At 41.1% G+C, this 130,890-nt stretch overlaps 3 protein-coding genes across 14 annotated transcripts; 1 reads left to right on the top strand and 2 right to left on the bottom strand.

Moving 5' to 3' along the window:
- The first annotated feature begins 1,905 nt into the window (after window positions 1-1,905).
- On the top strand, window positions 1,906-105,999 carry slit2 (slit homolog 2 (Drosophila)). 10 transcript variants are annotated; one of them, XM_086295788.1, is made up of 40 exons: window positions 1,906-2,942; window positions 3,827-3,898; window positions 5,420-5,491; window positions 12,640-12,711; window positions 63,256-63,327; window positions 64,250-64,321; window positions 65,423-65,494; window positions 65,716-65,879; window positions 66,275-66,413; window positions 68,488-68,559; window positions 68,743-68,814; window positions 71,823-71,894; window positions 72,125-72,268; window positions 72,931-73,094; window positions 73,449-73,472; window positions 76,010-76,160; window positions 76,273-76,347; window positions 76,560-76,703; window positions 77,493-77,636; window positions 77,742-77,908; window positions 77,987-78,119; window positions 80,174-80,242; window positions 80,612-80,683; window positions 81,613-81,684; window positions 81,801-81,872; window positions 83,362-83,525; window positions 83,901-83,933; window positions 85,303-85,427; window positions 85,743-85,840; window positions 88,484-88,623; window positions 92,292-92,315; window positions 95,962-96,055; window positions 96,728-96,865; window positions 97,210-97,450; window positions 99,986-100,116; window positions 100,214-100,368; window positions 100,663-101,017; window positions 101,133-101,347; window positions 101,551-101,594; window positions 103,936-104,168. In XM_086295788.1, the coding sequence occupies exons 1-40, from the start codon at window positions 2,740-2,742 to the stop codon at window positions 104,026-104,028; spliced, it is 4,635 nt and encodes a 1,544-aa protein (XP_086151914.1). In that variant the 5' UTR covers window positions 1,906-2,739; the 3' UTR covers window positions 104,029-104,168. The 10 variants fall into 10 exon arrangements, with proteins under 10 accessions (XP_086151914.1, XP_086151905.1, XP_086151906.1 ...); XM_086295779.1 differs by lacking the exon at window positions 101,551-101,594 and having other exon boundaries at window positions 103,936-105,997; XM_086295780.1 differs by lacking the exons at window positions 73,449-73,472; window positions 101,551-101,594 and adding an exon at window positions 74,685-74,702 and having other exon boundaries at window positions 103,936-105,997.
- Window positions 106,000-106,570: 571 nt separating this feature from the next.
- On the bottom strand, window positions 106,571-112,429 carry LOC147327861 (intelectin-like). 2 transcript variants are annotated; one of them, XM_086295789.1, is made up of 9 exons: window positions 112,294-112,429; window positions 111,487-111,529; window positions 110,715-110,802; window positions 110,007-110,129; window positions 109,646-109,893; window positions 108,933-109,097; window positions 108,084-108,201; window positions 107,735-107,841; window positions 106,571-107,664 (listed from the first exon to the last, which is right to left on the bottom strand). In XM_086295789.1, exons 3-9 carry the CDS (start codon window positions 110,797-110,799, stop codon window positions 107,518-107,520), a joined length of 993 nt encoding a protein of 330 aa, XP_086151915.1. In that variant the 5' UTR covers window positions 110,800-110,802; window positions 111,487-111,529; window positions 112,294-112,429; the 3' UTR covers window positions 106,571-107,517. The 2 variants fall into 2 exon arrangements, with proteins under 2 accessions (XP_086151915.1, XP_086151916.1); XM_086295790.1 differs by lacking the exon at window positions 111,487-111,529 and having other exon boundaries at window positions 112,294-112,398.
- Window positions 112,430-124,468: 12,039 nt separating this feature from the next.
- LOC147327862 (intelectin-like) lies at window positions 124,469-128,274 on the bottom strand. 2 transcript variants are annotated; one of them, XM_086297599.1, is made up of 9 exons: window positions 128,175-128,204; window positions 127,724-127,782; window positions 127,541-127,627; window positions 127,254-127,400; window positions 126,911-127,158; window positions 126,070-126,234; window positions 125,267-125,384; window positions 124,983-125,089; window positions 124,469-124,676 (listed from the first exon to the last, which is right to left on the bottom strand). In XM_086297599.1, the coding sequence occupies exons 3-9, from the start codon at window positions 127,623-127,625 to the stop codon at window positions 124,533-124,535; spliced, it is 1,014 nt and encodes a 337-aa protein (XP_086153725.1). In that variant the 5' UTR covers window positions 127,626-127,627; window positions 127,724-127,782; window positions 128,175-128,204; the 3' UTR covers window positions 124,469-124,532. The 2 variants fall into 2 exon arrangements, with proteins under 2 accessions (XP_086153725.1, XP_086153726.1); XM_086297600.1 differs by having other exon boundaries at window positions 127,724-128,274.
- Window positions 128,275-130,890: the final 2,616 nt, after the last annotated feature.

Consider the following 130,890-nt stretch of genomic DNA (forward strand, 5'->3'; position numbering starts at 1 on the left):
GCTCAGAGAAACAGCAAAAACCGAAGAGCTGCATCTCAGACTCTGCAGGCCTCAGTTAACGTGTTAAATGTTAAAGTTCATGACAGTACAATTAGGAAACAACTGAATAACTATGACTTGTTTGGAAAGATTTCCACAAGAAAGTCTCTTCTCTGTAAAAATAACACGACAGGCCAACTTAGGTTTGCAAAGTTTCGCCTGAACAAACAACAAGACCCCTGGAACGATGTCCTCTGGACAGACGAGCCCGGAGAGGAAATGTTTGATCATAATGTACAAAACCAAATCCAGCATCATACCAGCTGTCAACCACGGTGGTGGAGGGGTGATGATTTGGGCTTGTGTTGCAGCCAGAGGACCTGGGGATACCTTCTCACTGAGTTGACTGTGTATAGCAAAGTATTCTAGAGCAACAGGATTTCACAGAGTCCTGTGAAAAATCTTTGATATGACAATTTATGCCTTATCCAGGAATGTGTGTAATAGACTGGTGACCTGTCCAGGGTGTACCCTGCCTTTTGTCCTGTGCCAGCTGGGATAGGCTCCACTAACCCTGGGACTCTGAAAGGGATAACTGGTTAAGAAAATGGATGTGTATTCCTAATCTGAGAGTGTAACTCCAGTAAGGAGTATTTCCAGTAAGGAAATCAGCAGTAAGATTACCCCATGAAGTCAAATGTTTATATTCTCCCACCCAAAAAGTAAATCAACATAAATGTTAACTGAAATAATAAAATGAAGAAAAAAATAAAGGTGGTATTTGACAGTTTCATCTTTGGCAGAAACATGAAAAGGAGATTGTTCAAAAGCAACCAGCAATTTATATGTCCTGGGCGCTGGAGGAGACTTGAAGGCTTAAAGGTCTGAGATGTGAAATGGCAATCAATTGATTGTATTCTAGAGAATTATATAGATGGTATCTGTTTCAGAAACCCTCTGTTATATTCCTGTTACAGTGAATAATAACTTAAATATCTAAAAGTTACAACAAAACGTTTTAATCTTAGTGATAGTTCTTTTACATAGTGGCTGCTGGATGGGTTAACAGCTGATCAATGTCGCTGAGCTGACTGTACAGTTATATATATATATATATGTGCTGGGGGTAGTTCGGCAAAACAGTGATATTACTGGAAATCACCAGTCCACACAGCTTATCTATTGCTGGCTAGAAACATTGTGAAATACAATTAGCAGATAAATGTATCAGATAATGTCGAGTAAACAAAGTCCTTTCTGAGTAAATATTACAGAACTTCATACGTATGGTTATTTTGTTCCTGTTACAGTAACTGATCAGTACCTATTATGAGTATTGTCGTTACTCAGTAAATATCTAAATATGCAAATACGTGCTGGTCTCCCTTCAGAGTTTCTGAAAATTTAATATTAGAGCTGAAACGTTTGCAAAAGCTTCAGTGTCACGTAATTCCTGTAGTCTTTAATTTAGAGCTACTTGTTGCTATTGACACTGAAACTAACTTTTTTTTTGGTGGATAAAAACAAATCAGTTCAAATCCATTTCAGCTGCTCATCTTGTGCAGTCACAATTATGAGACAGATATAATGAGAGGATTTTTAAGCAGTTCTTCATCCATCCATATAGAAATCCAGGGCTCAGAAGTTGTTTCTAAATTTTCCACATTAGTTTTCAGTCTGAGGCTCGGTCGCCTCCCTGAAGCCAGCTAAATAAAGCATCAGGTGACCGGGACACTGCAGTGAAAAAGAGAGTCTCCTTCCGAGGTCAAACTGTTGCTGTTTGATTGACGGCCAGCTGGAAACCTGCTGCTACCTTGAGGGAAAACGCAATGCGTGGATGTTTTGTATTTGTCTGAGAGAGCAAGAGAGAGAGAGAGAGTGAGAGAGAGTGAGAGAGCACGTCTGCTGCTGCGTCTGTTCTCTCTCTCCCTATCACACACTCTCGGGAGCAGCGCTTTGACGCACCACGCAGAGTTGGATTATAGTATTGCGCGCTGGTCTTTCACGATTTTCTGTCCCTCGCGTTACCCTCACCGCTGACCGGCAGTTGATATATTATCGGGATCAATATCTCTCCGCCACGGTGACCTCTGCTGAGCTTTTCTTTTCTTTTTCTTTTTTTTGGGGGGGGAGAAAGAAGAGCAGCCGCGGCTTCCTCGCAGGACGCGTGTTGTGAATTACAACCAACAGAGCCTTACCTGGAGAGAGAGAGAGAGAGAGAGAGAGAGTGTGTGTGTGTGTGTGTGTGTGTGTGTGTGTGTGTGTGTGTGTGTGTGTGTGTGTGTGTGTGTGTGTGTGTACATGAGAGAGGGTTTCTTTGGATCGGATCAGATCAAGGACCGAGGTGTTTCACTGTCTTTGCTCCGCGGGCACACATTTACATACACAGGCACTGCACTCACCGGGGGGATTTGGGCACCGCATGCCGGGGACATGTGGAAGTTTGCGCCGCTGTAGCGCAGCCAAAGAGCCGCTCTACCGCCTTATCGAGCTCCCCTATTTCTACCCAGGGGGACCCAAGTCCCTGATCACAGTCCTCACGCACTGAAACCCCTCTCAGAGGACCCAAATGTAAATTCAGAACCAGGCATTTCTGAAACACGCGTGTGCTAAGGGAGGACAGCGAAAAGGAGGACGGCATCCCGTTGCGTGCAGAGTTTGGTGAGCTCCTTCGGGGGATTTCGGGGCTTTATCTTTTAACGCCCTTCTGTTTTCACGGTGTTTTTGCGGGTCTCATATTGGCCCCCACTTGCCGCAGTGATGGTGGGAGCTCGGTGCCCCGTTGGCCCTCACCGCTCCCCGGTGACTGTGCTGGGGCTGCTGGTGACTGTTCTGGTCCTGTCCAGCGGAGCAGACGGTCAGCCATGCCCGGCCCAGTGCTCCTGCACCGGTACGACAGTGGACTGTCATGGACAAGGACTGCGCAATGTGCCCAGAAACATACCTCGAAACACGGAGAGACTGTAAGTACGGGATTGTGTAGATTTGACTTAAAATTTGGAAACATTGTATAAGAAAAGTCACCACAATGTCGTGTTGCCATTTCTTTTATGCTTAAATGATGAAAAATAACGAGACTGCATTTACCTTTTAATGCGGCGATTCTTCTGAAGGGGTGTGAGGAGTTTAAAGAGTTTATGGAGAAAAAAATGTCACACCTTCTGATGTTTTAGCACCCAAATTTTATTCCGATCAGTGGTTAGGAAATGTCATCAGCTCATATCCTAATTATGATCACACATTATTCCCCCAAAATTTCCTGTCTAATTCATTTGTTTTTAACCGGGAGGCACTGAAAATGTCTCTCTCGAGGACCACATCTTTAAGAGCGCAGAGCTTTTTGTCATGTCTAACCTATACTTTCAGCCTTGTTAACGCCGCAGTACGCAGCTGATGTAAATGTTGGCGTGAGGTATAAATGATAAAAACACTAAAGCTCGTTTTGGTGCCTAATACGAGGACACGTCAGGGCTGATCGCGGAGCTGAAGTTGGGGGGCTGCTGTGGTTGTTGGCGGTTTTGAACTGTTGCATTAGCACAGCCTCCGTAGACCACATCGGTTTGTCAGCAGACCAGCGAGTTAATCAAAAACGGATTTGGACAAGTGGGCTCCGAGTTAAAGAGGCCGAATTTTATCATTAAAAGACCCCTCGATGAAATTAACACTTGCCGATGTAGTGCAGCAGCCACAGCTCCTCTCAGTTTCTCTGACAGTCAGATGACAACCCTGCGTTGGCTACGGAACAAGAAGTTTCAGCAAAAGCCTCCTTCATCAATGAGCACATCACAAACATGTATTAATTTATATTTTTTTAATTAATTTTTTAAAATATCCTTTTTCTTTCCAGGGACCTGAATGCAAACAACCTCACTAAAATCACGAAGACGGATTTCGCAGGGCTGAGGCATCTGCGAGTGTTGTAAGTGACGTTTATTCGGCGAATTTTATTTTATCCCCTCTTTATCCCCTCCCCTGAAGATGCAAAAAGGAAAACAACAATATTCTCTCCCACATGCACTGTTAAGCAGCACCTTGCATATCCAGAAAACTTTCCAATAGAACATCACAGCACAGAGATTTAACAGTTTCTGGCCGTGCTCGGCAGCAGCAGCAGATTCATCCAGCTCTGGAGCTGCTGCACGCAGGCACTGCATCCAGTGGTGGGAAGCTGCGGTTTCACTGAGCCATCATAAGTGTCTAAACAGAATAGCAGCGGCACCTGTTAATGCTGTCGTGTTAATCTGCCAGTGGAAGTGTCAGGAGGGGGCTTATTTTAACCACCGGGCCCCGGGGCCCATGTGCTGGAGTGATTAACGCGCTGGCGAGGAAGTGATGGAGGGTAAAAAGAGGAAAGAGATAGCGGTCATTAGGTGTAACCGCGGAGGGAGGAATGTAGCTGCTGGAAGGGAGGGAAGGGTGCAAGGAAAGGAAGAGAAGGGGGGGAGAGTCAAGTAAGAACAGGTTTCTTTACCTGGGATGAATCCAGATTAAAGAGTTCCCCTGCACCGTCACTGCCGGGACAGGGATAGCTGCTGTGCGCGCTATTCAGCAGCCGAAATGAATGGAAGGGAATAGACATAGTTGGAATTCCTCCAGAGATTATGTCCTTAATTGTGTGTATGTGTGTCTTTATTTGTGTGCTCTAGTTTTCACTTTAGCTATTTCCGGTATGTTCACCCAAAAGCACCATAATTAGCAAAAACACTGCACTTAAAAAAAACCGTGAGAATAGATTTTTTTTTAAATTTGAGAAATTTGTGAGAAGAGTCTTTAAAAATAAAAGTCGCCCCCCCCCCTTTTTTTTTCTTATGGGGCTGTATTAAAAAATAGCGTTGACTCACTGATAAATCAATTAATTAAAAAAAGAAGAGCTCAGTGGAGATGGCCCATAAAAGCATGTGTGTTTTTGCTTGGTTTCGTCAGCACACTAATCTTAGTGAAGTTGTGCTGGTGTAAGTGAAGGAGTAGTCAGAGCTATGCGGTTAGATAGAGAGTAAATTGGATGATAGATGAGTCCCTGTCCAACTGATGGGCCAGTTTTAAAGTCAATTCTGGGACTCTATCGACCCGCTGCTGATTGTCTCTCCTCTTTCTTGCTTTTTTTAAACCTTCTATCACTTTCCATCTCCACCAATCTGCTTTTCTCCTTTTTTCACACCCAGTGCTGCCTGATCCTTCTCTATTTCTCCCTCTCTCTCCTCTCCAGTGTCAATCTCCTGTGCCCTATCTCACTCCGTCTTTCTCTTCTCTCTCTTATCGCTGGCCCCATCCAGCCATCTTTCTCCTTTTTTTTGGCCTCTTATGGTTTCATCACACAAATCACTCTGTCAGCTCTCACGCTCTGTGTCTCTCTATCACTCTCCTTCCCCCCTCTCATGTCGTTCCTTTTTTTATTGTCCAATTCACATAGTCTCACACTCTCTTGGTGTTTCTCTCTCAGGCAGTTAATGGAGAACAAAATCACCACAATCGAGAGAGGAGCCTTCCAGGACCTGAAGGAGCTGGAGAGACTGTGAGTAATGATGTGTTGACGCCATTGTGTTAATTTAATTCTGTATAAAATCAGTTTGCCCAGCCTTAAAAATTCCAAGAACGCGCATGCCCGTCGATTCATTTGCATATCTGGATGCACAGATCAACAACTGTCATATAAAATCTCTTTTCAGTTGTTGCATTCACAAGCTGCATTATTTGTCTTTGTTAGAAGTTCTCCAAGTCTGTAGAGCTTTACAAAAAACATTCCCTTATTCTGTGCTTTGGTGACTCTCAAGGACACTGTTTAAATATCCTAACCCACTGCTAACTAACAGCATTAACAGTCCTTAGTGCAAGAGGGGTTTTGAAAAAGCCCTTTGAAGAAAAAATTATTTGGTTTGCCTTTGTCCAATGAGCTCTGAATACTTAGTGACCTTCTAGGACTGCATGTTTCAGTTGAAAGTGGGAAGAATAATGTCAGCAGATTATATTATATACTAGCCAGTGGATCATGAATCATCACCGGAACTTATGGATTTCTTTATCATTTATTTATTTATATATTAACTTGAGTTGCAGCAATACCAGAAATCAAGGACAGGTTGACTTTAGCGATCAAAGCTTTCAGTGAAAATACCTGATGTGACAGCAGTGAAAACAAACTATTTCCCCAAGTTTTTAACATGATCATCCTGCAAGTCATCTAGGGCAGCCCAGAATCATACCAAAAAGGCTATAATGTACCCAACCTAATTAGTGACCCCTCCTGCTCCGTGTGAATGCATGCATCATGTTTTGCCACTTTTATGTCAGTTACCCCAACTTGGCCTCCTGCAAATCTGTTCATGTGGCAAATGTTGAGTCTGAGTGCCATGGAGGTGAATGAAGAACAGTCAGAAGTTTTTACAATGCCAGCCTGGTATCACAAGTCAGCATCCAGACAACATAAGGCCTTTATAACATAATTAACACACACACACACACACACACACACACACACACACACACACACACACACACACACACACACACACACACACACACACACACACATTTACAAAAACAGACATATTGGCATATGCAGAGAGATATCCACCTGGACAAACACACACACACACACACACACACACATACACAGACTAAAAAATAAAAATAAAGCAGTTCATCTTTTTTTATGGCTCTTGTGGGTAAATTTGTCACAAGTCAGTGGGATGAAAGTGATAAAATGTGACTTCTTTGGATGCTTTGGTGTTGACCCTGTCATGCCTGGTTTTTCTTTGCTCTCTGCTGCACTATAGCTGCTCTTTGTTGACAGAGAGAGAGAGAGAGAGAGAAGCTCTGTAGACCACTATAAGGAATCTGCTAGTGTTTCTCATGCAACCAGCACTGGGCTCTGTCCAGCTAAGCGGTTCTGGGAATTCCTACTCAGAGTTGGTGACAAAAAGGGCAAAATTTAACTACATATGGTCTGGATTTAAAAGTAAACTTTGATAATGATTACCCTCCCTCCAAAGAGATGGTGCAAGCTAGTAAATACCCTCTTTCATGCACTCACATAAGCAACACAGCCTTGAACATAGATTGTAGTGTGGTAACAGCAACAGCTGATAAAGTCTTAGATATCTAATGTGAAATCATGCACGATATGGCTGTCTCTCCTTTTCTGTCTTGTCTCTGACAACAGCAAACTTTCTGACACAACATGGCTGTCTTCTGTTGTCCTTGCAAGTTTTCCTCTGTAATTCAGCTTCTCTTGCGTGGCATGTTCACAAACACAAAGATGGAGTCAGTCATCAATGCCCCCCAACAGCTACCATACAAAGGCGCGTCTCTGGAGTCTGGAGTCTGAGGGCTCATTTCAAAGCCCTCCGTCCTCTTGGGGGCTGGAGGGAGCCTGCTGGGCACCACAGCCCAGAGGAGAGGGCCTTAAGCTTGGCTGACAGATCCACACTGACTGCCCCCCATGGGGGCAGAAAACGGTTCCCCTTCACATCTTTTTTTTTTTTTTTTGCGACAGGCCCCGAAGGGCCGGGCAGGGCTGGGTCAGGTGTAGGGCAGTAGCCTTGGGGGTACGGAGGAGGGGCATGTGGTTGAAGGAGGTGTGGAGGAGATAGGCATGTCACAACACAACTGTGCACATATCCAAACACATGAATGTGTTTGGATACACTCGTGCATGCGCATTCACTTACGCAAGGCTGCTCTGTCAGTACTGGTTTTATCTTGATTTGGAGGACCCCCCCCCCCCAAACCCACTCGCGCCGTTTTCATTCATTCCTTAACCTCTCCTCACGTTTTTGCTCCTTACGCACCCATCTGGCTCTCTCTCTCTCTATTGTCCTGTGCATATAGGAATGCTATACATTCTTTACTCTCACCCTGTGGGTGTAGAATAGTTAAGTGAGGAGTTCCCGATCCTCTTATCCTTCACTTACTTGACTGTTTTACAGCCCCTGTTCAATTCAAAGTGTGTGAGAATGAAGGAGATAACAGCCTCAGACATGCAGGGAGAATGAAAGCGATATTGCAGGTACCGTGACAGTAATTTCAGAGAAAATCAGTCGGCTAAATCCTTCGATAATTAGCCTGCAACTGACTGATCACATTATTTAAAGATCATTTTTACCGAGATGAGTAATCGCACAGCTGATTACAGTGGTGAGATGCGTCTATCAACAGCAATTACAAAGTAGATAATGAAGCCTCAAATCAAGTGATCGTGCTGTAATATGTTGACAATATGAACAGCAGAAGATAATTGTAACAGTGATCCCAGATAGCGGGGGTATGGATTTCAAAGAAAAGCTCTGGATTAGTGCGAAATGATTAGCTCTAAAGCCTGTGAGTGATAAAATTGTTCCCGCTGATCATTTCAGGGCAAAGTTTACATTTTTTTTCTCCGTTTTTACTGAGCAGTAGAGCTTGAAATTATCTGCGCTGTGAAGACACAAAGCCATTTTCACCACAGCAGTTCTGTCTAAAAAGCCATTCGAGATAGATTTTTCCGAGTCTCTGCTGCACCCAACATTTGTTATGTTTGTTGGTACACACCAGTTCGCGGAAAGTTTAGAGGAAAAGCTGCCCGGCGCTGCTGAATACGAATGATTTTAACCTGATAGCAAAGGAATTTAGTGTTTAGGAGATAAGACTGAATTTCTGCATTTCTGTGTTTTAAGGCAAGAGATGGTATCTTTCATTAGTGTTTAAATAACAGATCAGATTAGAGAGTGTAAATCTCTGGTGGGTGATAGATATTGGCTCGCTTTGGATGCACGAGCTGTGAACCGAAAACATGAACTGTTGAACCGCATTCACACCCATTCACACACACACACACACACACTGGTCGGTTTGAAGTGGTTTTTGGAGTGGAGACAGTTTCTTAGGTTCGTGGAAATGTCTGCAGTGTTTTGGGTTATAACTTTGGTGCGTGTGTTTGTGTGTGTGATAGACTGACTGTTAGTTCAGCATGTGTATTATGGCTGCAGCAGCATTGGTGGAGTAATAATTGGTTTCTGAGGCGGTTTGTTATTTTCAGTCTGCAAGGCTGTACTACTGCGCATCAACATGGGTCTGAGGTGTTAAGGTTGCGTGTGCGTGTCAGACTTTTATGTTTGTGCGAGTATTCATGTGTGTATGTACAGAGATTTGGCACACTGTGCATGTTTGCGAGTGTGTGTTTACTGTGCGGTTTCTGGGCTTCTAGCATCTGTTTATGACTGCGGGGATTATCACCATGCTGCAGTGTGACATTAGCTCGGCGGAGTGACTCTCACACCTCGGACTACTGGCTACTCCGTCTTCATTCTCTTCCAGCCAGACTTTGACTAATGAGACATGGCTGTGGAAGCACTCTGAGGCTGTTTGTGCACACACACACACCCTCACACACTGTGATATAAAAGATAGAGATACATTCTTTCAGATGTAGAAGGAAAAAGGCTCAACAGTGGGTGGTAATTGCAGACTAGTTCAGCCTATAAATGTGTGGCATGTGGAACTGGTTCGTGCTACATATTTGTCTTTATATACAAAAACATCAAATAAACTAAATCACTACATGACTGGAGAGATTTCATTGTTTGATTCAGAAGTTTATGTTCAAGCAAATTTTTTTGCAGAACTTTAAAAGTGAAGTGACAGTTAGCAGCCGAGTCAAGCTCAGTGGTGATGGAGAGCTTGCAATAGGTTGACTGTTGAGCTGTTAATCTTTTAGACAGTGCTTCCTTAATTAGGCTAATGCAGCAGTTCAAATTAACAAAATACTGAGAGCAGAATCAGCGCTGAAGACCAAAGTGAGAAATGTGCAAAGTGGAGTCGTGAAAACTGCCAAGTCAGCTGATGTAGCCTCTGTAAGTAACAGCAGACTTTGGAGGTCTTAGTTACAATGTAACTACAAAACATTTCAGCCAGGCTAAAATGTTTTGTAGTTACATTGTAGCTCTCAGATTTAACTGAGAAACTTGTTAAGAATCATCACTGTTTTTTTAAGTAGTTTTGTTTCATAAGGGAACTTTTCAAATCTCAGAAAAATGATTTGTAATTTCTGCCTCTAATGAACAACGCTTAACCATTTATGTGGTTTATTACAGAAATGTATTTAAGATTGTTTTAAATGTCCTACATATCATGTTGGAGTAAATCACATGTGACGTCAGACACATTGTGCGTGTCATGTTCATGCAGAGTTTATGTTGGGGCCGGGGAGTCATAGTCAGTACGATCTAGTGTGTAATGACACATAAGAAGTCCAAAATGTTTGATTACATGCATAATAACTTCAGCTGGACCCTTTATTCTCATTTCCAGCTGCATACTATTATTCTTGGACTCCACTAGAGTTTCCTTAATTCAAAGTTTAAAATAATCCTTATTTATCTTATACTGGATGCTGGTTCACTCCCTCTCATCTGCTCGCTGAAACAAAACACTTTAGCTCCTCAACCTTGAAGGCCACCCTCTTTTGAAGCCAACTTTCTTTTGATTGGCTGCCCTACAGAAACAGAAACTTTGATCAGCAAGAAAGTAGAGATGAGTAGAGAAGAAAAACACACACACGCTATCCGAAATGGGACACTCAGTCTGAAGGCCAAGCTTCTGGCTCACGGGAATTATTTGTACAAACACTGAAATCGATATTTGAAACTTTGGCAATGTTTAATGTTTAAAATAAGAAAATTCGTGGCAAGCGCACTTTAATGTTATTCGTGTTATGTTCATATGCAGTGTTGCAATGATTGGCTGAAATGTCTGGTTACGTATGATGGTAGCCTTTTATTTATTTTAAGTATGGCAGGCGGTTTGTTTCTGTTACAGTCTACTGTAAATAACTAAGTTAATTTTTTAAAATTAATTTCAATGATTTAATTAATTCAGTGCATAAATTAGTCGTGAAAATAATTGTTGGCTGCTTTTTTTCTACATCACTGTATTTGGAGCTGCCCATCAGAAGTATAAATGATCTGTTTTTGATATCACCTTGTTTGTAATGTGTGAGAGTGTGCGAGGAAAGTAAAACCGTTTCAGACTTTTATAATATTTGTAGAACTAAAGCAGGAAAAACAGAAGAACTCTGCACGGGAATCCTGGTCTGTAAATCTGAACAATCTCTATGTTGCTAATTGCTAAATATATTATAGATAATGTGATGATCAGACGGATATTCTAGTGAAGAAATGAATAAAAGGTTAATTAAAACACACTGATATCTCGGCAGCACCGTGGAGCAGACTGGATTTGATCTCTGTGTCCTGTCTCTACTTCATTTCGTGTTTTCTAGTCTGACGGCATTGCCTCTATTTTAAGGCGATGAGCTCATACCACCTCTCTGCTGTCGTTCCTCCTCCCTACCTCGAACACCAGTCCGTACACTCTCCCAGGGGGATGTCTAGCCCACTAACGGGCGCTCATGGCTGGGCAGGACCTACAGGGGGAGTGTGCCTCTCCGTGGGGCCGTGTGGGGCTCTTAGCTGCCAGAAGCAGCGTTAACGGAAGAGGAGTGAATAATTTAGAAACATCATTTCTGCGGGACGTTAAATATTTAAGCAGCCTCTGATGTAACTGTGGAGTGTGAATGTGTGTGTGTGCGCGCGGGCACGTTCACATATTTGTGCTCTTGTGGGTGGAAGATGGACACAGAGGGGGTGACGTTATTTAAGTCCACATCGGCTTCTAGTGATGCAAAAAGAGGTGAAAGACAAAGGTTAAGAGGAAAAAGTCAACGAGAGAATGAAAAAGAGATTTGGGGAAGTTTTGAAAGGAGCTGGTGTTTTTGTTTGAAAATGTGTAGTACTTCTGTTAGTTCGTATGTTTTTTTTGTATAAATCACACTCAAGTTTTCTTCTTAGTTTGAAGTAACTTCTAGTTCCTGCCGTGTTTTCTTTCTTCGTCCCCTCCTCCTCTCTTCATTCCCATCCAGTAGCACCCAGCTCAGCATCCATCGTTTGAGCCTGTCAGTGTGTGCGGGTGTGTTTGTGTCAGGGTTAAACTGTTTCAGCAGCCTGTCTCTCATTGTGTCACTCTGTTGCCTCCCTCTCCTCTGACACACATCAAGCACACACACATCAACACACACTGCACACAAACCTCTTCACTCCACTCAACCAGGGTTAAATGATCGCACCCAGATTATTAAACTCACCCGAGTCGTCTCCACTGTGTGTGTGTGTGTGTACGTGTGTGTGCGTGATGGGTTGTTGTGAGTTCTTCCCCTGTGAGGGCCTTGTTTACTCAGTGGGGTCCTTTTCACACATTCGGTAGCCCGGCCAGACTGCCTGTTTGTTTTTCCCACATCGTCTCCTCTCCTCCGTCTTTGTGGCAAAAACGCCCCTCCGCCCTCCCTCCATCTGAACCCCTTCCCTCGTCTTCCTCCGCCTGCGTTCCCTCCATCCTTCTCGAGTTCACTGTTTGTCTGGCAGCCATGTTGTACCCCTAAATCATGGATAACCGTTTTCTTTCAGTGTCCATGCATGACCACGTATGTGTGTCTCCATCAGTCTCCCAATTATTTCATGCTCTCAAATCGTATTACAATCAAAACAGTGTAACAGAATTTAATACAAAGTCCAGGAAACACAAATCCTACTTTAAAACAGCTAATTATACACAAATGTACGAGCATCCAACCGCAGTCTTTGGAACGAGCAAGGTCGAGTTTATTCCCTAATTCCTGTTGTATTTCTGCAGGCGCCTGAATCGGAATAATCTGGCTGTCTTTCCCGAGCTGCTTTTCCTGGGAACAACGAAGCTTTACAGACTGTAAGTCGTGTTTTTATTTATTTTTTTTGTCCGTCACTCGTTTGCCCTCCATGGTTAACTGAAATATTCTCTAACTATTAGTATGTTTTGCTAAGAAGCCTTAAGATGATCTAGATAAACTTTGGATTCATGTAATGGTGTGTTTGTGTATATCACCACAACGTTTGCACAGTTCACTGAATAGGACTCAAAATTATGTGAAAATGTATGTTGCAGATGCTGCAAAGCAGAGAAAAAAAAAAACAATGAGGTTTTGCTGTGTGACCCAGTCTGGGTGTTTCACTTGGATGAAGGAGTGAGAGAAGTGAGAGAGCAGATTTTACATGGCTCTCTCCATAAAAGCCAGTTCAGTAGCTAATGGAGATTAGCACTCCAACAGCTGCTGCCCACTGGGAGAGAGGTGTGTATCTGTGTGTATGTGTGCTTGTGTGTGCTTGTGTAGGAGAGGATGAAGAGGAGAAAGTGAGCATGACCGACTTACTGGTATAAGCAGTGAACAGGTTTCCCTCCTGAAGTTACATTTTGTGTTTCACGGGCAGAAAACAGTTTTCGTTACAGAACATAAATGTTCCAGGTTGCATTGAAGCCGACGAACCACTGTTTGTTGTCATCCCCTCGCTGCCCCGCCGTCTGCGCTGCAAACCGAGCACTACAGGGCTGGGCTGCAACGCCACTGAAACTGTGGGAACTAACTTCCCGTCACGGTCATTTGCGGTCTCAGGGAATAATTATGGTTGCATATATTTATATGAGTGGCTGAATGTATTTACAGTATCTGAAACAATATTGAAATGCTCAGATGATTCAGAGTGTGTGAAAGTTGTTTATGTTCTGCGGCTGCCGCAGTGGCCGGCTGGGCATGACCTGTTGTGTCTAAGGGTGTGTGTCTGCCTGTGTTTGAGCAAATGTGTGCGTGTGTGTTTCCCAAGGCCGAGAGCTGGCATTTTGCTCAGCGTGTGGGCTGAGGTAAAAATACTACTTGGATATATTGCTCTGTGCTCAGCTTGTTGTAGACAAGTTGAGTGCGAGTGTATATCTGCCTCTATATGCATGTGTTTGTGCGAGCCTCAGTCCTCCAGGTGTATGTGTTTAGAGGAGAGCCCCTCAATGGCAGCTCATCTTATCTGAACCGGCACAGCTCGTTCCATAGAACCACATTTAAGCTGCTGTGTTGTTATTTCTCAGAATTAGATTAAATTATAAAACCCACGGTGAACAGAGTAAGAAAAAAAACGCAAACTTCCACAGAAAAATGCTGTTAAACAGGTTTCTCAGATGTATGGAACTCATTCAGCTTGAATGGCGACCACAGAGGTTTGGCCAATAGTATTTAAGGCTGTTTGGTCAATATTAAATCCTACGTCTGCTTCTCTACACCCCCTACAGTTTATTTTAATTTTAGAAATCGCAACGAGAAACCCCTGAGAACCTCTGAAGTGGGATCTTGTTAAGTTTTATATTGAGGGTTGTAGGTATGTGCTAACTTGACCGGCTTTGGTTCTTGCAACAGTACTTCTATAAATGAACACTTGCTCAACCTGCTATTATGAAAATTATGTTTTCACTGTTTTTGGGGCTTGGAAAATCTGTGTATGTGTGTGTCTGTGTGTGTGTACAGGAGTATTTATGGTATGTGTTCAATCTTTGCTCAGCACAGCGGTTTAAGGCATTCGGGACTAATTTAAACTGTTTTGAGGTCAGGTGTGAGAGATGCCTTTGAACTTGTGCAGTTAGTTTGTTTAGTGAAATACAAGTCTGAGCATGAATCATGCCTGAATTTTGTTAACCTGCAATAGTAAGGGTAACATACCTTTGGCATATAGCACACTGGAGAGTGTTGTGCCATCTGATGTTCTACATAAATTCGTTTAGTATGCTACGCACCATTTGATTACTGTAGAACTGCAGGGAGACCTTGATCCATATTGCTGGAGATGATTCAGACTTGTTCCCGTGGGTTTGTTGGATTTGTCACAGGTTCTGTTCATAGTTAATAAGAACAGAATTTCTATGCAGACAGGAGTGGAGGGTGTCTGCTTTGGTGGCTTCGGGATTTAATCTTTGCTTTTTGAGGATGATGTAGTTCTGTTGGCTTCACCAGCTCAAACTCGAGTGGTTCACACCTCCAAGTTTGAGGCTGTGGGTCTCAGATGGAATAGGGTGGAGCACCAAAGTGGAGGAGTTTAAGTACCACAGGGTCTTGTTCAAGAGTAGGAAGAGATTGGAAGAAGACACTGACAGAAGAAAAGCATGGCTGTCGATTTGTTGGTTGATCTACATCACTAGCCTCATCTGTGGTCACGAGCTCTGGGTAGTGACTGGAAGAAAGCGATTGCGGATGCAAGCTATGGAGATGGGATGAGTCCCCTCTCACTGATCAGTCAGAAGGGACTCAGAGTAGAGTCGCATCAAAATGAACCAGTTGAGGTGATTCGGGCATCTGATTAAAATGCCTCTTGGATGCCTACTGTGTGAGGCGTTTAAGGCATGCCCAACCTGGTGGGCATGCCTGGAGGAAGAACAGAAATGGAGGAAGAACAGATAGCATGTTGTCACGCAGGTTTTTAAGCAGATATTTGGAAGCAAATAGGAGCCTCCTTTGCTCAGTGAAAGAATGCAGCATAGTGCAGGTCTTGTTTTAATATTTATAGGCTGTTTTTTTTGCTTCAAATCTTTATCAAACTAAATATTTAGACTAAAAAAAACCCAGTTGTTTTTTATTGTGCTAGAATACAACATGAACGGAATATGAACACAACTTTTTCAAATGACTCACAACTGAAGCATATCATCAAAAGCACCTGCAGTGGCCCAGTTATTGCATGAATATTTATACTGTGCACACAGAATGTCTCTCTGATCACTGAATTTCTCATTCATCCATTTCTCGGTTAAACTTTAAACTGGATGACACCGTCCAAATATTAGCCGTGAAGCCGAAGGTCGAAATGTCCTAGAAAAGGCTGCTGTGTGCTTTCTCCTAAAGCCTTGCAACTTTGGAAAGAAGGTTTCTGTGATGTGGTGACAGCTGACATGCTCATACTTGTGCTCCAGTGTAGTGAGAAGACAATAAAACCCTGTATTATCTACAGCTGACAATAGCTGCTTTTCAAAAACAGTGTACTTGGTAAGAGCTTATGTTATTTTTACACACCGTGGGTTGTCTCTGGACATATTCTCACACTTTTACTTGTTGCTCGCATTAGTAAACTCCTTGAATGCTTTGTCAGATGTTTTATCATATTGCTCGCATCAAAGGTGATGTTTGACAGTCCCCTCGACAATTTAGCAGAGCTCGGTCTGCAAAAAAATGTTTCCAGCATGCTACCTGGCAAGGATGGCATGCTGAAGTGTTGTCACTGGGCAAAAAGGCTGTAGCTCACTGGTTGCCATGGATATTTGTATCAAATTTTGTGCCAACCTACTGAAGAATTTGACATATTTCTCCAGATTTCTAAGAATTTTGGCCCGTTGGTGGAAGTAGAAGAATGGGATAGATCACAGGAATTGTTAGGATGAGACCATAAAATTTCATGGCGTGTCCTGTGCTTGCAGCTATTATATCTCTAGAGTTATGTAAATTTTGATGTCTTTACTGACATCTGTGTTTCCTCCATAATGGCTAAAAACCAGTGAAATCCAGCAGTGAACATTTTGCAGCTTTTTGGATGGAAATTAGCTGCTTCTAAAGAACAAAGTTTTGAGTTTGAACATGCTTGTCGTGGATATGTGATGTGCATAAACATAAAAAAGGGAACAGCAAGTCTAACTGCTAATAAAAAGTCGTGTGTCTTTTTCATCATTTTCATTTGCAACACCTGTGTCTGCACCCCTCCATCCTTCACCTCCCACATTACACATGATCGCAGCTTCCCCAGCACCCGAGGGCCCAGACTGCATTAGATTATGAAGACAAACACACGCACACACACATCTGGAGACACCATGTGGTGGGCATATCCCCAGAAAACTCTCTCTTTGTGTCTGTCTCTAACACACGCACACAGCCCTCCTTTTCCCCCTTGGCCTATTGTTGAACACTGAATCCACCCTGCAATAATACTGAGGGCCACAGCTGTGACTGTTTGTTCAGAGAAAGAGAGCAACTATAGAAACTGTGATTAAACAGAGCCACTTCATTAGATGGAGTCTGTAAAAAGAGACAGGCTAGTAAAATCTCACTGCAGTGGGCAATAACCAAAAGTTACCTGAGCCAAACAAAGACAAGGTCGGAACATACACATACAGGCACAAATCTCCCGTTTTATGCATTCTGACTGTGGCAGGTCCCCACGCTTCATCCCATCAGGTCTCCAAATTGACCTTCGTCACAAGCAAAATTACAAAATTAATAATAGATCAAGTATAAAGAAAAGCTAACAAAGAAACAGAACAGCACAATACAAACCTCAATTCTGAAAAAGCCAGGTCGATGTGTGAAAAGCCAACAATGCGACAATCTGCAGGTCTGCAGAACGTCTGATAGGGGATTCTCAGCAGTCGTGGGTCTTCTTTTTTGTAATTTGTGTTTCATGATACTCCAAATGTCCAAAGCTGTGGTCTGCAGGTAGGCCAGTTCAGTGCATGGACGCTTCTACCACAAACCCATGCTGTAGGAAAAGATGGAGCATGTAGTTTTATCATTGTCTCACTGAGATGTGCAGAACCTTTCCTCAGATAAAGGTTGTCTGGATGGGAGCATACATTGCTCTAAAACTTGTCTAACTTTTAATATTAATGGTGCCTTTCCACATGGGCAAGTTGCCTATTTCATAGACACAAATGCATCCTCCATAGCATCAGAGCTGCAGGCTTTTGAACTGAGTTCTGATAACAAGCTGGATCGTGCCGCTTCTTTTTATTCTGGAGGAAGTGGTGTCCATGTTTTCCAGAAAGAATTTCAAATTTGGGTTCCTCTGACCACAAAACAGGAAATGATAGAAAAGGACGATAGGTTTGGTCTTGGTCAATAGGACAGTGCTCAGTCAACAGAACAAGAAAAGGTCACAAATATGGTCAGGTCTTCAAGTTACTGCTCACCTTTTAACAATTTTTTTTTTATTAACATACAATTTTATCTGAATAGACTTATAAACATAAAAGATAAAAGTTAGAATGGTGCATTTCTCCTATTTCTGCTCCTTTGCCTTTACGTCTTTTTAAAAATGTTCCTGGTAGTTTATATATTACTTGATTTGTACCAGAAAATATATTTCTAATATGTTTAAATATTGAAAGTGTATTCCCAAGAACTTTGACAGCTAGCCAGCCATTGAATACCTGTGGGAAACAGATGAAATGTTTGGTTTTTCAATTCTGCTTTTTGTCCACTGATTCCTGTAGAAATGCTCAGCAAGTCTTGAAACCACTGCCTAGTTTCTATTTAACCTCTTAGCCTTTTAAAATCTGTCATAAACGATAACAAAGGCGCTCAACTGGATATAGATATCTGCTAGCTATGCTGAGATCACTGAAATATTATAGTTTCTATATAATAATTGTTTCGTAACCACCACTGAACAGCTGTTTCTGATGCATTTTGTAAACAATCCACAGCCTTGGTGATTTGTCAGAGGTGCATACAGACACAGTGCAGCATTAGGTTTGCTTCCTCTCCTCTGTCTCTTGTCTGCCTTTGCTGGACAGAATTCAGTAGCGAGATGAAAGAGGGAAAGATGAAAGACGGGTTGATAAAGGGATGGGGTGATGGGAGGATAAGAGAATGGGTCACTGCTTCCACAGTTGAAGAGTATGAGTATGAGGCTAGATTCATGTGACAGTTTTTTCTTTGTGGACACTTCTGGTCAACAGCAATGGCTTAGCAGGTGCCACTACAGGAGATTTCTTTATTTTTATTTTAGCTTTCCTGCGTATTGTGTTACGACGGTAGAAAACTATGACAGGCTCAGAAGAAGGGAGCCAAAAAAATCTAACTAAAATAACATCAGTCTGACAGAAAACATGATGGAGGAATGTTATTCATGTATTAGTCAAAGAATGTTTGTTTTTTTCATTTTGAAATGCAACATGTATTACGTGGAAAAGAAATGAAACACATAAAAGACTACATAAAACCTACTTTTAGGCAATTTGCTCGACTCTGAGCTTCCTATTGTCCCATTGTGGGCTTGCAGGTGACTGATGACACCGTTGCAAATGTGGGAAAACACAGGAGTTTAACGTGCACCCATTTGGGGAAGCACCATCAGTCAAACAAACAAAACACGAAACTCTGGTGTGAGAGAGATACACACAATAAAATAAGAGTTTATTTTTCACTTCCATCATCACGAAGCATTTACACTTTGGTATCAAATCATTTACTATACAGCGTAATTATTTAATTATTGGGTTATCAGCCAAACTGTTATAGAAAAATCAGACAATGATATTTGCTGGGTCTCTATTTTTTTTAAGCCTTGACCTTTAAGTTTTACTAACTGGTTCAGTTTTTATGTTTAAAATATCTCATCACCACGTTGTTCCAGCACACAGCGAAGGTTTTCATCAATTTCAAAAATTATGAGTGGAGGAAAAAAACCACTTGTCTCTCCACTGAGAAGGAGAATCAGCATCGAAAAGTTGACTGAGAGGTGGAACGTCAGGTCTCTCGCACATTTAAGCAGAAATAAAGCGAGGTTCGAATTAATGAGCTGGTGAAACAACGTTTTGCGGTGTGTGTGTGTGTATATATGTGTGTTTATGTGTGTGTAATAGTCTCTAATCCTCTGCTAAACGGTGCCCTGATGAGGCTTTACCAGGCAGCAGTGTTGCTTAGCAGCCTTGAAGGTTGTGGCTTTGTCTTGTGCGAGAGCTTAACCCTGCTGCACACACACAAACTCGCCCGAGACGACAGGCCTATCATAATGGTTGCACTACAGCGTCGATGCATCTTTCATAAGATTTTGCCTTTCCCCGTTAACTAACAGAGAGGGAGGGGGAGAAAACACAAGGAAGTGAGAGGTCAAAGGTAAAGAAAATGAAATTTTCTCTGAGTAAATAGTGTTTTTTAATTAAGACAGAGAGCATTAGGGCATTTTAGTTGCCACAGAGATGACGACCTTATGGACCAGCAGAGGTCAAAGGTGAGGAATGTTCCAATCAGGAGATCTAAGCACGTGGTGATTTAAAAGGCCGAGGAGGGAAAGTGTCCTCCCTCGCGCTGACTGAAACGATGATAAATTAAATGCTTACTAATGAAAAGTCCCACATGGAACAGCTGTTTGTGCAAGAGATTTGCTGGGAGTTGTTTTTATACTCTTTGATTTGGGGAACTTAACCAATGTGTTTTTGGCCTGTGGCTTTCATTGATGTCATTATCCAATAATTTACTTTTATTGAAGAGTCCGGGAAAACAAATTAATAAAATGCACAAGATAATCAATCACATATACGCACTAAACTTAAATGTGAGATGTTTTTTGTACTCTGGTAGTAGATTACAACACCACAGAAGTGGGAAGAAAGATGCATCAAGTGACACTGAATGTGGTCTGGTTGGTCTGAGTATTTCAGAAATTGCTGATCTACTGGGATTTGATTTCATGAATGGCCACACTGTTAAATAACTACTTGTTACAACCAAGGAATGAAAAAGGTTATCTCTGAATGCTCAGTTCATTAAACCTTGAAGCATGTGGGCTACAACGGCAGAAGATCACACCGGGTCCAATCCAGTCTGCCAGGAACAGAAAACTGAGGCTACAATTTGGACAATCTTTGAAAACTGAACAGTAGATCATTGGAAACATGTTGCCTGGTCTGATGAGTCTCAGTTAAAAACACTGATCAATTGTGCCTTGTGTAAACGGTTAAGGCTGGTGGTGGGGCTGTAGTGGATTTCTTGGCACACTTTGGTACCAAATGATTATTGAAAGCCACAGCCTACCTGAGCCCAGCTCACCAGTCACATCGTGGATAGATGCTTCAATTGTGTGATGCTGTCATGTCAATATGGACTAAAATCTCTGAGGGAAGTTTCCACCACCTTGTTGAATCTATGCCATGAAAACTTCTGAATGGGCTCTAACAGAGGTACTAGTAAGTTGTAACTAATAAAGTGGCTGCTGAGTATAGAGTGAGTCTATGAGATTTCAGGTGCAGTGTCTAATTAGCCAAAGAGCCAGTGAATAATTTACCAAAATATGCACAACAAGGAGTCTATTTGGGTATAAACTGAACTAACTTATAGCATCAAAGTTCATTTTTTTAACTTTACAAAATGTGGTTTTACAAATTATTTACTTGTAGTCTTTTTTCCCCGACCTGCCTTTTAAAAAGATCCGTATCTGTTGGCAGCACAGTTTGGCCACTGGCTTTGTGTACATACGATATGCAAATATCTGCCATTATGTTTCTCTGAGGAAATGAAGTTAAGCCTTTGCAGCCCAAGACGCTTGCGGGTGACCCCTCCCCTTTCCCTGCTGTCTAACAAAAATAGACACACACTGACACAAACACATCGCATTTACCATTCAGCAATATTTCCTGCCCCCTCCTGTTTCTCTGAATGCGCTTTAGCAGATATAAAAACTCTCACACACATTCGATCCGGAGCGAACGCGCACACACACGAGAAAACAGCTCTTTTCAGATCTTTTCAGCATGCATAAAGACATATTGTCGGAGAAATGTTTTCATTGGGACTCTTGGATCACACACATCGACTCCAGCCGAAGGGAGGGGGGGGGGGGATAGGGGGAATAGGGGGATGTTATTTTGCTTTCTTGTGGTCGACTTTGTGTGTTTTCAGACATTTCCCATGTCATTTGGGTACACTTTATGTCTCACCTTGAGTGCAAACGAACAGTTACAACAGTGTCGAGGTGTTGAGTGTCACTGACTCACTCGTATGAATCACACGCCCGCCATTCTGAATTGCTCAAGGCCACTCATTCCTAAGAAGTGATCTGGCCATTCACATCCCAACACAATGCTGTAATTCATTCTCAAGCGATTGAAAGAGGGCTTGCCAGAGCCGTGCTGGCATTATTATGAGGGCACCAGCACAAAAGATTATCTTATACAGACAGAATGTAAAGATATGAAAATTCTTGGCTTTAACCAGAGCATACTTGTTTCTTGATGGAGCTCAGGAAGTGTGCGCAGATGTGTTTGAAGCTTTTTTAATTACATTTTTTTTAGTAGCACAACACTGCATTAATGGTGTAAAACAACAGGACCTAATTAGGTCCACCTAGCAAGACCAGATTGAATCTAATAGACCGACTGGAATAAGTCTGTCTCCATAAAGGTTATGCTGCTCAGCTTTGTTGTGATCCAATTTAATAGTAATTTTGCAGGATGTAATCTGTTGTACTGTTGATTAGTCTTATGTTGCACTGGATGGCTTTTTTTTTGGTTGCAATTATTCAATCATTGCATAGACTCTATTTAATATAGGCTTTAGAGTTTAAGAGGCAAACTTTCCGCGAGTTATGGATTTCATGTTTCATGTTTACCATTCGTTTGAAATTACCACCTCTCTACCCACGTTTGGGATTTAATAAATATTATTAAATATTTAAACTTTTCTTGTTTTATCTTCCTTCAAATTTCCGTTTCTTACTACTTGATTTGGTCTTCTGCCAGCAGCTTCATTAATCACCTGCCGCCCAGGGCGTGTGAGTGTCAAAGTTCAGGCCACTAAGGTCAAAGGTCAGGGATCATCAGCGTCAGCCAATGAAATATCCAGGATAATGGACATGCCAGCAGCGATGGCGCTGCTTTGCCCATCAACTTGCACAAGGAGTGAGAGTTACGCCTGGAAAAACACACAGAAAGAGGAGGGGTGGATACAGACCGAATGAATGAAGGGTATTTAAGAGGAAGATTAGAGACGTGTTTGCTCTCTTAAATGGTGCGGGAAAAAAAGGAAAAAAAAGAGACCAGGGAGGAATTTACCAGGGCGAAGAAAGAAGCGCCGTCTCCATTGTGAGCTAGTCGTGAAAAGGAAAAAAAAGCAAGGGAGTGGGAGAAAGTGAGGGGCAGCGAAAGTAAAGAAAGGTGGAGAACTAAGGGAAGAGTGTTGTGGAAATGAGAGGAGAGAGGTATGTCAGTGCTTACTGTAGATGGCAGGTAGCCTGAAGCTTGGAGCCAGCAAGTCTGTCAGAGAGAAGTGTCCAGGTGTGTGTGTGTGTGTGTGTAACCCGAGTGTGGATTATTGGGAGGGGGGGTTACATACCTATCCAACGCCAGGAAGAGCTTACCTGGAAGCAGGTAGTTAAGAGCACAGATTCTGTGTGAATCTGTGTGGGTGTGTGTGAGGTCCTCGAGATCATCAAAGCATTTCTTCACCTTGCTTGTGTGTTATTAAGGGTCACGGTGTGCGGCAATTCCTCCCAGCAAAAACGCCTAAATCATCCTCTTTACTTCCCTCGCTCTCTATTATCTCTACTTCCTCTCCCCTCCTCATTCACATTAGCCACAGTGTTTAACTTAATAACACGAGGTAAACGCCGGTGTTATGCAGCTTAGAGCCAGCAGGATGTATATCCCCTCATCTTACAGCCCCTCTGTGGTGGTTGGTCTCCTCAGGGTATCTGGAGCTATAGATCCAGACACCATATTGATGGATGAGACGGCAGGGCTGGTGAATTATGGGAGAGATTATGGAGTAATCAGTATAATTCATCAATGTTCCTCTGCTAACCTCAATCAAACAAATGCCTACTCATCAATATTGACCTCTGCTTGCTGTGTGCATCCATGTAGCGTGTGTTTGGACTTGTTGCTGTTGTTCTTGTTGTGTGTGTGTGTGTGTGTTTGTGTTTCTATAAAGGTGGTGAGAGTTAAAGTAATATTCATACCATCAGTTTTTAAAAATATTATTTTGGAGTGGCCAGGATGGTGGTGTGGTTAGCATTGTTGAGAGAGAGTCCTGATTTCAAATCAGGACTCTCGTGGGTCCTATAGCTTCCCTTTAAAAACATGTAGTTAGGTTAACTGGATGTGAGAATGTGAGTAAAAATGGTTGTCTGTCTCCCTGCGACTGACTGTCAATCTGTCCAGGGTGTACCTTGTCTCTCCTTGTGGCAGTCGGGATAGTCTCCTGGTGCTGCTCAGCAGAACAAAATGGATGGATGGATTCATTTGGAACAATAAAGAAAGAAACAAAATCATCTTAGTTATTTTTTCATTAGCAAACACATTCCTGCGATCAGATGCAGCTAAACTGTGCTTGACAACCAGCTGCAATGTTCACACTTTGGGCAGGAAACTCTATGAGTAGCAAAACACTGAGTGAGAAAATACGTCAGGACAAAAACCAGAAACCCTGAGTGCTCTCTGAGGCTCGCCTGCAGTTAAATGGAAGACAGAAAGAGCTGAGTTTATGTCAATCAGTCAGCAGACCTAACATGGCTGTCTTTCTCTGTCCTGGGTGCCTCCCTCCCTCCCCTCTAATCCTCCATCTTGGCTCCGTGTCAAGCTGCCTTGTCCAGTTGCACAATATACCCCTCCGGGGCAGGCAACTGCATCCCCTCTCTGGCTCCATTAGTGCCACTCCACTGGCATAGCCGGCATTCTCCAGTGGGACCGTCATCGCTGGCCACTCTATTGGCACCCCTGTCACTCTCCAATCACCACAAAAGAAAACCTCACTGCCCTCCCTAGCTGCCTCTCCTGCTCACTTGGTCTTTTTTGCGCCCCCGTTTTATTCCCCTTACTGCTATTATCTTCCCATTCTCTCCCCAGCACCTTTCTCTTAATTCTTTTCCCTCTCATACTCTTTCTTGCCTACACACCCTCTCCACTTCCCCTCCCCAGCTCTCTCTTCCCCCGAGCCTACACATTGGTTTGGAGAGGCTTATGCAAGACCCTCATCCATGGTAATGATGCAGAAGAAACCAAGAGAGGAAACTGGGAGCTGACCAGTGATTGCTCCCAGAGATGTTGCTCGCAAGTTTAGAGCCTCTCACATTATTTCACCAAAAGCTGAGTGTGTTTGAAGTGACCAGAGCGACCCAGGCTCATTAAAACGCACTATGTTTACATAATGTGAGGGCTCAGGCCCACAACAACAGATCCATTCGCTGACACTTTGAGAAAACTTTAAGCTTTAAAAACCAATTTAAAAGCAATTTTTTTAACGTCAAAGGAGCGAAAAAATACACAAAAACATATTCAAATATGAAACAAATGTGATTTTTGCCGTTAGAGATGGAGCACGAAGGGTTTCTGAAGAGTAATGTGAGCAAGAAAGAGAGAAATGTGACATTGTAGCTCCGTAGCTGGAGGCTGGTGATGGATCAGCAGGTTTGTAATCACAGGTTGGTGCTCGACCAGTGCGCGCGCGTGTGTGCATACACGTGTGTCTTTGTGAGTGTCTAATGACAGGTTTCAACTCTGATGTGTCATTATCCAATTACAGTTTTCTCTCATCTCTACGGTAACACCATGCCCTCCGTAATTGGACGGCTGCTCAAGAGAGCTTTGACCTCTCAGCAAGTGTCAGACTGAAGAACACACACTCTCGGGAACACACACACTGACATACACACGGAGGATGCCAGTAAGATTGGGTAATACAGGATTAAACAGATGCTATCTGAAAGAGTGATCAGATAAACTATGCGCAGACAAGTTAGGACTCTGATCATTTCATATCACTCCTTCCACCTCACACTTATTTTTTCTTCATCTGTCTATCTGTTTCTGTTTCTCTGTCAAGCAGTAACAATAACTGAGGCTCATGTACTTCCTCACTTTTGCACCCCCCCACCCCACCCTTTCAGTCTCGCTCTCTTGCAAGTGCGTTGTGTCTAAATGGGCCTAAATGGGCCGAGTCGAAGGAGGGCTTTTGTGGTTTATCGTACTGAAGCTTCTCTCTCTCGTTTTTCCTCTCCCAAAAACAAAATACAGCATTTTCCCCGACACTAGCCCTCTTAAATATTTCACACACGCGCTTTCCTTTTTTTTGGCATGTGTTTGGATTCCTGCTTATAGCAGACCTTTATGAGGTTAAATGTGATGGTAATACAAAAAAGAGATCTTTATCGTTCAGACAAATCCAATTACGACATATTGGCAGACAGAAGTGAGGGAGCCACGAAGAAGAGAGCAACAAGAGGAGACACAGAGGACAGCGTGTGTTTGTACACGTTTCTTCCCGTTCCTGGGCCAAAGCGCACCAAATTGAAATCAGGGTCACCTGCGACCTGAACGCTCACTGGCAGAGAAACATGTTTTTTTAACACCAAATTCTGATTCTGAGCTTCAGTATTTAAGATGTTTTGTCACAGTTTTGACACACGTGATGTCTGTCTTTCATGTTCCCACTTCATGCATCTTTATCTCATCCTCAGCCTCAGAACACTTTTAGTCAAAGCTCTGTTTTATATTGCGGCAGTTTTTCTTTTCGGGCTGTACTTATCAACTCGTGACATGTCAGTGCATTTTAAGTGTTTTCAATCAGAAGTCTGCCTGCCTGTCTTCACATTTCAGCTCAGTATCAGGAGGTGGGAAACAGTTTGGCATGCCTCAAATTTCCTTTCATTTATTCTTTCACTCTTATCACTTTCCTCTTTCCGCTGTCACTATCTCCACCAGACGATGAGTTCATTGTTAAATTATTTTATGAGTGTGTGTGTGTGTATGTGTACTGTCTCCTAAAGATATATTTTCCCATACAACAAAGCTGAATTTAAAATTACAATCTAAGGGGAAATTATTTTCTCTCCAACAAAATATCTTTTAAATCAGAAGGCAGACAGCAGTGCAGTAGTAGCAGGTAGGCTGATGGCAGAATGGTCAGGATAGCTTTCATGCTGATGGCTTTCTGAGACCAATTATTCACATTTTTAATTAGTTTAATTACATTTTTAAGTTTCCTTTCATTTACTTCAGGAATAGATGCAGTTTGAGTTGATATACGCATTTTTGCAGTTAGCTTCACCTTTGTTTTCTAGCCATGCGACCCACCTGATTATCAAGTATCTGCAACTGGTTGAATCTCAAGAGCAACCATAGCAAACGCACATAACCTGGGAGAAAGTGCATTTTCCTAAAACGTTACTGAGAGTGGAGTTTAAAAAGGGTTGATGCAGTGGGTCATTAGAGATACTTCCACTTTATTAGGTACACCTGTTCAGCTGCTCATTAACACAAATATTTATTAGGCAATCAAAGAGCAGTAGGTGAAGTTCAACCTGAAGTTCAACCTGAGCATCCGAATGAGGAGGAAAGATGATTTAAGTGACTTTGACTGTTTTCTGGTTGTTGGTGCCAGGCGGGCTGGTCTGAGTATTTCAGAAAGGGCTTTTTCCCACACAGTCATCTCTACAGAGAGTCATCTGAGAGAGAAATCGTCTGAAAATATCCAGTGAGCGGCAGTTCTCTGGGTGAAAATGCCTTCTTGATGCCAGAAAAGGAGAGAGAATGGAAAGGCTACTTTGAGCTGATAGCAAGACTACAGTAACTCAAATATATACTCATTACAAGCAAGATATGCAGACCTTGAGCAGCAGAAGACCACACTGACTGACACTCCTGACAGATAATGTTACTTCATCTGCTGAGTTTTGATTTCTGCAGTGATATTTTAATGGTAGGGTCTAAATGTTGTGTAAAAAACATGAAAGCATGGATCCTTTCTTCCTGTATCAATTGCTCACGATGCTGGTGTTGTAATGATATAGGAAATATTTTCTTGTTTAACTTTGTGCTCTTTAATACCAACTGAGCATCATTTAATTAATGCCATAGCTTATCGTAGTATTGTTGCTAACCATGTCCATCCCTTTATAATCAAAGTGTACCCATGTCCCAAATGACTGCTTCCTCGAATCATCTCAAACTGGTTTCCTGAACAATGAGTTCATGTAGTCAAACCTGAATTTCTGTAGGACGTTATGTATACAATAATGTCTGTTATTTTTAAAGAGACTCAGTTCTTCCAGCTCATTAAAAGCAACAGCAAAAAGTCAGACACCTGAACAGTGAATTTGCTCACAAGACTACAGTATTTTATAGTCTGAAAGCGAGGCGGTGAGAGAATGAGCAGCCCAAAGCTATGATGTCAGCCTGTTTTACAGCTCTCATAATTACAAGCAGCACTCTGGGTGGGTGGGTTACTATCAGTGTGTGTGTGTGTGTGTGTGTGTGTGTGCGTGTGCACGCATTCAGAGCACATAAGATTCCTGTCAGGTTACCTTAGTGACCTGCTAGGTAACCCCTCGTCTCTCTCAGACATCTTAGCAGCTGAGGATTTTGCCTTTGCTGTGTTAAAAGACACTGGACTGTTTGAGAGGTGGAAATCCCCTTTTTAGTAAAACTTCTATTTCCATTGTTTTCCTTTTTCCCATAAGGTCATAAGGAAATTGGACACAAACTGACTGCTAACCTGCCCATCAGTCCCTTTGATGAATCACATCTGGCTTTTCCTCCAAACTTTACACAATTGTACAAAACCCCTTTGCTCTCTACAGAAAAAAAAAGAAATCCCTGGTGTCTTACAGATACCGACAGAGTATCCTTTGGTCTTAGTGCCATGACACGCTGGGTTTATGGGTGGTTCTCACCCCCAGCTTGTCACATACACTTTTAAATGATGTCTTTGGCGTCACATTTACGTACACGCATCAGGTGACCGTGCTTTTTTAGTGCAAGGTCAATGCTGCGACAAAGGTCAGTACTGTAATCGGAACTGCAGTCTTCTCTTGAACTAAACATCTTCAGAAAGTAAAAAGTAAAGGTAAGAAACAATTTAAAAACAAAAATAATCAATGCAAAGGGCCACACAGGACACAAATTACGATCTCCTTGCTGGCAAAGCTGTATTTACTCTGGCACCACACCTGATTTTGTCACTTTTTAAAAGAGGAGCATTACTTTAAGGCATCCAAAATTGCTGCCGGTTAAGGGCAGGCTTTTTTTTCACATTGCGAACCAAAAGCTTTTCTTGTTTTAACCTTGTCGATTCTGTGAGTTTATTACAGTGAAAGTTTGATTATTCAACTGAAATAATAGTCTTTCCCTAAACCGTTATGAATAAGGACACACAGCCCATAGTTCGCTCAGGCTGGAGAATCTTTTTGGGCTTTTCGGTGCAGAATTCAAATCCTCAATGCCTACTGACTGGCATTGACTCCAGATCAAATCAATACAATCCGCAGAGGCTCCAGGCAAACCAGCGGCAGTTAACGTTGCTACAAGCAAGTTAGAGGCCTGGTTGTAAAGATGATTTGTGTGTGTGTGTGTGTGTGTGTGTGTGTGTGAGTCTCAAACAGCAGTCTTCATGTGGGGGGGGGGGGGGGGGGGGGGGGGGATTGAAGGAATGATGAGATGGAGAAGGAGGGAAGGAGGGATGAGAGGAAGGGTTATTAACCACAACACATTACCGCCTGGCAACCTGGCATGTTCAGACATAAACCACAAGTAATAATCCCACTGTGTGTGTGTGTGTGTCTGTGGGTTTAGCATGCTGGTCCCATGCAGGTTTATGGGGGTTTATAAGTTCAGCATTGTAGGCATGACAAGCCTCATTTGAAGTCTACATGCACATCCTGTATATGACTGTAAGCTGCTGTCTCTGTGAATCATCTTGCAGCTGGTTGATGCAGAGGAAGAAAAATAGTTTGGATCTGCATTTCTAAAATTATGGCAGTGCTCCTATCTCTGCTTCATTTCTCTCAATCAGCTTTCTCAGGAGAAAGCAGCCATTGGGTTGGCTTGGCTGACTTTTATAGCATTCTGAATTAGCTGGGTTTTATTTTTTCTTCCGTCTTCACCTCTGTGACTCCTTTTACCTTCAAACTCTCAAATCTCTTTTTTCAAGTCTGTTTGCTCGCAGCAAACTCTTTTTAGCATCATCAAAATTCTCTGTTACACATGTATCACAGATGTTCAGTGGTGACAAGTGACGAAGCAAATGTACCAAGGTTTTTCTAGTCATTGTATTACATACTTACATAGGTTTTCTGTTTAACCTACATGATTTTAGACAGACAGCAAGTTGTAGTAGTAATCTAGCTTGTGGATATATTACGTTTTTTTAATTAAATATTATTTATACATTACTGTGGTGCTGAAAGTTCTACTTAGGTGAAAGACTTGAATTTACATTTGCACCTTGAACACACTTTTCTACCCGTCTGCATGTCTGTAAACCAGCGGTGCAGAAACAGACAGAGACAAGTGATATCTGATAGACTGATGGTGATGACTGTTGCTAGTCAAGCAGAATGGATGGTTCTAATTGAACAGTGTGTGTGTGTGTGTGTGGACAGTTGTGCAAATGGAAGTCATTTCCATGGTAGCAATTAAACACTGGGAGTTTTCAGGTCAAGGTTAATTAGCATGCAAAGATGAAAGAGATTCAGATGAGATGGGGCTGGACGTTTGATCGCTGTTTGTCTTCCGTGACCGTTTGTGTGTGTGCATCCAGACTTCCAGTTGGAGCGTATTCATCGTGCACAATGCACTGTATAGCTGTTGAGCTATGTCCGTTGCCTATGCACGCTTGGCACAGATATTAGAACCTACTGATCCACAACTTAATCTGAGGCAGAATTTCACCAAAGCTTTTAAATGCACCGCTATCTGCATCATGTCCAGTGTAGTAACAGAAGCTTTGTTTGTCAAGTGATTCACAGATAGACACAAAGAAAGATGAGCTATGCTGGGACAAAGCTTTGGGAAGAAATTTCATACATATTTATTTATATATGCGTACCAGAGCTTAAACAACTGCTCAAATACTCAGTGTGATTGCGTAGAGAAGATCATTCAGCTATTAGATTTTTAATTGGTGATTTTTTTTAAATTAACTAAATTATTAGTTAATCGTCTGCATTCATATTTTAAAGAAAGAGGAATGTCTTAAAGTGTTTTATTGACTTCAATTACATTATTTTTTACTATTGAATTACAAACTGGCTGCTCTAACATTTAATTGAAATACAGTCAATTATTTTATTAATATTTTAAACAAAAGCTGCAAGTATTCAAGTTGCCCACTGTTTACATTTACAGTTTTTACACATAGAAAATATTTTTTTAAAGGATTAAAGAATCAGAAAAATGTTTAGACTCATACTAATTAACACGCGCAGCTGATATCCATCCTCTTATGTGAACTATGACCTTTCCATGTCTTCAATCACGGGCCTCTAAAAAGCATTTATCTCAATCAAATGTTTGATTTTCCTTTAACCTCAGCCAGTTTTTTTTTTAAAAAGGCACGTGCATGTAGTTCTCTTGAGTGATTAATCTAACTTTATATTTCCTGCTGTTAGAGTCCTAGGTGTCATGTGATGAGATTGGACAACATTTAGAGCCAATGTAGCTAAAACAAAACATCGTCTCTCACACTAGAAACCAAAACTAACCACAGAGAGTGTCAACAGTATTTTGGTTAAGATTAGGAAAGAAATGTGGTTTAAATTGATTACATGTAAATAAACATTTAGTGTCTTAAGTCACTTTTTTGTGCGCTAAACAGGTTGTCTCGCAAATTCCAGCCAACTGTTGTGAATGCCTGAGCCATAAAAGCAAGTTCATCAGTAAATGTGCTGCATTGTCATCTGCAGTTTGACGATGGAGAGACCTCCTGGTGGAGCTGCTGTAAATATAACTTTAAAACTTCCCACTTTTATAGCGGATGCCAATTACTGTTTAGTAGAGATGTTATCTCTGCTCAGCAGCATTGAGAAAAAAAGGCATACCCCACTCCATAAATCAAAGTTTTACCGCAGCATTGTCTCCGAGGGTGTTTCTGTTCTTTTACCTGCAATCACCTGAGTGTTGCAGGTACTTCTCCTCTCCTCCATCCCCCTTTTCCCTCCTTTTATTTTCCTTTTCATCACTCTGCTCTCTCCCTCTGAACTTTTAACAGCTGAACACTCGGTGCAGAGCTGTTATTCACAGCTCACTGATACAAATCCTGCTGTCTGTGCGTTCTGCATGTGTGTGTGTGTGTGTGTGTGTGTGTGTGTTTATGGTGATTGATATGCATTAATGGTGTAAGGCGAACAACCATTAAAAGCTGGGAAACTGTAAGCAGTGCTGCTTTGAGCTGTGACTATTAGTCTGAAAGTTTCCGGTGTTGGTAAAACACGAGGGACTGCAGTGGCAGATGTTAGAGAAAAGAGTGTGTGTGTGGTGTGTCTGTGTGTGGACTACCAGTAGCAGGTGGTAAGTTTATTTCACCCCTCTGGCCCAAACCCATGGTCACAGGGGATTTTGGAGCAATCTAAAGCTCAGCTGTTCTTGCGCAGCAGCTACACTTGTATTTGTGAGAATGCTTATAAGCTCTGGGACAGATTGTCTTTTTACATTAGCAGGACAGTTTCAAAGACAGAGATTTCCGCCTCTAATGTAGTGAAATGAATCATAGCCATACTGTAAATCCTTCTTCGTTGCAGTTTGTGTAATTTCATGCAGTTTCAACTGCAGTGCCCCTCTTTAAGCACGTAGCCGGACACTTTTCCAGGTCTTCACTTAAACTCAAGTGTCGATGACACCCCCCACTCTTCAAAAAAGAAAAAAATAATTCAAAACCAGAATGAGATCATCCTGCAGCTTCACCTTCTGACTGAAGGTCATTAAAGCTAATTGCTAATCTGGTCATGTGGAAACTGAGGAGCGATCAGCAAATAATCTGCAGTCTTGACACTCGGTTTAAGTAGCCAGGGCTTCAGGTTTCGAACTCTCCAGATGGGCAGGTTTGCTCAGCTTCAACATAAATAAGGGTTCAGCAGCTCAGGAAGGACAAAAGCCGCCGTTACCGAAGTGGCTGCTGGCCAGAGAGAGGATGAAGCGAAAGGGGAGATTGTTATTAAATTCTCTCTTCCTGAGGTCAGTGACAGTGGGGCTTTTAGTGGCTGCTGGTACCACTCTCCTGCAACACCCCGCCTAATTGGTTAACGACATCTGATGTCATAACATGCCCATTCCCCCCTCCCCCCACTCTCTTTGCCAGCATCGTTCTTCAACCCTGTCTTCGTGTTGCTTTCTCTCCACCGCTCAGTTCCTCTGTTGCATGAACCCAACCCATTCCTCCCTCGCCTTTGCTTTCAGCTCGTATCGATCGAAGTAAAAAAATGTGACAGCGAACAAATCTTTTTCTGCTTGTGTATTTCTATCTGACTTAATGGAAAGACATGCCAAAGATGGAACAATGAAAAATAGGGGGGAAAAGGTCATTATATGTGGTTTATTCTGTTCTTTTGTTTGTTTTTGTTTTTTAAATAAAGATTGCACTTCACTAACCTGTTTACAATGTGAGGATCCCACATTCCATTTCTTCTCTTAGACGAGGGAACCAGGCTTGATCAAACTTGATCAACTTTTTGGGATTTCCTTACCTGGCTCACTGAGCATGCATCAAGACAAAGCTTGATCAAACTTTGCAGAAAATCTTGCCTAGGGCACTTTAAGACAACTGAGCCCTGAATTGCGACCTTACAAATGCGTTCGCCGTGTGTTGATGCTTAGCATGCTCATGCTGCATTAGTTTAGCTTGTGCACTTCTACTATTTGAACGGCTTCCACCATGTCATGAATATTACATCGGTATTAAATCTTTTGTCTCTATAATTCTTTGTTAATGTTACAATATATCTTCATATTATTTTACATATTTATATTGTTCCAAATATTACCTACAATAACAAATTTGTTATATTATTTTGTTCTGGTTAATTTACCAGTATATAGATCTTGACAGATAAATGTAAATCCTCAGAGCTGAGAAAGTGCGATCATCACACCTTTTTTACTTTTTGCTGGATAAATGATTTCAAACAACCAATCATTCATTAAAACAGCCTTTTTGTTATAGCAGACACTTTGACTCACCACTGTAGAAAGAACTAAGAACATTTATGAAAGGGTCCTGTTGAACCTTTCATACTGCGATGCGTGAAATAAAATGTTTTTAATGAAATAAGCATTTTAACTGGCAACTTGTTTTTATCAAAACAAGACTAATTTATTTATTGAGCAAGGATGAATGTTTATTAAGAAAGAAAAAAAAACAACCTGCAGATTTGGCATCCATTGTGATGAATTATGCGACTCACGCAGCTGTTAAAAATGGTTTTTCACACTCTACAAAAATTAATGATTATATGAAATTTAAAAAAAAACAAAAAACATTTGGAAATCAGCATTTCAAAATGATTAATAAAATAGAAAAGGTCACTTTTGACTACAGGTTGTAAAAAACCCAGTGCTGTCAGTCTGTCTGACTTTAGTTACCTAAGAACCCTGGACCAAAAATAACAACGCACTGTTAGATCTCTCATTGCCGCCTTCTCACATAGCCCATAAACTTAACAGCTCACCACGCCACCTGCACCGTTACTGTGCACAGACACGCAAGTTGAAGGCACTCGGCTGGAGGTCTGTCTCCTGTTTGTAAAGCTGTCTACTATTCTGTCATTATGATTGCAGTTCACTCATGATCGACTGAACTGGGCTCTTCTCCAACATCGCCTGCACAAGTGTTCACTGATTCAGAAGCTCAGTGAACCTTGTTCAAAACACAGATTTAAGACCCCTCATGTAGCTCGGCCCCCGCTCCCAACCCGAAATCCCAATTTCTAACTCCTCCCCTTACTCCTGAGGGGCAACAGCAGTGACCCATATGCGGCATAAAGCATGAGAAATACATCTGAACCCCAACGAACATCCACCCCCCCCCCCCCACCCCCCAACACACATACATGCACTGCATTTGCACTTTCCCCAAGGAAAAGGCAGAGGGACTCTACACGTTTTCATCCTGTAGAGTTCATTCACTCAGTTGCACATGCTCACACACACACACACACACACACACATGGACAAAAGAAAGAAAAGGGAGTAATGGGCTTAGCACAGCAGCACAGCAGCGCTTCATGTGTGTCATAATCTTGTCATGATACTGTCCTAATCCTCCTCTAATCCACTATCCTTCTGGAAAGATGAAATTGGGATTACCCTTCTATCTGTCTCCATTACCCAAACATCTTTTCTTTTGGCATGTGTGTGTCTGGTGTGTATGTATTATGAAGTGATGCAGCATTCCCTGGAATGCCAGCGATCATTATGCTCTCAGTTTTTTTTCCGCTGATCCCAGCGCTCTGGTTTTCCTACTGCTGTTGTGACTGTGTGTGTTTGAATTCCCACTGCTCATGTTGTGGGGATATAAATCTATGTAGGCAGTCACATTGTCGGGACATGCAACACAGTAAATCAGAACGTTTAAGTGTGAACGCTTGGTTTAAGGTTAGTTTAAGTCTTTCGGAAATTGCTGTAAAGTCCTCGGAAGTGGTGGAAGCATGACGGTGTACGGTCATGCCTCTGCGTCTGAGTTTAAGTGTGTTTTGTGGATAAGTACTGTCGACGTGTTTCAGGGAAATTGTCTCTTTCCTTTGACATGTAACAGAAGACCACACACTCCTACAAACACACACACACACCCCAGTGGAGCAGATGGCCACTGTGTGTGTTTGTTTGCGCTCAGATGATCATTTATATGCACAGTGAAAATTAACATACTAACAAGCTGGCTGTGCATATGTGTGTGAGTGTGTTGCTCCTTGATCACAACTGTGGTCATGAGCTAAGTGTGTGTGTGTGTGTGTGTGTGTGTGTGTGTGTGTGTGTGTGTGTGTGTGTGTGTGTGTGTGTGTGTGTGTGCAATGACCATGTCCGCAGCTTGAAGAGGCAACCCGCTGTCACCTAAAAGCAGTGACATATTTACAACTCCTTCTCCCTCAGGGCACACGAGGAAATCGGGGATGCACAAAAAGGGGAAAGAGAGATGTAAGTTAGAAAGATACGGGAAAAAGTCAATAAATGCTCTGAAATGCCGGACTGGTTCGATGGCAAGAGACGAGCAGAGGACCAAGAGGTGAGGTGAAGAAAAAAGAGGCAGAAAGAGGACAAAGGTGTGGAGAAGTGGTTTGAAAAAGTGGCTGTAAAGAGATGGTGAAAGGAGAGGAGAGGCAGTCAGGAGGGCAAATAAAAAGAGGAAAAGGAGGTTAAGGACCTGCACAGTGATGGAAACAGAGAAAGAGTTAGAAGACGAGAGAGAAAGAGAGCGAGCATGAGGCTCTGACAGCATGAAAAGGCTGCTGTGAGTTTTTACGTTCTCGGAGATGGTCTAAAGAGACGCTGAAATGAATAAAGTTCAGTGTGTGTTTGTGTATTTGTATACTTGCCCTCAAGCTTTTGGCCACTAATGGACAGCAAAGTCTTTGTTCCTGAGTAAGATGCTTTTTCTTTCTCTGCAATGGCGCACACACACACACACACACACACACACACACACACACACACACACACACACACACACACACACACACACACACACAAATATTATTCACCCTTTGTAAATAACTGTCTTGTCTGTATTGATGGATTCTGTGACTTTTAGACTTCCTCTGTGTGTGTGTGTGTGTGTGTGTGTGTGTGTGTGTGTGTGTGTGTGTGTGTGTGTGTGTGTGTGCGCGCGCTCATATATGTAGTCTGACTACAGCTTCTGGTGGTTGATTGCAATTGCTCCTAGTCAGATTCTTGCAGGTCATTGGCTAACTGTTGCCCAGGGAGACAACTCAGCCGTCCGTGATTGGCGGATGATCCTAACGCAGTCTGACAGCTTGTTAGTGCAATCTGATTGGTCAATTAGTAACATCACTCGCTCTGAAATCCCTGGAGTAAGAGAGAAGAAAGAATGACACAAAGAGAGAAAAAAGGTTTTTTTTTTTTTTTAAGAGATAAACATTTATTTTAGTTTCTTTAACGTGAATGAAAATATTTTTTTAGAGTCACTGTTTCGCTTTGTGTCACAGCGAGTGAAGTTTATTGAAATGAAGTGAAAAAAGCTGACAGAGGTTTTGGAAAGCTGGTTGGGGGGGATCGGGGAGGGTTTGTTGTTGAGACAGATCCAGTCTCTCCATAAATTATGAATGTGTTCCACAGGAAAGTATTCAATAAGCAAATGCCACATGGTACTGAGTCTAGGAATCCAACTGTGTGCGTGCAAATATGCAGTGTGCATGACATCCTAACATTTCGCATTTAACTTGAATACTTGTGTCGAATATTTGTTTGTTGTTATTATTATTTTTTACTATTATTTACTGCAATCCTCAGTTACACTCTGATGCCTTTCATGAATGGTTATTTGTCATTATAGGTAACACTATCTGTGTTTCATCTTTAAAATTATACAGGGGTGTATTTTGATCAAAATTATGATCTTTTTGGCATCTAAATAGAATAGAATAGAATAGAATTCAACTTTATTGTCATTGCACATGCACAGGTACAGGGCAACGAAATGCAGTTTGCATCCATCCAGAAGTGCTTTAGTGATATAGATATATTACAATATATATTAGCAATAGTATAGATATGTAAGTATATTACAGAAATGGGTCTATTATGGTATGTTATAATGTACACGGTATGAAGTATGTTGTGAATATTCTATAACTAAGTATGTACAGGCTGTAGTGAGTACAAGCTATGAACAGGATATAAATATGAAAAACTATACAGAATATGAAATAAATAACTTTACAGAATCTGGGATATACAGCTATACAGAAATGGGAACTATGCAAGTTGTAAACAGTTGTAGGATTAAAGATTATCGAATGTACAGAATGATTATTTACACAGAGCTATACAGTAGTGCAGTTAAGATAAGTGAGGGTGTAGATAGTTTCTACAGAGGCTATATAAAGTGCTAGTGGTTGTGAGTGGTGGTTCACTCCATGTTATTATTGTGTTTGAGGGTACAGTTGTCCATTGTGTGTGTGTATGTTCAGTCCATGAGTTTAACGTGGGTCAGATGTCAGGAGGCAGAGTTCAGGAGTCTGACAGCTGTGGGGAAGTAGCTGTTCCGGTATCTGGTGGTCTTAGTCCGGAGGCTCCTGTAGCGCCTCCCAGAGGGCAGGAGGGTGAAGAGTCCATGTGATGGGTGACTGGGGTCTTTGATGATTTTCCCAGCCCTTTTCAGACACCGCTTCCTGTAGATGTCTTTTATGGCAGGAAGTGGTGCTCCGGCGATGCGCTGGGCAGTTTTCACGACCCTCTGCAACGCCTTCCGGTCCGAGGCAGAGCAGTTCCCGTACCAGACTGTTATACAGTTGGTCAGGATGCTCTCGATGGTGCAACGATAGAAGTTCACCAGGATGTCTGAGGACAGGTGGTTCTTCCTCAGAGTCCTCAAGAAGAAGAGGCGCTGGTGAGCCTTCTTGACCAGCTTGGAGCAGTTGGTCGTCCAGGTGAGATCCTCGGAGATGTGGACTCCCAGGAACTTGAAGCTGCTCACACGCTCCACAGCCGTCCCCTTAATGTGGATGGGTGGATGTGGGTCAGCATTCCTCCTGTAGTCCACGATGAGCTCCTGAAATGAAATGAAACCAAAGGGACAGAAAAAAAATGTTAAATTACAAAGTATCAGTCCCAGAAGGAACCCAAAGCCTGTGTGTGGTGGAAGTTATATGATTATGCCACCAGCCCCCATCTTATCGAGACTTTTGTCAGTTGTTATACTTTGTTATGCAGAAAGTGGTATTCTGGAGCAGCGCCCTGCAGGTTGAAAAATGATGCTGAAGGATTAGGCGGTATGTGAAAATATGACACCAACTGCTCCTGACTAAGTGTCAGTATGTGATGAGTTGAAGCAGAGCTATGTAGGAGTTTAAAGTTACCTGTGAGCATGGTTTGTGACATCAGAACTCATTTAAAGGTGAATCCTCGCCTAAGAGGCTCAGCTCTATTGTTGAAATTTGAAGCAGGGCATTGCACAGACACTGAACAGTCTTGAAGTGGTCTTTTTGTTTCAAGTAATTAAACTCTTGAAATGTAAATTATTTGCATTCACTGAAGAATTTTATATCACTTAAAGGGGACTTTTAATTTCCTTGAACGTAGTTGAAGTGGATCCTTAAACCTAGCTCTCTTCCTTTAGTCACAGTTCATGTGCTACCTTGACCCTGAACACTGATGAAAGCTCTAGGCTGCCATGTTTGTCTAAGAGGACGTGCAAGAGCCTGCTTGTCTTTTTCCTCCATGTTGTCTTGAGATCCTTTTCATTGGCAGCCGAAAACAGTGCGGCCACTGCTGCGTCCTTCCAGTGTTGCTAGTAATAAAGTTGCGCTGAACTGATTAAATTGAAGGCCAACTTAATGAACTTGTTGGGTTTGCAATGCGGCTGTGTGCATTGGCTAATAAAGTTGTGTTATCAGGATGGCAGGCAGCCTGCACAGCCTGCTGCTTTTCGAGACATGTCACGCTGTGTGCGAGTTAATAAAGTTATGTGTCCTTTGAATGGGTGTAATACAGTTGCCACGGGCGCTGCTGTGTGATGATAGCATTACAGGAGGCATTTTGATTGTCAGTCCAATAGGCTCGAACCAAATGCCTCTCAGTATGATGAGCAGGGCCAGAGGAAGCACACTGAGTTTCTCATTGCTTTTTGTTCCGTGTGACCCATGTGCAGCGGTTTTATTTGACTGCTAGATCTTAACATGATGGATAAACAGAGGAATTGCAGAGAGGAAGGTGATAACAGAAGCAACATGCACTCCCACAGATACATACAAACAGGAATGACGATGTTTGGTGTGTGGCTTCTGTGTCAGGTGGAGCTGAGAAGGGTTGACACCTCGTCAGAGAGTCTGGGAAAGAAGACAGGAGATCTCACTATGTGACACCACGCTTTTTATAGACACAGGGGAAGTAGAGATGGATCCAAATAGATCATGTCTGCTTTACAGGGCCCCTCCACCACTCTGTGGGGTGCGCATGTAAATGCCTGTGGGCCTTTGATTTATAGACCTCTTTTTTAATCTGCTAATCTCATCGAGATTAAAGTCCTATTTATGTAAAGACTTAAAAGAACAACAGAAATAAAACTTTGCCTGCAAGAAACACTGACACCAACAATTAAACAACACAAATTTATACAAAATGAGTCATTGCATGTGGGGATTTTTATGGTCCTAACTGCAAATGGGTTTATTGTTTGCTTTAAACTCTAAGATCAAGTACTTTTGAGTTTCTTGCCATAACTGCAGAAGTTAGAATCTGCAATATGTTGTCTGGAGATCAAGTAATGACATTGTTGCAGTTGATACAGGAATTGCTGAGATATGCAGAAAGTGTCCTTTTGCATAGGGGGAGTTTGACACATTGGTCACTGTCATGTTAGAAATAGATGGAGTCATGCGTAAAGGTCTGCCTCGGGAAGGGGAGCCTTTCTTAGCCAGGTTTGTGTCCTGTTTAAAAGCTTTTTGTTCTTCTTCCACGCTCTGCTTTGCTAGGGTAAGATATATATATATATGTATATATGTATATATAAAAATAAATATATGGCATGGCCTTCAATTGTTTATGCGGCACTTTGGGAGTGAGACCTGTCACATTTAAAATAACCTGGTGCATCATGGTGCCAACAGCAAAAAAACGCCAGCGGCTGAGACAGAATGGCACTACTTGACACCCTGGGAATGAGAACTTGCTTAAATCTTTGTTTGTTTTGAGTACAATGGAACACTGTATGTCTTCCAACTTTGCAATAATGTGCATTTAATGTTTCTTTCATGAAGGAAAATTAAGCCTACTGTGATATCCTGTGTTTAACAGCTCTCGTGTATGCACAGTTGAATTCTGTGTGTGCGCTCATACTCTTTTGTGTCTCCAAGATAAATTGATTTCAAAATATAAAAATGTCACACAGGCTGAAGCACAATAGGTTGTAGATTGTTTGTGTGCACGTCGGCATGTGTGCATACATGCATACATAGATGCATGGGTCTGAATGCGCTCTGTGCTCAGCGTGAGCGAGTGAATAAGGGTGAATAGTGCACTGCGGGAATACTGCCCCTCTATAGAAGATAAATGCGCTGATATGACAGTGATACATGGTGATGTTTACAGTAAACCCAAGTGAAGATGAAGGGCTTGACCTCCATGGGATTAAAAGAAAACGGGAAGAGAAAGATGGACTCAGCTTGTAGGATGTTTTTGCTGAACTCTGTTAAGCACAAGAAAATTGGCAATGCTTACATTAATGAAAGAGGACAGTTCATCCATCTCTCTGTCTCTACGGTGAAGCTGTTCTCTATCAGCCCTGTATGATATCACCAGAGGAATGTCATTATTATGTGAACTGACATGGTTGGCTCACGTTCAGTGCTTGTTCAAACAGCCAACATACACCCGCATGCCCCACCCCCAAACACACGCACACACGCACACTCACGAAGGTGCATGTGCGCATTAAGCCAACTCGTCCCACCCCATTACTGGAAACAATTCCTACAGTGTTTGTGAAGTACAGCATGCTCAATGCAGAGCAAATCTCAGCCCTTTCATACCAAAGGAAGGCGGGAAATTCAGCAGTAAACACAGACTACTGAGAAATTAAACTGTTTCCTTTCAGTAGCTTTATGGACTTTCTAAGGTTTCCCGAGTTTACAATTGGACCCCAGTGGACTGTCGTAGTAACAGAAACTCTATACTTTTAGCTGAATTGGTTTTACAGCAGCACACCACTCTGTGCAGCTTTGTATATCCAAGCTGGTGTATAATGTGATATTGGCTGGCTTTAGGAGACTTAGCGCTGCTGCTCTTGATTTGTTGCAACTTTGTGGGAAAGTTGACTGTGAGTGGGATAAGCCCTTTTTGCCTGCCCCTGGGTGTGTGTGTGTGTGTGTGTGTGTGTGTGTGTGTGTGTGTGTGTGTGTGTGTGTGTGTGTGTGTGTGTGTGTGTATGTGTGAGCTGATGGATGAACTTGCAGTCTGGTAAGCAGGGACATTCCCCTCTCTGTTCTCTCTCCGTGCCATGGAAACCAGACAGGAGGGCTATGGTGGCCCACAGAAGCCAAATGAGGCGGCAATAATGCAGCGCTTAACCCCACATTGAAAAATGACTTCATTCTCTCATCAATAGAGCAGCTTCTAACGCCCCGCCACGCTTATGCATGCAGGTACACATGCGCACACGTAAACACACACACAGGGATACACGCATAAGTAACTAAAGGGGGTTTGATGCAGTTAACTGTTATGCTTTACACACACACAGATGCACAGCCTCTCATGCATACACCGTATGTGGTATGCTGCAGTGCGGAGAAACCGGTTTGTTCTTTTGGTTTGATTTGAATGAAGATGTGTACATTTCTGTTTGTGCTTGCATTAATATTCAGTGTGTGTGTGCGTGATACTTTCCTCTCTATTAGGATTCGTTTTAGCCAGCCTAGCAGATGCTAATGTTCTTAGGATGCATTAATATTAATACAAAAAGAAAAAAGAAATTTTGAATGCATTTCATCATGTTGTAAAATTCAAATTATTTTTTGAGCAAACACGGTTTCCTAATTGCTCCCGAAAGTGCTCATTAATTGAAGGTCATCGTAACACAACACTACATGCAACAAAGAGCTTATTGATCTGGCCAGAGGTCCAAGACATTAATCCAAACAGCTGCTATTTTTGTGCGTGACAGACATCCCAAAGGCCTTTTAAGATGCTCCTTCTTTCCAGAGACTCTGTGCTCACTTAGTGCTGGTATTGTGCGGCTTTCTTCCATTTTTGTATGTGTGTGTGTGTCAGTGCATGCATGTCTGAGTTTGTGACAAAAAAAGGCAGAGAGTAAAAGAAATGAGGTATACTGTAATATTATAAGTTGAGCCCTGAGGGCAGCTAGGAGCTTTTAGAGAAAGAGCAACAGAGACTGATGACAGAATGGCAGCCAGGCGTGACGGACAGACAGACGAGAAAACTAAGAAAGTGAAAGAAGAGGCAGATATGTTAAAAGACAAAAGTAAAAGAAAGACAACAGTAAAGTCATACAGGAATGACTTTACTGTTTTTGACTCCCTATGGAGTCAACACAGAGTGATAAACTCAGAGAGGGAAATCCCTGATTACTGTGTCTGTGTGTTTTTATAATTACCAGTGTCTCTTGGATACCTCTTAGCATCTACACATTAACCAGAGATGAACAGGCTGTGTTTCCACTTCTAAAACATTGCTTGATAGCATGTGTGTGCTTGTTTTTGTCAGGTTTGTTTATCAGTGCTTCTTGTGTTGGTTCTTCTGTCCACACGTGTGTGTGTGTGTGTGTGTGTGTGTGTGTGTGTGTGTGTGTGTGTGTGTGTGTGTGTGTGTGTGTGTGTGTGTGTGTGTGTGTGTGTGTGTGTGTGTGTGTGTGTGTGTCCACATATGTTGCCCCAGGGCAGCCTCTTTATATTCTCTCCTCTATAAGGGCTCGAACTGAAAGCTTATGGAAATGATAACCTAGATTTGGCTGTATACACAAGAGACACACAGTAGTGTGCAAAAATCTTGAACCACCCCTCATTTTAGACAGACGTTCTTGTCATTTTTTAAGTGGTGTAGAGTAATAGTTCTCTGGTTCATTCTGAAGGTCTGTTGAAGTCTTTCTTTGGACATTGGATGTTTTTTCCACTCATTTCAGTCCAGTTCATTTTCAGAGGCACAGGGTGATTCCCAAAGAGCTATTAGGCAAACACTTGCACATAACACATAACACACATGTGCAGTGAGGAAACTGACAAGTGAAGATAAACAGTATCTGAAAGTCATGTGTTTAACAAAACCTCCAGAATACACCTGATACACAAGCTGAGAGTGGAGCAAGTGGACCTTCAGTTGATCCTTCTACTAATCACAGTCTCACCAGAAATGGTCTCAGCGGAAGGATGACTGTCAAGAAGACATTATTAAGGAAGGGAAACATAGAGAAAATGCTGAGATATGCAAGATTACAGAAGGACTGGACTAAAAATCAGTGGTAACAGGTCTGATGGAGTCATTAATCCAATTTTTACATTTGTGGTTCAAAATGTCTTCATTTTATATGGAGTAGGAAAGGTACAACACTGAGTGTCGACAGCCATCTGTAAAACACAGTTTTTCTATCCAAGTCACACAGTGGAACACTATCAGTCAGTGGATTGGCCTCCTAGGAGCCCGGACCTCAACAATATTGAAAGAAAGTGGGATCGTCATGACAGAGAATGTAATAAAGGGCAGAAACATCCAAAGAAGAGCATGGACCTCGAGATATAAATGGTTGATGAGCAGAATAAAAAGGAACAATATAATTCAATAAAAAAGAAGTGTGTGCAGGGGGAATAAAGTCATTACTGGAGGTGAAAAAAGGCTCTTTTATTTCCTTACTAGGGAATTGTTTTCTTATTCACTGCTCTTTCTTCTTGCCTTTATCTTTAAAAGGAGAAATTGGGGGGGGGGGTGAGGAAGAAGGAAACGTTAAAATAGACGAGGGTTATAGGGGGACCATCTGTGTGAGTACATGTGTGAGAGCGAGGCCGACCAAAAGGGACAAAGTGCGAGAGAAATGAAAGACAGAGGTTAAAAGCTGCTGCAGTGTCTTGTTAACCTGCGTGGTGGGCAATAATAGCTCAGTAGGACCCCTGCACTCCCAAGCCTGTCTCAAGTGCTGCCTGTCAGTACTTAGAGTGCTCTCTTTCTAATCAGGCAGCCCGCTCTAGCGCCTTCACTATGGCCTCACTAGGGCCTCCCAAGACCCCCGCGCTAAAAAGAAACAATTTCACAACGCCACCCTCTCCAATCCGCTGTGACCAGATCCACCGTGGCTGGCACAATGAATATAACCACTGTGGTTAAAGTTGCACCATTTTCCTCAAAAGTGGCCTGTGCTGCACTCAAGTACTTTTCTTGTGAGTTTTTATACAAGTGGTCATTTTGTGCTTTTTTTAACCTCTGTTGTTTCTGCAGATCACCTGTCAGTCAAACACTCTGTCAAGTGCTGTGCAGGGCTAGCCCATATGTGGGAAGCTTTGCACAACACTTTGTGTAGGCAATTGTAGTTCCTGCAGGTTGCAGTCATCAGTTTTATATATTCCACAAAATTTAGCTTCTACATATTGAACAGTTTTACCATCTGTTGAACCTCACAGCCTGTGGTGTACCGGTATATTTTGTACTGTACTTTAATGTAATTGCTCTGTTTTTATGTATTTTTCCACTTTACACTGATTCATTTACAAGGATTAATTTGACTTTACCTTTTAGGTTTCAATAGGTTTTTAATAATAAATAATATATAATAGTAAAATTACCTGTAACTTATGTGTTGTAAAAATCTGACATCTTAGTATAATGCATGAAATATGTGTCCTTTTGCATGTCTCCATGAGCTCCTCCTATACCATTAGGAGTTGAGCAACCAAACTTTACTCACATGTACATTTAAGGTCCCTGAAGGTTCTTGTCTATATTTTGTTTCCTTGCAATGGAGTAAAATGACCCATTCATAGCATTAATTCACCTATAACAACTTATAAAAGCATGTTGAATTTTAAAAAAAGCAATGGACTAAGATGAGTTTTTTGCATATAAAAGTGGGTCTCAATCAGTCCCAATGTTTTTATGTATATCAGTTTACCCACAGCATGAACACACCAAACAACACTGCAGTATTGGCATGTACTAGGCATCTGTGCAAAGTACTAACAATGAATGAAAACGGGGTGGTTTCTGTGTTTTTCACAAAAAAAAAGCTCATTTATCAAAAGCATTTTTTAAAACTCAGAGCACTGTGTCACATCTTCTCATGAACACAGCAAACATAAGCCACTTGAAGGCATCATGAAATCACACCACCACTAATGAAAGAAACTTATGAGTTGATACCACTTCAGTCACAGTAGTTTGCTGTTAGTCTGGCCATATTTGCTGTCCCTGTTTTGATGTTAAAAGAAACTCAAAAATCAAATAAAAATGACTTGACAGTAGTGAATGGTCTTATGCAAGAATTAGGCTGTTAAATCTTTAAATCAGTGGGGAATCATTTCCTCTGGTGAAACCCAAGACAGAAAATAACCTTTGCCTCAAAAACTTGAACCAAGCGAGAAATCACCATAATTTGTGTTTGTCTTCATATGCGTGTATGTGTATGAGAGTGAAAGAGAACGAGTATGTTTCCCATTCTGGCCACCTCAGGACAATAAATTGTGGTGGTAAATGTGTGTCTGGGGCATGAAATGGACTTAGACTCTTTGGAAAAAACCACAGTAGCTCATCTACTTAAACTACACCATGTTTGTGTGGGTGTGTGCATGTTTGGTAGTGTTTTATTGCCCCGCTTAATGTGGAAGACTTAAAGGAAGCATGCGTGCCCTCTTTGGTATTCACTGAGAGAAAGGGAGAAGGACAGAGGAAAGGAGGAATGGAGCAGAGGAAAATAAAGAGGTAGGACACAGGACAGAAGGAAATGAAGAGAAGAGGGTGGAAAAGCAGAGCAATAAGGGAAGTTAAAAGAGACCATGTAGACTGTACATAAAAGACGGGCATATCCACCGTAATAACACCTATTAGTCTGTGAAGTTCTGCTTTAAAGTCTAGAGTTTTCATTACAGCTACTGGAACCAGCATTGACCACATCTGGATAAGAGGCTGATTTGTCAAACATGAATAGACTGTATGGGCACTTTGATAGCCACAGAACTGCTATTTAGTGCTAAGAAAAATACAAACAAAATACCATAACTAAGCTTATCAAAACTGGACATAAAACATAGACTTCTTGGGTGCAGTTGTATTATATGTAACCACGTAACAAGCCATGTCAAGTGTCAGTTACGGATACCACAAAGAAATACAGTTAAGAGGTTCAATTTAGCAGCTTCTGGGCCTGAAAAAGGCCAAGCCCCTAATAATTCTTACCTTTGAACCTTGTTGTTAAACAAGTGAGATGTTTTAAATTAGAGCAGCTGTTTAAGAACAACAGCAAAAAAGCATTTTTCTTTTTAAAGAAACATTTCACAGGACTCTCTGCAGTCACCCCTTAATTGCTTCCATAGGAACTGAGAGGGCAGTAACAGCCAGGTGCTTCTCAGTCCCTGAAAGAGTAAAAAGGTTGTAGTTCCAGCTACACTTGTATTATAAGGAATGCTTGTTCCCTTCATCAAGGTCATCTAGAAGGGACCGTGATGAAAGGTACAAGCTAAAACATGTTGGTCAAGCAATAAAGTGGCTGGAGCTTTAGACTTTATTTTCTTTTTCATGCAGCTTGGAAGTAAGTAAAGGTGTGCAAATTACCACAAATTTGTTAGGAAAGGTTACCAGGAGAAAACCTGTTTGCTCTAAAAAGGACACACCAGCTTAAGTTTGTAAAGTTATTTTCTCAACAAGGACTTTTGGAACAATGTCATTTGGACAAGACCCCGATGCAGATGTTTGGTCGTAATGCACAGAAATGGTCAGTGATACCAAGCAGAGCAGCAAAACTACAACAGAACGGCTGAAAAAGAAAAGAATGTATTGGGAGGATTAAAGTCAATCCATCAGCCTGATTGAAATACTGTGACAGGCCCTAATGGAGTGATGTATAAATGCCTGCAAACCTCAATGAATTGAAGCAAAGTTGTAAAGAAGAGTGGCCAAAGTTCTGATAAAGTCATACAAAAAGGATTTCTTCAACTTATTGATGTAAAAAGGCAGTTTTACAAGCTTTTAAATAATGTGGTGTGCTTAGTTATTCACAGAACTACATAGAGTCCTACTAGGTATTTGAGCTATGAAAATGTTTATTTCCTGCTGTAAAGCTGGGCATTGTAACACGAATATCTATGAAATCTGTCTCAAATGGCCAACTGAGAAACTGCAGGTTTTTTACTTGCCGCTTGGGAAGAATGGATAGAAAATTAGGCTAGAAAAATAATATGTCAACAAGACAAATGTTGAATGTTGTGGAATGGAAATATAGATAAAGGAAAGAAGAGCTTCATGTAAAAACTGGGGAAAGAATTGAGGACGAAGCGGAAGAAAAGATTAGAGAAATTGAAGGGTTGCAAGGAAGGAAAGAAGGAGGTGTAAGTTAAAATGAGTAGCCAAAAAGGGTTTGTGGTCAAGAAGAAAAAGAGGGGAAGGAAAGTGGGGGGTAAAAGCAGAAAGGGGAGATGGGGGGGGGGGGGGGGGGGGGGGTGTTGAACAGTATGAGAAAAAGAAAGGAAAAAAGTGTCAAATTTGTGTAAGTGGGTGTAAGTCTGTGTGTGTGTGTGTGTGTGTGTGTGTGTGTGTGTGTGTGTGTGTGTGTGTGTGTGTGTGTGTAGGGGTGAGAGGTCTATGTCTGTCTTCACCAGGATTAAGCTTCGCCCTTATTACAGCCTCATTACATCAGTCCACTTCTTCCATTACAAACACACACATTCGATGTTGTATTACTGGTGCAGGCACGCACACACACACGCATAGACGCTCTCACACATGCACACGCATACTTATGAATTTAAAAACAGTCGCCATGTCAATCAATCTCTGAGAGGTCAGCGCTGGAGGCTGGTATTCTGAAATGTTAATCAGTTTATGTGTATGCAAGTGTGTAGCTATCTGTGTGTGTGTGTGTGTGTGTGTGTGTGTGTGTGTGTGTGTGTGTGTGTGTGTGTGTGTGTGTGTGTGGGAGGGTGGACATGTGTGTCACAGCTGTCCAATGCATTACCAACTAACATGACACTCCTGGTGCGCCCACAAACACACACACACACACCCTGCTAATCTAATTTAGTTAACAGCAGCAGGCTTCAGAAAGGAAGCTGATGTGTTTGTGTTGCACAGCGCCTCCTATGTCCCTTCCGCTGGCAGGCAGCTTGTCTAAAATCACTTACTGATTTTAGACCTGAACGTGTTCTCTATATTTGGGACACAAACCTCATGGTGGACATTGTACCGTGGAGGATGAATTTCAGTCCGCGCTGCTCGTGTTGTGCTGTGGTTAGTAAATGGAACAGCAGCATCACGTAGGTCCGGACTCAGCAGCAGCAGTCGGAGAGCTGAAGTGTCTCAACTTGTTTAGTGGAAATGTGGGAAATGTGATGCGGTGCTCTACAGCCCTGGTCCTGGTCAGGGTGTGCGATCAAACACCGTGAGGAGAAGCTCTGTCTGATGTTGACAGTTTTGAGAGCTGTCTTAGAGAGGATTTCACACAGGTTTAAATATGCATTCATAGTTCATAACTTAGTGTTTAAAATAAGCTTATAGTCCCAAAAATGAACTACTTCATATGGATTTCTTATACTCACTTGCTCCGAACTTACCTTTTCCTCCAAATCCTACTTTTACTCCTCTGCCGCCAATAATTGGCTCTCAATGCCATGAATTAATTACTAAATATTAAATGCTTCTAAAAACTCAGAGACAAGACACAAAACAAATATTTTTGCTAAACTAGCCAGTTGCATAAATTCAGTTGTGTTTAATAGTCGCTGCAGATGTTGCTGATGTTCTGACTTATTTTGCAGACCTACAATTTCCATAAATTTGTGAGCTCACTTTTGGAATCTAAACCAATTTCTTTACAGGAATCTTTCAAATGCTTATTGGGACTGGCTTTTGCAGTAACACAATAACTTGCATTGACAGATTGCTCTACCATGCTTAATAATGTCAAACTAACTTACAGTTTATATACCATAAGATGAACATTCATGCTTCCTCAGGTTGCGTTCTTTCTCGGTCCACATGGAAAAATTTAGAACCACCGTGTCTTTTTTATGTAGAACATGATGATTTTCTTGCTTTTTCATGTATTTTTTATGTTTAAGAAATGGCAAAATTGCCTGTTTTTTATATATAGTGCTTTTCTACTCTACTTGAACACTCAAAGTGCTTTATGCATCGTGTCTAATTCACGCATTTGCACAAGCTCCGTTTTCTACATCTAAATGCTTTCAGTCTAACATTCATAGTCTGACAAACACACTGGGAGTAACTTGGGGTTCAGTATCTTACCCAAGGATGCTACTTAATCAACCAGGAGACTGAAATTTGAACATTTTAACAAACAAATTGTTGGCAAAAGTGGTAAGATTGGCTTACAAGCAATTAGACGTTCCAATACAGTCATTTAAAAAAAAATGTTACATAGTAAGATACAGACATGTTGTCAGCCAGATGTTAATAGTTAAAGTATTCATAATACAGCAGAATGTGGACTATCTGTGTTATATAACAATGTTATGTTACTGTATTTTTAAGGCCATTACGTGTGATATTTTACCTGCAGAATCAGTCAGCAATTTCAAAATAAAATTACAGCAACTTCTGGTAATTATATAAGGGTATTTGTGGAAAAAGTACAATATATCCCCACGAAATGTGGTGAAGCAGAAATGTAAAGTACCAGGAAAGGGATATACATTAGTGAGGAACTTTAAAATGTGTTTTAATTATCCTACTTGAGCTTCCTCTCACCCTGTGACAACTAAGAAAGGCTCCAGCCCTCTGGATATCAACTACATATTAGTGCCATGAATATGAATATTTTTCTTTTAGCAGAAAGAGTGCAAATCAGGAAGTAATTTTAAAAAGTCATTTTAAACATTAACAATGTAAAACTTTGTGTTAGTTTTTCCCAAATGAACACACAATCACCGAGGATCTCTTTCTCAAAATTCCAGACCTCATATGCTTAAGTAGTTTTTCATTAGTGACATATATGTGCACACATAAATGTGCGCGCGTGTGTGTTGTCTGGCTGGTGTCCAGGAGACTTAATGGCCAACGCTGTTTGCTTTCATGGCCAGTCTTTCCAACTCACTGCTCAGAGGAATGCAGAGCGCACACAGTAATTTTGCTCACTTCAGCGCATATGGTGTTTCAGTAAATGTGGCACAAATGCATTAAAAACCCAAAGAAGCAATCCTGAAAGCCTACAACTAGCCTGGATTATGCGTGACTTCTCATTCTCACACTGTTGGTCATATGGAAATAGATCCTCAGCTTCTTTGTTTGCTCTCTGTTTTTCTTTCCCGTCTTTTGTCTCTCACCACTCTCACTCTTTGTCTTCCTTCTATCAGTCTCAAATATTGTATTTATTTTGACACATGCCCAATAAACAAAAATTGTTCCCGGGCATGGCGTCTTTGCCAGTAACTGCCACATTTTAGCACCAGAGTTGCAGTGTGTGTGTGTGTGTGTGTGTGTGTGTGTGTGTCTGTGTGTGTGTGTGTGTCTGTGTGTGTGTGCTGAGTGGACAGTGGACAGATGGTGCAGGACAGCTGGTCCAGAGTGACAAGTGTGTGTGACCCAAGCCTCTACGGTGGTGAAAGAAAGAAAGACAACATTGACGGAGAGAAACTATTTGAAGAGGAATATTTCAGCTAGCCTGCAATTGCCGGGAGCTGGCAAACAGAGGGGTGGAGGAGATGGGTGTTGTCGGGGAGGGGGGCGGTTCTGGAGACATCTTGAATAGATTTGGAGTGAGACAGAGAAGAGGAGGTGGAGTAGCGATAAAAGAAAAGCAGAAACTATGCCTTTCTGCCAATTTGTTCTTTTTTTCTGAATAGCGCCTGGATTTCTTTCTGATGGCCACAAATGTTGTTCTTCCATCTTTTTGTGTTCGCCTCTGGCCCCACCCCGTCTGTCGTCCTCTCCTCCCCCTGGTCTCTCCCGCTCTCTCTCTGTGAAGCATTGTGCAGGTGCCGGGTCAGATACTGTAAACTGCCACAGCCTCACAGTCGAGCGGCTGACTGATGAATCGCTCATTTCCCCAAACACCCCGAGTAGACGATTGACAAGAGGCTCATTTTCACACTGAGTTTAAGTGAGAGGCCTCGGGGGAGGAAACACTTTCTGTCTCTAACATACACACAACACACACAGATGGTGACACACACTCTAATAGTGCCTGATGGGAGAAATGTGATCTGCCTCTGCTCTTACGCGATGACCACCTCCTTTTTAACCTGCTTTAATGTGAGCTGAAGCCAAGAGGCCACAACGACCCCGAAGAAGCATCTGCATGTGTTACATTTGGATGTGCTAGTACTGCTAAAGAGCAATTTCATTCATCTGAATAAGTTGGAAAATATTTCTTTTTAAGCAGATACATGACATCTCTGCTTTGTGATTGACTGGCTACCTGCGGTTAAGAAAATGGATGAATGGAAATGACATTGCAGAGGTTTCCTTTGTAGATCAGCTGTCACGCTGATGTCACTCACTGCTGAATACCTGAAATTCTTTGAGAAAGATATAAAGAGGAAGGATATGAAGTAAAAATTCTTTTTATGTTGGCACAGATGGGGTGTGACATATTTAAGACTCAAGGACACCCTCAGGTTTTGGCTCACTTTTTAGGTTATAACCACTGCTTTATTAAACTTAGATTAATAAACTGTAGCTGACCACGCATCCCATCGGGTTAACCTCCTGAGACTTGGTATCCTCATACAGGGACATTACAATATAGTGTTTTATGCTTTGTTAAGCAGTGGTCATTTTATTGTGTTATGCTGTAAAATAAACCCACTGTCCCCATTTATGAGGACATGCTTTAAAAAATGCTCTCCATTTAAAGATGGTGCTTAGTCTTTATATTTATCAGGTCTTCCCAAAAGCTCTTAAAGATGCAACCCAAACAATAAGAAATACAGCAACTGACTTTTAAGGAGGATTGTTTTTTTTTTCTTTCGTGTTACTAAATGCCTGAGTTACAGTTTTTTACAGCCGCTAGGACACATTTCTCAATACTTAGGTCACTTTTGCAAAACACTTCACACAATCCTCCTAACTGACCGTCAGCTTGGCAAAGCAGTTCATTCCACATTCAAAATGCACTACAACTACCAAAACACTTCATTCAGGTCTCAAATAAACTCATTCTTCCAGAACACTAGCAAAGGTTGACAGCCGACAAACTTTGTCATCCACAAAACAATGACCTAAAAAACACTAACAACATGTAGCATTACACAGTGTTTTCTTGTGTAAAACAAGGACACATCTCTGTTTATAATTTCAATATATGTTACTGGAATGAATCAGACATCATGCAGAATTCGTTAATATTTGTTTATGTATTTTTAGTTTTTTGCACTAAGTAATCCCAAAATACAAGAATTTGTATACACACCATCCACTGATACACATACAATAGTAATGCTAATCTACTCGGTCTTCTCCATTTGGCCACAGGTTCTCATCCACATCACATCTTATGTCATCTAGGGCAACACACATAGGAAAGAATCTTCTGGCTGCCAGAATTGAAGGAGTTGAAAAATTGAAGGAGTAACAACTGTGTAGATGTTCATCTACAATGAGAATCAGCTGTGGCTGGTTAAACTGCATTTTTAGATTTAAAATATGTTTCAATAAAATATTGCTGTTGAATTTTGCTGTCTTTTCAAGTTTTGCATTGTGTTATTGTTTTGACCATGAGTTTAACAGTTTTGAAAACAGTATGTAAGCACATGCAAAATGTCCTGTACGTACAAAGCTTTTTGGCAGTTGTTGTGTCTGAGTGAGAAGATAATTCATGAAATTTGAGAGATGTAGTCATTGAATGCATTTTGTGCCAAAACAATGATAACTGGTCCTCAGTTTAGCCCACATAGACTTCTGTTGTGCTCACTGTGTGAGGAGTTTTGCAAACGTGACCTAAGTATTGAGAAATGTGTCCTAGCGTCTGTAAAAAACTGTAAATCTGTGAATCTGTCAACACATGTTAAATATCATTCTGACGACTCGGCCCGTTCATTTTGTTCTCATGGGTTCTCTTGCATGACATATACTTCATTGATGGTTGTGTCTCCTAGGATTAAAAAATAAATAATTAAATAATTGAATGTAGCACTGTGACAATCTCCAAATTTAAACATATGAAATGGCATAAAGGTGCTGCAATTCAATTATTTTTTTTATAAAACAAAAATATTGAAATTAATGGAAGAGAAAAAAAAAGACAGCAAAGCGTTCTTCCAGGACGATGATGTGCCATAATGTCTAGAGCTAAAGTTATTACTATTTGTAGATTTGTTGTTTAGTCAATCAACAGACACCATATATTTGCCTAAACTGAATCTTAAATCTTGGATCTTAGGCTGCAGCATTTTTAATAACTGACAGTAAGTCAGTTTAGAGAAGAAGTACTAATAATTCAAAGGTTTCAAGGAATGCTACTTATTTCCTTGGAATGCTGTGAGAGCAATGGGATCGTATTTGGGTGGGCAGAGGCGATTGTGAGCGTATGCATCCTTTGTTCGCTATTTCCACACACTGTACAGACTAAACAAATGTTGCTCTGGTACAGCAAATCTTTGTCTGTCTGTCTCTTTGTCCACAAACTCCTCCTGGACCGCCAGGAGTTAAGCAACCAAATTTGGCACACAGGTACATCATAGGACGGTTCGTAAAGGTCCCTGTCTATATCACATGTCGTGATGTGTAGCAACCACCTAACGATAGGCTAAAAGTTTTCAAGTTTCCAAGCAACTATCGATAACCTGTGATATACTTCCAGGGGTGAGCGACTGAAGCAACTACCAATGAGAGGGCAGCTACATTAGAGGGTTACCTTGGAAACCAGAGTCTGGAATGGCCAGTGTGGACACAGCTTTAATCTTAAATGCTTTAACACCCCCAACATATTTTTTTTTAATTTCACTAACATTGAATTTATGTCCACAAAAGTTGAATTATACATGTAACCACCTAGCAATAGGCTAAAATCTCTCATAAGGAATTTTAAGGGTCTTATTATCTATAAGCTATTAATGAATTACTCTTAAATACTGCAATGACCTTAACATAAGGTGTTACCTTATCAGCATGATCACAAAGACATGTGTAAACTGGAGATGTGTGTATATGTAAGGAGGGCTTGCCAGCATGTCACTCTAATCTGCTGGGTAAACACAAGGAAGGAAAGACAAAACCGCGCAAACTGCTGAATTAAGAGATGTGAGAAGTGGTGTGTGTGTGTGTGTGTGTGTGTGTGTGTGTGTGTGTGTGTGTGTGTGTGTGTGTGTGTGTGTGTGTGTGTGATTGTCTCTGCCTGTCTTGTCATGGTTTGTAAACTGTGAATAATGACACCAGGGTGAGTAAGTGATCGTCAGTGCAGTCCTCTGCTACTCTCCACACTCGTGCTCACACGTTATGCCTCTTTCCACAGATCTGCTAACCCCTCATTCCTGATATACAAACACACTCTCCCCGACCACAGACCATAACTTCCTAAGCTCAGCTGTCAATCTCACCAAAAATGTTGCTAGAGGGGGGAAAAACTGACTTCTGTATTTTATAGCTGTATCAAAACCATTTTTGTGCCGTTTAGTTGTTTATTTGTTATCATCAGTGGGTCGCTTTGAACGGCAAAAAGCAGCAGATGGGCTGTTAGGGTTTTAATGATGACAATTTAAGCGTCAGACTAAAATAATACACATGCAGGTTAGGGATCTTTCTCACCACTCCCTCCTTAAGCCAAAGCATTTACTTTAAATAGAATGCTTCTGGATGTCTGACTGTGCGGGATTGCAGGATGACAGATGAACTGCACAAATGAATGATTGATGTATGAAAAGAGTGATGCAATGATTGAGCGATCAGGAGAATGGTGCAGCGACTGATGGATGAAGCGAATTGTGGGGGAAAAATTGATGGCAAAGCTAAGTCTGAAAATGACAAAGGATCGTTGGGCACCAGATTGATACATTATCCGCTAGTGAGAGGGTTTTTTTTCTGTAAGTCGCTGAGGTTTTAAATGGAAAGGAGGCAGACGAGAAGGGAGGTGGCTGCTTGCTGCTTCAGCTTATTGGGTCATGGAGTTTGTGGCAGATCAGGTCAAAGACGTGGGTGAAAAACTTTCTGACCTGGCAGTGGATAGGCAGGCTGAGGCACACATGCAGGCAGATGCACAAACCCACACAAATGGACACAGACGCACAATCATGTGCTGTCACTTTCTATTTATCTTTTCTATTTATTATTGTATGGCAGTGTAAGAGGCAAACAGGAAAAGGATATGATGTCACTCACCAAGGGCTTGTGGCCACCAAGTGGTCTGGCAACTCATCCAGTGGAGGTCATTTTAGCTGTGGTGTGTGTGTTTGTGTCTACATCTTGTGTGTGTTTTGGACGCTCTTCCAGGCAAAGACTGCAATAAATTTGGTCATAGTGCTGAGCTGGTTTTAAAATTCAAACACATGCAGAGACACACACACACACACACACACACACACACACACACACACACACACACACACACACACACACACACAGCCTATCTGTCATAGGCAGTGTGTGGGTGTTAGCGTAGGGGTTATTGACTCGTAGAGACAGAGACAGCAGCGAGCAGCGAGTGAACACACTGCTATCGGAATACGATTAATACTGTCTGGCTGATGGATTAGACTCATTACAGAAGGAGCAGGGCAGGAGGAGGGTGGTGCAGGGGATGTGGGAGAAAGAGACAGAGAAAGTGGTGGAGACAAAAGGATGGAAAGACCCCCAAAGGAATGAAGAAAAATCAAGATGAAAGACGAAAGGGGGGGGAAGAGAAATGTCAGGAAAGAAGTTAAATTTATGGAATGGACGGAGACATCAAAGATGAAATATTCCATTACATTTAAATACTCTTTAATTAAAATGAGATCAAACATCTTTAGAAATCTGGAGGTTAAAAAAACTGAAAGTCCAAGTTGACCATTAGAGGGTGCTCAAAAAGCAGTCTCCTTCAAAGATTTCACTCAAATTATGACCAACACGAGGCTCTACACAGGCACCACTGAACAACTGGTTTGAATTGTTGCATTTCTTTCACTCATTAAAACTGTAAGTCCTCTTTGGGATATGTACATATGTTTATGTTCTTAGAAAGAAGGAATCTTTATCATCGCCAATGCCAGTTAAAGCAGCTTGACTGATAAGCACATGCGCTAGATCAGTAAACTCATGCATGTGTTGATTTCCTGGGGATTAAAATGTTCTCAGCATCTCCGGCATTTGATGTTTCTCCTCTTCCATTTGCCAAAACATGTCTTAAAATGCTTGCAGAATGACGGGAAGAAGAATTGCTTCTAACACGCGTGTTGGAGGAGCACAGGTGCAGGCCACAGTGGGATGGCCTGCTCTGTTGAGCCAGCTGCAAATCTAAATATCATCATCAGATGGTCCCCATTATTAAGTGCTTCTCCTCATATGTAATTACTGCATTACTGCGAGCCATGTCTATCTCTCCGCTGTGAGTGTGTGCGTTAGTGCAACAGATGTATTTCTCACTTGTCTATAATTACACGTGTAAACATTTCAGATGATGTCATGGTCTCAGAACGCTGACTAATCCGTTCCTGGGCTGGAAAGCAACGTAGTCAGTCTGCTTTTACACACACACGCACACATCCAAACACACACACAAATGTAAGATTTTTTTCAGCTTTGCCCTCTTTTCTTTAGCTGGTAAAACAACAATGTATATTTAGTTTTTAGTTTCCTCAGCAACAAGTGTGGCACGTGGCTTGCAGCTGGCTTTGTTAAAGAAATAACTAACTAAATAAAAGATTGGTGAACAATTGAATGAAAAATGCGTGAGCTATTTATGTAGGAGATCAGTAGGCAGAATGTTGCTTTTCTGCTGAGAAATCTTGGCTTTGCTCTCTCTGCATTCAAACTATAATCGAGGAAACATTGCAAAATAAAACCTCAAAATCAGCTGGAAAAGTAACACAGCTCTTACCACATGAGCTTCTCTAAGCTGGGCATTTTGTAACTCACGGAGGCAACACACACACACATGTGCGCACATACACGCACATACACACACACACATGCGTGCGCACCTTCTTTTGGGCAAATTGCCACCTCTGCAGGACAGGCGCACCCACGTACACACAGGGGACATCTCTGTCAAGTGAAAATGTCCCATAGGTGTCCACCCTTGCCCCGTAACCATAGCAACCCTCTCACCTGGTATTCAAAGTATGTGCGTGAGGTGTGACAGTGAATAAGGGAAATAGACAATGAGATGGGAAGAGAGGGAGAGAGTGAGGAGGACTGCAGATCTGTCATTCATGAGCAAAGTCAATATTAGTTTAGGAGAGGGGGACTGAAGGAGAAGGCTGAAAGAGGAGGCGATCTGTGTGTGGGAGGGTGTGTGTGATTCTGCATAATAACTATCTCTTTAAGGAGGGAATAGTAAGAATCCTTTTTTTTGTTCGTTTATTAGTTCTGAAATTCTGCTGCCCAAGATTTACAAGATGTGCTTAAATTTAAACCAGAGAGATCATGACGCGCACACCAGGCGCACGCATTCGTCCACACTGCCAGGTGCCAGTCCTGGCCCAGTGCGCTCAATAATCCATGGCATTGTCTTCAAAAGGTCTACTCTCCTCCTTCTCCTTTCTCCTCTCATCTCCTCTCTTTTCTTTGTGAGTCTTTCTCCTCCTAATTGCTCACAGAAGTGTGATCTTTGGGGGTCCACTAATGGCACCGCTGCCCGAATTAGCTGGAGGATCTGACTGCAGACACACTAGCGCATACTGAATGTCCCAGCATCATTTTTAGCCTCCCTGACCATCTCTTCATAAAGCCCCTCCAGCAAAAACTGAAACTCACTCCTTCTCCTCCTCTTCTTCACCTTCTCCTCCTTTTTTCTTTTTCCTTTTTGACTCTTTCCAGCTTCGTCTTTGCCCATTCACACATTCTAAAACTTAATAGGATTAAGGTCTCCGAAAGGGATTTGAACAAGATGATTAGTTTACTGCACTGCCAACTCCGACTCATACCCTACCACACACACACCCACACACACACACACGCTCTGCCACAGGAACCCCCAGTCTGCTGGACCTGGGAAGAATCTTGTGGCGGTAGGCTTCGTACAAAAGAGATTCAGAAACTGTATAACAGTAGGTAAGAGTTTGTGTATGTGTGTCCGGCGTGAGACACAAAAAACAGGGAGGAGGGGAAAGGATGAGGGGTGCATGTGTGAGAATTGAGTAGTGCTCTTTCATGCTTAGGTCTTCTTAGACACGGAGGGTGTCAAAAGCCCCCCTCACATTGAAAAGGTCCTTTAGAAAAGCAGCTCTAAGCTCTCAACACTGAAGACCTGACTCTGTCGCGCATACACTCCTGCGCACACGCGCGCACACACACATCCTGGACCACCAGAGGTGAGAAAAACAGGAAGATCCGTAGAAGATCCATTCGCACCAAAATGGATTTCAACAGTGTGAAAACAGACACATACAGCCAGCATCTGGACAGATGTCTCACATAGTCAGACTGGTCCACTTTGCCCTCCTGTTCACCTGTTTTAAATTGAGTCTGTATACAAATCATAGCCACTAACCACTGTCACTTAAGGTTCATTTAGGGACTATACTGGAAATTAGGTGTTAATTAGAGCTAAGTAACAGACTAATAAAACACTAGAATTTCACTCATAGAAAATGGAGTGCAGCATTCTTGGATGTTGTGTTTTTACCCAAACACCAAGTTATGTCATTTGTAAGATAATAGCATGAAAATGCTCCAGAAGGACCTACAAACTTGATTAAGAAGTAGAATTGAGCAGCTCGAATTAGCTGAAGTTAACCCAGACAACCACTGCTCATGCAAGGAAATCCATACCCCAAGCAATGCACAACTGTAACAATTGTAACCCTCCCTACATTTGGAAGGACTGTAAATGTCATTATTTCTGTTGTAAAGTTGTAAAGTTGTGTGTTTTAACACAGGCTTCTTTGGGGCTTTCCTTGCTTTTGGAGTCAGCCTCAAGTGGCCATTTGAGGAGTTTGAGTTTTCGACACTTTACTGTTGGTTTTACTTTTCTGCCCCGGAGCTTGATGCTTGGTTTCATTGTAGCCAAACTCACAATTTAGTGTTGTCATTTACACATTTTTCTGTGATGAGACCGAAAAGCAAACGCTGCCCGGCTTTGGCACACCAAGGCGTCGGCCAAATCGTTATAAAGGACGAAGAGTGGTCTGAGCATCTATGCTGACATTTAAAATGTGTGACCACAGCGAGGATTAGAGGTTACAGGAAGCCGGCATTTTAACTGCTTTTTGGTAACATTCCTGACCAAAGACTTTTTCATTGTTTTCAAAAAGCTCAAGTTTTCTGGTGCACTCCAAAACCTGAGGCCAGCATTTTAAGATTTATCTGCGCTCTCAAACAGCTCAGTTACTGAGTGTGAAAAATAACAGCTTGGTGTGGACGGAGGGAGAAAACAGGGGCACCAAGTTTTTTTAGATTTATCTTTCTTAGGGTGGATGTCAAAGAAAAAGTGCAACACAAGGAAGAGAGCGAAATGGGACAGAACATTTTCGGTCCTTGCTGCTGTGAATTTGATGCATGTACAGTATCAGCATCGTGTGGCACCGCGTCTGTGTGTGTGTGCGGTTAAATCTCTTTTTCTACACATCATGGATAGAGGCTGTCAGCTGTTTGTTTCAGCAGCGACTGTGCCTAGGATTGGTGCGTGCATGTGCATGTGCATGCGTCTGTGGGTGGACGTGTGTGTGTCTTCTCTTTCAGAAGGTTCCTAACTTAGCAGCATGATATAGTTCCTGTGTGGGTCTAATACCCCCAGCCCCTTCAAACAAAAACACACACGCACGGACATGCACACGCTGGGCTCAGCGGGAGCCTCTTTTAATGAAGCCAGCCTCCCAGTTCAGGCTTAAGGGGCAGAGGTGAGGGGTTAAACCTTGGGGAAGTCCAAAAACAAGACCAATTTAGGAGAAGAGGAAAAGACAGAGAGAGAAAGAGAGAAGGATGAAAAGGAAGAGGAAGTTTGAGAAGAAAAGATAACGTGGTGGGTTGAACATTCACTAAAAAATCATTTAAGTGGAGATGAAACTGAATCAGGTGCATTGGCGCCAAACGGAGGAAGAAAATCCACTCCAAAGTCGCTAAGAAGTCAATTTACTAGGCAGGATATTCACTCTCTCTTTCTTTGGTGGTCTGAGTGATGAATAGGGTTTAGTGTGGCCTTCTGCACTTCCTTAAGAGCCCCCACATTAACCCAGACTGCCACTCACATGTGTATGCATGTACTAAGTGTACATGAGTGTGTTGTGATATGTGTGTACGATATGTAAGTGTTTGTGTGTGTGCAGTCTGTCTGTTGTTGTGCATCACAAGGGCAGAAAAATTGCTCAGAATCAATTTTCAATCATCTCAGCGCTTTCGAGGATGACGGTGTGTGTGTGTGTGTCTCTCGCTCTCTCACACACACACAGCACTTCTTTCCTGTCCTCTGATGTTTACCAAGCTACATTACTGTAATTGCCACAGCAACAAGTTGTGTGTTCCCAAGTGAAGTGTCTGTGTGTGTAAACAGTGAAGGTTGTGTGCAACCTAAAGCACAAACTGTCGAGCTGTCAGAGCTTCACATTTTCAACGTTAACAACTTTTTACTGATTGTTACATCTGATACAAAGATGTAGTGGATGCACACACTGGGTGCTATATGCACTGCTGTGTGTGTGTGTGTGTGTGTGTGTGTGTGTGTGTGTGTGTGTGTGTGTGTGTGTGTGTGTGTTGGGTTAAGTTAAAGAACATTTATTTGGATTTCGAGCTCCAGCGGTTAACGGAGCACGGCTGTTTTCCAAACCCCCTTGGTCCTGTAAAAACAGTATCAGGATACACTCTATTTGATTCAGACCAGCCACTTTGTGTGTGTGTGTGTGTGTGTACGTATCTGCATAAAAGAGAAGAAGCACACGTGTGTTCGCTTTGCGTGTGCAAAACAGCAAAGGTGAACACATTTTACTGGGGGGGGCTGCAACTAATTATTGCTTTTTCCCGTCACAATTTTCCAGAGCTCAGCATGTCGTTCTCAGATCCTTGTTTTGTCTGACCGGTAATCCAACATCCAAAGATTCTCAGCATACAATGATTCACAGGGCAGAGAAAGCAGCATCATAACCACTTGAAAGATTAGGCAGTTGTAAAAAATGATCTACGTCTTCTATTGATCATCTTACATTTAATTCTCTTGTGTTCGCACAAATCGCCAGCTTACATTTGGCAATTATGTGCGGAAGAAATAAAAGCCCAGAGACTCTGAACTGCAGCGATGTAAAATTGAACTTCTATATGCAGGAATAGATCCATCTCGAATGCAACATTCAGCACATTTTCGCTGACTTAAAGTGCACTCACTTGTGTCATTTTGACACTTGAGAGTGAACTTGTGCCTCAGCTCTGACACTTTGAACATCTTCAAAACATTTACCTGCCAACGCCACAATCTGTTGCCGTGGTTGCAGAATGATGGATTACTTTTCTTCAGTATCACTCCTAACACACGCCTCTTAAAAAGCTACAGTTACCAGAGGACTCTTGTTTACATTGTGTCTTTGTGCCCCTGCTGTCTGTCTCAGCTGTCAATCCAAAGCTCACAGCAGCTAGCCAGCCCTCCCACAGGCTCGTAAGCTAAAAGAAGCATTTTCATTGTCTTTTCAGTTGGATATTAAGGCTCCAAATGAACAAGCCACTTTGTTGTTTTTAGTCTTCAAAACGCCCCGCTTTGTAATTTTTCTCTATTACTGGCAACAAATTACCACTTCAGATGAAGGGCTGGAAGCAGCAGGTGGAGAGATACCTGTAGCGCTGATTAAACGATCACAACTGCAGGAATGCGAGGAATGTGGATGGGCATTAGCTGTTAGCCGATTAGTGTGGCAGAGGACACAGTTGGGGTCGAGAGCTGGAAGGTCAAAGGTGAAAGGTCAGGTGGTCTGTCTGGAACTTGGGTTTGTATTGGAAGCAGAGGACACATGCAGAAACACTCGCTACCGGGCAGCCTGTGGTGCTTTTAGGATGCCTGAGTGTCATCTTTCCAGAGCTGCTTGAGTGCTTTGATTTTACATGCTGTAACACATTTTGACCCGACAGCTGAATTCATTCTTGTGCCTGTGCTTTATGTAATTTATTTATATTTGCACATGTGCGTATGTGATTAACACCTCTGTTCGTGTAACTATTTGTGAGTACATCCTTCGGCACCTTTAAGGGCATGTGTGTGTGTCCTTTATAAACCAAGCTGCAGCACCAATGAGTGTTAGGATGTATGTCACATGATGGCAAGCACTATAATAACATTTAGTCAGTGAAGCACCTGTTTGTATGTTTGAGGGTATTTATACTTCTATGGGTGCATGCATGTTAGCACGTTCTGCATGTATATCACTGACTGCAGTAAGTGTTTCCTTTTTTAATGCCAACCTGTCGCTTTTTTGAAGTAGCTAAAAATTAAAGTGTATGTAAACTCCAAAACACACACACACACACACACACACACACACACACACACACACACACACACACACACACATATCCATCACTCACTCCTTAAAAGCAGGGGAGGAGAGGGTGGTTGGAGTGAGGTAGAGATGAGTGGGAGTGATGAAAGAAGGAACAGAAATCTGAGGTAAGTGGAGGTCACTAGTGCCCCCTACAGGCTGCCGGAGGGCTCAGAGCCTCTTCCACCTGACTCGTGTGGATGTTCAAAGCAGACAGTTGAATTGCATCTGGCTCTAAATGTGTGGACACTTCACAAAGGAAGTGTTTTATGTATCCCTGAGAGATGAACCAAGACGGCTGATTATATTTGAGGAAGAAGTACTCTGTGTTGATGGAACTCAATTTTGCAGATGATCAATCTGGCTCTGAAGCCCTCCACCCACAACTTCTGCATTTTGATGATTATATCAAGTACTTAGTCTGCAAAGCAAGTGGCCCTGTGATATCTTGGCTTAACTCTGTGCTGCCTTTATTTTTTCTGTCTCCTTCTCTGTACAGTGATCTCAGCGAAAACCAGATTCAGGGAATTCCAAGGAAAGGCTTCAGGGGAGCTGTGGAAATCAAGAATCTGTAAGTAGCACTTTGGCAACACTCTCTGCTTATATGTGCGATGTGGTGTAGTGTGGTGTGCATGCGGTTCTATAGGCGTTCACACGTATGTGGCACCTCCTTTCCGACATGTTTGAGAATATGCACAGCACCCATTTGCCTGTGCATCAATATTTAATTGTGGTAAATGTCATGTGCCTCCTGCCTGCTGTATTGACTGGCACCGCTGCTCGTTAGCAGCTGTGTGCGTGTCTGTGTTCATGCATTAGAGCGCGGATTACACTGCGTGTGTCACATCACTGGCATTTTGCCGTTTCCTCCCTTTGTTTTGCCTCACTCCGAGTTATGATAATTGTTGGTCATTTCACAGGTAAAAGTAATTGCCCATCTTTAATTCTATAAATATGGATTTCTGTTCCTGTGGTTTTTTAAATGTCTTGCAATTATTCTAAAAGGACAGGGCATCGTGTGTGTGTGTGTGTGTGTGTGTGTGTGTGTGTGTGTGTGTGTGTGTGTGTGTGTGTGTGTGTGTGTGTGTGTGTGGGCATCCATTAGAGTGCGGATGACAGCATGATTTAATGTCCTTATGTCTTAATTAAATTGTTTCAGCAAACCGACTTTGAGAAAGAGTCGGGGGAGAGAGAGGAAGAGGGACGAGGTATAGAGCAGCGCATACAAACTAGATGTCAGAAGAGAGCAGGAAACAGGAATGAACACACAGATAAATGCATTCAGAAATGTAGCTACGAAGAACAAAGCTACCAGGAGACCAAACTTTTTTTAAAACAGAGAGAAGGTGAGGGTGAGACAGAGAGAGGTTACTAAGGAGTTGAGTTGTTTTCACCTGGAGCCAGCCGAAGCCTTAAGATATACCTTTTAAACACCTTGATGTCTTCAGTTTCCCCTTTCTTTTAATTCCGTGTGTGTACATGTGTGTGTGCAGCCAGTTGGACTACAACCACATCAGCTGTATTGAAGATGGAGCTTTCAGAGCGCTACGTGACCTGGAAGTACTGTGAGTACCTGCAAAAAGCAGAGGGTTTGGTGAGCACTAACAGCAGTACAGTATAGAACAGCTAATTTCCTTGTTGACCTTTCAAAGACTGCATTGCCTATGCAGCTCCCCAAAAGGAATGAATTGGTATATTTTGAGCAGTGGCACTAACGCCTGGTTCTGTGGTAATGCTGTCATTGTAGAGGGTGCTTGAAGCAGGGGTTCAGGAAACGAAATAGGAAAGGCAAATATAAAAAGCAGAGAATATGCAATTGTTGTTGGGGATTGTTTCTGAAATAAAGTTAAAGCACGACAGTTTTCTTTGTTCACCAACATCTTGAGGAGAGAGAGAGAGCAGCTGAGGCGTCGCTGGGGTTTTAGAGTTTTGCTGTATTGGCTAGCGATTGTGCTTCTCTATCATTAACCAAAACATCTTTAACAGTATTTTCTGTGTCACATTAAGGATCTTTCTAAGAATAGTATGTTCTTTCACGTGCAGGGCATCCAGGATTTTTTCATTTGTAAGATGACATGCAGTCCTGACGTGTCTTGAAATAAAAGTGCCCCTACTCTTCACATAATTTGTTAATGGGGCCATTAGGCACACAGAATGGACACTTTTGTTGTCCTGAATGCCTGTAATATTCATTTTGCTTTGATTTCAAAGTCAGTCAGTACCTTAAGTGGGCACTTTATAGCCCGGCCAAAATCAGAGCTGTAAGCAAACGTGCAAAGGTATGATCGTTCGATCAGGCAAATAAACTCTACCATCTATTTGTATCTGATTTCTAATGATTCAAATGATTTTCTGTAGTCTGAGCATTCCGGGAGCGAATAAATGGATTATGTTTTAAGCCGATGTCTAAAAAGAAAGAAAAAGAAAAAGCAAGATTAAAGGCTCAGTAGCTTTCCATTAAATGTGATTTATTACAGACCTAATTAGAAGCTAACAAGGTAGTGCTTTGAACACATTAATATAAAAGAGTTGTTTTTTGATTGTTTTTTTGTTACATTACAAATGCACTGTATGACACTGCAGCCTCTTTCACAGTAACAGTAAAATACTGCGGGACAGATTTTCTGCATATCTGTAATATGCTGTGTGTTCACTTTCTTCTTTAGCACCCTGAACAATAACAACATCAGCCGACTGTCTGTGGCCAGTTTCAACCACATGCCAAAGCTCAGGACTTTGTAAGTGGCATCTCTGTGTATTTGGTACACCTCGCTGCCCTGAGGGGAAGGATTCTTCCCATCCGTGTCCATTTGTGTAACAGATTGATTGATGTGTACTTGCAACTCTCTCTCTCTTCCCTCCACCCAACCTGCTCCTGCCTCCCCTGTCATCACACTTCTTATTTCTCTCCTTCCCCCCACCTGTTCTTGTCTGTCCCATCTCCTCCTCTGTCCCTCAGCCGCCTGCACTCCAACAACCTGCAGTGTGACTGCCACGTAGCCTGGCTGTCAGAGTGGCTGCGACAGCGCCCCCGGCTGGGTCTTTACACGCAATGCATGGCCCCTCCGCACTTGAGGGGGCACAACGTGGCCGAGGTGCAGAAGAAGGAGTTTGTGTGCACAGGTAGGTCGGGTTCACCGGTTTGCTTTGCTGTCTGTTTTGTGACTTCCCTCGGCTCGCTGTTTCGCAGTGGCAAACCCATCTTTTGCTTTGTCTCGTCTGCTTTCTCTCATTACCTTTTTTGCTCATGATTTTTAAAGACTGGGATGAAGGTAAGTGGCTTGTCTTTAACTCTATGTGCTGCATTTCCTAAAATATATATCCTCGATTTGATTTTCTGTACAACACGAGAATAGAAAACAGTTGTAGATAGACAAGGTCACATCTAAGGACAGGATATTTCCCTCACTTGCACAGTTGCTCTAGCCGTGCTGCAGATTTTTTTTCTTTGCCTTTGGGATTTACTCAAAGCATAATCTGTTATCCGTGGATAATATTGGCCCTCTGTCTCTGTGTAGGTCACCAGTCGTCATCATCTTCCTCCTGCAGTGTGTTACAGTGTCCGGAGTCGTGCACCTGCAGTAACAACATTGTGGACTGTAGAGGGAAGGGTCTCACAGAAATACCCACCAACCTGCCCGAAACCATCACCGAGATGTAAGACCTGTGATCCAAGTAAACACGTTTGCTTCCAGCCGCTTTTCTTACACACACAAAACTCCCACATCCACACTCGGAGCAGTGATATTTGTCCTGCTCTTTCACTCTGCGTCTTTCCATTTTCCCTCTTTGTCTCTTTCCACCTTTCTGTTTCACTACTTCTCTTTGTGTGGCGAAATAAAATCACACATCTGTGAAATGAGAAAGCCTGGTCATGCAGCTCCTTCCTGCTTAAGAAAATAATAAAGGAATGACAAAAGAAGAACAATTGAAAGATTAATCTGAGAGACGAGGTGGATCATATCGCTATCTGTAAGTGAGAATTGGAGCAAAGTGGAAGGAGAAGAGCCAGCAGATTTAACAAAGTCCCAAAAAATAAGACGTTGATTTAAGATTTGAGATTTGGACTTCTTGAGTCAGACTTAAATGGACATCACACTGCTGCTCTTTCTCTTTGTTTCCCAACAAAGAGAAATAGCACAACACAATCTTTAAATGTGATAAAGCACTCATGAGAAGACAATTTATCGCAGTCGACAGTTTTTAACAATTGATTTCACTTCATTATAAAGACAGTCTTTGTCTATTAGACTTCTCTCTTCCCAACAGCTGGGCTAAGCTGAAGGGCTGACAGTCTTGAGACTGGTTATAAGATCTGTGGGCACTGCAGAGGCTCTAAAGGGACAGGACTCCCTTTAGACCACGGCCACTGGCAGCGATGTGGTGACCAGAGATCTGAATGTCAGTGAAAATGTAGCAAACTGCAGTGTCAAGAGACAAAAGAACTGCAAGGTGAACGACTAATGTGACAGCGAACAGCAGTGAAGTATACCACTGATCGACATGCATGGTGCAGGTGGAGAACAAAGTGCTGAGTGCTGTAAAAGTACAAACAGACCATAACGTCTCTACACGTCTGTCACTGCATCAGATCGCCCCCTATATTAAATACAGATTTGTGACTGGGACATGAGTTCTCAGATGGCATTCCAGCTCTGCCATTAAAACCATTAAAAAATTTTATATTTCTCATTTTTAAAAACAATATCTGCATTATTTTGAAGGTAAAGCTTTGGTCACCATGACTATGAAGACATGAAGCCTAACTTGGACTTCTCGCTCTCAAAGTCACTTCACTGATTTTGAGACCCATTACTTGCTTTGATAAGAACAAAGACCCCCGTTTAATTTAACTGCTAAAAGACGTGTTTTTCAAGACTCAAGATCAAATTTAGCGTTATGTTTTTAACATCTCTGGGATTTGTGCCGCCCTAGAGCAGAATGGCGACCTGACCCAGCTTCACTGAATTGGATAAAAGTTCTATTTGTCTCCTTTAACTTAAGACTTTTTAAATGCTACAGGAAGATTTGGGGCATAATTTGGACTTCTCTTTACTTAGTTAAGACCTGGAACTCTTTCAAATGGCTTGAAACCTTATGTAAGACCTACAAGACTTCAGACATTAACTTCCTTATCGATTTTAGATTTTATTTGGACTTAACATAGCGGAGCATCAACTTGTCTAAATTTACACTTGACTTGGCCTTGTCCTGATTGATTTTAGGCTTTAAAAGGACTCGTTTCTTTTCACTTCAGACTCAAAACAGCTGAAACCACTATAGAACAGGCACATTATGGTTCGTATGCACAACCAGTCAAAAATGTCAGCAGTGAAAAGTTTAGAAAGCGAGAGAATTTTTCACAATGAAGCTGTTGTTTTTGTTTAATTTGCTGTCACAGTGAATAAACACTTCTTTCTTTTTTTCCACGTCTTTTCACTCTAATGGCATCGTCAGATCGATGCACAGTCAGACCTAATGGAACACCTCCCAGATGTTACAGCTGTGTTTTTGTGTGTCCGTCTGACTGTGCAGATGTTAAAGAGGGCAAAAGATCAGAGAAATGTGGCAGACTTTGGCAGGGCCTATTAAAGGGACTTATCTGGAAAAGTTTCCCCTTAGCCATAGCCCCCGGGGAAAGAGCAGCAGCCAACAATGGAGCAGAGATAGCTCTGTGATAGGGGAATGTTAATGTCGCTTCTCAATGGTCTGTGTGTATGTTTGGTTCCAGACGACTGGAGCAGAACGCCATCAAGGTGATACCAGCTGGGGCCTTTTCTCCTTATAAGAAGCTGCGCAGGATGTGAGTAGATGAAGAGATGCGTGTATTCTGCACCCTGTCAACCATCCACAAAAACTTTTGTTGCCGGCCACTTTCCAGTTTGTGTTGACCTCCGTGCTGTGCTTTCTGTGTTTCTCTCTTCCTCACTGACTCTCTGGTTTTATGCTTCTGCTTCTTGTTCCCTTCTCCTTTTGTTTTTCACAGAGACTTGAGTAACAACCAGATATCAGAGCTGGCCTCGGATGCCTTCCAAGGTCTGCGCTCTCTCAACTCGCTGTGAGTATTGTGTGGTGTGTTTATATTGAAGTTGTATTTTTTTAAACACTCTGAAGCACCGCTTTGAGGGCGCAAAAAAGTTTAAAATCTGTTTATGCTCCATAACTTCCGTTTATTTTTCACTTTTAGCTACTGCTTTTATATTTTATGTGAATAATGCGCTCAGGAGTTTAATATCTGAGATCTGTTATGGCCATAACATACTGAGAAAGAGAAACAGGAAACACAAACACAAACACTTGGATTTTCCCACAACAGTGTAGCCAAATTACAGCAACCTCTTCATTAGGAGTGAAAACACAAAGCAAGCCACACCTGAAATGATCCTCAAACTTTGGACCTCGCAAACGTTTTAATTTCCCAGTAACTTTGTATAGGAGAGCTCCTTTTTCCTTGATGGTTGGGAACCATGTTAAAGTTCCATTACTGCAGATACTGACGGGAGCGTGGGACCGAATATGGACAGGGAAAAAACAATAGAAATAGCAATGCACTTCAGATCTTTCATCAAAAGTAATGAATGGTAAATGGTCTGTATTTGTATAGTGGTTTTACTAGTGCCGCCTAGGGACCCCAAAGCGCTTCACACACCCAGTCATCCACCCACTGGTGGAGGCAAGCTACAGTTGTAGCCACAGCTGCCCGGGGGCAGACTGACAGAAGCGAGGCTGCCATATCGCGCCATCGGCCCCTCTGGCCAACACCAGTAGGTGAAGTGTCTCGCCCAAGGACACAACGACCAAGACTGTCCGAGCCAGGGCTCGAACCGGCAACCTTCCGATTACAAGACGAACTCCCAACTCTTGATCCACGATCGCCAATGAAGCAACAAGATGAAGATTTTCCTGACAAACTCTTATTTTTCTTTCAATATTGTCAGTAGATCATTTCTCTCACCACTGTATCTGTGGTGCTGAAGCAAAGTTTGGATTCTTATCTGTTTTTTAATTCGACTGCAGTACTTTACATTTTCACCTTTTCAGCCAAGAAAACCAAGACTGTAAAGGAAAAATTAAACAATATTACAGTGCCTGGAAAACAAATTACCTTCAGCGAGCAGCCAAAACATCTAACCAAGCTATCCCCAAGATTTGGTTTCATCCAAAAATCATTTTTTAATTTGCAAAAAAAAAAAAAATCCAGTTTGAATAATAATTTTGTGACACTTATCATCTGATTGCTTGTGGTTCTTTCCTTCTCATTGTGTTTATAAGGATAGAAACTACACCCACATCTGTGGAATAAACATACAAAACATAACGCACAAAACAAAAGCGTATACGTGTTTAGCAAAAGCAGCGGTGCTGCTGGCTTTCTGACTCAGCTCGGACCATCTGCTTTGCGTGTGAAGCTGCGGGACGGACCGTGGAGAGAGGAGCTGAGGAGGAAGCGAAGGATGGAGAGTTATTTCATGAAGGAGTTACATTAAGGTCTCGTCTCTCCAAAGTCAATAATTCATAAATGCTGAATTGCTGAATGGAGGCTTCTGCCACCTCATTACACATTCGGCACAGAAAGAATGGGACACACCGATTCATGCTGACACACCACATGCAGCATGGCCTTCGCATTAAGCCACACTGTGTATTTATTGTGCGTCAGTGTTTGGTTAGAGAGGGTGTAAATGAGCCATAGGTGGCATCTGCGCATGTGTCCGTACGCGTATGCGTGTGAACAAGCAGAACTGTATGTGCTGACTCGTCTGTGAGACATAAATGAAGCATCCGCTTCCAACGCCGCGTGTTTCCCAACATCGGTTCTCTCAGGGACGGCCACTCGGCACAACGAAATAAAAGCCGATCCAAAACACATGTCTTCAGCCTGAATACACAACTCATCTGTTCACAGGGCATAGATGTCTCCTGTGTGTGTGTGTGTGTGTGTGTGTGCGTGCGTGCGTGCGTGCGTGTGTGTGTGTGATTGCATCTGAGGTATTTGTTGGGGCAAGGCTGTGGCAGTCTCAGCCTTCTCCTGTTTCTGTAGCACTTTTGGTGTGTTTATAAAAAAACAGTGTGCATTCCTAACATAACACCACAGCCAGATTTATGGACGTTATCTTAATTTTTTATGATATTTAAATGAAAAGTGATCGTCATGTGTTATATATCATGTACAGCCAGGTACGAAGTCAGATTAAGTGATTGAAGCTTTTTTTTTCCCTGTGTTTCTGTGTTTTCTTGAGTAAAAAAGCCAAATGCCTTCCCTCTTAGTAATTTCTGCTGAATTCTAGTTAGTTTGTGTCACTTGTGCAGATTTAATCTAAGACATTTTAATGACCATAATTCTTTAGTATTTGGTTCTTAACAGCTGAGTACTTTAAACTTTTTTTTGCTGGTTATACGTTTGTGTTGAGGAAAGAAAATGGGTTTAATTATTATTAAAAGTGCAAAATATTGTTCAAGATCATTGTCAGCCGAGTGTTTTCAGAAACTTTTCTTCACTTTCTTCAGAAGTATTTTGTCAGTTCATGTTTTCTTTATGCTTTTAAACAAATGCTCATCCAGCAGCTCTGTCGGGCAAAGGTTAACATATCACCTCATACACAAATGGTCCATAGTTCGAATGCTAGAGCCCAGATAAATGGAAAGTAGTGCTGTGGGATACTGCAAATAATGGCAACAATCAAAGTTACTTTTACTTCCATTTTTTTAGATGTAACTACTTTTTGTGTTTTACCAAAGATTTCTTTAGATTGCTCAGTAGGTGATTTTGTAGTTGTCAGTCATTACCAGTACCTTGAGCTATTACAGCCAAGGTACTGGGCAGCATTTACAATAAAAACACAAGGCACACAAAAAATCATGGGAGCTGTATTCCTTTTTTACACGAGTTTACACCAAATGCACTCATATTTTCCCACATTACCGCTTTAGAAAATATTAATTTTGCAATTTTGGTTGAGTAAAGAACCAAAACACTGGAAACAGACACAAGACAAAAAGAGAGGTCTGACTCCCTGTACGATCTAGGTTGACTGTTGTTATTAATGTTGCATTTGTTTTCTGCAGGGTACTATATGGGAACAAAATCACAGAGATCTCCAAAGGACTCTTTGAGGGGCTGTTCTCTCTGCAGCTACTGTGAGTAGAAACACACAGACGAGCACAAAATCAGTCGCATTTGCATCTCATCGATATTCAGCGGAAAAGTGCTTACCTCAAACATTGTCATCAGAGTTGAGGCATCATGACTGAAAGCCGTCTTCACTGACTTGCACCATTTGAAACACTCGTCAGAGAACGATAACGGGGTGAGCCTTCATTTCCATTTCTCCCACTCTCTCTCTCTCTCCTTTGTTCTGTCACTTCAGGTTACTGAATGCTAATAAGATAGCATGCCTGCGCGTGGACGCGTTTCAGGACCTTCACAACCTCAATCTGCTATCACTGTATGACAACAAGCTCCAGACCATCGCCAAGGGGACTTTCTCATCTCTAAGAGCCATACAAACACTGTACGTATGCACACACTCACACACACACACACCAGACTTGTAGAGATAAATAAGGAAATGCAGTAACCGGCAAGCTTTATAAATGAGCAACCGCCGACATAAACAAAAATCAATTACGTTTTTGGAATAACGTACCAACTGTTAAAAAATACAATTTTTGTCTGTATAGTACAACAGCAGTTTCTTTGCCACTGTTAAGAATTTAATTAACCTCTCTTATAAATCCGTCAGTCAACATGAATGCTTCAAAATGGGAGGGAGGCAACATGCTCTCAGTTTTATTTCTTTCAAGAGACTCAATAGACATTCAACTGAGGAACATCTTTTTGGCTCTAACTATAGTCTCCTGTGTAGACACTTATTGCTCTGTTTCTCATCACTGGTTAGTGATTATAACAGAATATAACAGAAGAATAATTATTGTTATAACAAAGTGATAAATATACAGACTCCTTGCAGTCACACACCTCATATCATTTTTAAGAGAAATAAATCCAGGTATTTGTTCTGGTCCTTTAATTTAAAGAATAAAATAAAGGTTTTTGATGTAAACACTGTTCCAGTATCAGTCTTTGAGCTGCTGTTCACATACGTGGTGCTATTACACGCTCCCATTAGGCTTACCTGAATGTGTTTTGTATGTTCTGTGTGTCTCTGTGCAGTCACTTGGCGCAAAACCCCTTTATCTGTGACTGCCATCTGAAGTGGCTGGCAGACTACCTGCAGGACAATCCCATCGAGACGAGCGGCGCCCGCTGCACCAGCCCTCGACGGCTCGCCAACAAACGAATCGGGCAAATCAAGAGCAAGAAGTTCCGCTGCTCAGGTACAGACACGCACACACATGCACTTCACTGCATCTACACACATACAGTAGCTTGCACAAATATAGCTAGTGTAAATATGGTACATAGTAGAGGCTAATTCTTTCTTCTTCTTTTTTTACATTTCTGATCTACATGCACACACAAGACAAGCTGACCTCTCCTCTCTTTTCATTCTGTGTCTTCCTGCTGGGATTTTCCCTCAACCTCTTTCTACTAACCTCATCTCCCTGTTGTTTTTAGCGTTTTCTGGGATTTTCCACACGTTTCATGCCAAACCACAGCCAGAGTGGGTTGTCTTTTAGTGTAGCTTTTTTTCTTGTTTTTCACTTTGACTCTCTCTGTCTCTCTATTAGCTAGAGAACAGTATTTCATCCCAGGTATTGTACAATGAGCATGAGTGTGTGTATGTGTGTGTGTGTGTGTATAAACCACTGTTTGCTCACTCACAGCTGATGCTTCACACTCGCACATCCTCGACGCTTTGAGTGACTTGCCCTGTCCGACACCTATTCAATGCCAAAACATGTTCTGCTAATGGTCTGTCATGCATTATGATGCACCGCGTCTAACCAGACACCAGATAATCACACTCTTGTCCTTGCACTGGGTTTTCGATGGTTAACGCAACCTTGATGATCGAGGGAGGAAAAACAGTTGGATTAACAAGCTTGGGTCGCTGTCAGCTGGGCTCTGTCTGTCTGGCTAAATGAAAGGACCCTGGTGCAGCGATCACAGAGACTATATTTAATGCCAGTCCTTCTTGATTCTTAGCAAATCTAATGACAGCTAATGTATGAGCGTGTGTCTGTGAGCATCTGCGTTTGTTTTTTTCGCTGCAGAACATCAAAAGGTCACACAGTCATCATGCTCAGAGGGGTGCTGGGAAATATGTAAATGAGACATGCATATGAGATCAGTAGCAGGGCTAAAGGCGGTCATTACCACAGCAGCACACAGAGGGGCCACGAAGTGTGTTGCATGAGAGAGCGTGCGCGCAAGCGTGTGTGTGTATGCGCGCACTCACTGCAGTCATTAACTCTGTAGCTCACCGGGGGGACAGAGGTTTCAAAGCCCAGATACCACATACGGGGCAAAGCTGAATAATTTAAGAACATTTTCGGTTGAAAAGTTGAATAAACATGTTTTATTCTGCGGTCCAACCTTCATATTGCGGCTAAGATCAATTCACCTAAAATCCTCTCGTTTGCATTTACACTGTTGTCTTATTTCAGATCCTACCTCATTTTTCTGTTGTTGCAAATGAGGCTCTTTTATCTGTGTATGTATGCTTTTTGCCTCACAGTCTCCCCAGAATAGGTTTAAATCGCGCCGTGCTTCGACTGGAAGAGGCCGGGACGTGTGTCGATAAATGTACCCGTTCTGTGTCACGTCACGCCAGCACGATTCTCGCTATTCACGAGTCATTAGTCCTTTAAATGAATCACTGCCTGGGGTCTGAACACGGACTGCAGCACAAATTGCAGCTTTTTTTATTTGCACTCAGTTTTTCATCAGCTTTTTCCCTTCCTGTTCAAATAAACGAGTGAAATCCCTTCTTCTTTCTCCTACTGCCTTTCTAACACACTCAGGAGTACACCATGTCAGCTGTAAGTAACACACACACCCCACACACACACACAAACGCACAAGGCTCTTCGTCCGCTCTGAATCCCTCACCTCTCGTCCCTGACCGGCATCTGACCTTTGACCTCAACTGCAATGACCCTTCTGTGACTCCTCTTGTCTTGTTGTTCACCATCAACAACGATGCGACGAGAATAATAATTAAAATTTACACTTTAGCGCACAATGGTTCATGTATTTTTATCTTGTTTATATACCTATGGGGTGTGTTGGAGTGTGTGTGTGTGTGTGTGTGTCTGTGTGTGTATTACCCAGAAGTCAGGGCTTCTCTTGCATTCCGTGCTGCTGTAACTCTCCTCCCACTCCTCCGTAACAGCTGCCCTGTTCCTGCTCTGCTTTCTGTGATGTAGATGTCTGTAGATGTTCCTCGAGCCTTTCCCTCTATTCCTGCAACTTTTTGAACACCTTGTCTGATATCCTCCTTCTTATCATTTTTCCTCTCTGTCCTCTCTATTCGCTGCAAATTACACATTTCCAGTATCAGGTGGCTTCTTCGTTCTTCTCTCCTCCTTTCTCCTCCCACTTCCTCTCCTATGCCTCTTTTCACGTTCATTCTCCCCTCAGCTCCTTTTCTCCCTTCCTCCTCTTCCTCCTCCTCCTGTCTCCTCTGTCCTTCCCACCCCTGTGTTCCAGCGGAGGAGCAGTCAGTCAGCAGGTTGTTCCTTTGTGCTTGATCTAACCATGTGGCTGCCAGGTTCCTATCGTGGAACATGGTTCTTTCAAGCACCATGGAACGGCCCTGCAAAACCCTACAGCATGGCGCAAGAGACAGCAAACTCCTGTCACTCCCTGCAAGAGTGTGTGTGTGTGTGCATGTGTGTGAGCTTGATTTAGAGCCTCAGTGTCTGTACAGTATGATAGATGACTACCTGTATGTGCATGAGCATTTTTCTGGTGAGATCTCAGCTTGTTTGTAGTCTGACAGGGCAGAAAACCTCCAATATCTTTGTTCTCGTGTGAGTGCATGTGCGTCTGTGTGTGTCTGTCTTGATCTTCACAGTCTGTGTAGCTTCCTGTTATTTTGATTCCTTTAAGGCTGCGAAGCACAATGCAGCATTTTGAGCCAAAGCTTATGGGGATTGTTGCAAATGATTGTAATCAGCTTTCTTTTCCTATGACGAACAAAAAAACAAAAAAAAAGCAGCACAGCCCTTGAGCAGTGTCTCTAAATTCTGCTATTGTGCTGGTGTTTCTATCGGGACCCGTGCCAGTAAATGCTGGGGTTTGACTCTTGCACATTTAGTGACACTGCGGTTATGATTGTGACCAGGTAACGAGGATTACCGTAGTAAGCTAGGAGGCGACTGCTTTGCAGACCTGGCCTGCCCTGAAAAGTGTCGCTGCGAGGGCACCACCGTCGACTGCTCCAACCAGAAACTCACCAAAATACCTGATCACATTCCTCAATACACCACCGAGCTGTGAGTCACGCCGTGTTTGTCTGCTACAAAGTGCATCTATGTGTGGGATAGAAGAAACCTCAGAGCCTCTTTCTCTTTGTTTCTAACCACCTCTACTTTGCTCTGTTCTCAGGCGTCTGAACAACAATGAATTCAGTGTGCTCGAGGCGACGGGGATCTTCAAAAAGCTGCCTCAGCTGAGGAAGATGTGAGTCAGACATGTCTTTAATGTAACAAGGACGTAACGTCACGAAGTCACACTCGGGTCACACAGAGGAAAACTGCGACAGATGCGGATATAGAAATTAAAATGAACTATGTGTGTTTCTCTCTATACACGTAACCCCCCACCCCCTCTTTACATCTTTCTTTTCTTGCTGCTCTCTTACTTTCCTTCCTCCTGCTTCCCGCTCTGTGTAGTAACCTGAGTAATAACCGTATCACTGACATAGAGGAGGGAACGTTTGAAGGAGCTTCAGGGGTCAATGAGCTGATTCTGACCTCCAACAGACTGGAGAACATACACCACCGCATGCTGAAGGGACTCAGTGGCCTCCGCACACTGTGGGTACACACACACCCACACACTCACACATATGCATATGTATTAAGTATGCCAGCAATATCCAAAGACGTTCCCACATACTGTGACACTGTCAAACACAGAATAATATGAGCATGCATAATTCACCAGGTAACACTGCATATTTAGGTTTATGTAATGAGCTTCAGTTAATAGGTAATACGATCCACATGAGGCTGTAAAGATGTTTATTAAGGCATATAATTTTACATTTTATCTACCTTGACAACAATCAAGGGCCCATGCCATTTTTTTCCAGGGGTCAGGGAATAAACCACCATTAACTGTTAATTAATATATAATAATTAAGACCCTAAGATCCTGAGGAAACCAATGCAGATTAGATTTTTTTTATAAAGTCAATAATATCAGTCTTAATAAAGCAAAACTAAATGCTTATTCAATTTAATATGAGCCACTGGTTAAACTCAAAAAGTGCAACTGCATTGGTCTCATAAACAATTAGAGGAAGGTCAAGGCTTTTAGTGACATTCCTACACAGTTATAAAGTGTTAATAAGTGTTACTGTTTATGATCTTTAAGACGTATGTAGTGTTATGTACATATAATTTATAAGGAATTATGTGGGGATTTTTTTTAGTTATTAGCTATTAGTTAATCGCTATTAACTACTGCAAAGACCTGAAAATAAGGTGTTATCTCATTAGGGTATAAACATAAGTGTATATACTTAACTGTATATACATGTATACTACATACTTAACTGTAGCACAGGTTAATTCATTCACTTTTTTCCTGTGTGTGGGTAGCATGCTGAGGAGCAACCGCATCAGCTGTGTGAGCAACAGCAGCTTCGTGGGGTTGAGTTCGGTGCGTCTGCTGTCACTCTATGACAACCAGATTACCTCCATGAACCCCGGAGCCTTCGACACGCTGCACTCCCTGTCCACACTGTGAGTGTAAACAACACAACCCACAAATGTGACAAATATAAATGCAAAAAATAACAATAATAATAATGCTGAGCACCCTCATCACCTTACTTTCCTACTCTCCAGAAACCTTCTGGCTAATCCTTTTAACTGCAACTGTCACCTGGCTTGGCTTGGTGATTGGTTGAGAAGGAAACGCATCGTCACTGGTAACCCCCGCTGCCAGAGTCCTTACTTCCTGAAGGAGATCCCCATCCAGGATGTAGCTGTCCAGGACTTTGCCTGTGAAGATGGTGAGATGGAGAAAATAATAATGATATTACACGTCTCTCTAAAACAGCTTTTTTATCCCTAATCACTTTTACCATCAGGTAATGATGAGAACAGCTGCTCTCCGGTGCTGAGATGTCCAGCTGAGTGTTCCTGTCTGGACACCGTGGTCCGCTGCAGCAACAAAGGACTCACCACGCTGCCCAGAGGCCTCCCCAAAGAGACCACCGAACTGTGAGTTTATAACAAACACACCCTTTAGTATAAAGCTTAACCAAACTCCACATTTTACAAGCTGCAATCATAAAGTTCCCTATTAAATGTGCCTGAAAACATAAAGAAACATAAATTATTTAAGATCAGGTCCAGACCACTTCCAGGGCTTTGAGATAATTGTTACTTTTAGTTTGGTCCCTTAACACTTTCCCTGCTAATGACAAAAGCAATCAGTGATTTCAGTTGTTGACTGCTTGCACTTCTACATCTTGTTCAGAGAACAAACATTCTACTCTGAGTCAAACTGACCCAACGCTCATTACAATTAGAGCTGAATCTCCAGCTGTGACCCACAGACTAAACAACGATTGGCAGTTGAAGAGTCCACAAACCAACAAAGCATCCTTTGCTTCGTTTTTAATAGATTCACACAGACAGTTAATCCACCAGGGTCAGGAACGTTTAGTGGATCTGATCTAAACAGTGGTTCGTGCCAGCGTGCAATCCTGCGCTGGTGCACTGTAGCTAATCCCAGACTGAATCTGTGATGCTAAGATCAGTTAAGGTCAGTGCTCCTTGGGGCCACGCCACCTGCTTCAGCACTCATTGTTCATCTTGTGGCTAAAGATAGCTTTTTATAGCTTTGGCTGTATGTCCAAGGTCTGCATCAGTCGTCTGATGCAATATCATGAGACACTTGATAAATTATCTCTGCAGTGAGACTGTGCAGATGTAGAGCTAGAATAGCAGTGTAATGGAGGATACAACGAGTGAGTCTGGCAAAGAAATGCTGTCCTCTCACACCCCAGAGGCTGTCCTGAGAAAAGTAAGGCCATAGCAGAGGTCAGAGTCAGAGTGGATTTCAGTAGTGCCCACAGAGAGCTCAAACTTATGGTGGATGGAGGAAGTTGAAGCCGTCTTTGACTTCAGAAAACCTCAGATTTATCACGCTATGCATCTGAATCAATCTCTTACCTCACTGGAGCTTGAAATGTTCATTCAGAAAGGTGGAAAACCACAGAAACACATGCTTATAGAGACACAGAGACACAGGAACTGTGAACTTAAAGAGAATTTTATTTCTCAGAAAGTCATCTGAAGACATTTGTGTTGTAATAATAATTTTGATTGGTATAGCTGTGTACCCATAATAATCAAAAACTATCCCTCATTTAATTTTGATTGTCTTTGTACCTTCCTGGATCACTTCCGCTTCTGATCTGACTATTAGCGATCGTGCTCCTGAGATTTTAAACCAGATCTCACACTTCCACAGAGTAAACATTAAATTCTGTTTCAGCCAAAAAAAATGCATATACAGTAGATGAAGATCATTAAGACGATCTTGAGCTGAGACTTTGACACAGAGAGTGTTTTTTTAGCTGAGGAGTCCACAGTCTCTAAGCCCCAAAGCAGCGCATCAGGTGAGGAGCACAATCAGGTGGATGCTCCTCATTCTTCTGACGTTAGTGTACTTGAATTCATTCCAAAAAGTGAAAACTATTAAAACAGATTTATACTGGAACATCCTGAGTCATCCATTTAAAACTGTGGCACTTGCCAGCTTGCACCAGTATTCAGCCATGAAGCCTTGAGACCTAATTTTAATCAGTCCTGAAACTTTCTGATCACACTTGGTACATAAAGTCCTGCTCAACAAAAAATCCCTAATGATCAGAGTATTATAATCTTGAATTAAATATCAGACCGCAGCTTTAGTGGTATTTTTATTCATTCTACTGTGTCTCCTTTGGGGGACAAGGTTCTTCCAGTATTAACAAAGACTTAATTAATATGCTGGATTAATAGCACATTGTCACAAAGTGAGAGATAGGATCTCACCCGTGAATGTGTGTATGTCTGAGCGAGAGACGCCTGTGGGGATATTAAACTCCAGTGTTTATTATGGCTGCAGCAGTAATGACTGCTCACACTGGTTATGAGGAATTTCCCACATGGTTAACACTTCATTTTCTCCCTTCTCACTTTCTCCCTTTGTTTACCAATCCTCCTCCATATTACCCCCGTGTTCCCTCGTTCTTTGTCTCCCACGCTGTCTTTCTGACTCTCAGGTATTTGGATGGAAATCACTTCACTCAAGTTCCCGTGGAGCTCTCCAATTACAAACACTTAACGCTCATGTAAGTCTCACCCGTAGCACCTCAGTGGAGAGATATTGTATACTTTCACACAGATAATTAAATCCCACTTTGCCAAGTTTAGTACGGTTAACACACTTTTTTTTTTAACGCAAAAAGAAAACACTTAAGGATTGGGATTTGGTCTGTGCTTCCTGCACTTTGCTTTTAATCACAACTAACAGACTGAACTCTGTGTTGAATCATTTTTGTGACTTTGTTTGGCCCTGATGTGGTGTGACAGTCTCGGTACGATAGACTAAAGGAGGAGCATTACAGAATCCATAGTCTGTGCACGCGTGTGGGTTTGTTCACGCATGTATGGACAGTGCTGCTTGTGTGGGTTTTATGTATCTGTTGTTTCCTTTCCAGTGATTTGAGTAACAACCAGATCAGCACGTTGTCCAACCACAGCCTCAGTAACATGTCCGAGCTGCTTACCCTGTGAGTCTGGCTTTACATATGCCTTTGTGGTGTGTGTGTGTGAGTGTTTGTTTTTAGGCGTAGTTGTGACTATGTGTGGACAAGAAGCTCATAAATGCTCAAGTAGAAGAAGGCCTCAAAAAAATCATAGCAGAAATCAAGAAAGGGTGACATGACCGCATGTGATTTTTAGCCAGTCCTAAGAGAGTCAGGGGAATCTCTGAAAGATTTTATTGCCACAAAATAACCATCGATGTCATAAAATACTGGCTTCACCTAAACTAGTCCAAAAATTCACTTTAGTCAGACAACGTATGTTTTAAAGTGCTACTTTATTACAACAACAAACTATAGTTAGAGTCTGGCTGAGAGCTCAACACCCTGCCCCACAAATATATTACATACAAAACTGGGGAACAATGAGTAAATATACAGATGGATGTTGGACTGGCGGAGGTGCTTAACAGCTGGCATCAACTCAGGGCAGCAGGGAGAGCAAAGATCCAGTGCAGCTGGAGATGCTGCCTTGAACTAGCTTGCAGCTTCACTTCATTTTTAATAATATATAAAGAATCATTTTGAAAAAATAAAACAGGAAAAGAGTGGAAGGCACTGGAGAAAACAGTACATGATATATACATCTGAGAGCAGTTTCTCCAGTTTATAGTCTGCGCACCAGTGTGATAAATGTTTTGTCTCTTAGTTGCTGTAAATAAAAGAAACAAAATACACATAAAAAAGGAAGAAAACTTGCACTCTGAGTGCTAGATCACTGCCTTGTGAGACCTGCATATGAATGAGTGTATTAAACTGTTCATGTTTGCTGCTTTGCCTGCTTATCTCAGTCAGAAGTAGGATTGTGTTCTGAATTGTCTTGCTGCATGCAAAGATTTCTTGGGGAAAAAAATCTGCCTTGTGTCCGCGCTAAAATGTTAATTCTGTCTGCAAAGAATTCTGAGCTACAACCGGCTGCGATGCATACCAGAGAGGGCGTTCGACGGACTTAAATCTCTCCGTTTGTTGTGAGTATCTGAACTTTCTGATCCTGGGAAATGTCCCAGAGAGTCAGATTAGTGCTGAAGTAATCATCGAATCGTTTTTTATTGTATCTCATCCTGTTTCAATCACGTTTTCTTAGGTCTCTTCACGGTAATGACATATCACTGATACCAGAAGGAGCCTTCAAAGACCTGGCATCGCTTTCCCACCTGTGAGTAACACGCAAACACAGAAACATCACTGGTCATGTGTCGCTGTGTGTTGGAAAAATCTGCCCTTTTTTTTCCCTTATAAAATAACAAATCAAAGAAATACATAATCATCGTGAATATATCTGTCCAGTAACAGCAGGGAGCTGAAAAACACAAACAGAACAAAACTTATAATTAAAGTTGTGACGCGTCGTCAGACAGGATGTTACCCGGCCATCTGCTCAGTGACCTCTATGAATGTCGACTGGAGGTCCTTTCTAGCATTGGGAAGATCGTTCGCTTTAATTTTGTGTGTTTTCCTTTACCATTTACAACAAAATATAACAAAGAAGTGGTTTATGCAGATGCCACATCCTTGTCCAGCTAACTGGTCATGCCATCAGTGATCACACAGGATTGTTTCTTGTAGCTGAGTAGCAGAGCGTCAGTGGTGATATGCGGTCACAGCTCAGAGGTTTACAAACAATTTTCACAATGAGCCAGGTATGCAATTTACACAAAGGTGGGCCTGAATGGCATAAATGTGTTTTTTATACGAGTATCTGTCTTTGTATGTTAAATGGACATTGTGTGGCTGTGTGATCACAACACTTTCAGAAACATTCAATAACAGAATCCATATTTTCCGGTCAGGTGAGATCCACATACTAACCACTTAGCAATCTAAATAGTAGTTATAAGAAGAATACAATGCACTGTGTTGTAATTTGGGGCAAATTACCAGGGATTTTCCCCCCTGGTAGTTAATGAATTTTCAGGGAAATCTGCTAAAATAATTAAATGCAAAACATAAAAAGCCCACTCCCACTGTGACGAGGACGCCCAGAGCAGAAGCAGAAAAATCAGAGAGTCATGATTATATATTCTAACGAGAAGTCCATGAAGCAGAAATATTTTGTTGAAAAGAAAACAAGCTGATGTAATTCAATGAGGTTTTGTTCTGCTTTACTTTATTTTACTGTTGTTTTCTTTGAGTGTTGCCTCGACAACGATCTCATGGCTGAAATGAACAAAAGAGAAAGACATACAGAGGAAGAGTGCGAGCACTGGGTATTGCTCTCATTTTTTAGTGCAGTATCAAAAAAACTAAGCAGGCTGCAGAAAAAGCACCGTGGTCATACAGGGTGCAGATGCCTGGTGAGTCTACGTGAGGCGCTCACAAGGATCAGCACCATGGAGAGTGCTTGTAACAGACAGTTCTAATACCCAAGGCTTTATATAAAATGATGGTGTAGCCACCATGATGTCGCCCCTTGGTTTTGTAGCTGAGGGTTGTGGTTGTTACCAGCTTGGGTTTTTGAAACCAGACGTGACAAGGAAAGGGTGGATCAGAGTGACAATCCAAACACCGCCACTCCCGAAAGCTTCATGGTCGACTTTATTTAACACCGAAATAAGTTGATCTAACAGTGACACTGTTACCACCATGATTCAAATGCTCCCAGTTATTTCTTCTGCTGTCTCACTTTTTGTCCAATCGGCTGGCAGGGCTCTGGGCGCCAACCCTCTGTACTGTGACTGTCACATGCAGTGGCTGTCAGACTGGGTGAAGAGCGGGTATAAGGAGCCTGGCATTGCTCGCTGTGCCGGGCCCGGCGACATGACGGACAAACTTCTACTGACCACACCCTCCAAGAAGTTCACTTGTACAGGTAAATGGACATATTGTAGTGCAGCAATACAATGCTTTCCAGGAGCTAGACAAAGAAACGACACAATACAGTTAAATCAGTGTCTGGTCTTGTGCTAGCAAACATACATACACTTGAGGAGAACTCCCAAAGGAGACCACAAGTTGCCAAAAATCAAAACAGCACTATGTATATATTACACTTACTGTGATATTGTTTTCACTGGGCAAAAACGTTAATGTTAATTTTAACATGTATATACTAACTCTATACGTTTCCTTGAGATTCTTGATGCTTGAAAAATGCTACTGTTAATCTTGAAACCTTATTCTATCACTTAACTTTGAACACAAGACTGAAATCTATTTTTGACCTAATCTGACTGACGCACTGTAGAAGTCCCCGGGCCTTGTGGTTTTCTGGTGCCAGGTAAAGTATCTTATAATGGTATTTTCTACTCAATCCCAGATTCTCCAGTTTGAGACAGTCCCGTCCCAGTTTTCCTCTCTGTTCAGTCAGAACCGCTCCGCTTCCCTTCCCTCATGTTCTGACCAGCATTGTGTTCTTGTGTTTTCTGTACATGATATGGTTCTGCAAAGAAATGTCATCTTTCTCAAGCAATACTTGTAATATATGAGCAAGTGAAACCTCCTCGTGATAATACTAAACAACATAGTAAAAGTAACCAGACGCTTTCTTAGATACACCTTGCTAGTGCACAGTTGGACCCCTTTTACCTTCAGAAGTGCCTTGTTTCTTCGTGGCACAAATTCAGCAACGTGCTGGAAACATTCCTCTGAGACTTTGGTCCATATCGACATGATAGTATCACACAGTTGCTGCAGATTTATTGGGTGCACATCCATGATGAGAATCTTCCATTTTACCCAGATGTGCTCTGCTGGATTGAGATTTGGAGACTGTGAATTCATGAAACCAGTTTGAGATTAGTTGAGCTTTGGAAGCAGCCATCATCAGAAGATGGATACACTGTCGTCATAAAGGAATAGGCATGGTCATCAACAGTACTCAGGTAGGCTGTGGTGCTGAAAAGATTTTAAACACCAAAGTGTGCCAAGAAAATATCCTACACCACCAGCCTTAATTACTGATACAAGGAAGGATGGATCCATCCATTTACCCTAAAACCATAAACCTGGCTCCTGGTGTGGTCTTCTGCTGCCCTAGTCCATTTTCTTCAAGGTTCGACATGCTGTGCATTCAGAGATGCTATTTGAGAGGTTATTTGAGTTACTGCTGCCGTCCTATCAGCTTGAAGCAGTCTGACCATTCTCCTCTGATCTCAGGCATCAACAAGGCATCTTTGTCCAGAGAGCGTCAGCTCACTGAATCTTTTCTCTTCTTCGTTCCATCCTTTGTAAACCATAGAAATGGCTGTTTGGGAAAGACTGAAGTATTCACATTCAAAGTGACTTAAATCACCTTTCTCTCCATTCTGATGTTTGATTTGAACTCAAGCAGGTCATCTTGACTGTGTCTATGCCCCTGGATTGAGTTGCACATGATTGGCTGATTAGATATTTGCCTTAACGAGTAATTGAACAGGTGTATCTAATAAAGTGACCAGTAAGTGTATATAGAATGCAGGGTAAAAATCACCATCCTTGTCTTCTGCAGAAAAAGTTGACATTTGAAGCTTTTGCAGCTGCCTAATAATGTACAGCCCTCTGTGTAAATCGAGTCAGTGTTCCTACTCTCCAATGTGCCAAATTTTATGCATTGTTAATCATCTCTCCTGTGTATATGTTTTATTTGTGTGGATTGGTGCACCATATAGGCCCAGTGGATATAAATATCCAGGCTAAGTGTGATCCCTGCCTGTCCAACCCCTGCAAGAACGACGGCACATGTGCCAATGACCCTGTGCACTACTACCGCTGCACCTGCCCTTATGGATTTAAGGTACACCCAGCATAGAAAGCAAAAGGAATCATATTCACCTGCTCTTTCAAAGCATCTTTTATAATCACTCACTGGTAGAAAAAAAAACACACCCATGAGACAACACTTCTTATCTTTCAAAACTCATGCAGAGTACAAACACATACAGACACGTAGAAAGATTATTCCTGCGTGAGCCAGATGAATACATCTGTGACCGAGTGTAGGGATAAGAGACAACACTTTCAAAGTCAACTGATGCAATAGGTGGAAATTTTAAGAAGCTTTTGTTGTTTGAGAGCGCTGAACATATGTGTGTTTGTGTTGTGCACGCAGGGCCAAAACTGTGACGAACCCATTCACGCCTGTATCAGTAACCCATGCCAGAACGGTGGAACCTGCCACCTGAAAGAAGGAGAAGGCAGCAACTTTTGGTGAGAGACATTCGAGATATTTTATCCAACCTGGTTAGTCTTGACCGTCAGTTTACCCGCAAGTTATGTTAAAGAGACATTTTCCTTAATTCACACACAAATATCCACCTGTTGTGTATCAGGAGGTACTACTCCACCTGTGAGGCTCTGGAGAGAGCTTTTTAAAGTGGACTCTGATGATGAAACTGGCTGGGACAAAAAAGAAAGCATTGCCGTGTTACATCTGAAAGATGTGAGCATTTACCTGATGGGGCGCATTGCATTATGGGAAATCCAAGAAAACGCATTAATGGATCAAACATTTTTTAAAGGAACTGCAATGTCAGAGCCTCACTTGCATCAGTTCTGACCTCTCTTTTGAACATTTCATACAATAGTATTCTAACTCCAGTATCTGTAGTCCTCTATGTGCTACAGGCCCCTCGGTGTACTCGGTGGTACTTAACTTTATACATTTTAAGTAGTGTTTTGTAAGGATTAGGGGGATAGAGCTAGAGGACATGTGCTCAAGGTGCTAAAGTAAAACTTCCTTTTCAGAATAACAGAACATTTATGGCTGTTTCATTCTTGGAAGATGATGGAGCTGAGCGAAAATACAAATAAACATCAATAACTGTGTTACCGCAAAGCATCTGTTCATAAAACCAACCATCCAGAACACCATACATCACCGATCAGATAGCAAGAGAGCACACGTGCAGGTAATCTGTGGTTTCTCAGCTGATTCCTCCATCAGTGATGCTGCACCGGTAATTAGAGGTGGTGATGAAGTTACGGGAGGCGAATGGCTCAGGAGACTGGTTCTTTTGTGTCTCCAGAGCAAAGTGGACAGACCCGCTGTGAGAACTTTCTTCATTAGTCTATTTAGTGTTAACTGTAGGGAAGCTAATGCCTGTTTGTGTGCTCGTTCCGAGCAGATCTTAACAACGTACGCAGATGATTTAAGAAACCCCAGCTCCTCCCGTTTGTTGTCCTCCATTTCTTTGCCCTCTCTCCGTATCCTCTGCTGCCGTTTCTTGTCCATTTATGTCCGTATTTCCATCGGTGTATGATTTCTTTTCCCTCTCCAGCACAGGGGGTGGAATATTCATCGTGAAGAGCTGTCGCCGACTATATAATGAGATATTAATCCACCCGAGTGTGTGCCGCATAAGAGCTCTTTATTAGACCCATAATATAGCGCTCTCAGTGTGTGTGTGTGTGTGTGTGTGTGTGTGTGTGTGTGTGTGTGTGTGTGTGTGTGTGTGTGTGTGTGTCATAGAGAGAGTGTTGTAATAAACCTGAGTAGTAGTTACAGAGTTGAGGCACGCTCACGTTAACAGAATAATGACTCTCTTCTGGGGATATGTAGATGGAGCTGACTCTGCCGTTATGAGCAGCATGCATGGATAGTGTGTGTGTAGGTGTGTTTGTTTATGTGTGTGTGTCTGTCTGTGTGTGTGTCAGTGAGGGGGTGGGGTGGGGACGGAGGGGATATTAAATATGTCTGATATTCACAGGTCCCCACATTCGTGCAATGTTTGCTATTAGAGCTGCAATGATTACTCAATAAAATTGTCCACCCACACAAAATTAGTTGCTGAATATATTGGCAATTATTCAGTAGTAATCAACTGCTTACAATCATCCCCACACTGGGCAGAAAATCCCTACCTGATGTCTGTTTGAGGCCACTGAGAGTATTGGCGAGAACAGCCGAACACGCCTGTGTATGAAGCTTGATAGTGTGTGCGATGGGACCTAAATTATATGTAAAATGTATTTATATACCCACGAGGGGCTGCTCTGAATAAAATCATGGGATGAAACTCCCAGCTGTGTGCTAATGCTGCCTCTGTGTCTCTGGTTATAGTTGATCAAATGCTGCAGCGTGAATACTGACAGGGACTAGAAAGAGAGCATATTCCTCCCATGTTAGCGTCGCTTCGTTGACTTCCTGTTAAATCCAGAATCAAATTTAAAATCTTTCTCATCACATTCAGGCCCCATCTTATCCTAAAGACTTCATAGTACCATATACCCCCAATAGAGCACTTCACTCTCAGGCTGCAGGCTTATTTGTAGTTTCAAGGGTGTTTAAAAATAGTTGAACCAGCTCCCAGTTTTGGATTCGAGAGACAGATATCCTCTCTACTTCTAAGATTAACCCTAAAACTTTGCCTTTTGATAAAGCTTATAGTTAGGGCTATATCAGGTGATCCCAAATCCTTCCTTATAGGCCTAGGATGCTGATGATGAGTGTTTTTTCTTCACTCACCTGTTTGAGCTCTCTAGGTTTGTATACACCACTTTGCATTGAATCATTAGTTATTCATCTCTGACTCTTTTCTACAGTTTTTTGTCCTGGCAAGCTAACAAGAAATTAAAGTTTAAGCACACCAATGCAACCTTTATTTTTTCAACAAAATTACTAAAATAATTGTTTTTTTTATTTTCGGGATAATTTACCAAATATTTGCTCTCTTCATCTTATCATAGATGAAAAATCGATGGATTTCCCTTCTGTAAATCCTGTCTGTTGTTAATCTAATAAGGATGAATCAATAGTTACATTAATGTTAGAGCTCAGTGTAGTGTATGTGACCCTACAGGTGTTTATCCACCTATTTATGAGCGCTTGCATCTTTCCGTGTTTGATCTCAGGTGTGTGTGTCCGGAGGGCTTCGAAGGTGACGCGTGTGAGATCAACATTGACGACTGTGAAGATAACGACTGTGAGAATAACTCCACCTGCGTTGATGGAATCAACAACTACACATGCATGTGCTCACCAGAATACACAGGTAACAATCACGAACGAAGAAGGAGCCGATGTTGGAGGCTGGCATGTTTTCCCCGTTCTGTATTCCTATTTTATTTATTTCTTTAAACACAGAAATACAGGACTCTCCCTGATAATGCAGGGATCCTGTAGGTTTGTGTCATAGCCATCAGCTTTAGTTACTTCAGTGTTGTGTTCTTATTTTTTTTGCATGATGTCGGCCACTAAAATACTGCAGTACCCATAGAGACAGGCCACCATTACCACAGAGAAGAGGTGTGTCAGAGGAACAAATTAGAGCATCTGAAAACAAAGTACCATACAATATTATGCTTAGAGGCATGAATAACAGAATTTTGTGGCTCAGTGACTTGAAATTTCTTACCAAAGTGCACCTTGGGAGTCAATCAAAGTGTTACGCCACTCAGCCCGTAAAGAGTGAAAATCATTTCTGGCTTAAATTTTGAAAATCCTGCCTTCAAGAGTTGCAAAATGAGACAAATCAGTGGCTGCTTAAAATACGCTGACCCCTTTTATGTGTTCACAATGGACCACGCAACCGCACAGGCATCAACATCAACTTCTTTGTCAAACTGACCCAAATTTTAATCTGAGGACAATCACCTGCCAAGCAGCAGTTTTCTGAAGGTTGTGCAACATGACTGTCAGTGAGAAGTTCTGCTGTTGTATCTTAAGGCCTCTGGGGGAGACTTCATAAGCATAAACAACCTGAAGTGTGGTGCTGTGAAAACAGTTTTTGGCCACACCAGCACACCAGCCTGTCTGTGTCTTTGTATTCTCCAGACACTTCCAGTACTGGAGGACACGTCTGAGGAGCTTGGAAAGAAAAGCGTCTGGACTTCTTTAAGTTTCTTGAAGACGTTTCACCTTTCATCCATCTCTGAACAGAGGGGGTATCTTACGATACCAATTGTCTGCCATCTATAATCCAGTTTTGAGATCCCTTACCAGACACCTTAACCTTGGATGGTACTGGAGCCATTTTTCATCCACAGCGTTTTTTAATATTTGGCCATTTTCACTGTGTTGAATAGAATATAGCCAAACCTTCCAACCCTTTTTTTTTTCTTTTTTCTTTAGAATTGCAGTCTCCGTTTATTAGATTAGCTTAAAGTGGCTAAGCTACAAACCGGCATACACATGACGCGCTAGAGCCATAAATCGCCCCATTGAAACCCATTATAAACGCTATTTTTCACTGCACAATTATTACCATTAACGTAGTGGTGATGGCTTAAGTTTCGTTTTCGTTCTGTAGTCAGGACCTTAGAATTGTAATTTTTTTATTTGGCCACCAGGTGGCGCCCTTGCTTCACATTTGACCCCTGCTGGAAAACAGCGGGCTGCTTAGACAGACCTGCGGAAAATGAAGCCTGATTCCCGGCGTGCAGCAGCGGCTTCGCCCGCTGATCGGGCGGGACCATTTTTTGGTCCCCAGGTTGGCGAGAGGGTGCATTTTTTTTTCAATCAACAGGAAATGACGTATTTGTTGTCACGTGGTATCGGCGTGTGTGCTGGAGAAAGGACTCCGACCCAACATGCCCCCGGTGATGGTAGAGAGTTACACCGGAATAAGGCACTGCTTTCGGCTTAACGTAGCAGGGCTGGCCGCCTGGAGACTATTTTCTGCTCTTGCGAAAAAAAAAAACCAAGTCGATCGAAATTAATGTTAGTGCCATTCTTTGGACCATCTAAAGGCCTAATTAAAAGTACAATAAAATATAACTTTCAAATGTATTTTATGGAAAATATTTCATTTTTTCGTTTTTTTCGCCAAAAAAGCCGTGCGCTCATGTGACAAAACCGGGATATAAAGGGTTAAAATCCGCGAAATATAATTAAAACTTTATATGAATATTTCAGGGAGAAGTAGTTTTAAAAGTCTGACCAATTTAAAGTGAAAAAAAAATATGAATATATAATTTTTTTATAGCACCTTTTGGGGAATTGTCCTTATTCATAAAGGTGGATGCATTTTTTTAAATGTGCTCCTGCAAAAAAAATAATGGCAGGTCAAAATGTATGTTGGTGCCAATCTTTGAACCATCTAAAGGCCTAATTAAAAGTACAATAAAATATAACTTTCAAATTTATTTTATGGAAAATATTTCATTTTTTCATTTTTTTCGCCAAAAAAAGCCGTGCGCTCATGTGACAAAACCAGGATATAGAGGGTTAAAATCCGCAAAATATAATTAAAACTTTAGATGTATATTTCAAGGAGAAGTAGGTCTAAAAGATTGGCTAATTTAAAGTGGAAAAAAATATTAATGTATAATCTTTTTATAGCACTTTTTATGGCGTGGTCGATTTTTGGCTCTAGGACCTCATAAGGGGTACTTTTTCTAAGACCATCCAAGGTTAACATCCACTCACATCTTGGGTTATTTGTTCTCAGCAAGCCACATAACAGGTTGGGGCAAGGTCTCACAATGAGTTCACCCGAAACCTTGGCTGATTGTGACCCACACCCATTTTCACACCTTGGCTTGAGTAATTAGGCAGAGGATCAATAGGGGGTCCATGACCTTCTTAGGAACACCCCCACTAGGGCTGGGACTCTCCACCAGTTGCTCTTAGAACTGAAGAAGCTTCTTGGATGAGAGGTGAAACTTCTTCAAGGAAACTTAAAGAAGAAGACTCTTTTCTTTCCGAGCTCCTTAGACTACAATGACATCCACTCTGTACAGCAGGGACACAAGTCCTCAGGTTAGAACAAGAAGAGTGTCCCATTCATTTTCTGCCACTTATCCAATTCAGGGTCACAAGAAGGCTGGAGCCTATCCCAGCTGTCAGAGGGCAAGAGGCAGGGTACACCCTGGACCAGCTGACACTCAGCTCCAGAGCTAATACATAAAGACAGACAACCAGTCACATCTATGTGCAATTTAAAATCACCAATCCTCCCACAGTCCATGTCTTTGGACTGTGGGGAGAAGCCAGAATACTCGGAGAGAACCCAGGCAGACATGGAGAGCATGCTAACTCTGCACAGAGTTGTGAGGCAATGTGGTAACCATCACACCGCCATGTCAACCTTTCAGCTGTTCCATTTTCACAAGGCTCTGGGTGTGTTTGATTTGGAAGAGTTTTACACTCTGACTGAAATGGAACTAGCAACCTTTTGCCTACCCAGCAAATGTGTCGACCACTACATTATGGAGCGACCTCGGTCACTTGGATGGAAAGATTAGCCAAATTTAAATCAGAAAGGTTTTTTGACCTATTTTCATTGGAAGGGTTGCCTGAGTTTTATGGCTGCAACTTGATTCAATCAAAAACCTTTACTTTTGATTTTTTTTACCAAACTGAAAGTTTCTTTTCTCTCCTTTATCGCCTTACTAACACTGACATTATCCAAACTGTAGACGTATAGAAGCTGTCTAGAAAATGGAAAACAAACTCTTTATTCCAGAAATAGTCAGCATGAATATATCTCCCACAAAAAGTCTTCTATCATTACAGAGAGGTCACAAAAGATAAATGTTTTATCTGACTAACGCTGATCTGTTGCTACTTGTTTGTCTGCATTTGCACTGTGCTAATCATCTCTGAGTGCTAACTTATGTGGCGGTGTTCTCTCTCTGTCTTTCTGTGTTTTGCTGTCCTGTGTCTTTTCTCCCATCTTGCTCTGCTTTCTATCATCTGTCATCTTTTTTGTGGTTGCAGCTGCTACCAATGAGGTGGAGAGAGGTTAGTCTGTTCTTCTCTCTGTCCTTTCTGTCCCTCTCTCCTTCCTAACTTCCCTCATTTCCTGTGCTTTATCCACGGGAATGCTACAGATTCACCATACTGTATGCAGTCGTGCTCCGTGTTAGCAGTGCATGTCTTTGATGTATAAAAAGACCACTCTCAGATTTCTGTGGTTATACTGCTTGCTGCTTCACGCATACATGTGATGACCATTCCAGTTGAATGAGCTGAAATTAGAGGAACTGGCAATAATCTATATTTTTAGAAAGTAGAAATCCCATTAAAATACCCAAACTTACTAACATCTAGACTACATTTATTCCATCCACTCCTCCAGAACAATCAAAATATATATTTTTTAGTTTTAAAAGAAGGCTAATTTTCTAAACAGTCACACATTGTACTTATTATCCAGATTTACTTAAATGGTGCATTTGGTGCCGACTATTTTCAGCGGAACATTTGGGGGTCCTGTGAGTATTTGTTTGATTGTACGATAGACTGAAATAGACTCAAACGTGCGTGTTTAATGCTTTTAAAGCTGTTTGGTTGAACAATGGAGGCTTTTGGTATTGAAGGAGTTATATTAAGAGCCATTTGAGTTTGTTTGAGTCTTTTTTTGGACCATAACAAAAACATACTGAGTTACATCTTATCTTTTTAATAAAGGTCATTTTAATGTTCCACACCTAGGAATGAAAGTCTGGGACAATAAGCCAGTCTGCTTTCTGTAACGTAAATATCTAAAGTGGTATGTAAAGTCCTGGGCTACCACTCATTTCTTTATGTTTATATAAAACAAGAGAAAGGTGCAGAGATTTATTAAAACAGGCACCAACAGAACTTAGAATACAGACTGTTGTACCTCTTTCCTGATCTCCTCTGTACCTACTGACAAAGATTTTAACCAAAAATTTCAAATTTGGGTTTGCTTTTGTTGGTGGACCTGCACCTTTTCATGCCTGTCAGAGTGTGTCGTCTTTGGCATTTTTCGTAGACTATAATGTCAGTGTGTTTTGTGACAGTCTGTTAGTAACAAAAGCCTAAATATAAAGTTTAAAACTGGTTCTTTGTGTGATAGAACACACATAGGTAACTCGAGTTAGGTACTTTTTTATGCTTGAATAATCCAGAGGTCAGTATAAATTGTATAATAAACTGAAAAACAAAAACATTTCTGAATGAAAACAAGTGGACAGCGTCCAAAGGATGATTTCAGAAAGCCCGGAGAATTAAAAACACTTTGGAAACAAAAATTACTTCTGGCTTCAGAAACTCTGGCTGCTGGAAGCAAAATGTGAAGAAATGATGGGTGACTCAAGACTTTTGCACAGTATTGTACTGTACATTAACCACCCAAAGTTCCTTTTTAAGGAACTAAAAACTTCCTTTCAGGCTTATGGTTTGCATGCATTTCAACCACAGTGTAATGATTTCTAAAAATTAAACAAACTGGTCCTCTGGTGTATGAAAAAGATATTTTAACACATAAAACTATGTTATACTGCCACTGCACCATCTGCTCTATTATTTCCTTTGCAGCTTTCTTAATGTGAACAAAAAACAAACAGTTTATACAGCTCTAAATGTTTAAATTGCCTGAAATAAAACGTGGTGAGTATTTTGCCACTGAGTAATGTTTGGCTCAAGGTTCATTTCTACACATACGACAGGACCTTTGAGGCTTCTCTGGAGCTCATTTCACATCCTAAAAAGTCGTGGGGGGAATAGACCAATATTTATCACATCTAGATTGTGATATTGTGACAAAAACTCACATGTAAATAAGAAGCCATCAAAGTAAACAAGCAAGTACTCACAGTCTTTTAACAGCTCTCTTACAGTTTTTTACAGACGCTAGGACACATTTCTCAATACTTAGGTCACTTTTGCAAAACTCTTCACACATTTCTCCTAACTGACCCTCAGCCTGGCAAAGCAGTTCATTTCACATTCAAAATGCACTACAACTACCAAAACACTTCATTCAGGTCTCAAATGAACACATTCCTCCAGAACACTAGCAAAGGTTGACAGCCGACAAACACACTTTGTCACCCACAAAACAATGACCTAAAAAACACTAACAACATGTAGCATTACACAGTGTTTTCCTGTGTAAAACAAGGACACATCTCTGTTTATAATTTCAATATATGTTACTGGAATGAATCAGACATCATGTATTTATGTTTATGTATTTTTATTTTTTTGCACTAAGTAATCCCAAAATACAAGAATTTGTATACACACCATCCACTGATACACATACAATAGTAATGCTAATCTACTCGGTCTTCCCTATTTGGCCACAGGTTCTCATCCACATCACATCTTATGTCATCTAGGGCAACACACCTAGGAAAGAATCTTCTGGCTGCCAGAATTGAAGGAGTTGAAAAATTGAAGGAGTAACACCAGTGTAGATGTTCATCTACAATGAGAATCAGCTGTGGCTGGTTAAACTGCATTGTTAGATTTAAAATATGTTTCAATAAAATATTGCCGTTGGATTTTGCTGTCTTTTCAAGTTTTGCATTGTGTTATTGTTTTGGCCATGAGTTTAACAGTTTTGAAAACAGTATGTAAGCACATGCAAAATGTCCTGTCCGTACAAAGCTTTTTGGCAGTTGTTGTGTCTGAGTGAGAAGATGATTCATGAAATTTGAGAGATGTAGTCATTGAATGCATTTTGTGCCAAAACAATGATAACTGGTCCTCAGTTTAGCCCACATAGACTTCTGTTGTGCTCACTGTGTGAGGAGTTTTGCAAACGTGACCTAAGTATTGAGAAATGTGTCCTAGCGTCTGTAAAAAACTGTAATGACAGCTTTTCTTTTAAAGCCATTATGCTTTTCTGTCATACCGAACTGTTTGGAAAGGGGAAGAGATAATCCTAATATGATCATCTCAGTCAGACAGCTCTGTCTTTGAGTGCAGAATCCCCACCCACCTGCTGTTTGGGATGGTCAGCCAATCAGCAGGCTCAAAGGGAGGCTGGCCTTAAATTGAGAAGAGCTAAATTTACATATTTCAGACAGTAGGTAAACTAAGTGGTTGCACCAAAAACATGTATCAGATGAATAACTATTGTTACTGAAATGTGAATTGTTAAAAAACAACATTTTATATGCATTAAGCAAGTCTGACTGCTTTTAAGTCCGTGAGCGAAAGAAATCACTGTCTAAATGAAGGGCTTAAAAGCACAAACATCTCCTGCTGTTTCACGCTTATACTTATTAATCCCTAGAGGGTTGTGTAATTATTCCCAGCGTGGACTTCAGGAGTCAAGGAAACTGGTTTATTCCCTCATCAGTGATTCATTTGGAGTTCAGAGTTTCAGGAAGATCAGGATACTCTCTGGAGCATCAAGATTCCCAGCACTGAAATCATTTATCGGACCACTGTGTTGATTCTGGCCACAAGAGAGTCATCCATCATGAGACCAAGCACCCATTCAACTGACACACAAACACACACAAAGAAAAAAACAAACCACAACGAAGTTAAAATATTGATGTGTTTTATGTTTTCATTTCACTTTATCGTTAATACTGTGCAAAGAATTTAAAAAGTGATGAGGTGTGTGTGTGTGTGTGTGTGTGTGTGTGTGTGTGTGTGTGTGTGTGTGTGTGTGTGTTCCTAGGGGAGCTGTGTGAAGAGAAACTGGACTTCTGTGCCCCAGAGCTGAACCCATGTCAGCACGACTCAAAGTGCATTTTGATTCCTCAGGGATACAAGTGAGTAGACTGGAAACACGCACATGCACGCACGCACATGCACGCACGCACACGCACGCACGCACACGCACGCACGCTTACGCACACGTACGCACACACACTCCTGTATAAACTAATATGCAGATATTAGAGTATGCAAGTAGTGGTTCTTGTTTCTCTCCTGCATGATTTGAATACTTATATTTTTCACACAGAAATAATTGAGTTCCAGATTTTTCCCAGCAGAGAAATGGTGTGTGTGTGTGTGTGTGTTTGCATGTGTGGATGGGAGGTGTTGGGAATGTGATTTTGGCTCCCTAGTAAGGTTCCCTGGCGAGATTTTATCTGTACTTTTACTCCCTTGCTCCCTTGCTTGTGTGCGCTGTGGTCAGTGTAATTACGTCTGGATGTGCTCTGTGAGGCAGTTTGACATCATGTAAAAATTAGATTAGTTTGTGTTCTCTAGGATTTGTGGACTGTCTGGGTCACGAAGCAATTGACATGTTTTCTTTTTATTGTTAAGGAAATCTTCCACATGCAATTAGAGCAAATCTAACCACAGGCAGCCACAAAGAACAGCTGTATCCCTGCGAGTCCAGTAACAACAAGCATTTCTGTGTGTGTGTGTGTGTGTGTGTGTGTGTGTGTGTGTGTGTGTGTGTGTGTGTGTGTGTGTGTGTGTGTTCATTTTAGGTGTGAGTGCATTCCAGGATACATCGGTGAGCACTGTGAGCTGGATTATGACGACTGTGAAGAGAATAAGTGTCAGAATGGCGGTCAGTGCATCGATGCCGTCAATGGATACACCTGCATCTGTCCAGAAGGGTACAGGTGAGCTGCGCACCACAGAGGAAGTCACACATGCCAACAGTTTTTGATATATGAGGAGCTCCCCCTGGTGTGTATTGTCAGTTATTGAGATCAACATACTATTTTTCTCAAGGTCCCTGGAGTAATAGTACAGTGTGGTATTTTTTGGACTTTGGATTTGTCTAACTTTCACATTTGAAATGATGAAAAATCCAACTGTAACTGAAAGCACCGAAGAAGTATGTTTTTAAGCTTGTATGTTCTAGCAGCCGTACCACAAACTGATAATAATTATAAAAGGAACAAATAAAGGGAATGATCTGGACTCTTACGGTATTCCACGTGTGTTACAATGTGCGTTTCAGTGGGTTATTCTGCGAGTTCTCTCCTCCGATGGTCCTTCCTCGCACCAGCCCCTGTGACAACCACGAGTGCCTCAACGGGGCACAGTGCGTCATTGTGGGATCAGACCCCCGCTGCCAGTGTCTCCACGGCTACGAGGGAGAGCGCTGTGAGACTCTCGCCAGTGTCAACTTCGTCAACCGCGAGTCGTACCTGCAGCTGCCCTCCAGTCTCCTCTCACCACAGACCAACATCAGCCTGCAGGTGACCTTCTTTAAATTAAATGCAGCTCTGCACTTTTGCTTCGTTTCATTTCAGGTGAAATATTTTTGAAATTTTTGAAATGAAAATGTTTCCAAACTTTTTTTGAGCTTGTGACCCCTCAGAGTAAACAGAGTCACCGGTCAGTTTTACCAAAAAAAACCAGCACACAACAACACACTTAAATAATTTATATTTAAAATGATCTACTATTTTCTTAAAAACAACAAAAAAAAAACAGCTTTTGTAATGAAGTCTTTTTTATCTCAAAGCTTTAATGTAGTAACTCTAACTTCTGAGAAAATAACTTGAAATTTTGAGTTATTCAGTCACATTTCAACACAATAGCTCAAGATTTTGATTACGTTCTGCTTTTTCACAGTGGTGGAAACAAGCTTCATCTCAAATCATGAAATTTAAAAGAAAGGCCCCACCTGGCCATCACAGATTTGCTTACAGCTCTTATGACTGGTTTTCTTAAATAAACAAATAATAACAGTTTCATACTGGAAAAATGAGTCTGTGTGTCTATATACCTGTGAATCCATTCATCTGATTGGCACTGTTTTAAAGAATGTTGCATGCCTTGAATATGCAAAGCTGTAAACTAAAAATCAGTCCCCTACCTGTGAACGTTTGGTTTCTACAGACATCCAAATATTTTAGAGACTTCGAGCATCTGTAATTTTGTGTTAACTTGAGCTACACTCCTGAGAGTCCATATTCATAAAGTTATAGTACCAGATCTTTATTCCAAAAAAAACAGAAAATATTGCTGGAAAATATCTAAAAGCACCTCTCTCTTCCTTCATCCCTTAATTATTTATTTATTGAGAAAACTCATGGCATTAGGGAATTTTTTTTGTTGTTTTTTGGGAGGTCATGTGTTATACAGCGCACACACACACACACACACACTCTCTGGGGAAAACTGTCACACGGGAAAGGCGGATTACACAAAGTCACGGATTTTACACAAGCTATGTTCACAAAAGCTAGAAAGGATCACTAACGCCTCTTGCACAATCATCCAGCGATGAGAAGGTCTGTGTCCCGGCCTTAAATGGCATCACGTAATGGCAACATAATAGCAAACAGGTGTGTGGGCCAAGGGCGGGAGGCCGCAATGAGCTCCGCCCAGGCGGAGCGGCCAAGGAGAGAGAGAGAGCAAAAACAAAAACACATGTAGCCTTGTGGTCCATGACAATCTGTGCCTCCCATCAGATTTTATAATTTCACTGTGTCAGAATATTTATCATTAAACTCTCAGTGGCATGCAGACACAGTTAGTGACTGGCTGGTGAACATAGTGGAGCGCTTAGCTGCTAAAGAGTCAGATTTCCTTCAGGGGTTTGTAAAGATTCATCTCCAGTTTGTGCTCCTCATGTATTAGCATACATTTAGATCACAGCAGCAACACCAACCATCAGGTTTGCCTTTCAATTTCTCTTCTAGAGAAACCAAACAAAACAGAGTTAAAGTAGCTGAAATTATGTGAATGCACGTATTAACAGGAACTCTCACAACAAGTTTGTGATGCTGATTTAATTTCAGGTTTAAGTAGGCAGGTATAAGTAGGGGTCACAGAAGTACACACATGCTTTGTTTAAGTTGAAGATGCAGATACTTGTGTTTAAAAATTGATCTCTTTACCCAAGTGAGAGTGAAGTAAGAGGAAGGCAAAGTTTATTTCAATTTAAACTCTAATGATATTGTTTTTAATTTGAACAGCTGTGATGTAGAATTTGCTTTGCCTGTATTGCAGATGATTCAGCCTCCACAACTAAACAGAAAGAGTATATTCTCAGGTTAAAGTGAGATTTAGCAGGTTGGGCTGTGGGGGAAATAATCACTTAGAAATCATTTTTATTTTGAGCATAACTAGATTTTCTTTGTGTTCAGGCTGCGATTAGCTGAGCCGAACTGAATATAAATATAAGTAAATCTTTAACTTTCCAGTCCTTCATTTTAGAAATAATGTCTGTCTTCAATCTTTCTCCATCTCAGAGTGAAGTTAGCTTTCATTCTTTTCTCTATCCAGGAAATACAGCAGCTGAACCTTTAGCTAGCAACACACTGTGTGACAAACTGCACACAAACAGTTTGAGTGTTTGCTGATGTTTGTGGAGCTGAGCTGTGAACCTTAAAAACATTATTTCCTTTATGCTCGCTAGATGCTGATGTACTCCGACCACAACTTACAGACATCTGCACAAACGTGGATGTCTTGGCCTGCTTTAACCCCAGAGTACAGAGTTATAAAAGATCTATAGATATTCTGTGCAGTGACTTGAAATAATAACTCCCCTTAAATATCTGAAAGCTAAAGTTTGTTTTGAAAATGTAAGGAGTAAAAGCAGAGATATTTGTGTACACATAGGAAGTAAAAGTGATAAGTTTTCAGAAAAATAAATACACAACTAAAGTACATATACCTGAAAATGACTTACTTGTTTTTTGTTGACAATTCTTACAGCAGGTGAAAAGAACTATGTGCACTTGTAGGCCACTAACATGGCGATCCTGCTGTGTTTTCAGATTGCTACCGATGAGGACAGTGGCGTGTTGTTGTATAAAGGGGATAATGATCACATTGCCATGGAGCTGTACAGGGGACGCCTCAGGGTCAGCTACGACACTGGATCCTATCCTCCTTCTGCTATATACAGGTATACAGAAAGCCCGTTCCCTGGCTCCACGTTCACATGATGGATGATACAGATGTCTGAAGTGAATTTCTCCCTCGTGTCTCTCTCTCGCTCTCAGTGTGGAGACAGTGAATGATGGTAATTTCCATGCCGTGGAGTTAGTAGCATCAGATCAGACTCTGTCTCTGTCCATCGATGGCGGGCCGCCCAAATCCATCAACTCCCTCAACAAGCAGTCCACACTCAATATAGATTCTCCACTTTATGTGGGAGGTAAGGACTCAGCGCTATGTATATTCTTAATGGCTGTGTCTGTGTAAGTGTTGTAGAACAGATAGATATCGTAATACTTAATAATAATAATTATACTTAATACAAATTATAGTATAAATACTTGGATTTAAACATTATGTACAGGTGGCCAGAGGCTAGGTGTGAAGCATCAAGTCATAAAAAGCTTTCACGTTGAGTTTGGACCTGATTTTATTTCCATACACACAAAAATATAATTAAGATGATCTTTAATCATCTTAAATGAGGCGCTGAGATACTTCTGTCTTCATGCAGGGATGCCAGAGCGAGCCTCGGCTTCTGGCGGTCTGTCGGCTCTACAGCACAGCTCGGGTGGCCGTAACGGCACGAGCTTCCATGGCTGCCTCCGTAACCTCTACATCAACGGGAAGCTCCAGGATCTAGGAGCTGGGCTTGAAGCGGGGCTCCCAGGATCTGGAACCACCCAGAGTACCACCAGAAAGTGGTTGGGCAATGGGGTGGAGCCGGGCTGTCAGCCGTGCCAGAGAGGGGCCTGCGTCCAAGGTGACTGCCACCCAACTGGACACCGCGGTTTCACTTGTACATGCCACGCAGGCTGGACGGGAACTTTGTGTGACCAGCAAGTTAGCAACCCCTGTGATGGCAACAAGTGAGTGTTTCTGCGCTTCGTCTAAAACCACAGCTAGTGCAATGGCTCTCAAAGAGAGACCACGATTTGTCTGTCCAGTTCTTTACGTTCTGTATTTCCCTCTTCCACCCTACAGGTGTATCCACGGTACCTGCATCCCAATCAACTCCTATTCCTACTCCTGCCGCTGCCAGCCTGGCTTTGCTGGTGTCCTCTGTGATGAGCAGGACCAGGATGCAGCTAACCCCTGCAGCCTGTCTCGCTGCAAACATGGCAAATGTAGAGTGTCAGGCCTGGGCAAGGCATACTGCGAGTGTAACAGCGGATATACAGGAGAGGCGTGTGACAGAGGTAAGCGAAACACGGATGCCTGTTCGGTACACTACCTTAATTCTTCTAAAAATAATAATCTAATACTCCAGTGGGCTTCTTTTAACAAAGTCTGAGCTTCTCTGTTACTTGCTAACTCTCTTTAAAGTGTCTCAGCAGCGTGTGTCTCAAAGTGTTTAATCTCTCTGCACTGACGCTTCTAACCTGTCGCTTTTTCAACTCAGCATCTCCTGAGCCTCCTCTTAATCCCACACGAGGGGTTACTCAGGTGAGACCATCTGATCGCATGTTAACGTCAGCTTTTCTTTACTAATTTTCCCTCCTGCATGCAGCCCAGCAAACCTCTCATCAGCATACTTGCTGTCACCTCATGCAACATATAGCATGACAAGTTCCAGCTTTTTATTGTTTTTCCCCACTGTAATGGAGCGCCGCAAACTCTGCAGAATAATAAAACCTTTTTTTAATACTAATTTTAGCATTACAGGAATACATTTTTGCAAAGGTAACATGGCTTTATATTAGTGGAATTATATCCCAGGACTGGTAAATCAGAAAGAACCAAGTATGTCTGTGTATCGAGGGCATTTCCTTTTCTGAGCTGGATACTACTTTTGTCAACTCATTTCACAGATTTATGGACAGCGTAAGATTCAGCTTAACAGCTCTTGACCAGTTGCCCTCACATCACATGTTTTGAAGGTGCTGTAAAATTATGATATTATTTTATGCCATGTTATACCCCTAATTAAAGGTTGTGAATTATTATGTAGTTTTAGTTTGCATTATTCTCCTGAATTAGAAGAAGCTGATAACTATTGCATTAGTTAAACTGATTTGCATTACATTAAATTGCTGACTTGTTGTGAATGAATGATATTGTTTTATGATGCATTATATTGCTGAGTTATAAGAAATACTGTTCGCAGAAGGTTATTGTCTAATTTGTCTGAGTAGAAGAGAACAGAGTGTGCTGGAGTTTTCTGCCCTATTTCAGCAGGAGCAGATAAACAGGGAGCCAAGGTCGTAGCTTAGGCGCTGTGTGAGAGAGAGCATGTGAATGTTTAGGCTTTTTATGATAAGGTGGAGGCACCAGAGGTTATAAAAGTTTGAGCAATGCTCCACCATTTTGAGATTTTGAGGCTGTCTGCATCAGTGTCCATCTCCCACGTGTGTGATCATTAAATCATCGTTTGACTCAACCCGGCCGGACCAGTGTTGTTATTGTGGTTTTTTCTCTTGTCTCCATCCCCAATATTTTGAACCTTAACAGTGCCTAATATGCTAGTGTTGAATCTCTGCAGTTTGTAAACAGACCAAGTCTGGGAGATGATGATACAATCATTTACATGCTGCAGAGAGCTTCTTCCCATCTAGATAGTAATGGCTGCACAATGAGGATCATCCTCTTTGATTTCTCAAGTGCATTTAACACAATCCAACCGCTGCTGCAGTAGAGAAGCTACAGAACGTGTCAGTAAACACATCCACCATCTAATGGATTACTGACGACCTGACAGATGCAAGACTGAGGAGAGCTGTCTGCTGTGTTGATGAGCAGCACAGGAGCTCCACAGGAGAATTACACTGTAATTCTGTTTACCTACAAAAACATTAAGGTAGATACATTAGAACAAGTCATATTTTTTCAGGACTATGCTATACAAAGCAAAACTATACATATATAGCATGTGTAAAAGTACATACACATTACTTAAGGTATAATTATTTCTTCATTATTTCTTCATTTCCTTTTACCCCGTTATTGTAGTGTTCCTACTTTTAAATATTTGTAAATAATTGTGTTGTAATTTCAAATAAAATACACACATGGCAGGCCAGTTTTTCAGGCTGAGCTATTCAGTGTGTGCAACAAATTGATGGGCCATTTGAGGCGATTGAAGTGTACTTTGCTGCGGTCTGTTGGCGGAGCAACATCAGAGCTGATGACACCAACAGACTGAATAAACTAATTAGGAAACCTGACTTGAAGCTGTGGTGGAGATGAGGTCACCGTCCATCATGGATAATCCTGACGAGCTCCGGGCCCAGTCGCTGCTTACTGGATGGCGGTGAAGGACAGACCGACTCAGCTCCACTGACACAAAACCAGATACAGAAAGTCTTTCATACCACGTACTACGAGTCTTTGTAGTACTATAGTAGTATCACTTCGATGTTACTACCAAATTCCTAAATATGAAACAAATAAAGTGTTTGATTGACAAAAATCAAGTTTTCAGCTGTCGAGTTGTTAAAAGGGCTTCTAGAAAAAACTTTCTTTTACATCTGAATTTAGTTGAACCAACAGCAGACATCGACTTCTACTAAACTAATGCCATTGAACCAAATTAAACCCGAAAGTTTTATGAACAGTTCACTCAGCAGTTTATTTCTAGAAAGGGTTTTTCTTTATTCTTCATGTTCGTGCCATTTTTTCCTCTTCTTGCTCTTCTTGCTGTCCTCTTTGTGTCGTATCATTCCTAATATATTTCTTACTTTGTTGCCAAAGCCGGACAACCTTTTCCCATGATGTGCAGAATTGGTGGAGTTCTCAGTAAAAACTTTGGACACCTTGCAAATATTCTTTCTGTTCCTTGTGTCCGCAGAGGTGGCCTGCCGAGGGGAACGGGTCCGAGATGTCTACCAGAGACAGCAAGGCTACGCGGCGTGCCAAACCCAGGAGAAGGTCTCCCGTTTAGAGTGTCGAGGCAGCTGCCCGGGGGGAGCAGAAGGACAGGGCACCTGCTGCACCCCCCTTCGCAGCAAACGCAGGAAATACACGTTCCAGTGCACTGACGGGTCTTCTTTTGTCCAGGAAGTGGAGAAAGTTGTCAAGTGCGGCTGTACAAAGTGTTCTTCATAAAAAAAAAAAGAAAGAAAAAACAGAGACGACACCCTCAGCAGATTTTTCTGTTCTCCAGACATGTTCTGTGTTCCTGCTCGCCTTACTTGATCCCCCACCCCCTGTTGTCCAAGATCCCAATTCCCCGTGAGGAAACCATGCACAGTACCCCCCACCACCTTTTTTTAAACCCTTAAAAAACAAACAAAAAAAAGTTTCTTTTCTTGTCAGTGCTGGACTGATGATTGATGCTTCCTCGGTGGGGATGTCGAATTGTATTGTAAAGTACGAAAACAGACTTATTTTTTATTATGAAGTGGCGAAAAAGACAAAAAAAAAACACACACACACACACAGAAGTTGACTTTTTCCTTTTATCTACTTCTTTTTGTTGGTCATGACTCTAATGGTGTGCCACACTTGTCTCTTCCCTGGAGGACTGACGTGTCACTGACAGCTGACCACTTCCTGACCACAGACTTCCTGCTTCCTGTCCCCCAGTTGTGTGTTTTAGGAGTAACCTTAGTACCACAGACTCACCACTAGGAGGAGCTGCGTTAAGGCACTGGGAGAGGGCGAGCAGTGACAACCTTCACAAGAAATCACCACTGCAGTCTGCAGTCTCCCTTTTAACAGACCTCCTGAACCCTCTGAGACTGTGTGCATGATCCTACACACAGCTGTGCTCAATCATGTGCTATTTTCTACAGCTACTGAACAACACACACAAACACAAACACACATAAATACTCTCACCTATAGAGGTAAACCTATTACCTGCCAGGATAAACACACTTCAGTCCGTTTATTCTGCCCCCAGTCATGAATGACAAGTATTTATTGTATCATAAATACCTGTACTTATTCAGTAGATTCCCCATGTATCAATCTGATTCTTTTAATATATATTAATTTATACAGTATTTGTCCTTATTTTTGTATTAAAAAGACATAATCTGTCAAGATAGCTGAACTAACAAAATGGTGAGAAGTTGTTTTTTTCTTTTTTTTTTGGATCACTGAAACTATTGTGCTTGCCAGAGACCTTTAGTTACATTTTAATCTGCAAATGTGACGTGAAGACATTGTATATTTTTGTCGCGTTTCCTGGAAGTTTGTACTGTGCCATTACCAGAAGGTCTTTATATTAGAGTATAAATGTATAGATAATTTCCCTACCTATGTATTTCACACACAGATCTTGTGAGTAGCATTGACCCTAGAGGATGCTTAGGACTGTTTTTACCTTTTTAACAAATTTATGCTTAAAGAATACTGTGACTTTTTTCTAAATGAAACTACTTTGTTAGCCCCTTGGTCTCCGATGTTAACATGTTGCTGCTAAGTTTTTGTACCGTAGACTTGGATCCTGATCTGTATGTTATATAGAACTTCCTGCTCCTACTGTACGGGGGGCACCTTGTGTAACAGATAAATATGTCCCCCCCTCCACCACTACACATGTGCATTGTGCTTTATATATTTCCCCGTCTCCATCCCCAGACTAATGTCAGTTCCCTGACTGATGTTTGTTTATTAAACACAATATTTACCTCACACTTCTCAGCTTTGCTTTTCTGTCACACTAAGAAACACCGAGGAGAATGATTATTAAAGACTGGAGGTCAATAATGTGAAAAATAAACTCCCATTATTTTGAATTTTGTTTGCGTAGTGCAGAAAATCGAGACTACACCGGAAATCCTCACCTGTACCCCGTTTCATCCCCTTTCTTTAACTTGTTAAATATTTAATCATCTTAATTGTTTTTCATTTTCTTTTAGTGTCTCTGAGGAATTCAGAGCATACACATAACAATTAGAACAATTTTATTCTTGCTATATTTTACCAATACATGTTTTCCGAGTAGAGTATTCTTCCATAAGAGTTTTGTTTTGTTTTTCTTTTTAAGTTTCTAGCTCAGCTGACTCGTAGAGTGGCATACAGGAGGGGGAGATATAAATATATTTATTTATTTATTAAATAAATAAGATGTGCATTATTCCTAAAAAGAAAAAAATGAATACCTATATTTATATTCATCATTTCTGCTTGCAGTGCAGTCGTTAGCTGTCTTAACCAAAGGTTGTATCAGACCCATGGTCGTAAGAAGTCAGGTAAGTAAAATGGTAGAGACGTAAAAAAAAAAAAAAAAAGCAGTTACGTTTACCGCAAGCTCAGCATTCGTTGTTAAATGTTACAGTTTTGTATTTTCAGCTCTGGTGTTACTGTTTAGAAAGGTTTGGATTCAGTTTAGGCTAGTTTCAGTGTTAGTTTTAGGGGGATTTTTGTTTTTCTTGCTTTTCTTATTATTATTATATGAAGAGTGTTTGTCCTGCTAAAATTTGGAAAAGTTAAAACAGGTATTACAATAAAGACACAACACTTTGTGAGGCTGGGTATTTGCTCGTTTAGTTATCTCATGTCTCATCAAACAAATGCGTCATACTCGCTGTGTTGTTAAAAACTACAAGTAAGGACATTTACTGCAAATATTTGTATTTGTTTTTATTTCAAAAAGTCATTTCAGTTAGTTTTCAAGTGTGGGTGTTGTTTGTTTGTTCATTTGTTTGTCTGTCTGTCTTTTAGGTTAAATAAAGCCACACCTAGTCTTAGCTTTTAATATAGCTCTAGATCAGGTTAATAACATTCTAATCAAAGCAGGGTTTCCATGGAAACGCATTTCATCTTTACCACATTTCTTACTAAACCTTCAGTGAAAATTTGATGTTTAATTAATCAGATCTTTAGTTCCAAGAATCAGAGGACACACGTCACACAAGGGAACAAATGTGCAAGCTTTAGACCTCCAGCATCTGTTTGAAGTTCATGGCTATATCCAGCCAGCGTGGCCAGTTTGTCTTTCAGCTATAGGTGACCTCTAGACCACCTGAAGGTTTTTATGTCATGAGCTGTCAGTGGAAGCAATGGACACAACATTTAAAAAATACTCAGTTTCACTGGTTAGTCCTGAGTATTTTAGGTCTATGTGCTCGTCAATAATAATGAGGATGACTTACATGCAAATTTTTTTTCATAAAAATTGAAGGTTAGACCGTGACCATGAAATCTATTCGCAGTTCATCTTTCTTTTTCTCTGCTGACTAAAACAAACTGTCAAATTAATTCCAGTAAAAACAACTTTGAATGTTTCGTGTAACTACACAGTTCAGCAGTGCCATCTACGGTTTGTGTTGCTTAATTACAAAATTTCTTTCACTGTCAACTTCTGATTTGTTCTCCAATAAAAGAGAAATTTTATGATTGATGGCTGTACAAATAAACCTGATGTCACCTGATCTGGTTACAGCTGGGACTGACTATAGTCGAGGCTACGCAAACCCACTCAGCGGTAAAACAGTAACACAGCAGCCTCGGTCATCTCTTTGGAGGCGCTCCAGCCTTGCTCTTTGCCCAGTCTGTCGTAGTCAAAAGATGGGAAGTCCCCACACTGCTCCTCAGGGTTGAAATATCCTCCTCCTCCTATACAATACTAAAAACAGGGTTTTTACACCATGTGTACTCACACAGTATTGGCAGATGTGTGACGACTGATTACTCACATGTTCAGTGTTGCAACCGACAGTCGGCTTGACACCAGAGCAGATAGCCATGGCCGCAGATTCCCAGTTTATTGCTCTGAAAGTGATGAAGCCTGGTTCAAACTCCCCTTTCATTCAAACAAACAAACAAATTAAATAATTAAATAAAAATTCATATGACAACTGGTTTAATTAATAGAGTACTTTCATAAATACTTAAAAACTCTGTTATTCATTTTGTGTTGCAAGTTTAAACAACTATTTTATGTGTAAAATATGTAAAAGACTCTTATTACACATTAATTGTCTAATTAATTGTCTTCTAATGATCCAAATTATCATTTTCAATCTGATTAAATGAGCTTCTTACTTCTTGGATTGGGTCCATACAACTTTTTGGTGGACTCCGCGTCTCCGTGGTCGTATATGATGGGAATAGCTGGCCCTCTGTCACTGCATGTTCCAACTTTGTATCTCACCGGATATTGCTGCAACAGTGTTGGGGGGGTTTGTCATGAGTGTGTATGTATGGACACACGCTCACACAGAAACACACACATATATGTATAAAAGTAAAGAGTAAAGCCTCTGAAAATTGATCCAGTGGTTTATATTCTGCAGTAAAAAAAACGTCTTCCAAGAACATTTTGAAGTGGATGGCAGGATCAGAATCTGGCATAAACAACATGAAGGCGTGGCTCCATCCTGTCTTGTATCAACAATTAAGCCTGGTTGTGATGCAAAGGTGGTGTAATATTTTCTTGGCACACTTTGGCCACAAGGAATTGAGGCAGCTCAGAAGGCAAAGGGGATCCAAGTTGGTATCAACTAAGTATCTCTAATAAAGTGACCAGTGAGTCATCCTCCTGTTCAGTTGTGCTCTGGGGTCTCTCACTTCTCTTTCTTTTCTCGTTAGAACCAGTTTGCATTGTTCTTTGGAGGAAGTAGTAGACATGTATCTGTGATATTTTCAAAGTTCAGTTCACAGCCTTTATTTCTCGGGACAAGTATACCATTGATGCAGCAGACAACTAACGATCTTTTCACAGGAATTTTTGAAACTTTAAAACGTTCCAACGTTCCACCAACGTTCCACCTTGGGAAACGACTGATTTACTACAGAATATAAACTACTGGATCAATTTTCAGAAGCTTTTCCTCTTGATCATTTATGTTTTTGAAATTAACAAATTAATAAATTCTTCAGAGCTTTAATTACCTTGAACAGCTGAAAGAGATTTCCTCCATACAATGTGAGGAACTGGTTTTCAGTGTGGTAGCGGAGGATGGCTACAGCTGCTTGGTTCCAGTGCTCCAGCGGCAAGTTGTTGGGAATGTGCCACACAGACATGTCCTCAGCTGTTATATCATAGTAACCTGGATTCTGTGTGAGGGTACGCACATAGTTATGACTCAAATTAACACTTCTGGCCCAGTTAAGTTCTTTTGCATCATAAATTGCTCCATTTTGCTTTTCAAATATTTTGCTTTTCTTTTCAAATAGAATTTTTGTGACATCCCACGCCCACCTGCACCGAACCAATTCAGTGACATAAGCTGGTACTGTAGCTTATAACCAGCTAAAATATACTTTAATATCAAAAGTGTTTGACACTAAAGTGAATGTTTTTTCCTATGGTAAATATTTTATCTATGATATTAATTGGTGTTTAATACTGTTATTTACATCATGGTTAAGATTCACAATCAGACGATAAACCAAGGAATTTAATTGTTGCTTCTTCTTGTTGTATCCTGTGAGCATTTCTGTCTAAACAATTCATCTGGCAAGAAACTGATGAGTTTCCAACAAACTAACCACAGCAGTGTGTTGCATTTTATGATCTCACAATCAGTTTTAAGTAAATTAAGTAAAGTGCTTCAGTTAATGTTACTTTCCAGCACTGTTTTTACCACCACGGCTGATTTTACCTTAAAGTCATCAGCAGTGGCGCTCTCTACTGTTCCAAAGGTGTTTCTGTTGGACCAGTTTCCATCTCCATCAGGCAGGTCAGCATTGTTGCCCTGCTGGCTGGACCAGCGATCGCCGGCTGTGCACCTTCCATAAATGCTGTTCTCATGGACGCTCGCCACCAGCGTCCATCCGCCCCCCGCAGTAGTCATATCACAGTAAGTCTGGTACAGCATGCCATTAGCTGTGGTGAGGTAGTACACCCCATCTGGAAACAAAGTATTAAGAAAACATAGTTTCATTTTAAGAGGGTAGAAATATCCTGAATGTTGCCCGTTAAATAATTATGACTTGTGATTTGTGTGATTGTATTGTCCTCACCTTCATATTCACCATATCGGTCCTTGATCTCTTTACAGCTTCTTGCAATATAAGTGAATCTGTTCCTGAGTTTCTTCAGCTGTTCAAAGTCTTCTGTCTCACGTGTGGTTTCTGTGCATTTTTCTGAAAACAAAGTCAAGAAAATGTAAGAAAGTACACATGTAAAGCAATCTGGAGATTTGCAGTTGTGTGAAAAATATAATAGAAAACAATTTGGTCCTTTAAGTTAGGTTCATACTACTTCAGATAAACAACAACACATATTATAACATGTCTGCGTCGGAGTGTGGCTTGTGGCTCAGCTGCAGCGGAGGGGTGGAGCAATGGGTTCAGGGTGTGGTGTCAGTTGAGGCTGACTCACATACCTGACCTCCATCATCTGATCATGTCTCCCCTTTTGAGGATGTTGCCGGGACCAGGGAGCGAGCCGTATGTGGTGCTGAGCCAAGAAGGCAACTGGAAAGCTGAGCAGTGAAAAGCGCACAACATCTTTTTTCCCACATGGAAAAAAGTGACATGGTGTAAGATGTTTTGAGTTGTTGTTCATCTGAGGTTGTATTTACCTCATTTTAAGACCTGCTAAGGATCGATTATTTTATTATGTCCTAATAGGTGATAAGTGTCAGATGGTGTATTTTCTTGTCGCTACGTGTATGTGTGCTGTACCACTGAAAGCTAATAGAAATGGTTGAAACGTTTTCATATTACCTATTTGTGAAGAAGTAAAATCTGCAAAGGATACTTGTTCCAAAAATACCAGACTCACAAAAAGCAAAATTATGCGATGTAACATCTCCTGTGGGTGAAAAAAATACATATTAGGTGCTTGATGATAAATGTTATCTGACACAACACATCAAAATATGGAAGCTTGTTTCCACCTCTGGGGAAAAAAGGCATCCATATGTCAAAATTTCAGGTTATTATCTCAAAAGTCAGTATTATTTTTTTGAGTTTTGACAAATATGTAGAAATATTTACTTTCTTTCCTGAACAGAAACATTTTTTTACTGCTTGGATGTTTATGTTTAATTTCTAACATCTCAGAGAAGTCTAGTGTTCTCAAAACTGGGTGTAAAACATGAATTCAGCAGGAATTTGTCTGATAAATAAAAACATGATTTTTCATTTTTACCAAATTTGATGCATTTTTTAAATATTTGTGTGTTCTTCTAGTTAACGATAGACGGTCTAATAAATTTATTACGCTCTGCATCTCAAAATTTGAACTCACTAGCTCAAATGTCTGAGAAAATAACTTGAATTTTCTGCTGAACTTAAGTCAAAACTTCAAGATAGATTATTTTTTAAATATTTCTGCATGGCAGCAAAAAAAGTGAAATGACTAAATGAACTAAATAAATAAAATAGTTTTTCAGTAGCCGTAACAAGCAGAATATTTAGTTAATTCATCTCCACCTCAAGAAACCTAAGTTTAAAAAAAACAAATAGTAATAATGTGTGTGCTTGTTTTATTCACCTTTGTTTGTTTGAATACGTCGTGAAGATTCTGAAGCTCATTTCTTAAGAAAGAAGAAAGGAAATTAATAATTCTTGGTCAAGAATAACTTTTTTTTGTTGTATTTTAGTGCTAGTTATGTTTTAGCTTCTTCGGTTCTTGTTATTCACGTCCTGCTTTATTTTCCTCTGGAGTCTTATGTGTAGTTTTACTTCCTCCCATGTCTGATTGTTTTTATTGCCTGGGTCTAGTTTGGCCCATGTGTATCTGCTTGCTCTGATTGGCCTTCGGTGTGAATATTTAGAGCCCTGTCTTTCCTGTTTTCATCACCAAAGTATTTCCTCTTCTCATCTATGCTGCCTCTTGTGTTCTTGGAATTTTTAGTTTTCCTCAGCTTGTGGATTTTTTGGACTTGTGCAATTGAGCTGAATAAGTTCCTTTTTTTTTGCTTGCTTGGACCTTGTTATATAAGCCTTGAATATATAAGCATAAAAAATTATGTTCAAATCAACTTCAATTCAAATCATGAAAATTTCAAGCGCCTCCAGTGATCATGAATAAAAAAAAGAAAGAAAATAAACTAAATGTTCTTTCACCATTATCACCAGGTACTATGGGTCGTGAAGTGGGGTACACTCCGGACAGACTGCCAATCTGACACAATAAACTACATGTATTTTTTTAAAACAGAAATTAGTTTAAAACCCGTGGGTTTTTTTTTCCCTGAAGAGATTTTACATGAAAATTCACAGCAGGACAATGAGGTTCAACGTGATTGATAGAGAATTGCTCTATATGTTTATAAAAGCAACAAAGAAAGATACTCACAGTCAGTGAAGCTGACAATGCTCTTAAAAAAACATTTTTCAGTGACTGACAATTAAATCCGAGTTGTTTAATTTCCAGATTGTTTCTCCACTATTTAAATTGTCTCATGAAGTCTGCAGTAGGAATAAGACTTATTCACATGACAGAAGAATATGAAGAGAAAGTTTGGCTCACATGACAGTAAGAGGAAAGTTTAAAATTAGGTCAGGAGGAAGTCGTTTTTGAGCATTGCTCAAACATGGTTTTTTCTACAGCTCCTGAACAACACACACACACACACACACACACACACACACACACACACACACACACACACACACACACACACACATCCTCTCCTGTATTGTTAAACATTAATCTTTTTTGTATTAAAGACATATTTACAAGATAGTTTAACTAACACACTACACGTGTGCATCATGCTTTATATTTCCCCGTCTCCATCCCCAGACTAGTGTCAGTTCCCTGACTGATGTTTGTTTATTAAACACAATATTTATTTTTTGTATCACCAATTGCCCAGTACGATTACAACATACAGTATTATTGTCACTGCTACATTTCTGTAACGCGTACCAGAAATTATTTCCACTACTAATTAATTACCCTTGAGCTCAAAGGTCCTATTAATAAACGGTTAACGAATGTGTATTTATGAAGATGATTTGTGAGACTGTAAACTTACCTTTGTTCGTACGATGGTCTTTCGTTCTACACGGTGCATTTCAAGGTCCTGTACCCATCCGTCGGTAAACTGTACCTGGGCTTGTTGCAGTGACCTGAAGTTACTAAACTTCATGAGTGTGTGCACTCACTCCAAGAACCGTATGATTATAAATATGCATATAAATATGCTACAATGAGATAGCTGACTTCATCTAACTAGCAAATGTTGTCCAGGCTACGTTGGTGATGCAGTTTTTTTTGTGTATGATATTTTTGTCATGCGATTTTAAAGCCAGTCCTACAACCGCATCCAAGAATAACATGCAGCTTATCTCAGAACCGTCGGTGAAAATTATTCTTGGAGCTAGGTTTAATTGAGCTGCATTTTAAAGAGGTGCAATTTCAAAATTTGTGTATATTTTCTAAGTTCACTATTTTGTCATGTGTTGAGAAAAACACAGATTTAAAAATTACATGGTCTAATATTTACATTTAGCATAACTGCAACATTATTTTTTCGTTGTTTTTTTTAAGACTCGAAAGGAGATACAGGAGAGGTGGAGGAAGATCTCAGCCTGGGCGTTTACCGTCTTATGTAGTCTGGAAGATGTGTGGATGGTGGGGTGGGTGCAGTTCTCTCTGTGGTGGGGTTGGGTGGACTGTCCAGGGCTCTGTGGAGCCGGAGGGCGCTACTGCACTGGGCCCCGGTCTGATGGGCCTGGGCCCCCCTTCCCTGGCGGGTCGCGGAGGGTGGGAGTGCCTACTGGGGTCAGCGGGGGAGCTGGCCCCAGGGAGGGGTTACCTGCCCCTCCCTTCCTTCCCTCCCCATCTCCAGCTGCCTCCCTCTTCCCGCTCCTCCACAACCACCCACACATGCAGGGCCTTGGAGTGGGGGTATGTCACCAGGGTGCAGAGGAGGCTACCCCCCCCCCTGTCCCCTTCTGGCTGCCTCTGCCTCAATTTTATCCCACAACTTAGACATTCACATTATTCACACTCTCATTACACATACATATAGGATCTTGGGGGTGGGCACAATCACGGAGTCCAATTTACCATCAGGGTGTACACCTCACCCCTGACGTCGTTGCCCACCTCTCAATTTTAAATACACTTAGTCATTGAGGGCTAGCAGGAGGGACTATGCGCTTACCTGCTGCTCCATGGCAGGTAGCTCCATGCCCTCCTGGGTTTTAATTGCACCTTAGAACACATATGCATCAACACTACAATGAGCGGGTGGAGGGAGGTTTGGAGTCTTCTCCCACCCCCATTCTCTGCGGCCTGCTGGAGCGGGGGGGCTAGTAGGAGGAGTTGGCCGTCCGACTGCGGTCTGGGGTGTGGGGCCTCCCTGCTGCTGCGGAGTCGGGGTGGTCTGCCTCTCCCCACCGCAGGGAAAAGGGTAACACCACCTGGGTCTGGGTGCAATTCCCCCCTCCAGGGACAAGGGTACCTAGACCCGGTTCGTAGAGTACGCTTGGGGAGTGTGATTGTGTGTACAGCGTCTCTTTATGTCTGTCTCCACGTTGGTTGAGTGTGGAGTGAGTGCATATGAGAGCATGAGGGTGGGAATGGATGTTTGTATCTGTGTGTGCCTGTATGTCTGTGTCTATATGTCAGGTTGGGTATCAGACGCCACCTCTCTGGGGACACCTCAGGCCCTCCAAGGTTTGGAGGCCTATCTCCACCCACCACCACTTCCCCTGCCGGTGGCGGACTCCCTCAGGTGTCGGTGTGTTGGTGGTTCTTTGTGTCTGGGGGTGGGCGTCCGGGTACACACCGGCTCACTCCTTGGCGGCCGCTTGTCGGGGCCTGGGGCCTGGGGCTCGCTCGGGCCCCTTTGGAGGTGGGGTGCCCCCGGCCTCTCGGCCTGGGGCTCGGTCACTCAGGCGCGGCTGGGGGCCGGCGGAGCTCACGGGCGCGTCACTGCAACTCCCCCTGACTTCTGCTCTGCGGCTGCTGGGCGAGCCCTCATCTGGGACTCTCCTCAGCTCTTACTGGAACAGTGGCGCGGCTGCCCCTCTGTTGGTCTTCCATGGTCTCTTGTGTTCTGGGGGCCTCTGGATGTCTGGAGTTTTGATCTCCTCCATACCCGCTTCACACCCTGGAGGACGGGGCTGTGGCCCCCCCACACTCCCTAGCAGATCATTACATGGAGAAACCTTTGGAATGCAAGCATGCTGATCCACACAGGTATGCACACATGGGTATTCACAGACGCGGACTAAAGCTTTCTTGGCTGCTACCTCAAAGCACACTGTGCGCTGTCTATCTTGCGTGCTGCACAATATCGTTTATTATTTAGTAAATATTGATATCTATGGCTAGCTAGTTTATTGTGATGGTGCTTTGTTTTCTCTATTATTATGTTGCTCTTTGTTGTTTGCTGTCTCCTCTGTTTGTTTGTTTTTTGTTTGTTTGTTTTTTTTCTCCATACAGGTGACCCAGGAGTTCTTTTTTTTTTTTTTCTCTCTCTCTCTTCCCCCCCTTCTCACCGTCTCTTCTCCCCTTTGGTTTTCTTTCTTTCTCTCCCCCTCTTTCTCTCATTCATTCCCCCTGTCCTATTTATTAAAAAAAAAAAAAAAAATGACAAAGGATGAACTGAAGCTCTGCCATCACGTAATGTCGCATACTGCTGTTTCTGATGTCATTTAAAAAAAAAAAAAAAAAAAAAAAAAAAAAAAAAAGACTCGAAAGGACTTGAAATTCAAAATTTCAGACTTGTGACTTGACTCGGACTTTTACACCAGTGACTTGAGACTCGACTCTGACTTGCCTGACATTACTTGAGACTTGACTTGAGACTTGAGGATAAAGACTTGAGACTTACTTGAGACTTGCAAAACAATGACTTGGTCCCACCTCTGCTGTAAACCCAAAGAAGTTGGCAGAACCTAAAAAAAATGAAGGCAACCAAGTGCCTCAAGATTTTTTTGAGTTGATGAACTTAAAAATTGAAGTTTATCATAATTCCCTAAATTTTAGTTACATTTGACGTGTACCTTTTGACTAAAATAAAAGTAAAGTATTTAATAGTTAAATTAAAGTTTTCATTCATGCCTTACATGAGAAGCAAGGAAGATTTATTTATATTGTCATTATGTTGCTAGAAGATAACAAAAATTACAAAATAAATAAAGATAAAATAAATAAAAATAAATAAATAAGATTGATAAAAAAAACAAAAAAACAATGTGTACAACAGAGTCACTTTTTCAGTTCTGCAAAACTAATATACATATACCACTGTTCTGGTTCTGTTATTTTTCAATATCTGCATGGTTAACACTCAATTTCAAAAAATGACTATCAGAAATGTCTTGTAGTTCAGGTATTGCAACAAAAAATAAAATAAGATACTGTGCTTTGATACACCGATCCAGACTCTTGAGTCTCTAAGTTGGGGAACACTTTACCAGCTTCCAGCCTACTGTACTCTGAATGAATACAGTTTTATTCAGGCCCTGGGTAGAGCGTGTTAGTAGCCTGGCTGCTGCATTTTGTATAGCTTGGAGGCAAGAAAGAGATAATTTGTCCAAGCTGGTAAACAGGGCATTACAATAATCTAAACACGATGACACAAATGCATGAACAATTTTTTCTAATTCATCTGAGGAAACCATATGTCGCAGTTTAGAAATGTTCCTTAAATGAAAGAAGCAGGAACGAGACAAAGACTTTACATGTGACTCTAGGCCCAGAGAAGAATCAAATATTACTCCAAGATTTTGAATATTTGACTTGGCAGAAGGACAGAAAGAGGCAAGAACCTGACTGATTTTAGAATGTAGTTCAGAAGGAGCTACAGTCATGGTCTCTGTTTTATTTTTGTTTAAAACAAGGTAATTGTTAGAAAGCCAATCAGAGATTTGAGTTAAACACTGGACTAGGGCGGACAGCCTATCCAGCTGGTGAGGCTTAAAGGACATATGCAGCTGAATGTCATCGGCATAGAAATGATAAGAAATGTCGCTAAAAGATTGAATAATGCCAGCTAAAGGAAGAATATAAAAATAGAATAATAATGGACCCAAAACTGAACCCTGTGGAACTCCACAGGTTAGGGGGGCAATGTTAGAGGTTAACCTGTCAGTCCCAACAGAAAAGGTCCTGTCTGATAAGTAGGTAGAAAACCAGTCTAAGGCAGATCCAGATATGCCAGCCAAAACCTTCAATCTGTTAAGTAGGATTTTATGGTCAATGGTATCAAAGGCTGCACTGCGGTCAAGGAAAATGATCACAGAGCAATCCCCTGCATCAGAAGCCACTAATAAATCATTATAGACCCTTAAGAGAGTGGTCTCAGTAGAGTCAGTTTAAAGCCAGACTGAAAAGGGTCAGCAATCTGTAATCTGCATGGTAAGGACTTGAACTGATTTTGTTCCAGTAATTTTCTTAAAAATGGCAATTTTGAAATAGGCCGTTAATTACTAGTACTAGTACTTACGGCATTTTTAAAATAGGATGGGACACAGCCTTGCCTCAGTGAACTGTTGATGATGGATAGCGATGTGGGACCAATGCTGGTGAGAGTCCCAGACAGGACAGAGGGAGGTAATATATCTAAAGAGCATGGTGAGGATTTCATTTTACCTATCACTGTAATTAAATAATTGGAGAAAAAGAAGTAAATGACCCATGACACCGAAGGGTATCTTCATAAGGGGAGGCACTTGAGGAGATTTTGGATCTCAGGTCCATCACCTTATTTACAAAGTGGTGGAGAAAAGTATTACAGTCTTCATCAGAAAGTAATATAGCATGCTGAGTTGGAGGAGAAACAATACTGTTGATGGTAATTATAAATGCCATAAATGCCTTGGATTGTTGTGTTAAGTTAATGAAATGTGAACACACTGTCCTTACCTTCTCCTTCATCATATCTGTCCCTAAGCTCTTTACAGCTCCTTACAACATACATGGATCTGTTCCTCACTTTCACCAAGTGCTCAAAATTTGTCTTGGTGAAGTTCTGCGTCCTCTCAGCATACTCTCTTGTTTCTGTGATATTTACTAAAAATGCAAGCAATTTAAGAATATTCAAATTTTGACAGCAGGAAGGGAAAGTACACAAAGAATATATATTGTGTTCTATTACCTAAGACTAGTTCACACACTTTTGAATTACCTATTTGTGAAGAAGGAACCTCTGCAAAGTGTTTCAATGACAGCAGACCCACAAAAAGCAAAAATATGTTGTGTAACATCTCTGAGAGGGGAAAAATCATTTAAACAATCAAACTCAGTGTTATTTCACACAACCATTCATAAGTTTCAGTAATTATTGTTAAGATTACAAAAACCTTTGAGAATATGCATGAATGTGTTTTTACTTCACTTGTGTTGTATTTCCTTCTTCGAAGAGATGTCTAACTAATAAATGAAACTGGTTTTGTGTACTGAAAAAGAAGTGGTGTGATGACACTGAGTATGAGAAATGTTTATGAAGCTACACATATAAAGTTAGTGATTTGTTTTTATTGTTTCCTTGTTGGCAGAATGATTTGTGTTGAGTCATACACCAATAATAACTAAGGAAATAGGGCTTTGATGTGTTGTCGGTCAATTTCACTAGGACTGAAACCATGGTAATCTTGCGTAGCGTATACATTTGTCATCAATATCATAAATGACATATATGAAAGTTTCCACTAGAGATGGCACGATACCACTTTTTTATGTCCGATACCGATACCGATATCATAAATTTGGATATCTGCCGATACCGATATGAATCCGATAGTGTTTTTTAATCAACAAAACTGTTTTTTAAATATCTTGCTGCATTTTGTATAAGTTCATACTCAAGTTTAAAACAACAACTACACTAAAGCTATTCTGTTATACCTGTATGCAAAAAAAATATATTTCATAGTTCAGCAATACTGATCAATCTAATAAACTTAAACCTACACCATCCTCCCTATTGTGGTATTTTAAAGAGTACTTAGCATAAATATTAAGCAACCTAACTAATAGGGTTCCAACTCCCAGCAACAACAAAAATAAATAAATAAAAAAATAGGGAACCACCCCTCACGCTCCACCTCATGATGCTTAATCGACGTAATCAACCTTAATTTGATGCAGTGTGAAAAAAAATGCACAGAAATCAATTATTTTTCAAGAAATATTAAATAGATTCAACCTCTTTCTTCAACAAAATTGCAGACTGCACAGATGGTACCTTCCCAAAGGAAAAAGTACTATAGCTTACTAGGGTATATATATTAGACTTAATAGTCACTATATACAGTAATGGACTTCCATTCATTTTACATCAAATTAAAACTTTGGGTGTCAGATAATTATTTATTAAAAGCTCGACATTTTAAATGAGAATAAGAAAGAAAAGTATGTCTTTGTGCCCCCTTTTCCCTGTTAATGCCCTATCGGCCCCCCTGGCTAAACTTTGCTAGATCCGCCCCTGCACAGTTACCAGCGTCAGCTACGTAGAAAAAGATCCTCGAGTAGAAAGTTATATTAAATACATTCTAACAACAGCTGATCAAGCTTAAACGTGCTGCTGTTGTTCAGCCGCTGGTTTCCTCTTTCTGGTGCAAAGTGGGCCAAAAGCAAACTAGAGACACGGACTCGCGACAGAAAAGCCGATCAGCTGATCGTTAAGCAGTTTCATGATCGAAGTAGCAGCAGGAGAGGCAGTCGCTTGTTAAGCTTAACGCAGGAATGCTTTACAAACATTCAGAGATGGACTTACAAACTTGCTTTACTTCTCTCGGGATAACTTTGTCGGAGATGAAATGCCGGGTTGCTAGCGAAGCTCCAAATGCTATCCAGACCACCGACAGGTCCCGCATGCCACAGCCGCTCTATCACGTGATGCATACTGCTCCGATGTGCTAATGTTCTGAGGTGAGTTACTGCGTGTTGCAAGTTTTGTGAGGTGCTTTCCTGATATTTAATGGATCGGATTACATTTTTTATTTTTCTCCGATATCCGATCCAGTAATTTAGGTCAGTATCGGACCGATACCGATACGTAATATCGATCGGTCCATCTCTAGTAAGTATGAATAAAAACTAGATCCTCATTGACTCTAATGTTTGTCTGATAGCACCAAATAAACATGGACAGTAAAGAACTACTTCTTATCAATCTTAGCAAATGATTATTATTGTGCTAGTAAGTAAACCCAAAGTGTTACAAAAGGAAAACTGCAATTTGTATGCCTACCATGTAAATTCGATCGTGTGTCGAAAAAGATCAAGTTTGCAGTTGGAATGAGACTTTTGTTCACATAACAGAGAGTTTTGGTCACACGACGTCAAGACCAAAGTCTGACTTGAAAACTAGGCCAAGAGGTTGTTTGTTTGTGTTTATGAATCATCACTATATTCAATAACTGAATCTAACTTTTACTGGTATTGAACTTTGGACTGTTTTTGACAGGATACTGTCCTAAAAGGGTATGGTTGCATAGATTTATGTTTTTACAATTTGGACCAGGATATCTCCTTCAGCATTAAGAAACAACACGTTAGAGGCCTGCCTTTATTCGTTTGTGCAATATTGCTAAAAGTAGAAACTTCCTGTCTTAAGGTGAAGCTGAAAACTAATTCATGCATTTGTCACTTCAAGGATGGACTATGCGCACACAGCAGTACTGACAGGGACTGGAGAGAGAGAGCATATGTCCCTTATTAATTTATCTTAAGTGGCTGCCTATTAAATCCAGTATTGAATTTAAGTCCTCCACAAAATCTTTAATAATGAGAACCTGTCATATTTTAAAGGCTTCAAAGTACCATTCACCCCAACAGAGTGCTTCGCTTTTAGAGGGCAAGTTTATTTGTGGTTTCCACATTTTAAAAGAAAAATATTGTTAATTTCACAAAAGAAAAAAAAGTCAACTGCGTTTGCCAGAATAATTCTGTTAAAAAACAACAACAACAAAACAGTAAATTGTAAATAAGAGTACTGAGTAAGCTGTAAATCTTACAGTTAAAGGTCTTTTCTGTTGGATTAGCATGACCTGTTATTAAACAATTTTTTTCCCTGTGCGATTTATACAAAGTTGTTACTTATTGTACACTGAAACCCATTCAGTTTCACAGAAAAACACAAAATAAACAATATCTGTTGTATAAGGCTTGTTATAAAACTCTCATTTCACTGAATGTTTTGGAAGGTCTGCTCATAATATTCCAATACAGTTTTTTTTTCTCATAAGTGTTTTTCAATATTAATGCTTTACAGTGAAAGTACCATCTAAATATTTCAATATCATTTTTCTAAAGATGTTTTCATTGTAATTTGAGTTGCACCTCTAACCACCCTCTAATGCTTGCAAGATTTTACACATCAGAACATAGTAAAAATAATGTGTTCCTTTAAAGTAAGTAAATACAACTTCACATAATTTACTGGCTTTTACCTTTACTTTTTCAAAAAGGGTTAAAAAGGTAATGTTCACAATATAGACTTTTTGAATGTGGATATTTTAATAAAGCAATTTAGCAGGACCAAGTACCAACCGATATAGAGACATATATCAAAACATATTAGGCATTAAAATTCGGATGATAACAATAAAACAGAAAAAAGAAAGGGAAAAAAAGGAAGAAAGGAAGAAAAACAAAACAAAAACAACAACAAAAAACAAACAAATAAAAAAAATAATTTAAGAAATCAACTCCCTCCCAGAACCATAACAAAAGGGAACCCCATGGTACAAAAGTTTAGTCTGTTGTAAGTGTTTTCAATGAGTTAAAGTAAATGATAAAAGGCTGCCACATCTGTGAGAACTTATTAACATTTCCTCTGAGTCTAAATTTTATTTTCTCCATTTTTAAAAAGAACATAACATCTTCCAGCCAAAGTGATCGAGCTGGAGGGTGAGGAGCTTTCCAAGACAGCAAAATTCGACGCCGTGCCAGCAGTGAGGTGAAAGCGATAATATCCAGTTGCTTACGACTAAGGTGATTTCTTGTTTTTGATGATTTCTATTTCAAACTTTATTTACAATGTTAGAGTCTACCTGCAAATCACACATCTGATTGTCTTTATCTGTTGTTTTTTCTCATGCTCTAAGTCAAACTTTATTATAAAAGTTTGCCAAAAAACCCTTCAAGACCACAATACACTCTTATAACAGTATTTTGCACCTGTATGCATTAAGTTAAATTGAAATTAGGAAGTAATCGTAGCTACTTAAAATTACACACACGCACATGCACACACACACGCCCACTCAACCATATAGTTAAACACACTATCTGCCTGGATAAACACACTTCAGTCTGTTTGTCAATAATATAGCAATGTTATATCTCGTGACACTGCACAGGATTTCAGTCTCACGTGCTTTGGATCGTGGTTTGAGGAAGGCATCCATCTCAGTCAAGTCAAGCAGCCGCCTCTACTTTCTTTGGTATACCGAAAAAAATAAATTGGGTGGTTGTTACCTTAAAAAAAAGTCTACCTTGCAATTTGAACACAAAAATTTCATGTTTCTATCTTGACCGGAATTAAATCATGTAGGATCTGTATGAAATTCAACAACTTAATTTGTTCTTGTTGAGATGACATGATACAATCTAGTAAGACTGGTTAGTTGCTGGAATCATGAAATTCACAAGATCGCACGAGATTTCAAACTGCAGGAAAATCACTGCAGTTAGAAGAAGCAGACAACTACGCACACACCACGTGTATGCTATCGCTGTTCAGTGTTGTTTAACCTGTCAAGGACAAAAATGTACAGAAAATTCAGCATCAAGCCTTGAAATCATAGCTTTTCTACTTTTGTTAAGCCTGGATTGGTGGCATGGTGGTTTGTGCTGTTGCCTCAGAGCAAGAAGCTCCTGGGTTCAAATCCACAAACTGGCTAGTTTGCTATGGTTTCTCTCTGGATATTCTGGTTTCCTCCCACAGTTAAAACCTATCTGTTATTCAAGTTAGGTTAATTGTTGAATGTGAGTGCAAATGGTTGTTTGTCTCTATGTGATAGACTGGTGAGCTGTCCAGGGTGAACCATAACTGTTAACCTATCACTTTGGGGTTATGCCGCAACCCAGAAAAAGATAAGAGGATAGTAGTCATTTTAAATCCATGCAATTTTTTAGGTTAACCAGACTCTAGACTTTGTTGAACATTATGTAATATGAAGACAACATGTAGTATTGGGGTAAAAGTTATTGAATAGTGTTGAAATAAAATGACAAAGTTGTGAAGGATTAAAATATTCCAAGAGCTCAACTTACTTCATCTAAACATGTTTCAATCGCGTTGTATCAACACAAAATGCACAGGTTCATTGAATATGAATAAGTTGTGTTGATTTAACTCAGCTGTTTAAGTTTCTGCCAAAGCAAAACAGTTGTGTGCAACCAATGTCCACTATTGAATTAAGTAAATCCAACATGGCCTTTTTTTCAGTGTTCTGCCTCCAGTCATGAATGACAAGTATTTATTGAATCATAAATACCTGTAGTTGTTCAGTGCATACCCCATGTATCAATCTAATCCTTTACCTCTTTTCATCCCTTATCTCTTACTTGTTAAATATTTGATCTTCTTAATTGCCTTTAAGTTTCTCTTTATTGTTTCTGAGGAATTCAGAGCATGCAGATAAAAATAAAATTTGTTCTTGCTTTATTTATCTGATACAGTTGGAAAAATCCCATAAAAAACCTTAAACAATAAATTAATGAACTGTTTCAACTATTCCATGTAGCATATCCCTTTTTATCATAGGAAGGCCTTTCATATTTCAGGAGCTCTTTAATTGCTCTTTTACAACAGCATGGCTGTGGTGAACTGACCTGTCTGCAGTTCAGATCAAACATTTTGTTTCAAACAAAAAAATATGAGAAAATAGGTGCGAGACTGTTAAGCAGCAGAAGCCCATATCAGACGAGTATGAGACAGCATTTTTGCACCAGCTGGTCTCCTCAGTTTCCAGATGTTTGTAGACTTTTGTGAGGGAATGTTACACAATGATAAAAACTACCCCATCCCAACTTCTCTGAGACATGTTGCTGCCATCAAATTCAAAGTGAGCTAATATTTTTCTAAAATACATTTTCTCAGTTTAAAAAGTTGATACGTTTTCTATTGTGAATAAAATATAAAATCATGAGATTTTCAAAACATTGCACTTTTTGAACATTATACACAGCACCCCAGGTTTTTTTTTTGACCTGTGCTGTATTTCTAACATTTGTATGAAAATTCATAGCCAATATGTCCATTGTGTCCAATCAACTTCAAAGTTAACTTGAAGGTCTAGCAGCCGGGTGTCTTGTCCATAGATTAAATGGTCAAATTCATATTTATCTTTACCTACGTGTGGTGATTGAGTAATAATAATTTCTCAAAATGATTTAAAATAATGTTTTATTTGAATAGACAGTTCATAGTACCATCTGCTGGTGGGTGGTTCAATTTCAAATCATTCTTTTAATTATCTCTTAATTTCCATTTGGTTTCTGATATACAGAAACCATGTGGTTAATAAACATTGTACAAATGAGCCTGATTTTACCTGATCTGGTTACAGCTGGGACTGCTGAACAGACTTTAGTCAGAGACTACATGTACACAAATCCTCTCAGCGGTAAAACAGTAAGACAGCAGCCTCGGTCATCTCTCTGGAGGCGCTCCAGCCTTGATCCCTGCCCAGTCTGTCGTAGTCAAATGATGGAAAGTCCCCACACTGGTCAGGGTGGAAATATCCTCCTCCTCCTATACAGTACTGCAAACACACACACACACAAATATTGTCAGTACACTGGATATACTTTGATATACAAGGTACCGTCCCTACACGCTGCATTGGTGGCTGCCCACGGCTTCACTGGGTGAATGGGTTAAATGCAGAGGAGTAAGATTAGAGATTAGATGAAACTTTATTAATCCCTCGGGTGGGTTCCTCTGATAAATTCAGTAATTTCCCTATGAGGACTAACACATACACATTATTAAGCATTATTATTATTAAACATTTACCATTTGTTGTGATGACTCATTGCCTGCAGATGTGAGATGACTGATTACTCACATGTTCAGTGTTGTAACCAACAGTTGGCTTGACACCAGAGCAGATAGCCATGGCGGCACGTTCATTGTTTATTGCTCTGAATGTGATGAAGCCTGGTTCAAATTCGTCTTTCAAACAAGAAACATAAAAATATCATTAACTTTGGGATGCAATCTACACTTAAAAACATTTTACTTAACCTTTTATTAGTATAGATGATAATCCACGTGTATCCTATTCATCAATAATGGTATACACACACACACACACACATAGATAGATAGATGGAGTTTTTATTTTCTTACTTCTTGAATTGGGTCCATACAACATTCTGGTGGACTCCTTATCCCCGTGGTCGTATACGATGGGAATAGCTGGCCCTCTGTCACCGCATGACCCAACATTGTATCTCACTGGATATTGCTGAAAAGATGAGACAGTCTTATCATGTGTAGATCTGCATGTTTGTTTGTGTAGTTAACAACATTTTTAACCACTGTTTTATTTTATACTAAAAAAGTCTCAGCTCTAACTGGTTAGAAATGGCTCGGGGCTGGAGTTATTTACATATCTGTAAATAGTTTCTGACTGAAAAGCAAACAAATGTAACGCTTTTGAAAATACATTTTAAAAATCAACGTGTAGCTGTGTGAACATGAATTCTGGCTTCTGTGGAACAGCTACAGGCAAAACGAGAAGACCACAGAGACAACAAAAAAAGTGTCCGAAGGGAGTGAAGGAGTGCAGCATCTCTTTTTCGGCCAGATATCTTCTTACCATTTATTTAAATGTAACACTTTTAATTTAATTGAACAGGACATTTTGACAGAAAGACGTCATAAGTGCAATATTCTTTCTTTGTGTGAGTCTTCAAGTGTTACAGAAAGAGAAAGAAATGCAAACAAAAACACTTATTTTTCAGTTTCCTTTTCCCATGCACAGACCACCCAAAGAAAGAGATCAATGGCAACAGTCATTTGTACAAAGTATCACCCATGCAGTAGTACCACCTTGTTAATGACAGACAGTAGCTGCCAGGTAATTGATACCTAGCGGTTTGTGATCTTTTACCCTGGTTATAAGTTCGGTTTCTGCACAGCTAAATTACCTTGAAGAGCTGAAAGAGATTTCCTCCATACAGTCTGAGGAAGCGGTTTTCAGTGTGGTAGCGGAGGACGGCTGCAGCTTCCATGTTCCAGAATTCCAGCGGGAAGTTGTTGGGAATGTGCCACACAGACATGTCCTCAGCTGTTATATCGTAGTAACCTGGATTCTGGGAACGTGCACACATTACTGCTGTGACTTTAAATAAGACTTTTGCCACACTTATGCAATACTTATTTTGCAACAAATAGGTACATTTTCTTATTTCACTCAACCTTTGAAATCATGAAAGAGAACTTACTTTAAAAGTAAGTTTTGAAAAAGTAAAAGACAATTCCTAAATACAGAGACTCATAACAGAGACAGTAAAACAGGCAGTAATAGCAAGATGGGACAGAGAGCGGAACAGACATGGAAAATGAGAAAAAAGAAATCAAAGCAGAACTTCTAGGACTCAACAAGGGCTCTAAACTCTTTATTATGTTCTACCTATTTACCCTCAGGTACAGCTAGTTGCAGGTAATTGTAGCTAGCTAGCTTTAGATAGTAGAGTACAGTAACGGTGCACAAATCAAAGGTAAGTTTTACTGACTCTTTATCTTCTTTACATCTAGTTTCTGGTAAATCCAGTAGAAACAGAACTAAATGGATGTATTTTATTATCTTACTATGCCTTTTTATATGTAATGCTGATGTGAAATATTATTACAATCAGTTAAATGCAGTGGAATAAAATATGAGTTAAAAAGAAGTAGAAAGTAATAAATGGAATTACTTAACCAACCTCAAAATAAAGTAATGTAGTGTTAATGTCTCTTTCCACCACTGGTGACTTGCTATTTTACCTTAAAGTCATCAGCAGTGGCGCTCTCTACTGTTCCAAAGGTGTTTCTGTTGGACCAGTTCCCGTCTCCATCTGGCAGGTCAGCATTGTTGCCCTGCTGGCTGGACCAGCGATCACCCACAGTGCACCTTCCATAAACGCTGTTCTCATGGACGCTCGCCACCAGCGTCCATCCGCCTCCAGCTGTGGTCATGTCACAGTAAGTCTGGTACAGCATGCCATTACCTGTTGTCAGGTAGTATACTCCATCTGGAAATGTTATAGCATTAAGAAAACATAATTCAGTCTTAAGAGGACATAAATGCCTTGGACTGTTATGTTACATTTATGAATCTTGTCCTTACCTTCTCGTTCATCATATCTGTCCCTGAGGTCTTTACAGCTCCTTGCAACACGAATGGATCTGTTCCTCACTTTCTCCAAGTGCTCAAAATTTGTCCTGGTAAAGTTCTGCATCCTCTCAGCATACTCTCTTGTTTCTGTGATATTTACTAAAAATTAAAGCAAGTTTAAAAAAATTACATTTTGACAGCAGGAAGGGAAAGTACACAAAGTGCATGGCTATAAGCATATATATGTGTTGTATCAGGCTGTAAGGCTAATAGACATAGTTCACACATTTTTGAATTACCTATTTGTGAAGAAGGAACCTCTGCAAAGGAAACATGTTCCAATGACAGCAGACCCACAAAAAGCAAAAATATGTTGTGTAACATCTCTGAGAGGGAAGAAAAACAACACAATTTAAACAATCAAACTGCTCAATGTTCTCTCACACCTTTCCGAATATGAGTATGCATGTGTGTGTTTTTACTTTAGCTGTGTTTCTTCTTGAAGGAGCTGTCTTGGTAATAATGAAGCTGTTTTCTGGTACTGAAAAAGAAGTGATTTGTAAAATATTTCCATATCTCCCTTTTTCTCCTATATATTCCAGGTTTTTGATCAAGAAAAACAAACAACTCAAATCACTACAAAACAGGTATGAATCTTATCTGTAGACAAACACAGCACTGATGTGTCTGTCAGCAAGATTTCACAATAAAATGCTGACCTGAACTTTGTCATAAATGTGTGAGAGGAGTAAGGACAGAAAGAAAACCTATTACATTTTTGTGCAGATTTGGATTAATTAAAAAATGAAAGTGAGGATAAGCAGTTATAAACTGCTTATCAATACTCTGTATAAATAAAAATATTTTCAAGATTTTAAAAACTAGTACACCCGAAGTTTTAAACCAAAAAAAAATTGCCGTTTGTATCCCTACCATGTAGATCCTGTCCTGGGTCGAAATAAGGAAGTTGGAATAAGGCTTTTATTCACGTAACAGAAGAATATATAGAGCTGTTACACCTGTCATGTGACATTAAGAGCAAAGTTTAAATTCATAAGTGGGTCAAGTTATTGTTTAGCAGTGTTCATAAATCATCTCTGCAGTCATTAAATTCCTTTTTACTGATACTGGATGTTGTACTGACCTCGACTGTCCTGAAATGTTAAAGTTATTGACTGTGGAAAAATTCCTGTTGTTTCACTTTTCCATTTTGTTTAATTATAATAAAATGATTTGTAATCCTCCTAAAGTCCACATTTAAGTGTTTATCCTTAGCTCAAACTCTTTAACATAAATTAGTGGGTGTAATATCTGACATCAGCCACTAGATGCCGTCGTTCTCGTGCCTGTATCAGGTTCATTTTCTGACCAGGACAGACAAAAACTCTGCTGCTTCCCTCTGGGTCCGTCTCATCGTGGTCTATTCTTAGAGGTTAGAGGGACACTGTGAGAGTGGGCTGGAAGGTTTTCTGACACCTCGCACTAATAATTCAACTGCCTCACACAACAGAACGAATGAAAACTGGCAGGAAAGATGCACCGACACAGCTGCACCGGCCACTTGTGGCCGTCTGTTGGAACCGTTTCTTCTTATTAATAAAGCATTGTGTGTCCTCTTCTTGCACTTCCCCAATTGTTTTCTCTCCCCCTCCAAGTGTTTTTTTCAACCCTGGAGCTATTTCTGGCTCTTGTCCCATGTACAAATGTAAATCAAAACTGTTACATAAACGCACGTCTGAATTATTTACTTTGAACGGACTTTGAACGGACACTGGCATTGGCAAAGGTTATTTTTCTTTTAGTTTCTCTGAATGATTGTTTAATCAAAGTAATTTTAAACCTTAGTAAGCCTGCGATGTTTCATTTTAACTAAAAATGTTGTTTTACAACAATAAGATTTAGTTCTGGTTCTGCATTCATTTTTTTTTATTCTGTATCTATTTTCAGTGCAGATCAAATTCTGGCATACACACAGCTTTGACTCGGTTTAGTGGAATACTCCAGACTATCTCTACCTTTACTTTTTTTAACTTTCTTTTTTTATCTGGCCTAATTCTCTCGTGTTCTTTGACTTGAATGCATGCTCTTGTATAAGAGTTGTGTAGATGTAATTATAAACCAGGACAAAATCTAAATTTTTAAAAAATGTGTTCTCTATAAATCTATAATAATGCTGATCTGATTTCCCAAAGGACCAAAGGAGGATTATAAGGTCTGTCAGATAGAGAGACTTTACAAACCACAGTGGAGAAGAGAGAGAGGTGTGCAGGGGAGTCCACGTATCCTACACATAACTGCACATTCTCATCCAAATTTAAGTTGGTGGGGTTTTTCTGGAAGCAACAGTTCAATCAGATTATGGTGGTTTTTAAAATAATTCAGAGATTTCCATATTATATCCCACAATTCTAAATAGATAGGAATGCTCAAAAACTAATTTGATTATGCACTGATTCACATCAGTGAGTCAGATTAAGCTACAGTTAGGGTGATGTTTCTGGCACCAATGGCTATCATTCAGCCATGGTAGTAATGTGCCTTTGGTATGATGCACCTATTCACTTACACTGACATTACTTTAAACCTCTTAATTAGAAAACAGGTATCAAATGTTCATTCAACACCTGAAATCAGCTCCAGATTTATTTTTTACCTGTTCAATTTGTTGTGAAATAACAAGGAAGCAGACCTCATGTGCTCATGAAACTGCTTGTCAGTCAAAAGTTGTGTGCATAAAAATGGCTGTAATTCCTTAACAGTAAATCCAATACGTTTGTTAAAGTCTGTGAATTAAAGCAGAAATTCCACACTTCAGTCATACCTCTATTGTGGGATTTATAATGCTCTGTGCAGAGTGTGCAGGGGTACAAAAGCTTTGCACTTTGTACTTCAATAAATCCGATCCATAGGAGAATGAGGAGAATGAACATCTGCAGGAAACAAAGATTAGAGTGGGACCTCTCTCATCATCGTTGTGTAGGATAAGAGTAGATTTAGCCTTCCACTCACAAACCATGTACAAAAAAATGGTTTGTGATTACATATACACACTCACCAGTCACTTCATTGGGTACATCTGTACAGCCTAAATCATTTAGGCATGTAGACAGGATCAAGATGATCTGCTGATGTTCAAACGGAGCCTCAGAAGGGGGAAGACGGTGATGTAAGTGACTTTGAACATGGCGCGGTTCTTGCTGCCTGGTCTGAGTGTTTCAGAAACTGCTGATTTGCTGAGTTTTTTGGGGGTTTTTTGCACAAACGTCTCTACAGTTTACAGGGAATGTTTAGAAGAAGGCAAAATAGCCAGTTGTTCTGTTGATGTCAGAATGGCCAGGCTTCTTCATGTAACACGCCATGTCACAAATCAAAAGCTCAAATAATCTCACACTGGTTTCTTGACCATGAAAATGAGTTTACTGTGCTCAAACGACCTCAACAGTCACCAGATCTAAATCCAATAGAGCACCTTTGGGATGTGGGGGAACAGGACATTTGCATCACGGCTGTGCAGCTGACAAATTTGCAGCAGCTGTGTGATGTCATCATGTCAACCTGGACCAAAATCTCTGAGGAATGTTTTCCAGCGCCGTGTTAAATCTGCACCATGAAGAATTAAAGTCACTCTGAAAAACAAAAGATGCCCCAA

Source organism: Aulonocara sp. 'chitande type north' Nkhata Bay, linkage group LG6 (genome assembly GCF_057382095.1).
Source record: "Aulonocara sp. 'chitande type north' Nkhata Bay isolate Kocher_YH1m ecotype deep benthic linkage group LG6, A_spYH_male_GT1.1, whole genome shotgun sequence".
NCBI lineage: Eukaryota > Metazoa > Chordata > Actinopteri > Cichliformes > Cichlidae > Aulonocara > Aulonocara sp. 'chitande type north' Nkhata Bay.

What these genes read in the sequence shown, in the direction of transcription:
- slit2 (XM_086295779.1), top strand. Translation starts at nt 2,740, where the DNA reads ATGGTGGGAGCTCGGTGCCCCGTTGGCCCTCACCGCTCCCCGGTGACT. An exon ending in CCCAAAGAGACCACCGAACT is followed by an intron (nt 78,120 to 80,173) that starts GTGAGTTTATAA and finishes TCTGACTCTCAG; the next exon opens with GTATTTGGATGGAAATCACT. An exon ending in GGAGAAGGCAGCAACTTTTG is followed by an intron (nt 85,841 to 88,483) that starts GTGAGAGACATT and finishes GTTTGATCTCAG; the next exon opens with GTGTGTGTGTCCGGAGGGCT.
- LOC147327861 (XM_086295789.1), bottom strand. Translation starts at nt 110,799, where the DNA reads ATGTTACATCGCATAATTTTGCTTTTTGTGAGTCTGGTATTTTTGGAA. An exon ending in CCACTGCTGATGACTTTAAG is followed by an intron (nt 109,098 to 109,645) that starts GTAAAATCAGCC and finishes ACCCTCACACAG; the next exon opens with AATCCAGGTTACTATGATAT. An exon ending in GTATGGACCCAATCCAAGAA is followed by an intron (nt 107,842 to 108,083) that starts GTAAGAAGCTCA and finishes TTTGAATGAAAG; the next exon opens with GGGAGTTTGAACCAGGCTTC.
- LOC147327862 (XM_086297600.1), bottom strand. Translation starts at nt 127,625, where the DNA reads ATGTTACACAACATATTTTTGCTTTTTGTGGGTCTGCTGTCATTGGAA. An exon ending in GGTTCCTTCTTCACAAATAG is followed by an intron (nt 127,401 to 127,540) that starts GTAATTCAAAAA and finishes TTTAATTTTTAG; the next exon opens with TAAATATCACAGAAACAAGA. An exon ending in ATCTCTTTCAGCTCTTCAAG is followed by an intron (nt 125,385 to 126,069) that starts GTAATTTAGCTG and finishes TCATCTTTTCAG; the next exon opens with CAATATCCAGTGAGATACAA.